This window comes from Dama dama, chromosome 12, assembly GCF_033118175.1.
Source record: "Dama dama isolate Ldn47 chromosome 12, ASM3311817v1, whole genome shotgun sequence".
Classification (NCBI taxonomy): domain Eukaryota; kingdom Metazoa; phylum Chordata; class Mammalia; order Artiodactyla; family Cervidae; genus Dama; species Dama dama.
Window position 1 is genome coordinate 100,096,594 of NC_083692.1, and position 144,179 is coordinate 100,240,772.

Consider the following 144,179-nt stretch of genomic DNA (forward strand, 5'->3'; position numbering starts at 1 on the left):
TCTACCTACAAGTCACTAACAGAAAAGCAAACAATCCTAGAGGTTGGAATTCTAAGTTTTTGTTAATACAGAAAGAGAAAAAAAGGAAAGAATGCAGCAGTGTGAATTAGCAGGAAAATGATCTAGGAGCCAGGAGAGGTTCAGGCTAGTCCCAGCCATGCCACCAACTAACTGTGACCTGACAATCATCATTCAACCCTTCAGCTCTCCACTTCCTCATCTATACTAAACAGACGGTGAAACTCGGTGGCATTTAACAGATTCTCTGTGCTGTAATTTTATATTAATAATTCAAGAGCAAAATGTTATCAAGTACTTCTTAAATCAGATAAACCAAGAGAGAAGTTTGACATGTTATTTTTTCTGCATTAAAATTTATATAGAACTGACTGATAAGCATTTGTAAATGAGAGCTAAATAAATATACAAGGTATTGGATTAAATTCTCCTTCAACTAGATTTTCTTGTAGATAACAAACTTAAATGGATCAACTGGAAACCATACAAAATTCTTCTGAAACAACCATAAAAATTTAACTGATTTAAACCCTTTCATTTATGTTCTCCTGTGAACTTGCAGTAGTTTTATAAAAGATCAAACAGGAAGCAAAGTAAGCCTTCCTGAGCTTTTTGTTGTTAAAATGTTGAGTGACAGGTTCTCTTGAAAGAACAATGGACAATGAAATAGACTGGCCAAACTAAACACTTCCTATGAGCACACTGAGCCTTCATCTCAGACAACTCATCATCTTTATTTCATGAAAAGTGTCTAAAATCATGCCAAGTTGTATCACTGCCACTGAAATTGGAATGGCTTCAACATCCCGTAAAAACAGTGCCACTTAATGAACTGCTGCAGTTAATTCATGCTGGAGAGAAAACAGATGAACAGTTTTATTGCATTCTATGCAGTTCAAAAGATACAATCAACATAGGTAATCAGTGACACCCTTCATGTTACGATTAGTGAAGTGAAGTCGCTCAGTCGTGTCCGACTCTTTGCAACCCTGTGGACTGTAGCCTACCAGGCTCCTCCGTCCATGGGATTCTCCAGGCAAGAATACTGGAGTGGGTTACCATTTCCTTCTCCACGGGATCTTCCCAACCCAGGGATGAAACCCGGGTCTCCTGCATTGAAGGCAGACGCTTTAACCTCTGAGCCACCTGAGATAAGCACACCTGGATTTCCATGAACTCTGTTTTAAGCTAACTAAAATGAACTGATTAACGCCAGTGGGAAGGAGGCTACAACAATATATTCAAAAAGAGTAGCATCAAATAGCTTGAAATGCTGATAAAAAACAAAATCAGGACACAAAACAGAATGAGCACTACTTCAGACATCATCTCACAAGAATTTAGACCACCACAAAACAGCGTTTTTTTTTTACATGAGGTAGTAATCTGCAAAAGAAATCTAAAATATTTAACATCTCAAGAAATACACAAGAACCCAGTGATCTTATGCAGGCTTGCTTAGAAGTCTGAGAAAGAAATATACCATATTTTCTTTCTTCTGCTGCAGTGACTGCAGAATGGAGAGATGGAAACCAGCGTGTCATAAATAGAACTTGACATCTTAATGGCAGATTGTAAAGTTTACATGCACACACACATATACACACAACTGAGGTTCAAATGTACTCACTACAGAAAATTTTCATTCTGATAGAAAAATAACATACAAATTACTTGTTCATTCTGTCTCAGATGATGCCAAAACCATTCGTTATCTTTGTTTTTGTCAGCTGTTTTGTACTTATATTTTAATGTGTCTTCAATCTTCTGAGAAGACAGAACACCTTAAACAACCAATGAAGATATAACTTGGGGATGGGAGGAGAAACGATTTAAATATCCTATCACGCTATCTTATTGAGAAGATCTCTTATAGTCTCTTCATGGTAAATGACATGACTTCTCAGACTAAACCCAAACAGATTTTCTATTTTAGTGTTTCATACTTTTCCAGGTTTGGGGAAATGAATATGTTTTGCTTTAATGGATGCTGTTGATCTTCATGTTTCTAAATCTGTGAGATACACGAAGGACATTACTATGCTATATCCTTAATTATGGTCATAATTTGAAAGTAATATTTGCCAAATACAAACTTTGTTGTTTAGTCACCCAGTCATATCTAACTCTTTGTGACCCCATGGATTGCAGCCCACCAGACCTCCCTGTCCTTCACTATCTCCCCAAGTTTGCTCAAAACTCATGTCCACTGAGTCAGTGACGCCACCCAACCATCTGTTACCCCCTTCTCCTCCTACCCTCGATCTTTCCCAGCATCAAGGTCTTTTCCACTGAGTCAGCTCTTTGCATCAGTTGACCAAAGTACTGGAGCTTCAGCTTTAGCACAGGTCTTTCCAATAAATATTTAGGGTTGATTTCCTTTAGGATTGACTAGTTTGATTTCCTTGCTGTCTAAGAGACTCTGGAGAGTCTTCTCTAGCATCACAGTTTGAAAGCATCAATTCTTCAGCACTCAGCCTTCTCTACGGTCCAACTCTCACATCCACACATGACTACTAGAAAAGCCATAGCTTTGACTATATGGACCTTTGTTGGCAAAGTGATGTCTCTGCTGCTGGATAATCAAGATATTCCAGGAGGATTGCTTCCCTGTACATGCTGAGTTGGAACTTTTTCTTTCTTTTTTTTTTTAATGCCAAAGCCATTGCAACAGCCACTTCAGAAAATGCCTTTACTAGTGATCTTAACAGTGTTTGGGCAGCCTTAGGTCCTCTTGACTCCTTGACCCTGATGGGCTCTGTAGGTTATTATCTGGTACCATGGCATTTGTCACTCAAATGTCAAGAGCCTTTAAACAGCCCAAGAAAACGAACTAGAAGAGAAGGAAGTTTCAAGGTTCATACACTTTTAAGGGGATCCTTTAAACAGTGTTTTTGTCTTTTCAACCAAAGTACCCAAAGGCAGAGGAGAGTGTACATATACATATATATAAACTGATTTCTGTGTCTAGGATTTCTCATACTAGGTTAAACAGAAGCAGTGACAAGAGACATCCTTGTCTTGTTCTTGAATTTATCAGGGAGGCTTTCAGCTTTTCACCATTGAGCATTATGTTGGTTGTACATCTGTTATGAAAGTAAAAGTCACTCAGTCGTGTCTGACTCTTTGCAACCCCATGGACTATACAGTCCATGAAATTCTCCAGGCTAGAATACTGGAATGGGTAGCCTTTCCCTTCTCCAGGGGATCTTCCCAACCCAGGGGTTGAATCCAGGTCTCCCACATTGCACGTGGATTCTTTACCAGCTAAGCCACAAGGGAAGCCCAAAAATACTGGAGAAGGTTGCCTATCCCTTCTTCAGTGGATCTTCCCAACCCAGGAATTGAACCGGGGTCTCCTGCATTGCAGGCAGATTCTTTACCAACTGAGCTATCAGGGAAGCCCCAGGAAGCCTTGTCTATTATAAATGGACCTTATTATGTTGCAATATATTCCCTCTATACCCATGTTGTGTGCAGCCATGAAATTAAAAGATGCTTACTCCTTGGAAGGAAAAGTTATGACCAACCTAGACAGCATATTAAAAAGCAGGGACATTAAAAAAAATAAAAAAAATAAAAAGCAGAGACATTACTTTGCCAACAAAAGTCCATCTAGTCAAAGCTATGGTTTTTCCAGTAGTCATGTATGGAGAGTAGGACTGTAAAGAAAGCTGAGCACCAAAGAATTGATGCTTTTGAACTGTGGTGTTGGAGAAGACTCTTGAGAGTCCCTTGGACTGCAAGGAGATCCAACCAGTCCATCCTAAAGGAGATCAGTCTTGGGTGTTCATTGGAAGGACTGATGTTGAAGCTGAAACTCCATTACTTTGGCCACCTGATACAAAAAGCTGACTCATTTGAAAAGACCCTGATGCTGGAAAATACTGAGGGCAGAAGGAGAAGGGGATGACGGAAGATGAGATGGTTGGATGCATCACCTACTCAATGGACATGAGTTTGAGTGAACTCCGGGAGTTGGTGATGGACAGGGAGGCCTGGCGTGCTGCAGTCCATGGGGTCACAAAGAGTCATACAGGACTGAGCGACTGAACTGAACTGAACTGATACCCATGTTGATGAGGGTTTTTGTCATGCAGGATGTTGAATTTTGTCAAATGCTTTTTCTGCATCTATTGAGACAATCATGCAGTGTCTGTCTTCCCTTTTGCTCATGTGGTGTACCACAATGATTCATTTGTATACGTTGAACAATTCTTGCAGCCCTGGAATCACTACAACTTGATTATGGTGTATGAACCTACTTTGTATTGTTGGATTCAGCTTGCTACTATTTTGTTGAAGATTTTTTGCATCAGTATTCATCAAAGATGAATGGCCTGTGTCTGTGTGCTAAGTCCCTTCAGTAGTGTCCAATTCTGTATGACCCTATGGACTGCAGCCCACCAGGCTCCTTGGTTCACGGGATTCTCCAGGCAAGAACACTGGAGTGGCCTGCCATGCTCTCCTCCAGGGGATCTTTCTGACCAAGGATTGAACACACGTATCTTATATCTCCTGAACTGGCAAGTAGGTTCTTTACATCTAGCGCCACCTCTTTTTTTGTAGTCTTTGTCGTTTTTCATATCAGGGTAATGGTGGCCTCATAGAATGAATTTGGGAATGTTACCTCCTCTTCAGTTTTCTGGAGTAGTTTGAGAAGGATAGGCATAAGTTCTTTTTTATGTTTGGTAGTCTTTCCAAACTTAAGTTTGGTAGTGAAGCCATCCAGTTCTGGACTTTTATTTGCAGGAAGTTTGTTTGTTTGTTTTTAATTACAGATTCTATTTCCCCTCTAATGATCTTTTCAAATTATCATTTTTCTTGACTCAGTCTTGGCAGGCTGTATATTTCTAGATACTGTCCATTTCTTCTAGGTTGTCCAATTTGTTGGTGTGTAACTATTTATGGTATTATCTTAGCTTTTTTTTTTAAATCTCTGTGGTATCTGTTGTTTTCTCCTCTTTCATTTCTGTTTATTGGGTCCTTTGCTTTTTATTCCTGGTGAGTCTGGTTAGAGGTTTATCAGTTTTGTTTATCTTTTCTAAAACCCAGCTATTGGCTTCATTGACAATTTCTATTTTTTTTTTCATTTATTTTTATTAGTTGGAGGCTAATTACTTTACAATATTATAGTGGTTTTTGCCATACATTGACATGAATCAGCCATGGATTTACATGTGTTCCCCATCCTTAACCCCTCTCCCACCTCCCTTCCCACCCCATCCCTCTGGGTCTTCCCAGTGGACCAGCCCCGAGCATTTCTCTCATGCATCTAACCTGGACTGGCGATCTGTTTCACACTTGATAATATACATGTTTTGATGCTGTTCTCTCAGATCATCCCACCCTCGCCTTCTCCCACAGAATCCAAAAGTCTGTTCTGTACATCTGTGTCTCTTTTTCTGTCTTGCATATAGGGTTATCATTACCATCTTTCTAATTTCCATATATATGTGTTAGTGTACTGTATTGGTCTTTATCTTTCTGGCTTACTTCACTCTGTATAATGGGCTCCAGTTTTATCCATCTCATTAGAACTGATTCAAATGTATTCTTTTTAATGTCTGAGGAATATTCCATTGTGTATATGTACCATAGCTTTCTTCTCTGATCTTTATTTCCTTCCTTTTGCTGACTGTGGGCTTTCTTTGTTCTTCTTTTTATAATTCTTCTAGGTGGTAAATTAGGTTGTTTGTTGGAGATTTTCCTTCTTTCTTGAGGAAGGCTGTATCTTGGTCTTATTTCATTTAGCATAACGCCATCACGATCCATCCATGCTGCTGCAAATGGTAGGATTTTCTTCTTTCTCATGGTTGAATACTATTCCACTGTACACATACACCACATCTTCTTATCCATTCACGTATCAATGGACACTTAAGACTGTTTCCATACCTTGACTGTTGTGAATAACACTGCAATGAACATGCAAGTGCAGATATCTTTTCAAATTACTGTTTTTATTTTCTTCAGATATATATCCAGAAGTTGATTTCTGGATCATAAGTTAATTCTATTTTTAATTTTTGGAGGAAACTCTATCCTATTTTTGACAGTGGCTGTACTAATTACATTTCTACCAACAGTGCATAAGTTTCCCTTTTCTCCACATCCTTGTGGACATCTATCCTTGTCTTTGACAATAATCATTCTAACTATCATGATAGGTGATATCTCATTGTAGTTTCAATTGCACATTTCTGATGATTAGTGATGTTGAGCATTTTTTCATGTGTCTGTTGGTCATCTGTATGTCTTCTATGGAAAAACACCTATTCAAGCCCTCCGCTCATTTTTAAGCAGATATTTTTTTGCTGTTAAGTTGTATGAATTGCTTATGGATGTTGAATATTAGCTGCTTATTAGCTAATGGTTTGCAAATACTTCACTCTATAGGGTGCCTTTTCATTTTGCCGATCATTTCCCGGCTGTACAGAAGTTTTAAGTTTGATGTACTCCTACTTGTTTACTTTTTGTTTTTGTTACTGTGCTTTTAATGTCATATTCAAAAAATCACTGCCAAGAAAACATCAAGTTTTTAAAAAATGTTTTCCTCTAGTAGTTTAACAGTTTCAAGTATTACATTTAAGCTTCTAATGTATTTCAAGTTAATTTTTATGAGTGGTTTAAATTAGGGGTCTAATTTTACTCTTTTGCATGTGAATATCCAGTTTTCCCAACACCATTTATCAAAGAGACTGTCACTTCCTCATTGGCTCCCTTGTCAAATATTAGTTGACCATATAGGCATGGGTTTATTTCTGAGCTCTTGATTCTGTTCTGTTGGTCTATCAGTTCAGTTCAGTTTCTCAGTCATTTCCAATTCTTTGTGACCCCACGGACTGCAGCACGCCAGGCCTCCCTGTCCATCACCAACTCCCGGAGCTTCCTCAAACTCATGTCCATTGAGTTGGTGATGCCATCCAACCACCTCATCCTCTGTCATCCCCTTCTCCCCGACCTTCAGTCTTTCACAGCATCAGGGTCTTTTCCAATGAGTCAGTTCTTTGCATTAGGTGGCCAAAGTATTGCAGTTTCAGATTCAGCATCAGTCCTTCCAATGAATATTCAGGACTGATTTCCATTAGGATGGACTGGTTGGATCTCCTTGCAGTCCAGGGGACTCTCAAGAGTCTTCTCCAACACCACAGGTTAAAAGCATCAATTCTTTGGCACTCAGCTTTCTTTATAGTCCAACTCTCACATCCATCCATGACTATTGGAGAAACCACAGCTTTGACTAGACGAACCTTTGTTGGCAAAGTAATGTCTCTGCTTTTTAATATGCTGTCTAGGTTGGTCATAGCTTTTCTTTCAAGGAGAAAGCATCTTTTAATTTCATGGCTGCACTAACCATCTGCAGTGATTTTGGAGCCCCCAAAAATAAAGTCTCTCACTGTTTCCATTGTTTCCCCATCTATTTGCCATGAAGTGATGGGACCAGATGCCATGATCTTATTTTCCTGAATGTTGAGTTTTAAGTCAACTTTTTCACTCTCCTCTTTCACTTTCATCAAGAGGCTCTTTACTTCTTCTGCACTTTCTGCCATAAGTGTGGTGTCATCTGCATATCTGAGGTTATTGATATTTCTCCTGGCAATCTTGATTCCAGCTTGCACTTCATCCAGTCCAGCATTTCTCATGATGTACTTGGCATATAAGTTAAATAAGCAGGGTGACAATATACAGCCTTGACATACACCTTTTCTGATTTGGAACCAGTCTGCTGTTCCATGTCCAGTTATAACTGTTGCTTCTTGACCTGCATACAGATTTCTCAGGAGGCAGGTCAGGTGGTCTGGTATTCCCATCTCTTTCAGAATTTTCCACAGTTTGTGGTGATCCACACAGTCAAAGGCTTTGGCACAGTCAATAAAGCAGAAATAGATGTCTTTCTGGAGCTTGCTTGCTTTTCCTTGTTGGTCTGTATGTCTGGTGTTAATGCCACTACCACACTGCTTTGATTACCTTTATAACATAGTTTGAAATAAGAAAGTATGATGCGTTTGCAGTTCTCTCTCAGGATTGCTTTGGCTATTTGGGGTCTTCTGTGGTTCCATACGAATTTAAAGGTATTTCTATTTCTGTTAAAAATGCCGTTGGGATTTTGATAGGGGTTGCAGTGAATTTATAGATGGCTTTAGGTATTTTGTCTTGCCTCATATTCATAATACTTTCACAAACATCTTGAGGGTAATTCCTTATGTATATCACATATCTACTACTATATAACAAGCTGTCACAAAACAGTGGCTTCAAATGGTACAGCTTATTGTTTCTTTTGATTCTGGGGTCAATAATTTGGGTTGGGCTCACCTGGGCAGTTTTGTGTCTTATCTTAGAATTAGGATCATTAGCATGACTTGCAGTCATCTGGTAGCTTGACTGGGGCTGGAGAAACTAAGATGTGCAGACTCATGTGTCTGGGGCCTCAGTACTGGTTACTGGTTGGGCCTCTCCAGGTGGTCTCTCATCGTTTGCTAGTCTAGCCCAGATTTCCCTTCATGGTTGCAGGAATATTCCGAAGAGGTGAAGCAGGAAGCTGAGAGGCATTTTGAAATCCAGGCTCCAGAACTTGCACAGTTTCACTCTTACCACATTCTGCTGGTCAAAATAAACCACAAAGCCACCCCACATTCAAGCAGTGGGAAAAAAGAGCTGCAAATATTGTGGCCATATTTTTCATTCAAGCACAGTAAACCTTCTTCTTTTGTCAATTTAGGAGCAAGTGTCATAAAGAAGACATCTACTAGTCACTAGCTAAAATGAACTCAATGTTCTGGTTACTTTCATTATATCCAGCTTGAGACTGTAACCCCAGAATAAGAATAATTTGAAGGAAAAAATTAATCTTGATGAAACTGATATATCACTCATTACCTGTACTAAGTTTTTTTTTTAAATTGCCCAGGTCCAAACGTATTTATCTTATTTCAAAGGAATAGCTATACCTTAAAGAAAAAGACCCAAGCTTTAAAGGATGACAATAAATCAACAAATAGTTACTAAGATTAGGTACTATGAGTACCAGCTTTGCTCACTGATACATTAATTTATTGATCAAACATTCATCTGTTGTCTGGCATGTGTGAGACGCTGGGCTATTTGCCCAGGATACATAATCTAGCAGAGGAGACCGACATATCAGTGTACGATTATAATACAGGATGATTCACAATTACAATGATAGACAGACATAGGATATAACAGAAGGGGGCTTCCCAGGTGGCTTAGTGGTAAAGAATCCACCTGCAATGTAGGAGACGAGGAGACATGGGTTTGATCCCTGGGTGGAGAGATCCCTTGGAGAAGGAAATGGCAACCCATACCAGTAATCTTGCCCAGAAAATCCCATTGGACAGAGAAGCCTGCCAGGCTACAGTCCATGGGGTTACAAAAGAGTTGGACAGGACTGAGCAACTAAACAAAAATGTAACAGAAGCACATTTAAAAAACAGAATTCGGGAATTCCCTGGTGGTCCAGTGGCTAAGACTCTGCGCTCCTGATACAGGGGAGCTGGGTTCGATCCCTGGTCAAGGAATTAGATCCCACATGCCACAACTAAGATTCTATGCAGCCAAATAAATAAAAATAAATGTTTTTTAAAAAAAAATTAAAAAAAAAAAACAGAATTCATTAAAAAGATTTTACAGTTTGGTTGTGTGATAAGACACACATGAATCTCCCAGTTGTAAAATATGTATGTGTACATGTCAGCTTTATGTAGCATTATTAAAGCCTTTTGAGGATGGCAAGAGTGCATACTCAAAGAAAAGAAAAAAGGCAAGGGGTACATATAGGACCATGTGGGGAGCATCTGCTCTTCTTGCCTGCCCAGCATCCACTTACTGTGCTTGTGGTGACAGCACCTTGATTTCCTCACTCCTTTCTTCAATTCTCAGTCCATACGATATCGACAGAAATAACTCCACTCCAAACTTACAGGCTGAGTGTGTGGGCCAGGCCTGGCCAATCAGACCACTGCATTCTTCTGGCCACAGGGAACTAAGAAGACCTAGTGAGATCAATTCCCAGGATTTCTGTGGAGCTGCTGCAGAGAAAAAAACCACTCTTTTCTCTAGTAGTTACTCAACAGAATGGGAGTAATCCTGGGGCTGCTGTGTGCTGGGGCTCTGTAGGCCCCAACAAGGAGCCTGAGAATAAAGCCATTTCTGAGGGAAAAGGGCTGAGACGTGGAGAGAGGCAGACTGATGACATCTGAGTCGCTGGATCTACTCATGCTAGATTCAACTGCTCAGACTTCTATATCATCACAGTTTCACCATCTCCCTTCCTTCCTCCCTTTCCCCTTCCTTCCTTTCTTCCTCCTGCTCTGTCTCCCCTTCCCCTTGGCCTTCAAAATACTAGTGTTGAGGGTTTGCCACTTGTACTAAAAAACTCTAACACAGTACAGAAGAAACAAAACTGAAAAAGTAGGCTTGAGGAGAATGTATCAATAAGAAGGTTCGTACTACTGAAGCTAAGAGTCCATGTGAAGAGGTAATGGGGAACAAGATGGATTTAGGATGAACCCCCTGGATGGTAACGAGTCTCGACATCATAAAAGTTCAGAGTCTCTTAGGTCGACAAAAGAGAATCAGTGCACTTTTACCATAACCACATATTTAAAGTATTTGGAAGTCACAGTAGCATCAACTGGAATCAGGCAAAAAGAACTGTCTGGAGGAAACTGCCAGTAATTCAGAGGATGGAAAGAGGACCCAGATCTGGAACACGGCAGTCTGAACCTGAGAAGTATGAAGAGACAAATCAGTTGGAATTGGGAACTACTAAAGACCAGGAAGGACAATGACTAATGACAATGGATACCACTGGACTAAGTAAATCAGGAACTGAATCTACCCAAACAGTCTACAAACAGTCACTCTACAGTCAGTTGTTGACAGTATGCCTAGTATGCAATGGAAGAACAGAACGTAGTATCTATCACTTAAAGAGCTTAGAGGCCTTGAGGAATAGAATAAACTAAATAAACATATAGTTTGCCCTATCACATAGGTCTTAAGAGTATGTAAAAAGCCACCAGTACCACCAACAAAAAAAATAAACTTCCTGCAACCTTCAACTGGGCTAAAAACAGCTGTGACTTTAGTCTGCTTTTATGCTAGCTGGGCAGTATTTTTAACAATGAATCACTCTCAGAAGTGTTAGGTCACTCTGGTAATTACTAATTTCTCATTTAGAATGCATAGAGGTTAGCTAAAGTCAACTTTTCTTAATTTACCAACAGAACACTACATACTAGTGTCAGGTCAACTGAATTGGAAAACGTACTCTTTTCTCACTTAACTTAACCTGTTAAGAAAAATATTTATATACACAGACAAAACCCCAACAATATTTAAGAGTAACATTCATTCTGAAAAAATTAGGCTGTTTCAAGACTAAGACAGGTTTTGTGCATAAAAGAAAGAAACTCAACCAGAATTCAGGGGGTTACTTGTCTCTTTAAACGTGCCAAGGAATCAAGGTATATCCTTACATTTCCTACCTCAGATCTGTGGGGTTTGGAGTCCTTCCTGTCTGAACTATATATTCTTTGATCTAACTTTTTACTTTGACTCCCCATTAAGGAAAATTCTTGCTATCAGTTCCTCTGAGAAACTTTAGTACTTTATATGTTCCTCTGGAACCACAGGGGCACTATCAAAGCAGTAATGAAGCTGACACATCAGGTGGGAATATATTTAAAGGAAAGGCCAATAAAATGTCTTTGAAGATACAGGTTATTGGAAACTGTGCCCAGGGTTCTAATCTTAGCATAAATTAAATTTACTTGCATTAATTAGCAGGTTTTAATGTCTGCTGTCTTTTAATGTTTTAAATCCATTGATATTTAATTCAAATAAGTTCCTGGGCTCTCTGAGACCTGACCAAAGGAAGAAAAACAAGTGCCCCTAAAGATCTGAAGAGCACAGACTTGCAACAACCTCATTAGGCAAGCTTGCAGGCTTATACCAGCTCTCCTCAGGCAATTCAGCAGTTTTGTTTTTTTTTTAGTGGTCATCACCCTGAAGTAGTACCTCTTTCACATAGTTCACACATTTGACAGGAGTATGTGGAAATCATGTTTAAAGTTCACAGCTTAGTTGAAGTAAAAAGCTGTTTGTTTATTTAAAAGGGCATGTTTGAATTAAGGCTCTGTTGGAATTGCTAACACACAAAAATACCTAATGCTGGGAATTTTTAAAAACTCCAGAGTCTTCCCTCATCACACAGAAAATTTTAAGTCGGAATTTCTATATGTGCTTTAAATTTGTTAAATTTTAAGATGAAAAAATTTTAATCACAAAATTTTTTAAATTAAAATTACAAATAATTATAATGAATCTAGATTATTCATTTTCCAGTGGGAAATTAGGCAGCATATACACAGTCTTGTAACTATTTGGCATAAGGAATGCTGTCACTTTGCTGCCAGAGAGATGGGTTTCTCTAACAGGCCTTTCCCACAGATCTTTCCTCAAGACCCTGGGGACCATGTGTCTGCAATTGCTGGGAATGGCCTCTAGATGGCAGTGTTCTGTTCACTTAGCATCTTGGCTGTGAAGACCAAGTTTTTAAGTGAAAGTTGCAGGAGACTCAAAGGATTATCTCTTTCAGTAAGTAATGTCTTAGTGTTCCCAACTCCTTAGTACCTCTCTTGTTGTTCAGTTGCTCAGTTGTGTCCCACTCTTTGCCACCCCATGAACCGCAGCCCGCCAGGCTTTCCTGACCTTCACCATCTCCCAGAGCTTGCTCAAACTCATGCCCACCGAGTCGGGGATGCCATCCAACCTTCTCGTCCTCTGCCGTCCCTTCTCCTGCCTTCAGTCTTTCCCAGCATCTGGGTTTTTTCCAGTGTGTTGGCTCTTCGCATCAGGTGGCCAAAGTATTGGAGCTTCAGTATCAGGCGTTCTGAATATTCAGGACTGATTTCCCTTAGGATTGACTGGTTTGATCTCCTTGCTGTCCAAGGGACTCTCAACAGTCTTCTCTAACACCACAGTTCAAAAGCATCAATTCTTTGGCACTCAGCCATCTTTATGGTCCAGTACCTCTGTGGCTTAGAGCAAATCACTTAACTTCTCTGAACGTTAGTGTCCTCCTCTATATAAGGAGGATTGTATTCTAAACTTGGAATGTAGCCTCATGGATTAGAGATGACAATGATAATTAAAGTAATGCTATTATTTATTGAGAAGCTAACATGAATAGCCACTATGTAGAACTTTACAAGTGATGTTTCACTAAGTTCTTCCAAACAGTGCAGGTATTACTACTGTACCTTTAGAGATAAGAAAAATGATGCTCTGAATAATCAGGAATGTGGCCTAAGTCCCACAACAACTCAGTGGTGAACTGGATTTATCATTCTAGCATACAATAAACATTCCTAGAAAACTGCCTTGTGCATAGTAAATTCTGGTAATTTTAAACAATTTTTATTATTCTTGTTGCAATAACTATTAAATTTTACACAACTGGTTTCAGGTAATTTTTAACCATTTTTATTATTCTTGCTGCAATAACTATTAAATTTTACATAACTGGTGGTTTCAAGACATAAAGGTTTAAAATATTATTTTAAGATGACTTAAAATAGATACAAAAATCTATTATCCTAGTTGACCAGATATCATTTTCCCCCAAAGAATATTTGAGAAAGGCTAAAAGGAAGATTTGTAAATAAAAGTTTAACATCAATTAAGTGTGAAGAATGCTGTGTATTTTATTCTTCTCCTGGAGATTCACAAGAAACATTAACACATTAAAGACTCTGAGATGTCTCACAGTGAAGAACACTACTCATCTAATTTAGCCCAAACTTTTCAAATGTATTTGCTGAAGACATTCTTTCTTCACATAAAATTTATGAGCATCTCTTGTAATTAGTGTTCTGAGGAAAACGTTGGAAAAAAATGAATCTATCAAAATTCCTCTTCCAAGTCAAGCATATAATGTTTTGACAGGTTTTCTTTTTTTGCTAACTTGATTCCCTGCTGTGGATGTGCTGTGAAATGTCAGGGCTGCCAATAAAATCTTTCTGACACTCAACTGTTAAATCTAAGTTCTTCTCAGGCTCTTCTCACAACAGCACTGACATTTTTTCTACTTCTCTTCACAGTGTACTCACAGGTAAAATCTCAACACTGCTGAAACTCTTGCTCACAGTCTTTCTTGGACCCCCTTAAGGACCTTGTCTTCTGCACCATTCAAGGATCTCTAAAGTTTCACTGACTAATTTAAACTTCATTGCTACTTAATTCATTATTTGCTTATCACTCCACAATTAAATTGTAAGTTGCACAGTGTCTGGAACTATGCATTGCACTTCTGTGAAGCCCTGAAACAGCATGAACACAGTGCATTGCTCATTCATTCACTCAACAAATATGCAATGAGCATGTCCCATGAGCCAGGTACTGACTAAGTGTTAGTTGCTTAGTCATGTCTGACTCTTTGCAACCTTATGGACTATAGCCTGCCACGCTCCTCTGTCCACGGAATTCTCCAGGTAAGAATACTGAGGTGGGTTGCCATTCCCTTCTCCAGGGCATCTTCCTTACCCAGAGATCAAACCTGGGTCTCCCACATTGCAGGCATATTGTTAACCATTTAAGCTGGGGTTTAGCAGGACTCCAGCAAGGCCGTAACTATTCTAGTGGAGCTTTTATTGCATTGGAGGAGACAGATAAACAGTGTCCAAATAAGCACATAAAATGATGTCAGAGAAGAATCAGTGCTATGATGCATAAGGGCACGTGGAGGAGTATATAAGAAGTCACATTAGCTTGGAAAGACCTCTCTAAAGAGGGGATATTTAAGTTGAAATCTGAATAACAGGAAAGAGCCAGCTATCCAAAGAGAAGGTCAAAACGAAGAATGTTCTAGATGAGAAGAAAAAGCGAGGGTGAAGGTGGGAGGTTGGCTACATCTGCTAAGTTGGTGGAACAGCAGGAAGGCCAGTGTGGGCAGAGCCTGAATAAGAAGTCAGAGTAATCACTGTAAGATTGAGTTAAGAGTGGTGGGTACAGGCTAGAATGTGGTAAGGAATTTGGACTTTAAGTCATATGGAAGCCATGGAGCATTGAAGACACAGGAATGACCTAAGCAAATTTTTATAATGTTAAAAAACCATTCTGAGAGAAGAACTATAAAAAATGGTCTTCATAACCTGGATAGCCACACTGGTGTGATCACTCACCCAGAGCCAGACATCCTGAAGTGTGAAGTCAAGTGGGCCTTAGGAAGCATTACTATGAACAAAGCTAGTGGAGGTGATGGAATTCCAGCTGAGCTATTTCAAATCCTAAAAGATGATGCTGTGAAAGTGCTGCACTCAATATGCCAGCAAATCTGGAAAACTCAGCAGTGGCCACAGGACTGGAAAGGGTCAGTTTTCATTCCAATTCCAAAGAAGGACAATGCCAAAGAATGTTCAAACTACCACACAACGTACTCATTTCACAGGCTATCAAAGTGATGCTCAAAATCCTTCAAGCTAGGCTTCAACAGTATGTGAACCGAGAACTTCCAGACAGTACAAGCTGGATTTAGAAAAGGCGAGGAACCAGAGATCAAAATGCCAACAACCACTGGATCACAGAAAAAGCAAGGGAATTCCAGAAAAACATCCACTTCTGCTTCACGGACTACATCAAAGCCTTTGACTGTGTAGACCACAACACACTGTGGAAAATCTTAAAGAGATGGTAATACCAGACCACCTTATTTGCCTTCTGAGAAACTTGTATGCAGATTAAGAAACAACAGTTATAATCAGAAATGGAACAATGGACTGGTTCCAAATAGGAAAAGGAGTACGTAAGGGCTGTATATTGTCACCCTGCTTATTTAACTTCTATGCAGAGTACATCACGTGAAATGCCAGGCTGGATGAAGCACAAGCTGGAATCAAGATTGCCGGAACAAATATTAACAACCTCAGATACACAGATTATACAACTCTAATGGCAGAAGGCGAAAAGGAACTAAAGAGCTTCTTGATGAGGGTGAAAGAGGAGGGTTCAAAAGTTGGCTTGAAACTCAACATTCAAAAAACAAAGATCAAGGCATCCAATCCTATCACTTCATGGCAAATAGATGGGGAAAAAGTGGAAACAGAGACAGATTTCATTTTCAAGGGCTCCAAAATCACTGTGGACTGTGACTGCAGCCATGAAATTAAAAGATGCTTGCTCCTTGGAAGAAAAGCTATGGCAACCCTAGACAGAATATTAAAAAGCAGAGACATCACTTTGCTGACAAAGGTTCATATAGTCAAAGTTATGGTTTTTCCCAGTAGTCATGTATAGATGTGAGAGTTGGGACCAGAAAGGTGGCTGAGTGCCAAAGGATTGATGCTTTCGAATTGTGGTGTTGGAAAAGACTGTTCAGAGTCCCTTGGACAGCAAGGAGAGCCAACCAGTCAATCCTAAAGGAAATCAACCCTGGATATTCACTGGAAGGACTGAGGCTGAAGCTGAAGCACCAATACTCTGGCCACCTGATGTGAAGAGCTGATTCATTGGGAAAGATTCTGACACTGGGAAAGATTGAAGGCAAGAGGAGAAGGGGACAACAGAGGATGAGATAGTTGGATGGCATCACCGACTCAATGGACATGAGTTTGAGCAAACTCCAGGAGACAGTGAAGGACAGGGAAGCCTGGCATGTTGCAGTCCATGGGTCACAAAGAGTCGGACATGACTGAGCGACTGAACAACAACAACAAGGGAGGTATAAGAGAGGCCAGTTACAGGCTCCTTTATTTATTTTTTTAAAAATATTTTTTAGTTTATTTCCTGCATCGAGCCTTAGTTGTAGCACACAGGCTGCTCTCTTGCTGCAGCACGCAGGTTCAGCTGCCCTCCAGCATGTGGAACCTTAGCTCTGTGACCAGGGACCAAACCTGTATCCCCTGTATTGGAAGGTGGACTCGTAACCATTAGACCACAAGTGAAGTCCCAACAGGCTCTTTCAGCAACCAAGGCAAGACATGATGGTGACTTAGAAAAGGGTGGTAGCAGGAGAGACAAGGACGTGGACAGACTAGGGAAGTACTTGAGACAAGGAGTCTTGCTGGCTTGAGCAAAGTAATGGATGGTGATATTTCCTGCCTGGGACTATGTGGGAGACAAATGACTCAAGGGTAAGGAAAGGAAGGGAATCACAAATCCTTTTGACCATGTTAAGGTTGAGTGGTCTATAAGATATCCAGGAATATGTCAATTTTACCTGATTCTGAAGCTCAAGAAAAAGGGCATACATTTGAGAGTCACTGGCATAAAAACAGTATTTAAAATTATGAGACCATAATGAGGTCACCTAGGGAGAAATGTAACCCCAATGCACCTCAAAATTTGGAAGTGGTCCAGGAGAAGAGGCGTTAAAAAAAGAACCAAAGGAAGACAGAGAGAGAGAGAGAGAAAAGGAAGCCAAAATGGCAGGCAGAAACCCAGAAGAATGTTGTGTAAGAAGTCCAAGAAAATAAAGTGCAACTGAATGAAGAATTAGCTGAGCCAATCCCAAAGATGAGGACAGAGGAGAACCACTGGGTCAGTCACCATGGAGGCAGTAAGAGCAGGGTCAGTGGAGTGCAGATGACTAGAGCTGGGAAGAGGGGGGCTGAAGGAAGAAGGAGAGGTGAGGACTGACAAGCATTCAAACAGACAAACACTTCAAAAACTTAAGCTGTGAAGAGGAGCACAGAAGTGGGGCAGCAGTTTAGAAGGGACATGCAGTCAAGAAAGGGCTTCTCCCCGACCCTGAGACGGGAGATACTAGAGTTTATCTATATAGAATCAGAAGGAAGGATTGATAATGTAGAAAAGAGAGAGACTAACTCAACACATATATCTTTATATAATTATTATAGATTTTTAAATATATTTGATTCACGTTAGACTGAATAGGAAGTTGTTTTCCAACATGAGCATAATCCCGGAAATCTCCAGGAAATAAAATTGAGTGGCAACAATAACAATATTAACGTAACTTGCATTGAGGGCCTGTAGCTTATGTTGCTGGGCCAGGCATCACTTCACACGTTATCCATATACATTGGCTTCTTTATTCCTCCAAATAACAATGACTGTTCTCATGTTACACTTTACGAGGAAGCTGAGATATGCAGAGATGAAGTGACTTGTTTAGAGCTGTGTAAGCAGTAGGGACAGAGCCAGTGGTGGTGCTGCCAGAGGTTCAGTGGTTAATCCGTGTCCGACTCTTGCGGCCCCATGGACTCCAGATTCCTCGGTCCATGGGATTCTCCAGGCAAGAACACTGGAGTGGGTTGCCATTTCCTTCTCCAGATAGAACCAGGATTCCCACTCAAATAATCTACCTATGAAGCCCTACCAGGATGAACTGGTAAATGCTGTGCTGGTGTTTCCTCAGTTCATGATGCATTTTATGGTTCGCCTCCTTTCAGTTACCTCTTCTTTCTCTCAAGGTATGTGGTTATAAAAAAGGGTTAAAAGGAATTGTTTTTCAATTCTTTCTTTGGTTGAGGCAATCTTATGTGATAGTCAAACCAATTAGATGTGGGCGGCAATTCCATCTAAACTATTCCTTTCAAGGTATTTCATAAACACTTGCCACACATTAAAATACAATTTTCAACAGTGAGTAAATATTTTTCCATACAAGTATTTCTTCTATAAACACATTTGATACCCATTTATATACTACTTTAATGGCCAAATGGTATTCAACTGTTGAGACATGCCACCATTTACTTTGCCTTTCAAATATACATATGTGTGTGCTTATGTTCTTACACAAGTTCAAGTTCTTGGCAGAAAAATAGAAAACACAGCGAGCAAAAAGAATTCCACCCATCCTTTCATTTAATAAATATTACTGAGTGTCCATTTTACATCATGCAGCCATTATAAATCATGCTTTCTAATGCTGTTTAAAAGCATGAGGAAAATGAAGAGGGAAAACTGCAGGATACAAAACTGTATGGAAAGCATGTGAAAAAATAAGCAAAAAACAAATAAATCACACATCCACACACCACATGAGAGAGAGGGAGAAATGTAAGCAGTAGTTATTATTTCTGGGTGGTGAGATATTAAGGATAATTTTTATTTTCTTCTGCTTGCCTTTCCCCCTTATTTTCTATAATGAACATACATTACTTTAACACTCAGAAAAAAATGTTAGTTCAAAAATTAAATATTTCTACATATTGCACTGAGAGCACATGCATTACCAGATATCTAACTTGCAGCTAAAATGGAATCCATTAAGATAGCAAGGCGTAGAGGATAGGAGGACATTTTTATTATTTCAATTACTTAATAATAATGCTCCCAATCATTCCACTGCCTGGAACACCATTCAGAGTGTGCATATTTCTGTGTGTGTGCAAGTGCACACACATGCATGCGCGTGTATTTTCTGTGGCAGTACAGAATCATCCAAGATAATTAGTATATATGACTTGATGAACTTGAGTTTGAGCAAACTCCGGGAGTTGGTGATGGACAGGGAGGCCTGGCATGCTGCAATTCATGGGGTCGCAAAGAGTCGGACACGACTGAGCGACTGAACTGACTGACTGATTTAACAAATGATAGACAATTAACATGGAGCTTCACTTCTTGCCACTAGGTCTATTGGGCAGAGAAAGAAACAGAGAAGAAGATGCAGGAGACATTTCCAAGGGAAAAAAGTCCCCTAAACTATAGGTAAAAATTTATTCCCATATCCCTTGGTTCAGGCTATCCCTTTAAGATGCACTTTTTTCTTTCCTTTTAAAAAATATTTACTTCTTTCACTGTGCTGAGTCCTAGGTGCTGCATGCAGGATCTTTTATGGCCACCTGTGAACTCTTAGTTGCAGCATATGGGATCTAATTCCCTGACCAGGGATTGAACATGGGCCTCCTGCACTGGGAATGTGGAGTCTTAGCCACTGGACCAACAGGGAAGTCCCTAAAATGCATTTTTTTTTTCTTTTAAACTTCTTATTCTGAAAATTTGCAAATATACTAAAATATGTACATCTGAATTCACAAAAATAGGTACAATAAACCCCATGTTTCCATCACTCATCTTCAGTAATTATCAACATTTTTCAGAATTTTCTTTCTACTTGCTTATCTTATGTCAACTAAAAAAAGATGTACAACTTGAGAGTTGTGAGGTAAGTTTTATTTGGGGCACAATGAGGACTGCAGCCCGGGAGGCAGCATCTCAGATAGGTCTGAGAGACTGCTCCAAAGCAGCAGTGGGGGAAAGTCAATATATAAGGTTTTGGTGAAGGGGGAGTTCAATACCATGAAGCACTCATTTTACAAAAGGTTTCTTGTTAGTCATGAGGATCTGATGTCACCATGAAGGGATTTAGTGCTTCTAAATATGAGGAGATATGAGGAGATGCAAGGATTGAGTCATAAAATCTGTTCCTAAAAACATCCAACTATCTAAAGACCTGTCCCACCAGATTCCCTGGAGCACAGAGTGCCTCACTTCACCCTGAACTCCCTCAGGGATTGTTGAAGGTCAACAGCTAGAGCAGCATGGAGTTCAATCTCCGTAGAGGCAGATGGCAAATGCCTTTGTTGTTCAGTCACTGGCAATGCTCTTGGTAAGTGCCAATTTGTAGTTGACACTTACATTAGTAGAAAACAATAATACTTATGAACAGGAAAACTAAGCTTGTAGAAATATTTTTAAACACAAATCAAAAAAGAAATAGTTAAAAACCTCACTGTGCAGACTTGACAAGCTTTCCAATGCCTGCTGATGCAATTTCCCATCCAGTTTGCCCTTCCTCCCCAATAGTTATGTGAATGTATTATCACACGTGGGAAATGGAAGAACCAAAATGAAGCAAGCAGTAAATCAGGACCTGGGAAGCCACAGGACGTAACTGGGCTTCCCCAGTGGCTCGGTGGTTAAGAACCCACCAGCGAATGCAGGAGACTCAGGTTCTATCCCTGGACCAGGAAGATCCCTTGGGGGAGGAAATGGCAACCCACTCCAGTATGCCTGCCTGGGAAATCCCATGGACAGAATAGCCTGGCAGGCAAGAGTCAACACGACTTGGCAACTAAACAACAACAACAACAACGAGAGGACAGAACTGTAACAGGAGGGCAAGGCGCAGGGCACAACTTTTGAAAGAAGGACGCAGCCCAAGGACATCAAATGGGACCAAGACGGCAGACAAGACTAGACCTTGATCCTCAATCAGCGAGTGAAATGAAACACCCAGAGGTGCCGTGGCAGTTCTAAGGCACTGTCAAAAGACCAAGCAGTGGGCGGTGGCCCAATTCCTGGAAATCTCCACCCCTTCTCCAAAACAGACAGAATAACCCTCCCACTCATTAGCATAAGAAATTACCCAGCCTACAGAAACTAACCATGCCACACTTCGAGGCCTCTGCACTCACCGTCTGCGATGGCCCACACTCTGTCTGTGGAGTGGGCTTCTCTCTGAATCTGAATAAATCCATTTCTTACTTATCACTTTGTCTCTCACTGAATTCTTTCTGAGATGAGACATCAAGAGCCTGAGCTTCATTAGGTCCTGAAACCAGGCACTGTGGGTTTTGTCTGGGTTCAAATCCCAGCCACGTGGGTTCGAGTCCCAAACAGGATTCTGGCTGGATTCGAGTTCCAGCACATGGGTTCAAGTCCCAAGCTGAGATAAATGGTTTCAGAACTGGAGGATTAGCAAGTTCTCACCCGGGGCAAATGTGGCCAAGGAGATGGCCTGGGGACAAGCCATCAACAGGCTGGGCAGCCCTGTCTCCTGAAGGCCACAACACAGGGCTGAAGGTGTACTATCAAACTGTCACTGGGCTGTACCTACCCAGACTGTTGTCACTGCTCGTGGGCCAGGAGGCAATTCTGTCCCTCAGTTTCTTCTTTTTCCAGGAGTTGTCTGACTTCTCAGAAAGGCCTATTTCCTCTTTTCTGATTTCTCTGATGAGCTGCATACGGCACCGTGTAAAATCCTGAAAGCAAATCTTCCCATTTTCATCAGCACCCAGTTGGTTCATGATCTCTGCCACAGACTCTTCCATATTCAATTGGCGACAGACCATCAACAAGTCATTTCTACAGAAAGGGGTTGAACAGAACAGCTTGTTAGGAGAGACACTTGAGCTAGAAAAAATAGTTAATGACACACACACAAAAACAGAGTATTTCTTGAACATATCCACACATAGGAAACCTATGTCCACCTTTCTCATTGCTTCTGGCAAAGTATGCAAAAAGATCTGTTTCACTTGGGTTATTCTAGACTAGAACTCTATTATTATTTGGAAGAGAGAGGTAACTTTAAATCTCTGTTCTCTTCTTTCTTCCCAGTGTCCATATCCTTTCCTCCTTATCTTCCTTTTGAAATTGAGGAAGCACCTTAGGTAGCACTAATCTCACCATAATATAAAGTTTCAGAACACAGGAAAGATACTGTTGCCACTCTTGTCAGAGTTGAAAATCTAGACAACTTGTAAAAGGAACACCAAAGAGTTTAATGAGCTTGATTTTCAGTTTTCTGGACCAATCAGCTAATTTTAGTACTTTAAAATGTTATTTAATCTCGACTTTCATGATTCAGTTCAGTTCAGCCACTTAGTCATGTCTGACTCTTTGTGACTCCATGGACTGCAGCACACCAGGCCTCCCTGTCCATCACCAACTCCTGGAGTTTACTCAAACTCATGTCCATTGAGTCGGTGATGCCATCCAACCATCTCATCCTCTGTCGTCCCCTTCTCTTCCTACCTTCAATCTTTCCCAGCATCAGGGTCTTTTCCAGTGAGTCAGTTCTTCACAGCAGGTGGCCAAAGTATTGGAGTTTCAGCTTCAACATCAGTCCTTCCAATGAACATTCAGGACTGATTTCCTTTAGGATGGACTGGTTGGATCTCCTTGCAGTCCAAGGGACTCTAATGACTCAGTGCTCCACATCTTTGTTTTTTTCTGATTTTCCTTGGGTATTTTCTACCTTCCCTTCAGCAATTAGCAAACAGCAGGGAGCAAACTCCCAAACGTCTTCCAAGTCTAGGACGTAATATAAATGGGTAAAGTGGGTGGTGAAGGAGAGGGAAGCCTGGTGTTCTGCAGTCCATGGGGTTGCAAAGAGTCAGATACGACTGAGCAACTGAATAACAAAAATGGGGGGATCTAAGACAAGAGGAGCTAGTGGAATCTGTGTCTGGACTAGGGAAGTACATCCAGCAGATAGGTTTTCAAGTTGAAGAGAAAGAAAAGAAAGGAAAAGAATAAAAAAGGAACAAGAATAGCACTATGTTGGCCAATAACATTTATCTGGAGGAAATCATTTGACTCTGGACATAAAAGTCTTGCTCTTTTCTTTCCTTCTAAACTTTTTGGGAAAATAACTTTGTTCAGAGTGCTCAAACCCTACCTAAGATTCAATAAAAGTCAAAGAATTATGAATTTAAGAGCTGGAAGAGATATTAGCAACTAAGCTATGGTCACAAGCAAAGCTAATTAGTGCTCCTGTTTCAATATACCACCAAATTCAGTCATCTGGAGAACTGGAGACCATGACCAATTTGATATTTATCAACGTAGGAGATCAAAGAGATGCAGCTTCCATTCTTGGGTCAGAAAGATCCCCTGAAGAAGGAAATGGCAACCCACTTCAGTATTCTTGAAGAATCCTGAAGAATCCCACGGAGAGAGGAGCCTGGCAGGCTACAGTCTGGGGCATCGCCCAGAGTCGGACACGACTGATGAGCACAAAACGTAACCATGAAAAGACGAACTCTCCTCTTCACAAGTTCCTTCTGGTCAATGCTAGTATGATTCCCCAAGTTCCTAGGTGTACAGAACTGTAGACATTTTTAATATCTTCTCGATTCCTCCATTTTAACCCTAATTCTCCTTGTACTCGGAGAAGGCAATGGCAACCCACTCCAGTACTCTTGCCTGGAAAATCCCATGGATGGGGGAGCCTGGTAGGCTGCAGTCCATGGGGTCGCTAAGAGTCAGACATGACTGAGTGACTTCACTTTCACTTTTCACTTGCATGTATTGGAGAAGGAAATGGCAATCCACTCCAGTGTTCTTGCCTGGAGAATCCGAGGGATGGGGGAGCCTGGTGGGCTGCTGTCTATGGGATTGCACAGAATTGGACACGACTGATGCGACTTAGCAGCAGCAGCAGCTCCTCGTACTGGTTCTGTGTGTCTAACTTATCATCAAATTTGTTCTGTCCCTGAAATGCTTTTATCTGTACTCTCTACTATGCTTTTCGACACATATAACACTCTCCGAGACCTTCTCAGTTTATACCAGGACTATTAATCAGCTTCTTTAGCTGATCACATTGATCCTATATGCCATCCCATTTTCATGTTTTATAAGGAAATTTGACACACAACTACAAGTTTTATTTTGTTTGTATGTCTGAGTATAGACACACACACACACACACACACACACACACTCACATACACATTTGGAAGGAAGGACAGCAGATTAAATTATTAGTCCTAAATTTTCATTTTCTGGTATAACTATTACACATCCATACCCTTGCCTTGGTCTTGGGGTTAGGGACACTCATTGTTGGTGTGTTCCTCCCCAACCTTTTAATTTCAGACTTGACATCCAACCGAGCCTCTGAGATGCATGTGTTTATCCAGTTAATCCCCAGTTGGGCTTGTCCCCTTTTGCTTCTGCCATCATTAAGATAAGAACAAACCATAGCAGGCATTAACCCTCTAGCCTGGGCCCCAAAATCAGCAAGCCACCTCAGCTGATCTGCAGACCCATAGCATCAGAATCACTTTCAGCTGACCCAAAGATATGTGATCAAGAATAAATTTTATTGTTTATGCCAGTGAGATTTTGTGACTGTTCCCCAGCAATAGCTAACTGAATACACTGGAATAAGTTTTTAATATATTCATATGTTTACTATTTTTTGCCCTGCCCTGAATACAACATGTCTGATACTTGGCTGGATTCATCCAAGACAGGAATAATTGTGATTGGTAAAGCAGGAATGCAAACAAAAAGAAAGGGTCAATGTTCAGGTTCTACATTCTAAAATAAGAATTTCTTTATTATGCTTTTAGAGGAAAATCTTAAAGATGAGGCTTGGTAGGAGATAAAGAAGTTTTATAAATTTCATAGGTTAACATAAAAAGATGTTAACACTGTTTTCTGAACAGTAGGAATACGGTGTTTTCATTTTCTCTTATCTGTATTTGTAACTTTCCAGAACTTACTATGTAGCTTTTTCTGGTAGTTCAGATGGTAAAGAATCTGCCTGCAATGCAGGAGACCCAGGTTCAATTCATGGGTTGGGAAGATCCTCTGGAGTAGGAAATGGAAACCCACTCCAGTATTCTTGCCTGGAGAATTCCATGGACAGAGGAGCCTGGTGGGCTAAGTCCATGGGGTCACAAAGAGTCGGGCATGACTGAGCAACTGAGCACACACAGAACATACTACACTACGTTCATAAATTGCTATGTCATTTTTTAGGTTTTAAAAATGAGGATAATAATAGCATTTAGCTCTTAGGATTGTTTTGAGGATAAACGAGATAATGTATGTAAACCAGTTAACTCCTGGCACAATAAATACTCAATAAATACTAGCCACCAGTATGATTATTTTATAATTATTGATCATAAATCTTTATCAATGCCCCAGTTTCACAATTAAGTCTCTAGTAATTAAGCACAAACTGTTCAGGGGAAAAACAATACTTACTGAACTGAAGTGACTCCCTCACTAAGTGGTGTGATCTGTCTGCAGAGGCTCGCTTCCTCCCTGCCTGTGGCCCACTTACACTTGGGCACCCTGGTGAGAAACCCAAGTCTGGCCAAGCTTGAGAAGCCCCATTCCACCAAAAGTAGCTCCAAGAGGGATCTGTGCTCTAGAAATGTCAACTCAGAGAAGAATGTGTAATACTGCATTTTAATTTAAAAAGGGTACAGTTAGAACTGGACATGAAACAACAGACTGGTTCCAAATAGGAAAAGGAGTACGTCAAGGCTGTATATCGTCACCCTGCTTATTTAACTTATATGCAGAGTACATCATGAGAAACACTGGGCTGGAAGAAGCACAAGCTAGAATCAAGATTGCCGGGAGAAATACCAATAACCTCAGATATGCAGATGACACCACCCTTATGGCAGAAAGTGAAGAGGAACTAAAAAGCCTCTTGATGAAAGTGAAAGAGGAGAGTGAAAAAGTTGGCTGAAAGCTCAACATTCAGAAAAATAAGATCATGGCATCTGGTCCCATCACCTCATGGGAAATAGATGGGGAGACAGTGGAAACAGTGACAGACTTTATTTTTTTGGCTCCAAAATCACTGCAGATGGTGACTGCAGCCATGAAATTAAAAGATGCTTACTTCTTGGAAGGAAAGTTATGACCAACCTAGATAGCATATTAAAAAGCAGAGACATTACTTTGCCAACAAAGGTCCGTCTGGTCAAGGCTATGGTTTTTCCGGTGGTCATGTATGGATGTGAGAGTTGGACTGTGAAGAAAGCTGAGTGCTGAAAAATTAATGCTTTTGAACTGTGGTGTTGGAGAAGACTCTTGAGAGTCCCTTGGACTGCAAGGAGATCCAACCAGTCCATCCTGAAGGAGATCAGTCGTGGGTGTTCATTGGAAGGACAGCTAACAAATCTATAGGGGGAAATGCTATTGCTTCCATTTTACAGGTGATATGAAGGTGGAAAATCCCAGAGATAATGTTTGGCAGAGCCAGGAACCCAAATCAAACCAAAGCTCTTGCCCTTTTCATTCTATCAAACATTGCCCTGGATGTCAGTGATACTTAAACTTTAGTCTTTGAACACAAACAAGGACAGCAATGATACAAGCAGCTCAATAATCAACAGTTGTTAATTAACAGTATTTTTGTCTTAAACCGGAAAGACTACATTACATCCATGTATGCACTACCTGTCTATGTTAAATATTGATGAGAATAATGTTATACTTTGTTATCAACATGAGAAAACAGTTACAAGAGGAAAAAAAACAGTAAAGAGTGTTCCCTGGTTGCTCAGTGGTTAGGACTCGGCACTTTCACGAGGGAACTAAGGTCCTGCAGGCCACATGATGCGGCCAGGAAAAAAAAAACTCCAAATGCTCTCCTTTACAAATAAGAAAGAGCTCAGAGAACCTGCTATCAGCTTACTCTCAGCCATTATGCAGAGGCTCTCTCAAGCAGCTGGAAATGAATGACACGGCCCTGTTATCATGCCCCTTTGCGCTAAAGCCTTTGTCATTCCTCCCATCAACCAGCAGTAGCTATTTCCCTGACCTTGAATTTGGGCTGGCCTTGTGACTTTCTTTTACTAGTGGAGCGTGGCAGAAATAACTAACATTCTGGGATTCATGAACACAGGCCTTATGATGCCTTATAGTTTCCACTTCAAGGTCCAAATCCTTTCAACTTCATGCTGTCCTTGTCGCCCACTCAACAACACAAGTGGTCTCTTCCTTCTGCTAGCGTTTAGTACCTGTGTCATTTATCCAGTGACTATATATGGCCATGGGACAACTTTTAGGTTATTGTACTATACTTTCATTTCCCTTACTCTTTTTAAAACATTATCTTCACACACTTAAGTCTTATTTCCCCAAACTGACAGGCTCCTGGAAGCCAGTGGTCATGCATCAATCTCCCTTAAGATCCACGCACCTAGCTCGTCGCCCTGTATACAGCAGAGTTTCAACTTATGTGTTTTGATAGATGGATCTGTGAACTCTCAGAAGTTAAACATGATCATTCTTTTGGAGGGGGCTCCTCACTTTACCTGGTATCTTCCCACAATACATTTGTATCTTCTCACAGAAGACAGTGACACATGGGATGCTTGGTGAATACGAATGACCAATGGGCAGGATGAAAACCAACAAAAACTTTGTAGCCTTAGTGACGGCAGTATGACAGTTTTTCTGCCCCAGGCCTGGGACATTTCTCAGAGGAAGACATACTAAGCAGCGGCTGTCCAAAACTAACACAGTCCAATGGAGAACTATTTCAGTAGTAATAACGTCACCATATAAAGCATCTGCCTTTAAAATAAAAACCAACAAACTTCTGTATATTATTTCAGAAAATGCACTCACTCTTTGTAGAACATGTAGAAGAGCAAAAAGAAGAAAACAGAAATTACATGTTATCATTTGACCCAGTAATAACTACAGTGAACATTTAATTTCACAAAATTCTGGTAAACATTTTTTCCTCTAAGTTTTCTCTAAATAAAATAAATTTCCTCCAAATAAAATTTTCCTTTCATCATTGCTACAACTGCTTTAAAAGGTATTTCATACTTATTCATATATGCATATCTTATCTTCAGAGGATAAGATAGCCTAAATTTGGAAGTGAGGCAAAAAAGGAATAGACTCCGGTTTAGCAGAGGAACTGGTCAAGTCAGGTAATATTTAGCTCTGCAGTGAACAATGATCACCAGGCAGAAATGAAGCTCTATGCTTCTAGTTCAAAATCACGTGGTTTTACAAAGCATGGCTATTACTTCCTGTATATAAAAGTTTTTCTGTCTCTTGATTATTTTTTCTTTAACATTTAAAGAAATAGAGTAAGAAGTGAAAATTCAATGAAGCTATTCATCATTCAGTGAAATTCACAGCTTAACATCATGGATAAACAGTGGGAAAGATGGGCTTAGGTCTTTCAAGCTCACATGCAGAGAAAAACACTATTCTTCCCCACAATGACTTCCCTGGTGGCTCAGATGATAAAGCATCTGCATACAACATGGGAGACCTGGGTTTAGTCCCTGGGTTGGGAAGATCTCCTGGAGAAGGAAATGGCAACTCACTCCAGTATTCTTGCCTGGAAAATCCCATGGATGGGGGAACCTGGTAGGCTACAGTCCATTGGGTCACAAAGAATCAGACACAACTTAGCAACTCCACTTTTCCCACAATGATGCTAAACCACAAACCCAGCTGGAATGAGGGCTATGCAAAAGTAATTGGTACTTTGAGGAAGAGGTAAGATGATTCTATTCTGTTCACAGTTCTCAACAGTCACCTTTGGAACTAGTAGGTATGCCATAAATAGCTGCTTATGGAGGAACTCAAAAAAAGTCAAAGTTCATTTTGCCCCTAACCATTCAATTTGAGCCACACAAAACTGTAATTTAGGAGACTCTAATTCCAGCTCCATAAATACTCAAGAGTGTGAAAAATCATAAATAGTTCATTAAAGAACAGGCTTCTGGGCTATAGCTGGTAATCTCTGAGAGTAGCTGTTGGAGGGAGCAAAGGCACGTGCCCTTCACTGTCGTGCCCTTCATTGTCGTTTCTGAGTTTATTTATTTAAAGCGAAGAGCAAAACAAACAATTAAATATGCAAACAAACCCATCGTTAAGATAAAAGCAGAGCAGATGATCAATCTAAGGGATTTCAACAAATTTCAGAAAGAGAGTAAAGAGATGGGAGATGACAGCCAGTATGCTGCATGATGAGAATGAGAACTGAGGCTTTAAACAGTGGGGCTACCTTACCGTTCGCAGCAGGGATCAAACAGATTTTGTTCAAAAGTGATGAATCAGGAAACTTACACAGTGGTGTAAGCACACTATGGGAAAAAAATCATCAAGAGAACTAAAAGCACAAATGGTAAAAACTGCCCCAGGGGAGTGGGCTTGGGGCAAGAGATGTGTTTTGTCATATGTTCTTCTGTACCACTTTATTTTTTAACTTTTTTTTTTTACCATACGCATGAATTATTCTGATAAAAGTAGTGTTTTCAAATTAAAAAATTCAAATGTCATTCATTTAATTTGAGCTATAACAGACAAAAGCTTAGAATTTAAATATACAACAAATTCATACAATATAATAAGAAAAAGATGATAACCCAGTTGAAAAATGGGCAAATGATGAGAACAGAAAATTAACAAAAACTGATTAATAAAGATATGGAAATATTCTCAACTTCAACAAACACAAGGAAAATGCAAAGTAAACAAACAATGGGATACTATTTTAACATATGTCTCTTGTGTCTCCTGTATTGACAGGCAGATTCTTCATCACTGAGCAGTCCTGAGTGTTCACTGGAAAGACTGATGTTGAAGCTGAAACTCCAATACTTTGGCCACCTGATGTGAAGAACTGACTCACTGTAAAAGACCCTGATGCTGGGAAAGATTGAAGGCAGGAGGAAAAGGGGATGACAGAGGATGAGATGGTTGGATGGCATCACCGACTCAATGGACATGAGTTTGGGTAAATTCCAGGAGTTGCTGATGGGCAAGGAGGCCTGGCGTGCTGTGGTCCATGGGGTTGCAAAGAGTCAGACACGACTGAGCAATTGAACTGAACTGAACTGAACTGAGGCAGAAAGGAAGCCCTTAACATGTACAGGATTGGAAAAAATGTTACTCTGACAATACCAAATGTTGACAAAGAAGCAGAAATTTTCACACAGTTTTGGTGGGGAAGAAAAATTGGTACCCCTTCTTTAGAAAGAATTTTTGCAACAGCTAAAAATATGCCCACCTTTCAACCAGAAATCTAACTTTCAGTTATATATATTAGAGACTTATGCAAGGACAGAAGGGGACATGAACATTATCTGTAACAGCAGAGATTTGGAAAAGGCTTAGTATTAGGTTGGTACAAAAGTAACTGCAGTTTTGGGCCATGAATTTTAAGTCATTATAACTAGGCTCAAACACATTTTTATTAATCAAAATAGGAACCGTTACAATCAACATATTTTTGCCAATGGGAAATAAATTGGTTTATTTCTGTCGCATAAAAATACATGTTTCGGGATTTGACAAACTCTTGGAAAAGCATTTTCTGTCTCCTGTTGGTTGTGGAAGTGTTTTCTGTGCAAAAAGTTGTTGAGATGCTTGAAGAAGTGACGAGTTGGTTGGCAAGAGGTCAGGTGAATACGGCAGACGAGGCAAAACTTCACAGCTCAATTCGTCCAACTTTTGAAGCATTGGTTGTGTGATGTCTGGTCGGGCACTGGAGTGGAGAAGACTTAGGCCCGTTCTGTTGACCAATATGGGCTGCAGGCACTGCAGTTTTCAGTTCATCTCATCAGTCTGCTGAGCATATTTCTCAGATGTAATGGTTTTGCCAGGATTCAGAAAGCTGTAGTGGATCAGATGGGTGGCAGACCACCAAACAGTGACCATGACCTTTTTTGGTGTAGGTTTGGCTTTGAGAAGTGCTTTGGTGCTTCTTCTCAGTACAACCACGGAGCTAGTCATTGTTGGTTATCATATAAAATTCACTTGTCACATGTCACAGTCCGATCAAGAAATGGATCGCCGTTGCTAGAATAAGAGAAGATGACACTTCAAAATGACAATTTATTTATTTATTTATTTTCATTTGTGGTCAGCTCATGGAGGAGAGCCGGGCAACCCACTCCAGTATTCTTGCCTGGAGAATCCCATGGACAGAGGAGCCTGGAGGGCTACAGTCCATGGGGTCGCAAAGAGTCGGATATGACTGAAGCAACTTAGCATGCACACACAAATGAAGCATGTACTTAGCAAGCTTTTTCCCCTCTCCGATTTGCTTCAAACGCCCAGTGATGGTAGCATGGTCAACACTGAGTTCTTCAGGAACTTCTTGTGTAGCTGTACGAGGACCAGCTTCAGTGACAGCTCTGAGTTGGCCATTGTCAACTTCCGATGGCTGGCCACTGCGCTCCTTGTCTTCAAACCTCTCGTCTCCTTTGCAAAGCTCCCTGAACCATCGCTGCAATGTTAGCAGCTCCTGGGCCAATGCACTACTGATGTTGTGAGCTGTCTCTGCTGCTTTACAACCCATTTTCAACTTGAATAAGAAAATCACTTGAATTTGCTTTTTGTCTAACATCAACTCCATGGTCTAAAATACATATAAAATATCCAGCAAGTAATAAGTCATTAGCAAAAAAAAGAGAGAGAAATGCCCATTAAATGACATATAACCTCATTTATTTAAGAATGTATTCCAATATCAAAGGGAAAAGTTCAACAATGCAAAACCACAATTACTTTTGCACCAACCTAATAAAGAACTGTGTGCCAGGGCCTGAGATAGTGGATAAGTAAATTGAGGAATCATCAGCTAATGATATATTATAAAACAGAGTTTTCAGAAAATACATTTATAATATATTATATTAACAAATCTCACAAACAGCAGTGAGTAAAAAAATCTCAAGTTGATGAATAACATGAATGACATACAGTACTTAACTAAAGTTTAAAAATATACCAAAAATACTATCAATTATATATGAACTTACACATAGGCAAATAATAATTTAAAAAAGTCAGGAAGCAAAAATATCAACCATAAAGTGGTGAGGGAGAAAGGAGGATAGGATTGGGAACAGTACAAAGGGGTTTTAACATGCATTTATAATGTCATATTAAAAATCATAGGCAAATATGACATAATGTTTACATCTTTCCAATCTGGGTAATGGATGTATGCTTATTGTACACCTTGTAATTTTCAATATTTAAAATCTGTCTTAATAGAAAAAAAATCTAACACATGAAAAGCGAACTTAAAACAAATTTGGTCTGAGGCCATAGTTGGATAAAAGGTTAAAATGAACAGTGTCACTCAAATTAGTAAGCACTTGTAGGACACGCCTCTTGGAGTTAATCAAATTAGATGATCCAAAATGACACTGTTCATCCTTATAGGCTACAGAATATCTGATTATCATCCTGGCAAAATTTTCTAAAAGTGGAATTACTCATCCTGTCAACATAGTTTTTCAAATATCCTTTGAAAAACATCTACCAATTTTCAGCCCTAGCAGCAGTGGGGGCTACTGCCTATATTTCAGCTACTTTTCTAGAGAACAGAATCCAATCCTCTATTGCTATGGTTTCACTTTCTTTTCTGCAAAAGCATACATACCACCCAATCCCAGAGATACATTTCTTTCCTGCTCCTCAGAGTTCAACACTGACAGCTACCTTTTCTTGAAACACCTTTCATTAGCCTGTGTAACAGCCCTGTCTTCTAGTTTCCTCACCTCCACATGACTGCACCTTCAAAGTTCTTGACCTTAAACAGCCATGTTACCCAGGCCTTGTCCTTTTCCTCTGTTTTTTTTTTTTTTTTCCACTTTATACACTCTCTATAGCTGATCTAACCTAAATTTATGGCCTTATCTATCACTAGGACCAGTGACTTCCAAATCTCTCTTTCCAGTTAAGTAGCAATTCATTTCAACTGTACAGCTGTATTTGTGTCATATGTTTATCTTGTACTCAAAGTTCAAAACTGAATTCATCATCTTGTATCCCTTTACAAGTTGATTCTTCCTACCTACATAAATTACACCACTGGTTACCCACAGCAGAAGTCTAGAAATGTTCTAAGTTATTTCCTTCTTGTTTATCCCCTACCAGTCACCAAAATGGATTCTGTTGTTCCAAACAGTTCTCATTCCATCCCATCCTGTTCATACCAATCACCATCACCATCTTTCATTTGAATGACTACAATGGTCACCCTCTTTACAACTGGTAGTCCACACATCAATTTTCCTTGCTTAAAATCCTTTATTTGTTTCCCTCAAAACTGTCAGCTTCATATGCATGTTTCTCATTTCAAAGTCAAGGCCCTATCTCTCTAGCTTCACTCTCCTGCTAAATTTGGCTTCCTGCATTCTAGCCCACTGAATTTCTTTGGGGTTCCATAAAAAGCATTGTTTTACATGCCTCTACATGTCCCTCTGCCTGGACAATCCTCCCTTTATGCTTCTCCAAATGCCAGCCCATGCTTTGTAATTCATTTGAATAGCATCTCCTTCAGAAATCTTCCTTAAATATCTCAGGTAACCCCCAGTTTAATTTGATGCCCCTTCTCTATATCACAAAGGCACACATGCTTGATATGATCACTTACCCCACTGTACAGTAATTACTGATTTATTTTGTCTCTCTTCTACTAGATCAGTAGAATACTCTTCTGGAGAAGACTCCTGAGAGTCCTTTGGACAGCAAGGAGATCAAACCAGTCAATCCTAAAGGAAATCAACCCTGAATACTCAATGGAAGGACTGATGCTGAAGCTGAAGCTCCAGTACCTTTGGCCACCTGATGCGAAGAGCCAATTCACTAGAAAAGACCCTGATACTGGGAAAAATTGAGGGCAGGAGGAGAAGGGGGTGGCAGAGGATGAGACGGTTGGGTGGCATCATTGATTCAATGGACAAGGGTTTGAGCAAACTCTGGGAGACAGCGAAGGACAGGGAAGCCTGGTGTGCTGCAGGCCATGGGGTCGCAAAGAGTCAGACACGACTGACAGACTGAACAACAACTAGACCAGAGGTGTGTAACTAAGTTCAGTTCAGTTCAGTCGCTCAGTCGTGTCCGACTCTTTGTAACCCCATATATCGCAGCATGCCAGGCCTCCCTGTCCATCACAAACTCCCAGAGTTTACTCAAACTCATGCCCATCGATTCAGTGATGCCATCCAGCCATCTCATCCTCTGTCATTCCCTTCTCTTCCTGCCCCCAATCCCTCCAAGCATCAGGGTCTTTTCCAATGAGTCAACTCTTTGCATGAGGTGGTAAAAGTAATGGAGTTTCAGCTTCAGCATCAGTCCTTCCAGTGAACACCCACGACTGATCGCCTTCAGGATGGACTGGTTGGATCTCCTTGCAGTCCAAGGGACTCTCAAGAGTCTTCTCCAACAACACAGTTCAAAAGCATCAATTTTTCGGCACTCAGCTTTCTTCACAGTCCAACTCTCACATCCATACATGACCACCGGAAAAACCATAGCCTTGACCAGACGGACCTTTGTTGGCAAAGTAATGTCTCTGCTTTTTAATATGCTATCTAGGTTGGTCATAACTTTCCTTCCAAGGAGTAAGCGTCTTTTAATTTCATGGCTGCAGTCACCATCTGCAGTGATTTTGGAGCCAAAAAAATAAAGTCTGTCACTGTTTCCACTGTCTCCCCATCTATTTCTCATGAGGTGATGGGACCAGATGCCATGATCTTAGTTTTCCGAATGTTGAGCTTTAAGCCAATTTTTTCACTCTCCTCTTTCACTTTCATCAAGAGGCTTTTTAGTTCCTCTTCACTTTCTGCCATAAGGGTGGTGTCATCTGCATATCTGAGGTTATTGGTATTTCTCCCGGCAATCTTGATTCTAGCTTGTGCTTCTTCCAGCCCAGTGTTTCTCATGATGTACTCTGCATATAAGTTAAATAAGCAGGGTGACAATATACAGCCTTGACATACTCCTTTTCCTATTTGGAACCAGTTTGTTGTTTCATGTCCAGTTCTAACTGTTGCTTCCTGACCTGCACACAGGTTTCTCAAGAGGCAGGTCAGGTGGTCTGGTATTCCCATCTCCTTCATAATTTTCCACAGTTTATTGTATTCCACACAGTCAAAGGCTTTGGCGTAGTCATTAAAGCAGAAATAGATGTTTTTCTGGAACTCTCTGGCTTTTTCAATGATCCAGTGGATGTTTTCAATTTGATCTCTGGTTCCTCTGCCTTTTCTAAAATAATAAAGATATTCCTATTTGAATGCAGAGTTCCAAAGAACAGCCAGGAGAGATAAGAAAGCCTTCCTCAGTGATCAATGCAAAGAAACAGAGGAAAACAACAGAATGGGAAAGACTAGAGATCTCTTCAAGAAAATTAGAGATACCAAGGGAACATTTCATGCAAAAATGGGCTCAATAAAGGACAGAAATGGTATGGACCTAACAGAAGCAGAAGATATTAAGAAGAGGTGGCAAGAATACACAGAAGAACTGTACAAAAAAGATCTTCATGACCCAGATAATCACAATAGTGTGGTCACTCACCTAGAGCCAGACATCCTGGAATGTGAAGTCAAGTGGGCCTTAGAAAGCATCACTACGAACAAAGCTAGTGGATGTTATGGAATTCCAGTTGAGCTATTTCAAATCCTGAAAGATGATGCTGTGAAAGTGCTGTACTCAATATGCCAGCAAATTTGGAAAACTCAGCAGTGGCCACCGGACTGGAAAAGGTCAGCTTTCATTCCAATCCCTAAGAAAGGCAATGCCAAAGAATGCTCAAACTACCGCACAATTGCACTCATCTCACACGCGTAACTAAAACCTACAGCCAAATCCAGACCCTTGCCTCCTTTGGTAAATCAAGCTTATAGGAACCAGGCATAGCCACATGCCTGTGTATTGTCTATAGTTACCTTTTTACTACAACAGCTGAATTGAATACTTGTGACAGATACTACATGGCCCATAAACCCCAAAATCTTCATTATATGACCTTTTATTTAAAAGAAGGTTGCAAGACTGTAAATTCTTAGAGGACAGGGTTCATTCTTTGTTCATCTTTGAATCCCTAACACCTGACATACAACAGCTGTTAAATAAATGATTAAGTGGGTAAATGTTAGATTTGAGATAAAAGAGGAGGGGAGAGATGTTAATGAGAACCTTTTTTCCTCTCTGCCTTTTGCATTTCCCAATTTACAATCACAAATGAAAACAGAACAAGTTGATATCATTAGGTTTTAAAATATCTCCTGGTATATATAAGAGCCTCTTGATGAAAGTAAAAGAGGAGAGTGAAAAAGTTGGTGTAAAGCTCAACATTCAGAAAAATAAGATCATGGTATCTGGTCCCATCACTTCATGGCAAATAGATGGGGAAAAAATGGAAACAGTCAGAGACTTTATTTTGGGGGGCTCCAAAATCACTGCAGATGGTGACTGCAGCCATGAAATTAAAAGACGTTTGCTCCTTGGAAGAAAAGCTATGACAAACCTAGACAGTGTATTAAAAAGCAGAGACATTACTTTGCCAACAAAGGTCCGTCTAGTCAAAGCTATGGTTTCCTCCAATAGTCATGTATGGATGTGAGAGTTGGACTATAAAGAAAGCTGAGTGCCAAAGAATTGATGCTTTTGAACTGTGGTGTTGGAGAAGACTCTTGAGAGTCCCCTGGACTGCAAGGAGATCCAACCAGTCCATCCTAAAGGAAATCAGTCCTGAATACTCATTGGAAGGACAGATGCTGAGGCTGAAACTACAATATGCTGGCCACCTGATGTGAAGAACTGACTCTTTTGAAAAGACCCTGATGCTGGGAAGGATTGAAGGCAGGAGGAAAAGGGGACCACAGAGGATGAGATGGTTTGATGGCATCACCGACTAGACGGGCATGAGTTTGAGCAAGCTCCAGGAGCTGGTGGTGGACAGGGAAGCCTGCCATGCTGCAGTCCATGGGGTCTCAAAGAGTTGGACATGACTGAGCAACTGAACGGACTTATAAATGAGAGAATCTGTACCCTTCAAGCCAGTAATCTAATCTTTCTAGGCTAGTGGTACTCAACTCCGGTAACATATGATGATTGTCTGGGGGTGATTAAAACATACTGATGCTCTCGCTCCACAAATGACAAACTAAATCAGGATGGGGAGGAGAGGGCAGCATCAGTATTTGTTAAAAGGCTTCCTAAGTGATTTAGAATAGAACTTCTATATCAACAGGGGCTTCCCTGATAGCTCAGTTGGTAAAGAATCTACCTGCAATGTAGGAGACCCTGGTTTGTCTTCCTGTGTTGGGAAGATCCGCTGGAAAAGGGATATGCTACCCACCTCAGGATTCTTGGGCTTCCCTTGTGGCTCAGCTGGTAAAGAATCTGCCTGCAATGCAGGAGGCCTGGGTTCGATCCCTGGGTTGGGAAGATCCCCTGGAGAAGCGAAAGGCTACCCACTCCAGTGTTCTGGCCTGGAGAATTCCATGGACTATAGGTCATAAAGAATCAGACACACTGAGCCACTTTCACTTTCACTTTTTCTATACCAACAGTCTGAAAGGATGAGAACTTTGAGGCAATTGAAACATCTTAAATAAAACCAACCAACCAAAGAAACACACTAGATTTTGATAAGCTGTATATTTGCAAGAAGAAAAGAAAGAGATGCTTTAGAAAAATTATCTACAGAAGTGAAAACAAAATGATTCCTCTAGTATTTAAACTCCAGGAGGATGAAGAATTTTATTTTGTTCACTCTTGTATTCCTAACACCAAGAACAGTACCTGGCACAAAACAGGTGATAAATAAATGACTGATGAATGTATAAGTTTTTCATTTGCTTTCAATCAACCAGAAGCCCTTGATTTGGAATATTCCAGTTAACTGAAATTTTATACAGAAAGAAGGGAAGCTGGCAACTATACTCTTCAGTTAATCAACACACAACATTCTTTAGGGGGAAAAAGATCATGTTCTACAATTAATTTAATTTAATTTTTTTGGATTTTAGAAAGGGAAGGCAAAGAGATATTACTATGGGTAAACACAGCCTAGTCCTTTTAAAAATTCAATCTTTACTTTTAAAAAGGTTAGCTGTCATCTGTAAATTCATGGGATGAGAACATGAAAAGTCAAGAAGGAAAAAAAAAGTAATTGGTGACTTTACCTAAACAAAATACCATGACATGCATCCTAAGGAATTAACAGAAATCATCTTGGACTTCCCACTATGGTCTTGAAGCACTCAGTAGGTCAGCCCAAGGAAAAACATCTGAGACTGGCTCAAACGTGAGCCTATGCATTGATTTTATTTCTGTTTTTTCTCTCTCTTTCTCATAAACATACTCCTAGAAATGATAAACCTGTTAGCCTAATTTTTATATCTAAAAAATGCTTTTGGTTGAGGTTACCAACTTGAAAAAAATACAGAAAAACAGGAAAAACAAAACAAAAGTAAAGACTGAGAGAAGAAACACTTTGTCATCCAATTTCTATTACAAAGATTTTCTTTTTGAAAGTTCACACCTCAAAACGAAACAAAACAAAAAAAAGGAAAGTTCACACCTAAAGGAATATTTGAAATATAAGCACTTTGAAAAGCACATTATCAACTTTCTCAAAACTGTCTATGAGGAAACTTATTTTAACTCTGGTGAATTAATATTTATAGACTTGAGTTGCATTGTTCAAAATGGTAGTCAATACACACAGGTAGATATTTACGTTTGCATAGTAATTAATTCAAATTACATAAGATTAAAACTCTCAGTTGTACTACTACCTCAACAGCCACATGTGGCGAGTGGATACCACACTGCACAAAACAGACACAGGACATTTCCATCATCACAAAAAGTCCTCCTGGAGAGCACTGGGAAAATAAAATACAGCATACTATCCTCGGAAAGCTTCAAGCAACAGTATTAGTCAAACCAGGAAATTGTTACAAATGTCAGTTATTATTTCTAGGTAAGGAAGGAAATGACAAAACTGGATATAAAAAAGTCTGAATATAGAAAATCCATTATGTTACAAATCTTGTTAGCTTTCTTTGCAGCTAATTTTCAAGTTTGGGGCTCACTCTTATTCACAGAACACGCATATAAATCCCACTTTTTGATTAAGGAAATCTGACCAGATTCAAATTCATGTCCAATACTCTACCCACTGATGAAAACACTTCAGTTGAAAGATTTATCATAAGACTTTAGGGAGCAGGTGAAGGGATGCATATATTCCCTAGAGGAAGCACTAGCTTTGTCTTTTTGGGTTTGAGTTACTGTAACATTAATTCTTTCTGATGTCTAGCCTGAACTTTCTGAGAGTTCACTGAAATAATGAATAGCCAAGATCAGTCAATGACATGATGGTTTCCCCTTCTCCAGGTGAAACATCAAGATGACTAAAAGCCAGTACTCAAGGAGAAAGCATCTGCAAGCAAGTAAAATACTACTTTTACATATTTTTAAAAGCTCTTTCATTCTATAATTCTTTTACATGTGACTCACAATACTTTTACTCTTCATTCTTTTGGCAATCTCTCACTTTGGCTTTTTCTATCGAAAGTCCAGTGGGAGAAAATATTTTAATTTGTTTGGTCCTTGGATTATTTTTTTAATCAGTAAATTAACATTATTAAGCAAGATTCAGCCTATCTTCACAGCGATTTGTAAAAGCTTCTTAAAAGAAGTTCTGACATTTCTGGGGGAAGATACTCATTTCAGGCACTGATGGTTAGGGATTTGCCAGGTGCTTTAAAAACAGGATTTCATTTAAGCCTCATAATAACTTTAAGAGATATTACCACCATTTTACAGGGCCTATCAGTTTTGTGTAAAAGGGATTTTGTCTGAAGTTCCTGGCACCATACTTGGTCCATCACAGGTACTTCAAGTTGGCGGATGCATGAGTGAACAGAAGGAACCTCTTCTGTAATCTCAGTGACAGACATAGCACTCAAAAAATCCTGAGGGTTAGTCACTCAGTCGTGTCCAACTCTTGGCAACCCCATGAACTGTAGCCCGCCAGGCTTCTCTGTCCACGGAATTCTCTAGGCAAGAATACTGGAGTGGATTGCCATCTCCTTTTCCAGAGGAACTTCCTGACCCAGGGATTGAACCCGGGTCTCCTGCACTGCAGGCAGATTCTTTACTGTTTGAGCTACAGGGAAGTCCTTACTAATTGAAAAAATCCTTACTAATTGAATATACTAACAGTAATAGTATGACAACTGGTTAAGTGATTATTTTTTAAAAAATTAATTAATTTATTATTTTTGGTTGTGCCATGTCTCAGTTGGGGCATGCGGGCTTCTCACTAGTTGTGGTGAACACATTTAGTAGTTGCAGCACAGTGCCTCAGTTTGCCCCATGGCATGTGGGATCATAATTCCCTAACCAGGGATCGAACCAACATCCCCTGCATTGGAAGGCAGATTCTTAGTCACTGGACTGCCAGTGAAGTCCCCTTGATTCTTAATATGTAGATGTTCCCAGAAAACCCCAATAAGGCCACGCCATCAAATCTAGATCCAAAAACTATATAAGGTAGTCATGTCTGAAAGATATAGACAGAGAAGATACACAGAGAAGGCTGATAGATATGTTTGGGGGCCATAAAAGAATTTGGGAAGTGTGCCACTTTTATAAAAATGTATTTCTAAGTGTATATTAACAACATCCTGAGAACAGTTATCCTTTCAGATCATTTTAGATCACACTTTCTTTCTGTCATCTAACACGCCTCAGTTCTTCCTGTTTCACATGTCATGGGGACCCGTACATCTGACCTCCTAACTCTGCTCACGACCAGGGAAGGCTTGTCACATCCATACTCAGAATAGATGTTTTCAGTGTTTCTTCTGGCTCCTTGAGTCTTATTTTGACCCAGATAGAAACCCAAACCTCTTTCTAAGGCTGACATTACAGGGCTTGCAAATTTTCCCTGATTTTATTACGTATATACTCTTGTGTGTGTGCACTCAGTCACTCAGACTTGTCTGACTTTCTGAGACACCACAAACTGTAGGCTGCTAGGCTCCTCGGTCCGTGGAATTTTACAGGCAAGAACACTGCAGTGGATTGCCATTTCCTCCTTCAGGGGATCTTCCTGACCCAGGGATTGAACCTGAGTCTCCTGCATTGTAGGCAGATTCTTTACTGCTGAGCCATTAGGATATACTCCCCAGCAGCACTTAAAAACATTCAGCATGCAGAGATTTTTCTTCCTCAGTGCAAAGCCATTGTGTTAAAATTCTCCTAAATATCCTCGGAGGTTTCCCCCGGTGGCTCGGATGGTAAAGAATCTGCCTGCAATGCAGGAGACCCTGGTTCGATCCCTGGGTTGGGAAGACCACTGGAGAAGGGAATGGCAACTCACTCCAGTGTTCCTGCCTGGAGAATTTCATGGACAGAGGAGCCTGATGGGCTACAGTCCATGGGGTTGCAAAGAGTCAGACACAACTGAGATACTAACACACTAAGTATCTTCCAAAGTACTTTAGTTTTAGAAAATGGTAGTAAATGAAAAATAATATGGGAGGAAATGTTATTTACATTTTTCTTTGAAGGATAACAAAAAAATTGCAAGATTCTTTCCACGAGTAACTTTCTTACTCCACTCACTCAGATTCTAACTAAAATACCATAATGTGAAAAGCCGACAAGGCCTTATAGTCTGATCACAGAAATGAGAAGGGAAAGATTTAATTCCAGTATGTGCAGCAGCCTGAGGCAAGAAGTGTTGTCACTGTGCCTCCTTCCGATTCATGTCTCACATGGGGATGTCACAGCTGTCCCACTACGAAAACACGCCAGGGCTGTGATGCTCAGAGCACTGCATCTACCTTACAAGCTAGAGAGTCGCCAACATTTGAAGAATTCTCTAGATTATTTTAGAAAATCTAAACTGTGATAGGTTAATATTTTGTAGAATAAAAGAAAATGAGTTTTCAAAAAAAAATCTGTCATGTCATTATAGAAGTTTCTGAACGCATATTTCCAATTCCTACGCTCACAGTGTTGCAGTCAGGTAAGAAAAGCACCACTCTGTGGGCCATTCTTGGAGCAGTCTGTTCTGGATACCACGGCGTGACTAAAGCAATCCCTGACTCCATAAACGAGAGACCAACATGGGACGAGTGCTTCCAAACAGCAGCAAGGCCGCTATCCCTGACAGCTCACCATCTTTGCTTACCTGGACTTACCATTCTAAGGAACGCAAGTACCCACTGTGATAACACGTAAGTCTATGTTCAGTCTCAGTGAACACTGTACTGAGAAATCACCTACAGAAATGTCATCATAGCTTTATAGTTTATCAGTTCAGTTCAGTTCAGTTGCTCAGTTGGTCAGAATCTTTACAACCCCATGGACTGCAGCATGCCAGGCCTCCCTGTCCATCACCAACTCCTGGAGCTTACTCAAACTCATGTCCATTGAGTCGGTGATGCCATCCAGCCATCTTATCCTTTGTTGTCCCCTTCTCCTCCACCTTCAATCCTTCCCAGCATCAGGGTCTTTTCCAAAGAGTCAGTTCTTCGCATCAGGTAGCCAAAGTATCGGAGCATCAGCTTCAGCATCAGTCCTTCCAAAGAAGATTCAGGACTGATTTCCTTTAGGATGGACTGGTTGGATCTCCTTGCAGTCCAAGGGACCCTCAAGAGTCTTCTCCAACACCACAGGTCAAAAGCATCAATTCTTCAGTGCTCAGCTTTCTTAATAGTCCAACTCTCACACCCATACATGACTACTGGAAAAACCATAGCCTTGACTAGACGGACCTTTGTTGGCAAAGTAATGTCTCTGCTTTTTAACATGCTGTCTAGGTTGGTCATAACTTTTCTTCCAAGGAGCAAGCATCTTTTAATTTCATGGCTGCAGTCACCATCTGCAGTGATTTTGGAACTCCAAAAAATAAAGTCTTTCACTGTTTCCACTGTTTCCTCATCTCTTTCCCATGAAGTGATGCCATGATCTTAGTTTTCTGAATGTTGAGTTTTAAGCCAACTTTTTCACTCTCCTCTTTCACTTTCATCAAGAGGCTCTATAGTTCTTCTTTGCTTTCTGCCATAAGGGTGGTGTTATCTGCATATCTGAGGTTATTGATATTTCTCCTGGCTCTCTTGATTCCAGCTTGTACTTCCTCCAGTCCAGCGTTTCTCATGATATACTCGGCATGTAAGTTAAATAAGCAGGATGACAATATACAGCCTTGAAGTACTCCTTTCTGTATCTGGAACCAGTCTATTGTTCCATGTCCAGTTCTAACTGTTGCTTCCCGACCTGCACACAGATTTCTCAAGAGATAGGTCAGGTGGTCTGGTATTCCGTCTCTTTCAGAATTTTCCACAGTTTGTGGTGGTCCACACAGTCAAAGGATTTGGCATAGTCATTAAAGCAGAAGTAGATATTTTTCTGGAACTCTCTTGCTTTTTCGATGATCCATTGGATGTTGGCAGTTTGATCTCTGGTTCTTCTGCCTTTTCTAAATCCAGCTTGAACATCTGGAAGTTCATGGTTCATGTACTGTTGAAGCCTAGCTTGGAGAATTTTGAGCATTACTTTACTAGCATGTGAAATGAGTACAATTGTACGGTAGTTTGAGCATTCTTTGGCATTGCCTTTCTTTGGGACTGGAATGAAAACTGACCTTTTCCAGTCTGGTGGCCACTGCTGAGTTTTCCAAATTTGTTGGCATATTGAGTGCAGCACTTTCACAGCATCATCTTTCAGGATTTGAAATAATTCAACTGGAATTCTATCACCTCCACTAGCTTCTGTTCATAGTGATGCTTCCTAAGGCCCTCTTGACTTCACATTCCAGGATGTCTGGCTCTAGGTGAGTGATCACACCATCGTGATTATCTGGATTGTGAAGGTCTTTTTTGCATAGTTCTTCTGTGTATTCTTGCCACCTCTTCTTAATATTTTCTGCTTCTGTTAGGTCCATACCATTTCTGTCCTTTATTGTGCCCATCTTTGCATGAAATGTTCCCTTGGTATCTCTAATTTTCTTCAAGAGATCTCTAGACTTTCCTATGCTATTGCTTTCCTCTATTTCTTTGCACTGATCGCTGAGGAAGGCTTTCTTATCGCTCCTTGCTATTCTAAATATATTTAAGTTAATTTTTAAAAATGCAATATTAAAATGCATTTATAAAGCAAGCCTTTTGATTTATAAATATAAATGTATTTAAATCAAAATAAATTTAAAGCTAAATTCTTGAAAAAGTATCTTTCAACTAACCACAGTATTATGGCCTCCCTGGTAGCTCAGATGGTAAAGAATCTGCCTGCAATGCGGAAGACCTGGGTTCGATCCCTGGGTTGGGAAGATCCCGTGGAGGAGGGCATGGTAACCCACTCCAGTGTTCTTGCCTGGAGAACCCCATGGACAGAGGAGCCTGGCGGGCTGCAGTCCACGGGCTCGCAGAGAGCTGGACACAACTGAGCGACTAAGCGCAGCGCAACCACAGTATTATACACTCAAGAGAGCAGCTGCGAGCCAGGCGTTTTATGTAATCAAACAGAAAAGTCCTTCATATTTAAGAAGTTTGGAATACAAACTATAGCTCAGATTACAAAATACTAAGCACGGGGAGAAAGAGCTACAGATGAAAAAATCAAAGGGAGTTCACTCTGGTTTGCGCCTGAAGCCATCGGTATTACAATGGTGGCTGAAGGGGAGGTGGTAAACTTCCAACAGGAGTCATAAATAGTTGTCTGGATAAGAAGAAGAGGAAATGAAGGAGAGGAACCACAATAGGGGAGGAAGCTGCAGAGGGAGTCGCAGCCCTCACTGTAGGGCACCCCAGGAGAGCTGGCGGGGAGCCACACCCAGGAGTGAGAGTTATATGGGGCTGGCAGAGAGGTCTCCGGGTTGGAAGTGATAAACTGTAAGACAACACCAATGCTCCAGCTTTAAAGGTCAAAACTTCAGTTTGTTTCCCTATGTGATGGAGGGAAGATTCCTTCCCATGTTGATTTTCAAAACAAGAAAGAGAAACTAACCCCTCTAATGCCTCCGCACTGCCTAAACTCTGAAAGGCTCTGAAACATCAGAAGCTCCCTTAATCCCCTCATCTATGGGGACACTCATACAAAAATAAGTCTATTTCCTATTGAGGCTTAAGTGATGACCTCAAACAGCTGGGAAAAAAATATACAGCACCCAGGAGTGTTGAAAAATGAGTCCATGTCACAGACAGAAAGCCACCAACATAACACACGTGAACCGGAGGTTTGAGACTGTGATTAGATAAAAGCACCCTTCAGTGACAAAGGATTTAAAAGTACGAACCACTCTTACACCCCACTGAGGGGAGCAGAACTTGTCTGACATCTCCCGTACTTGCACGGTATTTGTCAGAATAAAAAAATGCACAGACTGCTTGATCCAGCAATTCCATTTCTAGGAATGTGTCCCACCAATATGGTAATGTATGCAAAACGATGAGGGTACAGTCATTCGATGCAGTTCTGTCTGCAGTTTTAGTAAAAGGGCAGAGATCATCTAAGTATCTGCCAGTGTGTGCTCAGTCTCAGTCGCATCCGACTCCTTGTGACCCACGGACCGGCCAGGCTCCTTTGTTCATGGGATTATCTAGGCAAGAACACTGGAGCGGGTTGCCGTTTCCTACTCCAGGGGATCTTCCCAACCCAGGGATAGAATCCAGGTCTCCTGTGTCTACTGCACTAGCAGGTGGGTTCTTCACCACTGGACACCTGGGAAGCCCATCTGACAGTAGGGGTCTGGCAAATAAACTGTGGTCAATCTATACAAGGCAATGAATAGTAAACCACCTTTGAAGAGAATAAGGCCGCTATGTATCATGATGGCACAATTTCCAATATAGGTTAAGTTAAAAAAGGCAGGTGAATGGCAGTGTATATTCTCTGATTATACGTATAAAAGCAGAAGTGTGCACTTGATACATACAGATCCTCTCTAGAAAGACACCCGAGGAAATGTCACCAGGGACCTGCCTCCAGAAAGGATACAGCGTCTGGAGGACAGAGATGGGACAGGAACTTACCCCACCTTCTGTCTTTTGGGCACATTGTAAATTTTGATTCACGTGATTCACATGTAAGGAATCCTGGTATCTACAGAGCAGTAGTAGAGAAAAGTGAACCAGGATCTTAGCTTTGTCACCCAGTGTCCCACCAAGAGGAAAATCAGATGCCAGATGCCATGTATCAGCTTACAGGTTACCAGTCACTACACTGTCAAGATTTTTTAGTAGTTTGTAGTTTACACTGGCCCTTCATAACTCACTTCTATTGTCCAAAACTCGTTAGAAAGTCTTTGGTAGGTGACTCTTGTAATAAAGATATCACTATGTAAGATATCAAAACAGGATTTAATTATCTGGCAGTTGGAGAGAACTGAAATTCTTTTCACTTTCCAAACTTTGTAAAGATGTTTGAGAAAAGTGTCATTCCATGACATGATGTTTCCTCAAAGTGTAAAGCACTTTGAAAAAAGTGCTCAAAATCTACCAGGCAAAGTGATTTGGGGGAAAGAGTCTTAGGATTTTTACTGCAATTTTTAAACAAAAAAGTTAACAATATTATTTCAAGTATCCAGCTTATGCTTGCATGACTAGATCTTCTTTTTGAGCATTAACATATGATTTTCAGTGAAGGGCGTCATTTTTCTTCCGAAGATTTAGAAAATCAAGATGCTCTTTATGGTCCATTCTTTTCTAAAGAGTTATGCTTTAAAAGCTAGTCAATTCAAGGGCTAATTACTTCAAACCAATGTATAAAATTAAAAGTTCACAAGTTGGTCTTGGAAACTACGACCAGGAAAAAAAAAAAAATCACACTTGTTAAAAGCCTTACTTCTTGCCTGCCCTATCTAATGTGCTATTTGTTCATCCTGAAAAATCATGGTGACATTAAACACAAGCAGTAGACACATCATCTTCTCTGCAATTTACATCTTAGAATCTTTACATCTATGCTGTTTGATTTCCTTCCAGATGAAAGAAAGGAGTTGCCCACTAAAACTGTCTTGCATGTGGATATTTACTCTTAGCCAAAAAATCAAGTCAGTCACAAACTCACTTATACCATGGAATAACAATTCTAATCCCATTGGAGAATCTCCTAAAATTATCCAAATTAGACACATTCTGTTGGGACATAATTAACTCTTGCCTATGTAAATTAATGCAGAGTCTTCTCAAGCTGAAACTCTGTTGTGTTCCTCTGCCCTCTCCTCTGAACCAGCAATAAAAATAATTCACTATAATCCTGTTTGTATTCTATGTCTGTACCTACTAGTGAAAGCATAATTAAACCATATCTTGTTCAAATCAGTCCAAATATAGCTGAAATTTATTCAGAATAATGTTTTAAGATAATTTTCACTCATAGAAAAGCAAATAAGAAACAAATTAAAAAGTAAAGATTATTTTTAAGTTTAAGGCCAGGCATCTTCCCTGGTAGCTCACTTGGTAAAGAATCCGCCTGCAAAGCAGGAGACCCTAGTTGATTCAATTCCTGGGTCGGGAAGATCTGCTGGAGAAGGGACAGGCTACCCACTGCAATATTCTTGGACTTCCCTTATGGCTCAGCTGATAAAGAATCCACCTGCAATGTGGGAGACCTGGGTTGGATCCCTGGGTTGGGAAGATCCCCTGGAGAAGGGAAAGGCTACCCATTCCAGTATTCTGGCCTGGAGAATTCCATGGACTGTGTAGTCCATGGGGTGGCAAAGAGGTGGACAGGACTGAGCGACTTTCACTTTCACATTCCATAGAGACTTGGGTATCGCTGCTCTCCTACCAGCAGGTTCCAGCAGGGGCCTGCAGGCACAGAACCTCAGTGAGGTCTGTGTGGAGCCACAAGAAGAGCTTCCCGAGATGGGAACGAGGGCCATCACCAGGTCTGACTTAAAGGTTCTACACCTTGAGCCTTGCCCATGTCTTGACATGATGTGCCTGGCAAAGTGTTAGAAGTTTTACAGCGGTTGCTTATTTAATTATCAGAACAATGCTGCAATGTATTACCTAAAAAATTTTTTTACATAGTCTAACTCATTTATTTTTCCAAATGAAAATGTGGATTAATACTAATGGTATTGAAAATGACTTGTCCACTGTGACACAAATAATACCTGTAGCAGAGCTTCTCACACAGCTAGTTAGATGTGTAAGAAAATATGGTTTCTCTTCTTGCATAAATGATCCAATCATCTTTAAGAACCCTCCACTCTCTCCCCCAAATTAAATTTTATTTTGGGGAAAAAATGTAAAATTAACTTGTATGGTTTAAAATTTAGTTTGAGCAATTAGGTCTCTTCTAGCACCCTGGTGGCTCAGTTGGTAAAGAATCCGCCTGCAATGCGGGAGACCTGGATTCAACCCCTGGGTTGGGAGGATCCCCTGGAGAAGAGAATGGCTACCCACTCCAGTGTTCTGGCCTGGAGAATTCCATAGACTGGATAGTCTATGGGGTCACAAAGAGTTGGACACAACTGAGCGACTTTCACCACCCACCAGTATCCTTAAGAATTGCTTAGACTTTCAGGTTTCTTCAGTTTTCTTTCTCATACCCATGTGGTACCCTGGGTTAGCCTGTCCTGTGCCTGTGGACTGGAGTCATTCTGGAATCCATACAGGGTCCTGTCGCTCCCTTTGGTCTTTACTCAATGCCCTTGCCCTCTTGATCATCCCCAATGTGCCAGTAGATGGCTTAACTTGGAGTAGGGTTTAATTCCCAAGGTCTCTCCTGACTTCGTCAGGGGCTAGTGGTTGATCAGTGGCTGTTAGCATCCTGACTCTCTCTTCCTTTCTGTGTAGCCTTATGTTCTAAGGAGGGACTTAAGCAGCGGCAAAGTGGAGAGTGGGTATATCTGGACTACATAAACCAGAGGCTCCATTTTGCGAGGGGGGCGGGGGTGGGCTGTTACAGAGATGCAGAGAGGTCTGCAGTGAAAGGAGGAGTCATGATGAGGTCAAGTCAGCCACTGACCACAACATAAGTATTATTACTGCCAGAAAATTCAAGCAACGAATCCAAAACCAAAGAGCAGTAGAATTAGAAGTTTTAACTCAGATAATGTCTGGCTTTTAAAATCTACGTGCATTTCACTGTAGGAAAATAAGCAATACCACCTAACAGCAGTCTTAACAGAAAAGATGAGTAAACACTATTTATAGACTTAGTGAAAACAGATGTAGCCCCTGCATATAAATACTGACATCCTGGGCAACATAAGAAATGCTGATAATAATAAATAATCCAAGAGAAAACAGCAGAGTACAAACTTATGTCTACAATGATTATAATTACAGAATAAGTCAATATAATTATTTATTGAGTACTTACTTTGTGCTCAGCACTTGACATAATCCTCACACTAAACATGCAAAGAGGATATCATTATCCTCTTTTTGAAGTTAAGGATACTAAGGATCATGCAAGCTGAGTAACTTGTTAGCTATAAAGCATCCAAGCTTAGTCCAAAAAACACCTGATCTCAAAGGACCTACAGGAAATGTTAAAAAAAAAAAATGAAGCAGTTTAAGGAGAAGCTGGCTGGAAAGTATATTACGGCAGTGGGCAGAGTGGAAAGCATTCTTCAGACTCAGATATAGGCTGAAATCTTACCTTTGTTATTTTCCAGGTATGTGACTAGGTTACTGAACCTCTCTCAGTCCCCACAATTTTGCAAACACTGGCACCATTTTCCATTTAGGATGATGTCTGAGAAAGTGGCGAGCCCAGGGCCTTCCCTACCGCAGGGCCTACACATTCAGTACACTGCATTATTCTGTCATCCACTTGGCCAGCAGAACCTTCAGGCTGAAGAATGTGAGAGGTGCAGTCTCTGGATTCATGCATCTGGTTAGGGGTCCTCACTTCACAGATTAGGAAGCTGAGGCCCGGAGACTAAATTAGCTATGAGTTAGTGGTAGAGCTGGGACTAGAGTTTAGAGCTCTTGATTCCCAACCCCAGTGTGCTTTCCAGCTCAGCCAAAGGCCTGGTTAGGAGAGGGAGCAGGGAGAGCAAATGGAGGTACACTAATACAAACGCCTAATATTATTCCAGTAAACAACTTCAAGCCCATCTGAATGATTTATGCACCAGACAGAGAAAGTTTCTTATCTAACACTCATGCCCAATACTTCAATTACAAAGGGATTCACTGGTTTCTTAAAGAAAAAGCTGTACTTAGGACAGTAGTCTAAGCCAAAGGAAGGCCAACTTCTGTAGCAAGAAAAATAAACTTAATACACAGGGTATATCATTTTACCCTGTGTTCCAATTTTTCTGAATTCTGTTTTTGGTATATACATTATACTATTTTCTGTGCTCATTTTATTTTCAGAAGAAAAAAAAAAAAAGGACAGGAATAGTGTTCCGGTCAACTACTAGATCCTTCTCTTAGAGATACAAAACGTATCATTTAATGCTATAAACTTTTGAATGTGCTGTGTTGTGCTAAGTCACTTTAGTCCTGTCTGACTCTTTGCGACCCTATGAACCACAGCCCGCCAGGCTCCTCTGTCCACGGGATTCTCCAGACAAGAAGACTGGAGTGGGTTGCCATGCCCTTCTCCAGTGGCCTTCCCGACCCAGGGACTGAACTCCTGCCTCTTCCATCTCCTGCACTGGCAGGCAGGCTCTTTACCACTAGTGCCACCCAGAAAGCCCTAACTTCAGAACAGCCCTGTTCAATTCTTCCTAACCCAGCATTTTCCCATCTTAACCTGACAATGGAATAGCCCAGTGAGCGTGAAGCAAATATCCCGCAGGATATCCACGGGCCTGAGGTTCTCCAAATGTGGTCCCTGGGACAGCATCATCTGCACCACCTGGAGACTGGTTAGAAATGTGGATTATCAGGCACGAACACAGACCTACCAAATTGTTAGAACCTGCTGGGGTGTTTCATCAAGTTCTTCAGGATATTCTGATAAGAAAGTTTAATAACTGCTAATCGAGGCCAACTGTGAAGGTTGTTGATCACGAATATTGGTTGTTTTAGGGGTTCTCTTAGGGGCAGTGGATTTCAAACTGCTCCTCAGAACCGAAGGGAGCCAGGATGCAGGAGACAGAAGACAGTAAATCAGGTCAGGGCCATTGCCACCCCATCCCCACCCTGCACGGCCATTTTATATAAAGATTAAGGCCCTAGGGTGAAACAGGGGTTGGGATTCCACTGCAAAACCCTGTATTTATCCTTGTCTTCTGCACTTGGGAATTAAAAACATGTTTATTTGTAGTTTTCTGGAAGGTGGCCCACTGGAAAAGGCATTGCGTGATGTATGCTCTCACCTTCATTTCCAAACCTTATTAAAATAAACTGGTCTTGCATACAGATGTATAGAACAGACTTTTAGATTCTATGGGAGAAGGTGAGGGTGGGATGATCTGAGAGAACAGCATCAAAACATGTATATTATCAAGTGTGAAACAGATCACCAGTCCAGGTTGGATGCATGAGACGAGTGCTCGGGGCTGGTGGACTGGGAAGACCCAGAGGGATGGGATGCGGAGGGAGGTGGGAGGGGGGATCAGGATGGGGAACACATGTACACCCATGGCTGATTCATGTCAATGTATGGCAAAAACCACTACAATATTGTAAAGTAATTAGCCTCCAACTAATAAAAATAAATGAAAAAAAAAGAAATTATAAAATAAATAAATAAATAAACTGGTCTTGCACAAAAACCTTCTTCTTGGGGACAATGAAAATGCAACTTGCAGATTCTGTTAGTAACACTGTTCAATATTTGAGCAAAAATCATCATAATAATTTTTATCAACTGAAATATGGTAATTTTAAAGAAAAATAGGAATCATGTGCTCCTCATTCACTCCCAGCCCACTCCAAAACTCAGGACAACTTATATGATCATGAGACAGGGCTGTTTAAGTGGTCTGTGTCTCTTCTCCAACATGTAGACCAGAGGTCCATACATGGCAGACATTTAATAATTGTCACCTGAATAAGTGATTTTTCAATACATTCAACAGGTTTTCTGTTTTAAGAGAAAATATTTAATACATGCACCTTGACTCTCATATTTATAGAGAAGTCTTATACGTAAAAAATAATAACTCAGTATGAAAATGAGCAAAAGATGAACTGGCATAGAAAGCAGATGTTATCCAAATGGACAATAGGTATATGAATAGAATTTCAATCCCATAAGTAATCAGCAAAATTCAAATTGTCAAGAGATTACCAAGACAATGTCTCATATCAAAAATAACCACAACCCCAAGTACAGGAAGGATGTGGAACAAGTAGAATTCTTCATACACTGCAAGCAGTTAAAATGTCGAAAAACTATGCACCAGCATCTACTAAAGCTAACAAATGTGTAGACTGTGACCTAGAAATTCCACCCTAATTACAAAGCTATCTGAAACACATGATGTGTCCTTCGGAAAACAAGTCAAGAATGTTCTTGCACATACCGAAAACTTTACTACTCTCTATTTTCTGTCAACAAGACAGTGGATACAGACTTTGTGCTGTGGGGACTTTCCTGGCGGTCCAGTAGTTAAGACTGCGCTGCCAGTGTGGGGGACATGGGTTCCACTCCTGGTCAGGAAACTAAGATCTCACACGCTGTGTGGTGTGGTGGCCAAAAGGTTAAAATAATAATAGTACAATAAAGAAATTGTGCTACACTCACACAGTGGACTTAAGTCATGAAAATGAAAGAACTACAACTATATGTACAAACAGATTATTTGGTACTATGGATTTCACACGTAATTTTCTTTCCATTGTATTATTTTGTGACATTAACAATAAGTAAAGCATATGCTAATGATAAAAATTTGTTTTAATATAGGAAATAAAAAACAAGAAAAATTATCTATATTTTTTGTAGTATACAATAATAGTATGTCCCATTCCAAACATGTACATTATGCAGACATTGCTCCAGGTATATCTAAGCATGGACAGACAGCTAGATCAACATTTGCTTCTGTCTATGTTATGGTATTTATTTCTCAAATTAGATATCTCTGTATCTATCTCTTCATATCTTCCCCCTAAATGGCATCATGCTGTATGAACTGTTTTGTAACGTGGGTATTCAAGTAGCCAAAAAATAATAAACATCTTTCCATGACAGTAGGTCAGGCTGCCTTGTGGGGCTTCCCAGGTGGCACTAGTGGTAAAGAATCCGATGTACGAGATGCAGGAGATGGGAGTTCGATTCCTGGGTTGGGAAGATCCCCTGGAGGAGGGCATGGCCACTCACTCCAGTATTCTCACCTGGAGAATCCCATGGACAGAGGAAGCCTGGAGGGCTACACTCCATGGGACTGCAAAGAGGTGGACATGACTGAATGACTGAGCACACAGACTGTGTATGTTTTAATACTAACAAGGCCTCCATTGTATAGCCATAGCATAATATGTTTTAAAACTCTATTTATTTAGTTGTTTCCATCATTTTTCTCTTATAAGCACTTGTCTGATTACTCTTTTAGGTTAAAAGGTGGGATTGCTGGGTCATAAAAAGCATGCTTAGAAAGGACTTTTCCACATGTTAAACACTTGTATGGTTGGTGGTTTAGTTGCTAAGTTGTGTCCGACTCTTGCAACCCTGTGGAATATAGCCTGCCAGGCTCCTCTATCCAAGGGATTCTCTAGGCAAGAATATTGGAGTGGGTTACCATTTCCTTCTCCAGTGGATCTTTCCGATCCAGGAATTGAACCCGGGTCTCCTGCATTGCAGGCAGATTCTTTACCCACTGAGCTATGAGGGAAGCCTAAACAGTTGCATAGAAAGGCTGAATCAATCTTACTTTTACCAAAATGTATGAATTCTCCTTTTTTTTGGGTCACACCTACACCAACACTGGGCATGATCTTACTTAAAAATATTTTCCTGGAACTTTTATGATGGTCCACTGGTAAAGAATCCACCTGTCAATGCAGGGGACAAGGGTTTGATCCCTGGCCTGAGAATATCCCATGTAATACATGGCAACTAAGCCCATGAGCTGTAACTGCGGAGCCCATGCGCCCTAGAGTCCATGTTTCACAGTAGGTAAGCCACCACAATGAGAAGCTCACCCAACACAACTAGCGAAGCTGGTGCAGAGCAATGAAGACCTAGTGCAGTCAAGAGTAAGTACACAAATAAACAGGAAAATGCTTTTCAAAATAAGATAAAATTATTTTCCAAAACAAAAGGAAAAAAATAGCATTTTGGTTTTTATTCATTAAAATTGACAAAGATCAAATTTTTGATAACACTTCGGGTGACAGTGTGGGATAACAGCCACTCTCATATACTCTTAGTATAAGCATACACTCTCCATGGAGAAACTCTGGCAACATCTATAAAACTAAAAATATATATACTCCTGACCCAGTAATTCCACTCTTAGGGAATTAACATATCGATATTCTCATATATGTCAAATGACCTATGTATAAAGATTTTACTACAGTATTATTTTATAAGGCAAGTGATGGGAGATAACTGAAATATGTCAATAGAAGACTGGTAACATGAATTGTGGTACATTTACATAATGAAGTACTATACAACTGTTAAAAAGAATAAAGTCCCAACTTTTCTGTATGGTTGAAAAGTTTTATTAAAAAAATGTTAGGAAGACAAAGAATGAAGTAGATATATATGCATCCATGTGGAAAAAAATTGCAATAGCTGTTCTGTGAAAAAGCATGGTGAAGAAGACCGTACATAATATTATGAATGTATATATTTTCCAAATATACATGTATACACGTATATGTATACACACACCCATATTCATGGACAATCATTAAAGAAGTCCATAAAAAACTGTTAACAGTAGTTGCCTTTGAGAAAGAGAAAGGAATGGCTGGAGAAGAGCATGGGAGAAGAGCCTACAATTTTGTGTTCTAAAATTTTATACCACGGGCATATATTACCTGTTCAATAATAAATAGATAAATTTTACATCTAGTTTTAGTTTATATTTTTGACAACTAGAGTTGAACAGATTTCTTATCTATCTATTGGATTTTTTATCTACCTTTTAAATTTTATCCACCTTTTCATTTTTTTACATTTTATTTTATCTACCTTTTTTATTACCTTTTTATTTACCTATTGGCTATTTATTTCTACCTACTTTGAATTCCAAAGTAGACACTGAAATTAAAAGATGCTTTTGACACTGTTTATAATAGCCAGGACATGGAAGCAACCTAGATGCCCATCAGCAGATGAATGGATAAGGAAGCTGTGGTACATATACACCATGGAATATTGCTCAGCCATTAAAAAGAATTCATTTGAATCAGTTCTAATGAGATGGATGAAACTGGAGCCCCTTATACAGAGTGAAGTAAGCCAGAAAGATAAAGAACATTACAGCATACTAACACATATATATTGAATTTAGAAAGATGGTAATGATAACCCTATATGCAAAACAGAAAAAGAAACACAGATGTACAGAACAGATTTTGAACTCTGTGGGAGAAGGTGAAGGTGGGATGTTTCGAAAGAACAGCATGTATATTATCTGTAGTGAAAGAGATCACCAACCCAGGTGGGATGCATGAGACAAGGGCTCGGGCCTGGTGCACTGGGATGACCCAGAGGAATAGGGTGGAGAGGGAGGTGAGAGGGGGGATTGGGATGGGGAATACATGTAACTCCATGGCTGATTCATGTCAATGTATGACAAAACCCGCTGAAATGCTGTGAAGTAATTAGCCTCCAACTAAAAAAAAAAAAAAAAGATTAAAAAAAAAAAAGAAAAAAAAATTAAAAGACACTTTTGAAATTAAAAGACGCTTACTTCTTGGAAGGAAAGTTATGACCAACCTAGACAGCATATTAAAAAGCAGAGACATTACTCTGTCAACAAATGTCCATCTAGTCAAGGCTATGGTTTTTTCCAGTAGTCATGTATGGATGTAAGAGTTGGACTATAAAGAAAGCTGAGCACTGAAGAATTGATTCTTTTGAACTGTGGTGTTGGAAAAGACTCTTGAGAGCCCCTTGGACTGCAAGGAGATCCAACCAGTCCATCCTAAGGGAAATCAGTCCTGGGTGTTCATTGGTAGGACTGATGGTGAAGCTGAAACTCCAATATTTTGGCCACCTGATGCAAAGAGCTGACTCATTTGAAAAGATCCTGATGCTGGGAAAGGTTGAAGGCAGGAGGAGAAGGGGCCAACAGAGGAAGAGATGGTTAGATGGCATCACTGACTCAATGGACATGAGTTTGGGTAAACTCTGGGAGTTGGTGATGGACAGGGAGGCCTGGCGTGCTGTGGTTCATGGGGTTGCAAAGAGTCCGACACAACTGAACGACTGTACTGAACTGAACTGAACTCTGAATCCAGGTCTATGGATCCCCTTTCCTCCTCCTTTTTTTCTGTTTTAAGATCCTGTCTCTCTCTCACCCTCATTCATTCTTCAGTCTTTAATTACTCTTAGATTTTTTCCTGCTAGTGGTGTCAGGCCCTGTTATGAGGAGGGTCAAGGATGGTCACAAAACAAGGCCTCAGGGTAGACTCTGGGAAGGAAAGGGCTCTCCTGGTATTCTGGACTCAGCGATCCCATGATATATTAAAGCTTTTAGAGATGGTGTTTCTTGATGAAGGTGAAAGAGGAGAGTGAAAAAGCTGGTGTAAAACTCAACATTCAAAAAATGAAGATCATAGGATCTGATGCCATCACTTCATGGCAAATAGATGGGGAAACAATGGAAACAGTGACAGACTTTATTTTCTTGGGCTCCAAAATCACTGCAGATGGTGACTATAGCCACCAAATTAAAAGAAGCCTGGTGTCCTGCAGTCCATGGGGTTGCAAAGAGTCAGAGATGACTGAATGACTGAACAACAACACTGCCTATTAGAAAATTCTTAAAAAGACAGGAATACCAGGCCACTTTACCTGCTTCCTGAGAAACCTGTATGCAGGTCAAGAAGCAACAGTTAGAACCAGACATGGTTCCAAACTGGGAAAGGAGTATGTCAAGGCTGTACACTGTCACCCTGTTTATTTAACTTATATGCAGAGTACATCATTTGAAGGGCTGGGTTGGACGAATCACAAGCTGGAATTAAGGTTGCCAGGAGAAATATCAACAACCTCAGATATGCAGATGAAACCATTTTAATGGCAGAAAATGAAGAGGAACTAAAGAGCCTCTTGATGAGGGTGAAACAGGAGAGTAAAAAAAAGCTGCGTTTAAATTTAACATTCAAATAATTAAGATCATGGCATCCAGTGCCATCACGTCATGGAAAACGGAAGGGGAAAAGTGGAAACAGTGACAGATTTTATTTTCTTGGGGCTCCAAAACCACTGCAGATGGTAATTGCAGTGATATTAAAACACACTTGCTCCTTGGAAGAAAAGCTATGACAAACTGAGACAGAGTATTAAAAAGCAGAGACATCACTTTGCTGACAAAGATCCAGATAGTCAGAGCTATGGCTTTTCCATTAATCATGTACGGATGTGAAAGTTGGACCATAAAGAAGGCTGACTGCCAAACAATTGATGCTTTCAAACTGTGGGGCCGGAGAAGACTCTTCGGTGTCCCCTGGACAGCAAGGAGATCAAACCATTCAATCCTAAAGGAAATCAGTCCTGTATATTCATTAGAAGGTCTGATGCTGAAGCTCCAATATTTTGGCCAACTGATGGGAAAAGCCGACTCATTGGAAAAGACCCTGATGCTGGGAATGACTGAGGGCAGGAGGGGAAGGGGGTGACAGAGGATGAGATGGCTGGATGGCATCACCGACTCAATGGACATGAGCTTGAGCAAGCTCTGGGAAATGGTGAAGGACAGGGAAGCCTGGTGTGCTGCAGTCCATGGGGTTGCAAAGAGTTGGACACGGCTTAGCAACTGAACAACAGAATTGGCTACTTGTACTTTTTCTCGTCTAAATTGCCTTTTCATGCTATTGCCTATGATGTGTCTTTCTAAAAACTCCTGTAATGGGTTTAAAATTCATAGGCATCTTAGGCAAATCTATTCACAATGTAGAACTGCTCCCAGCGGCCGAGCTTCCATTTAGGGAAAAGCTGCTACAGCTTAGACCCTTGTCACCTAAGCAGTCAAGGCTTCCCCTTGGCACTGTGCAGCAAGGGAGGGCCACTGAGACACAAAACAGCTTCTGCATTTGAAAAGCCACATGAAGATGAACCTTGGAGAGAATGAATTTTCATCTTGGAGATCTAAAATTCAATAATCATTTGTGTACATTTTTCTAGGTTTATGCTATGTGTAATGGACAACATTACAATGCCATATTAAAGTGAAAATAACAAACAATCTTCCTAGTGATAAAGGACAGTAGACTTAAATATTACAGAGTTGAGAAGGCAACTGCATGCTGCTTTTGTGGTCATTTTCAACCTAGTGTATTTTTTTAAGTATAGAATTTGAAACTGCATGGTAGTTCTGTCTAAGGCCACCTTTTTTCCTTTATGTTAGATATATTCAGGTATGATCTCAGTTTTTAAATACAGTAGGACAAAACTAGAGTGAACAGTCATAGGTTAGCTTTTCCAAGGAGTTGGAGGGCCCAGCCTGAAAGCACTTTCCTAATGTTCAGTCAACTTCCATCCGTGTGCAGCGTGTTCACTGATTTAAAACTTGGCCTGGCCAAGTGAGAAGGGAATTTAAAATATTCATCTCAGAAGCATATTGTGGGGATGAAATAAAATAATGTATGTAAAGCTCTGAGTGCATGCTCTCAGAAGCTCTCACAGAAGGAGAGCAGCTAACAAGTTGTGATTTGACCATCATCATCAAGAAGATGAACACAGAGTGTAGCCAGTCATCAACATGAAGGCAGCGTGGACCAGGAACCACAGACGCATCTACATACAGCAGTTCTGGGAATCTGAAGGTCTTTACATGAATATTTCCTGACAAGCTGCAGAGAAGCAAAACAAAACAAAAATCAGCAACTCGCACGCTATGTCAAGTGGCACTTTATCCCAGAGGTGGGATGGATTGCTTCCTCACAGAACAGCACAACTGGCACAACCAGCTAGGGAGGGATATTTGGAGAGAACCAAACAATGAAGGATGTGAGCGCAAAAGACCAGCAGAGATGAATTCACTGGAAAATACTTGGGTGGTTCCTCAAACAGTTCAAGATAGAATTGCCATGACCCAGCAATTCCACTCTACACATATAATCCAAGGGAACTGAAAAGTAAACCGCTAATGGAAATGGCGTTTCTTCTGGGGGTGATGGAAATGTTCTGACATTAAACAGTGGTGGTGGTTGCACAACAGAGCAGCTATATTACAAACCACTGGTTTGTCTGTTTTAAAATGGCAAACTGTATGTTATGTAAATTATATCTCAATTGAAAAACAATCACTGACTATGCCAAAGATTATGCATATTTAAGATTAACATGGAAATTTAGAAAAATGATTTTATGGTGCCCATGGAAAAAAAAAAACAGATGAACCATCAACAACACTAAAAGCAAGTGAGACATGAAGTGGGAACAGTTCAAATAAAGAAAAGGAAAAAAGATCCTGATAGGAATATTCACAAAGTCTCTGTAATGAGGAAATTATACCAAACTCCCCAGGAAAAGCATTTTTGCCTTATCCCTTGAGCAACTTTATGAAGTCTTTCAATTTACTTCAAGGGCTAAACACTTCAAGCAAAGATTATTTTTGTGAAGCACATTTTAATATATAAACCTGAATTTTCTTCTTCCCTCAGAGACATTACACTAAAGGGTTGCCAAACCAGAGTTTGGGACAAAAATTAACAATTAGTATGTCAGTAGGCCCAGGGGTATGCTTTCCCCTACACACCAAATGCTCGTGACTAGATAGAAAGAAATCATTCTATTTCTAAAATAGAAGCAGTTTTTTTTTTTTTTTTTCATGACAACGATAGCTATGAAGGACAGTACCATTACTATTTTCTATTTTTACCTTCCACACTTATTTTCCCCACCTTAACTTTCTTTCTGACAGAGGATGAGAGATGAGATGGTTGGATGGCATCACTGACTCAATGGACATGAGTTTGAGCAAGCTCTGGGAGTTGGTGATGGACAGGGAAGCCTGGCGTGCTGCAGTCCATGGGGTCACAAAGAGTCAGATACGACTGAGCAACTGAAATGAACTGTCTTTCTAGGGATGTAACAGCCAACTTGCTTTTTCACTCTTTGGAATCAGCTGATTGTAAGCACTTAAAGTTAAATCTAACACATTTAAACCTCCTAAAAATACTGACTCTGTAAACCAGTAACTTGAACTTCACAATGATATACAACTAGTAGAAATTTCGTAAAATAATTTTAAATGTGATTTTTTTTTTTCCCTTCTGGATTTTCCTGCAACAATTATTTCAACAAACTACCCTAGAGCTATTGCTCAGGGAAAATACTAACATTTACTTTAATGTCACAGCAGCACTAACTGGGCAGAGAAATAACCTATTAAATGGGTCAATCACTTCTGATTCACACATATTAAGTTTCCTAGGCAATATGATTCTGTCTAGGTATCAACAATTTTTAATCCTCATCTGTTAATGATAAAAGTTTAGCTTTTCCAAACTCACATATACAAGACCCTCAAGCTCTGTTGGGTTCGATTCTGTAATATAATAAATACACTGTGACTCTGTCTACCAGTCTTCATTTTCTTCTTTCTTTTATAAAAAGAATATCCACTTCTATTCTTTTTAAAAATAATTATTTATTTTTGGCTGTGATGGGTCTTCGTTGCTGCATGGGCTTTTCTCTAGCTGTGGCTTCTCTTGTTGCCGATCATGGGCTCCAGGGCATACGGGCTCAGGAGCTGTGGCGCATGAACTTAGCTGCTCTGAGGCATGTGGGATCTTTCTGGATCAGGGATTGAACCCATGTCTCCCACATTGGCAGGTGGATTTTTACCACTGAGTTGCTAAGGAAGCCCTCCTTTATTTTTGTTTAAGAAACATCCAAGTAGCTAATGTATATGTTTGGCTCTAGCAACTGACCCCTTCCCCAATGCCTTTGCCAGTTAATTTCTAATTTTGTTCAATTCCACACAATTTTTCAGGGTATGAGGGTGAGTGGTGAATGTTTAACAATGGGCTGGCTCCCTTGAGGGAAAAAGCCCAGATTTGGAGTGCTTGCTGATTTCCATGGTATAAATACTTCTGCCACTGCTGATTTGAAACTATCACTATCATTTCACTGAATGTGAATTTGCGAGAATTGTGCAGTACCACACCACAATAAAGTTTTTTTTTTTTTTTTTTTTTTACCAGAGAGATACAAGAGACATAAAAAACCCCAAGAACCTAGATAAAAGGGACGTCCCTGGTGGCCCAGTGGTTAGGACTCTGTGCTTCCACTTCAGGGAGCCCAGGTTCGATCTCTGCTTGCAGAACTAAGATCCTGAAAGCTGCGTGGGACAGCCAAAAAGAAAAAACAATATACACAATAGTAAATAATTAGGAAGTCACGAACTTTGAATGTTAATTATCTTGGTGTTAATATAATTCAATTGTAAGCTTATATGATGTGATTTTTAACAATGGTTCTGTGTAACAGTGACCACACAAAATCCCTCAAAAATTAGTGACTGGCTTTTGTTAGCCAGTATGAGCCAGGTCTAACACACCACTGATACGGGATCTATGAAACCCATCTGTTGCCATCAGTACTCTGTGACCATGTTGTCACAGAGGACCTGGACCCCCTGAGTACTGTTACGCACACCTAGATGAGCCCAGTGGGGGAGATAAGGATGGAAGAGGCAGCCTAAGCTGGGATGTCTGACGTGCCACTGTAGACAAGCCATGTCGGTGGGTCCCACACAAACCGACCAGGACGGACGACAGACACCCAGTTAAACGTGGTACATCTAATATGCTCATTTGTCTTACTTGTTTCCCTTCGATTGTTCCTGAAGCCACTGTCAAAAGATAAAGGAATAAAAAAAGAGCATAAAACTCTGGCCGGTCCTCCTTATCTGCAGATTTTCTGTTTTGTAAACTTATTTCTAAACCCAACATCAATACACATGGTGCTCGCACTGTCATTTCTGGACATGCTCAAGGTGGTAAAAATCTGAAGTCTCCTGATGCTCATGTTTTCAACTGAGGCTGGACAAGGAGACCCTCTGCCTTCTTGCTTCAGCTCTCACAGTGTAAACAAGAATCATTTAAATCATTTATTTAGTGACACTTTCTTTAGGTTGGTGATTTTGCTGTTTAAAATGGCCCCTAAGTACCGCTGAAGGGTTGTCTAGGTTCCTAAGCATGAGAAGGCTGTGAGGACCATGTGGAACATGTGTGATGGATAAACTTCACTGAACGTAAGTTGAATGTTAATGAATCAATTCTACACATAAATAAGATGTCTTCAAACAGAAATGCATAAAACGCAAAGTTGTGTATCAATTAGTTGATAAGATCTGCAGGTACCTAAACCTGTATTTCTCCTTGGAGCAATGGTTCAGTTCAGTCACTCAGTCGTGTCCGACACTTTGCGACCCCATGAACCGCAGCACGCCGGGCCTCCCTGTCCATCACCAACTCCCGGAATCCACCCAAACCCATGTCCATTGAGTCGGTGATGTCATCCAACCATCTCATCCTCTGTCGTCCCTTTCTCCTCCTGCCCTCAATCTTTCCCAGCATCAGGGTCTTTTCCAATGAGTCAGCTGTTCACATCAGGTGGCCAAAGTATTGGAGTGTCAGCTTCAACATCAGTCCTTCCAATGAACACCCAGGACTGATCTCCTTTAGGATGGACTGGTTGGATGTCCTTGCAGTTCAAGGGCCTCTCAAGAGTCTTCTCCAACACCACAGTTCAAAAGCATCAATTCCTTGGTGCTCAGCTTTCTTTATAGTCCAACTCTCACATCCATACATGACCACTGGTAAAACCATAGCCTTGACTCGATGGACCTTTGTTGGCAGAAAATGTCTCTGCTTTTTAATATGCTGTCTAGGTTGGTCATAACTTTCCCTCCAAGGAGTAAGCGTCTTTTAATATCATGGCTGCAATCACCATCTGCAGTGATTTTGGAGCCCTGAAAAATAAAGTCAGCCACTGTTTCCACTGTTTCCCCATCTATTTGCCATGAAGTGATTGGACCAGAAGCACTGATCTTAGTTTTCTGAATGTTGAGCTTTAAGCCAACTTTTTCACTCTCCTCTTTCACTTTCATCAAGAGGTTCTTTAGTTCTTCACTTTCTGCCATAAGGATGGTGCCATCTGCATATCTGAGGTTATTGATATTTCTCCCGGCAATCTTGATTCCAGCTTGTGCTTCCTCCAGCTCAGTGTTTCACATGATGTACTCTGAATATAAGTTAAACAAGCAGGGTGATGATATACAGCCTTGACGTACTCCTTTTCCTATTTGGAACCAGTCTGTTGTTCCATGTCCAGTTCTAACTGTTGCTTCCTGACCTGTATGCAGGTTTCTCAAGAGGCAGGTTTTCCCATCTCTTTCAGAATTTTCCAGTTTATTGTGATCCACACAGTCAAAGACTTTGGCATAGTCAATAAAGCAGAAATAGATGTTTTTCTGGAACTCTCTTGCTTTTTCGAATTTGGAGTGACTTTATAGAATATAATTTCTGCAAACAATGAGAACTGATTGTATAATGTCAAGGACAGATTAGAACTCAATTTCAGAAGTTACCAGGCAGATGGATGAGTGGATTCAGCTCACCAGAAAAGCCAGAGTGAAATGATACCTTGGGCAGGCTCAGAAACAGGAGAGCCAAAGAGTAAAGGTAAAGCTCCAAACAGGTAGATTAGTTGAAGATGATGGTAAGAAGCTGTGAGATCCCCAGTTTCCTTCCCAACGCAGCAGTCGAGTTCCCTCATCCCAGGAAGAAAACTAGAAGTTTATTTTCTAAAGAAGTTGATCCCAAATTGATTCTGGATTCAGTTTCACCACTCAGAGGATAAGGGTTCTGTCCTGAAAATAGGACACTAAGTCTACATGTTGAATGATAGCACACCGGGCTTCTGTTACCCCACTCAGCTCTGAGAGCCCTTGCTGTCAGTGTTATACCATCCAAGCGGGAGATGGAAGAATGTCCCTCTGGAGATGTTACCTGGGCCAAAAGAAAATACCTTCAGGGACTTTCCTGGCGGTCCAGTGGTTAAGACTCTGTCCTTCCAATGCAGGGGGTGTGAGTTCAATCCTTGGTCAGGAACTTAAGATCCCACATGCCATATAGCATGGCCCCAAAAAAGAAGAGAACACTTGCATATTGCAGGCAGCTATGGTGAAGCCCACTAACTCATCATAAGTCCTCCCTTCCTAAATACACACACACACACACACACACACACACACACAATTTCTAAGTAGCTCTGCTGTGCCTTACTCTTCAGTATGAGGAGACAGGCAGCAAAAACTGGATATTTGAAGAGAGCATCTAATATAAAGACAAAAACGAATGCAAAAAGAAAAACTGCTCAGAGGAAACTGAGAAATCATGCTGGAACATAAGAACACATCCTCAGAACTATCATGGGGCTCTGTATAGAGTTAAACAATGATATGATATTCATGGAAGCAGAAAAGGGAGGTTTCAAAAAGATACCTGAGAATAACAACATAAAAAAAACATTAGAAATTAAAAGAAGAAACTACAATTTTAATAGAAGAAATGAAAGGGAACTTTGGGAAAATCCAGGAAATAGGACAGCAACACTAGAAACAAAAAACAAAGAACTAGAAAATATAAGAGACAAAGTAAAATTATTAGATTGTTTTAGAATATTTAATATCAAAATTACAGGATTTCCAGAAAGAATCGCAGAGGAGATGAGAGAGGAGGAAAACTAACATAAATATGTTTTACAGATTTCCCAGAGCTGAAGGATATCGGTTTCCACAAGAGAGGGTCCTTCTTGGGACAGGATAATGGACTTAAAAAGAAGTCTTGTCATCCGCTGCTGCCGCCGCCGCCAAGTCACTTCAGTGGTGTCCGACTCTGTGTGACCCCAGAGACAGCAGCCCACCAGGCTCCCCCGTCCCTGGGATTCTCCAGGCAGGAACACTGGAGTGCGTTGCCATTTCCTTCTCCAATGCAGGAAAGTGAAAAGTGAAAGTGAAGTCGCTCAGTCATGTCCGACTCTTAGCGACCCCATGGACTGCAGCCCACCAGGCTCCTCTGTCCATGGGATTTTCCGGGCAAGCGTACTGGAGTGGGGTGCCATTGCCTTCTCCGCTTGACACCCACAGAAGACACGTAAACATGAAATTTTGGAACACTGGGTAAAGAGGATTCTAAAAGCTTCCAGAAGAGTAAAAGAGAAATAACAAGAGATCTCATACAAAGGATTAGATATCATAACAGAACTTACTTTTTGGATTGCAATTCTGGGTGCTGGAAGACCCTGAAATGATCACTTCAAAATTCCTAGAGAGAATAATTTCCAACTTCAATTTCTATGCCCGGTCTATCAATCAAATGAAGTGGCAGAATTATGATATTTCTCAAAACATTTATCTGTCACGGATGCTTTCTCAGGAATCTACTAGAGAAGGAGTCCACAAAAAAGTTTTCACAAGAAGGACAGCAACATGGTATACCAGTTGCATAGAACTGGTAAAAGTAGAATTAGCAAGAAAGTTGTTTTTTCTTCTCACGTAACAAGCAATCTGAATATCAATCTAACAAAAAATTATAATTAGGAGAATGGGTAAAGGGGAGGTAGTGCATGTTTGGGGAGGGACACTAAATTCACGTATTCCTTTGTAGAAAATCAATATATAGTGTCTATGATAAAGTAAAATGGAAGAAACAGCAACACAAGCAAATTATTATGGAGGCAAATGAAAAGAAATCTGTAACAATATTGTAAGTGTTGTACAAAAAAGAACAGGAAGTAAAGAGGGGTAGACAGAACAGTGCTGTTTTTCATTATCAATTTCGAATATCTGTCTGATATTTGTTGTTCATGTGTCTTTGATTAAGCGCCTGCATGTGTGTGTGTGTGTGGTCATGGTGGACTGAAAGACAGAGGCCAAGTCAAGGATTTGCTGTCATGGGAGCTGGCAACGCTCTGAAGCTCTCAGCATCATTAAGTCTGTCAGAAGAGTGTAGAACTCCAGCAATTAGGCAGAGCCTCGAACCTAGAATTTCCCTCCCTAGAGGGGAGAAAATAAGAACTAGGCAGGCCAAGTTCTCCATGGACTGAGGGATGGTAGGTTTCCAAGGCAGGGAGTCAGGCCTAGGAAACAATGCAATACAGACACTTGGGGATCAGAACTGGGACACCAGGCTGGAGCCGGTATGACAGCAACGTGAGCGGATGCTGAGGCCCACAATGCTTGGGGCTCACTCTCTACCTTCGTCTTATCTGAGTTAAGCACTGGCCAAGCCTGGAACAACAAGGGAAGTAAAACTAGAAACCTGGGTGGCCTAATAAAACACTAAGTCAACACCACCCTCTAGATCTGAGAGCTGTAGATCATTCTTTTCCTTTACAATGTCTGTTAGTTGCTACCTGGATACCGTGTGGAGCCCAATGAAATTTACCCCGAGGACTAGTTAAATTGTCCTACATCCATACAATGAAGTAATATGCAGCCACTGAAACAAACATTGAAGGTTCTGAGAAAGCCTCCTTTCTAGATATAGATGCCACAATTTCCTATTTCTTTTTTGCATCTTCCTCATGCCTGGAATATGGTACCTGCAAAAGTAGCAACATCTGCATGGTAGAGCATCTTACAACCCAGTGGCAGCCGGTATTCTAAGACTGCTGCTGCTGCTAAGTCGCATCAGTCGTGTCCGACTCTGTGCGACCCCACAGACGGCAGACCACCAGGCTCCCCTGTCCCTGGGATTCTCCAGGCAAGAACACTGGAGTGGGTTGCCATTTCCTTCTCCAGTGCATGAAAGTGAAGAGTGAAAGTGAAGTTGCTCAGTCATGTCTGACTCAGCTAGCAGAGCCTAAAAAAAAAAAAAAAAAGAAAATAAAGAAAAGAAAATCGTTCATTGAAGGCATCCCTGAGCCACCTATACCAGAATTCAGGATGCCTGAAACAAAGTAACTAAACACATTATTTACACATAAGCCCTCCCAATATTACAGGAATGAATTTGATTGGAAACTATAACTTCTAGGCTCTTAAAAATATTTCAGAATCTCAAAATTTACTCCTCTATAACCCCCAGGGAGTGGAAAATGAGTTCAACATTCTCCCCCAGGATTCCTGTTTGGAGTAATTATCTCTCCACAAACAAAATCTACAAAACTCATCCTCGAATAAAATTGCCTTTGAAGACCCTGGAGAACTCAAAGTGTGCATACTTAATCACGCACTGCCTTATCACAACCTAATTGGCTTTTTTCCTATCCCTATTGTGTAGATCGGAAAACCGAGGGATACACCTTACCCACGTCCAAATAATTCATTAGGATAATAAATGACAAAACGAATTTATCAGTCCTGAGAAGTTTGCTAAAAATAACTTTGACCATATCACATAAAGGGTGTTTATATTTGGTTTATAAGTGCTTAGCCAATTTAAACGAATCGCTTACTTTGGAAAAGCTATAGCAAGAAGTTTGTGTCATTTCACTAAAATGCAACTGGAGCAATTAAAGACGTTTCCCAAATGCTGATGTGGACACTGCTGATGCCAGCTGCCGCTGTTCAGGAGCTGACTGTAGGGTTCCCACTGCTTTCTCTGATGTAAGACATGCAAGGAACATTCTGCTGACATCTCATAAGAAAACCAAGTTATCCAATTTAATGGATCAGTACAGAAAACAAAACCCTGACTGCCAAGCAGAATATTTTGCTATGTTTGTGTTTCCTCTGATCTAAATTTGCTAGCTTTGAATGTTGCTTTTAAACTAACACCCACAAATGGCATTTTATATGGCCTGCTTTATTCATTAAAACAAACTGAAGATCATTATGGAGTCACTTTGAAAGGTAGTTTGGGCTTTTTATTTGAAAGGTAGTGTGGGCTTTTTATTTGAAAGGTAGTTTGGGCTTTTTATTTGATTAATCCATTACACTTAACCTTCCAGTATTTTCTTCTCTGAAAGTCCTACAACCATTATTAGCACTCTACAAATATGTTTTGCATAATTAAATTTAAGAATTTAGTGCCCAATAAAATTCTCAGCACAAATATTGTTACTAGATGAGTTCATTAAACTTAACCACACTAATTAAGAGTCAAATATTGAGATACACTTATAAAACAGTAGACTGTCTTCCACATTCATAACACCTCTGCTAATTCTAGTAAAAGAACATAAACAGTCTCAGAGGAAAAACACGCCCAGGAAAGTCACAGAAACCACATGTACTTCTGTGAAAATTAGCTCCTTCAAAATAAATGTTCAGGCTTGTCTGAAATTGGCTCCTCATCACATCATCTATCAGTCATTTTCAACTAAGTGTACATTGGGTTCTAGCTCCTCCCTCCCTCAGGCTTGTAAGGACATGACTGGAAATAGTATGCATTTTAGTTTTATAATAAATTACGTCTTACCCGCAACCCAGCGTTTTCAGAGGGATTTTACATACATATAAAATCTTTAGCCTCGAGCACAAGGATGATCTTTTAGCCACAAGAATAAAGTGTGGAAGAAAGTCCTTGGTCCTAGTTCACATTCCAGGCAGTGGCTGCAGGGATAGAGCACCAGAACCCTGCCTTTATGGATCAAGGCTGCGAGGAGGGTTACCTGCTGAAGGCTCATGACTTTCTGGGAATTTCCCTCCAGGTAATGGAACCAACTTGACAAAAGCTATGTCCCTTCCCCAGAGGCAGTCAGTATCTAATGACTGGTTGACAAAGATCTGGCCCCCTTTCCTCAACTCTTGTATAGGCTAAGGTCCACCTTACTTCCAGAGCTTCCCATAAGATCAGCCGAGACACCTCTTGAAAAAGGATCACAGTTCCACCTCTCCATCTGCCTGCTCCTGCTTCTTTCAACTCTCTCACAAGTATGAGTCCCAAAGGTGCTCCCCAACAAACCTTCTGCATGCAAATCTCTGAGTCAGTTGCCTAGGGAACCTGGCCTAAGACATCCCCATTTGAAGAGACCAAATGCAAGGAAGGTTTTAAGGGGAACCCCATCTACATAGTTTGGCTTTCTGTAGGGAAGTAAATTAACTGTAACCAAACACAGTTGAATTTTCTAGATTATGGGTTCAAGTCTTCACAGTCCATGAGACATCAAATGAAATTTAAACCTTCTATTAGAATAACTGTCTTTGAGGCCCCTAGGTTCACTTATCTTAAAATAACAAGATGGTATTAGCCTGAATTGCTTCCCAGTTCAGCTGCTAACCTAGACCTATTAGATAGGTACAGTGGGTCAGAATTTACTGTATCTCTATTCACACTCTAAGTATCCTGCTATCCAGCAGTTCTCTTTCACTTACTCAAAGGGGAAAAACTTTACGTCTACTTTTTTTGCGAGGGAGGTGCTATGGACTGAATTTTGTCCCTCCCTCAAATATTGAACCTCTAACCCCCTATGTAACTGTATCTGGAAATGGGGTCTTTAGAAGGTAATTATGGTTAAAGGAGGTCATGGGGCGGGGGCCCTAATCCTATATGACTGTGATCTCTAAGAAGAGGAAGCGAGTGACCCTTCTTTCTCTGCCACGTGAGGGTCCAATGAGAAGGTGGCCAGATGTAAAGGAAGAGAGCTCCTGCCGGAAACCAGATTGGATGGCACCTGGATCTTAGACTTCTTAGCCTTTAGAATTGTGAGACGGCAAATTTCTGTTTTGGAGAAGGAAATGGCAACCCACTCCAGTACTCTTGCCTGGAAAATCCCATGGACAGAGGAGCCTGGTAGGCTGCAGTCCATGGGGTCGTGAAGAGTCAGACATGACTGAGCGACTTCACTTTCACTTTTCACTTTCATGCATTGGAGAAGGAAATGGCAACCCACTCCAGTGTTCTTGCCTGGAGAATCCCAGGGACGGCAGAGCCTATGGGCTGCCGTCTATGGGGTCGCACAGAGTCGGACACGACTGAAGTGACTTTGCAGCAGCAGCAGCAGCAAATTTCTGTTTAAGTACACAGTCTATGGCATTTTGTTATGGTGAATATTATTATTAGTCAGGCCAAGCTGACTATTATGGGGGGAGTGGTGTGAAATACAAGGAAACGATACCACTGTATTATTTCTCACAAATGCATCATTTGTTTTCCTTTTTAGCTCTGCTTCTCTCCTCTGCTCAACTTCTCTTCAGCTCCTTTTTTTTCCCCCTCATTCAATGTCAGTGCCTCAAGGGTATACATAATATACATGTAACTCAAAGGGTATAACTCAAGGGTATACAGAATATACATATAAACAAGAGAATGGACAAAGAAATCAACACTTGAATGAGGTTAGCAACCTATAGAAGTAGTAAGGTCCAGACTATGCTACTTTGTGGTTAAGACTTTGCCTTCCAATGCAGGGTGTGCAGGTTCAATCCCTGGTAGGGGAGCTAAGATCCTACATGCCTTGAGGCCAAAAAACCAAAACATTAAAATAACAGAAGCAATACTGTAACAAATCAATGAAGACTTTTAAAATGGTCCACATGAAAAAAAAAAAATCTTAAAAAAAAAAAGAAAGAAATAATACTTCCTATAAGAGTATCCTATGGTTATAGAAACACTGAAACTCAATCGTATACTCAGGCAATACAGTTAAAACAAGTTTTATGTCTTTCATGAATTTTGTTAATGTGGATTAGCTCAGTTGAGCCAGGTCATCTTTAAAGAAATGATAAAATCTAGTTTCAGACTGTGAAGTTTCCATTTAGGGATGAAGCCGAGTAAAGCTCTTTCTGTGTTGACAGCTGGTCTCCCTTTATTATCTGAGGGGACAATACTGGGGTGAGCCAGAGCTGGGTTAAAGAGCAGCCTCGAATGCTACATTGAGATGGGGCTTTATTCTGTATGCAACCAGGAGCCAGCCCGGCTAGGGTAGTGACATGGGTGTAATTCTATGTTGCGAGGATAACTCTGGCAGCCTACACAAACCAGGAAGACAGTAAGCTACTCCAGTTGTTGCAGATGAGGGTCCGAAATGGCTGAGGGAAATTAGAGAGTGTGTATGTGAGAGGCACTGCACAGACAATCAACATGTCCTGTGACTATTTGCAGAAGGACTTGGAGAAGAAAGCTTAGGGATCTGACTGTGGAAAAAGAGAGAAGCAGCTGGTCCAGAGGTTAGATGACTGCTTGCTGTAGAGTGTGGCGGGGATCAGAGAACTGGCAGCTGGAACTGATTGTGAAGTGGTTGCAAATGGGGACCGGGGCTCTAAGAGACGCTGGAATGCAGGAATAGCCTTAGATTTCCCGAGTGAGCGAGAGAAGTCGCTCAGTCGTGTCCAAGTCTTTGAGAGCCTGTGGACTGTAGCCTGCCAGGCTCCTCCATCCATGGGATTTTCCAAGCAAGAGTACTGGAGTGGGGTGCCACTGCCTTTTCCAGGAGATCTTTCTGACCCAGGGATTGAACCCAGGTCTCCCTCATTACAGGCAGACTGTTTACCTTCTGTAGCCTGCCAGGCTCCTCCATCCATGGGATATTCCAGGCTAGAGTACTGGAGTGGGGTGCCACTGCCTTTTCCAGGAGATCTTTCTGACCCAGGGATTGAACCCAGGTCTCCCTCATTACAGGCAGACTGTTTACCTTCTGAGCCAGCAGGGAAGCCTAGAGCTCCAGGTGCAGGATTAATACCTGAAATTATGGAAATGAATATGAACACCAAGAGAAGCATGTGGCAAGAGGAAAGACAGAGCGGGGCCAGCCTGTGGAAAGCAGAAATGTGAGTGACGGCAAGAGAAGAGGTCTGAGGGGGAGAACAGCCAGTGGTAACAGGGGAGGATGAGGCCCGGTGAGTGGTCCCACGGAGGTGGCGAGGCCTGAGGGGAGGAGATAATCTGCTGAAGGAAGAGGGACGGGGAGGAGCCCGAGACGGTGAGAGAACGGGGGAAGCTGGGGCGTGGGAGGCGGGCGCACTGGGCAGAGCTGAGGGCCTAACAGTGGGTGCACACGGCGGGTGTCTGTGAGGGCCTCAGGAACGGTGTACCACGTACTGAGCGGCCCGACGACCAGGGGAGGCAGCAGGTCCAGAGTCAAGATGCTGGCAGGACCATGCTTCTTCTGAAGGCAGTAGGGAAGGATTTGTTGGAGGCCACTACTAGAAGTTAACTGGCCTGTGGCAGGGAACTGCCATCTGCACATTACGGTGTTCCTGTGTGCATGTCTACCTCCAAATTTCCCCATTTTATAACGACACCGTCATATCAGATTTGGTGCTCAACCAACTCCAGTATGACTTCATCTTAAATAACTAAATCTACAATGATCCTATTTCCAAATAAGGTCACATTCTGAGGTCCTGGAGGTTAGTATTTCAACATACAATCTGACCGGATGAAGGGCCTCCTGAGGCACTGGGGACAAGGGGAGGCAGAAGTGCTGTGCAAGGACCGCTGGCCACCGACTCTGAATCCTTCCCACCCTCTCCTGCACAAGGCCACAGGACGGGGGCCTTAAAGAGGCGCACCCTGAAGCAATGGCCTCGTAGTTGAGAGTATGGGTTCTGAAGCGAGAGTGACTGAGTTTTAAGCTCAGTTCGGTCACTTATTCATCACATGATCAAGTTATTAAAACTGACTTTTCCTCAATTTCCTATTTATAAAATGGCAATAACAGTAAGATCTAGCCCATGGAATTATGAGAACTAAACATATTAGTAAAGAGCACACCTAATGAGGCTAGTACAATTATTTTTCTCCTTTTACGGATGAAGAAACTGATATTCATACAGGTTAACTACCTTGCCCAAGATCGTGCATCTAGTAAAAGAGTGTGTGGAAATAAAAAATTTATGCTAATAATGATTATGTTTTATTGTTTCTGTGATTAGCTGATGCATTTGCCCACTAATGGGATATTAGCATTTAAATAAAAGTAAATGAATAGAAAAGGAAAAGAAAAGCTTTTCCCTAATCTATCAAGTTTTCTTTCAGGGAGGGTGATAGCTACAATATCAATTACAAAGAGAAGGCTTCATAATACAGAAGAATTAGAAGTGGAAATAAAATGTCCAGCTCCTCATTTTCAAATACAGAACATCTACCAATACAAAATTTGAACAAGAGAAAGAGAATAATGAAATAAGAAAATAAAAATTAAATAAACTTGAGGTTAAGTCAGCTTCTATTTCTTCTTGTCTTTCCTTACATTTTCTCCAGTTTCTATGTTACTCTGGAGAATCTAAGATAATACTGAAAGAAGCACATATGGCGTAAAAGATTTTCAGAATTTCCATCAACTTAATGCTTTAAAAATATTTTTCAAGTGTTCTTAAAAGTTTATCTTTATTGTTGTCTGCAACGATAAACATTCAGTGTTATGTTTACCCTTAGGAATAAAGTAGCTAGAACAATTTTATTGTGTTCCCAGCGCTGTTATCTTACAGAAGAAACAGAGAAAGACAAATAAAGGCAAACACAAGAGAGAGGCAAAGAAGACAACTTCTTGCAAACTGGGCTTTCCCGACTCTGTGTCCCTGGCTGCCCTCTGTACAGCCTCACACACAGTCACGCGCTAAACAAACACTGGCTGACGTGACTGACTGGCATGGAAGGGGAGAGGGGAAACCCACTTTCCTTTATAACTCCTTTATTCTATTTGTGTTCTGTGTCGTCCAAGGGTAAAGGCAATGAGGTACGAGGTATTCACTCAGAATGACAAATAATTACCTTGGGATTATGGAGGAACAATACATCTAAAATTCTAAATGAATGGGGTCATTGAATATTTGCATTTCACAAAAATCTGGGAGACAGATGATACATACACACTCATACATGGACACACATACAAAACACTTGGAGATAAAGCAGAAATCCTGCAGCACTCATAATGCTACCTGTTTTGCTCAGAGTTCCCTGCACATACTTCTGAAATCAATTCTCCAGTCTCCCCACCCCTTTGGTCCCCTTTTGATTCTTTAGTTGCTTATAGTACAAAGTGCTCCTTATCTACTCTTCAGGTAATACAGCTATTCCAGAACTCTGACTAAAGCATTTTATTATTGATTGGATTGCTCTTGGGTACAGAATGAGTGGATAAATGCATTCTGTGAATTCTGAAGGGGGATGAGAGGCAGAAAGACCCTCAAATTTTGCAGCTAGTGCTGCTTCATGCCACATGTCTGTCCCGTCAGTGTCTCATGAGACTCTCTTTGAGAACCACTGAAGGTGTCCTAAAATCAACGAAGTTGTTAGCATCACCCTTCTACAAGACCTAGTAACAGGGCAAGCAGAACTCTGAGGATCTGGGGAGGAAGATACTTGTCATGTACGGAATGCCTAAAAGGAAGCCCAGTCCTGGTCCTAAGGCTCTGATAACTCATTGTGACTTTAAGCAAATGAAATTGTGCCTCCCATCCTTAGTTTTCTTATTTGCATAAGAAAAGCATTTTCACTGGAAATTCTTTAGGTACTTTCCACGTCTAGCACTTTGTGATTCTATACTGAAGAGATGCATCCTCAAGGGCTCCATTTGCCATATGATGAAGCACAAAAGCCAAGGCAGGTTAAGAACATCAGACATGGAGCAGATAAATCTTTTTTAAAGTCCCAATGGCTCCATCTTATCAGCAATGTGACTTTCACAAAGTAAGTTGTGTTCTCTGATTATCAACTGTAAAATGAGAACGTACTTCACATAGTTACTGTAAAGATTAAATGTGGTAATTTCTGGAATATCAGCTTTTATTATCCTAAGATTGCATTACATCATAATGGCCTATAGCAGAGCCATTCTATTATATTGGGCCCGAGTTATATTCAAAATTACATTCAGAATAATGTAGATCTATCTTGGAATCTTCCAGAAAGAATCTATCAACAAATAAGCTTCACGTATCTGTTGAACACTTTTCTCAATACCATTAGGCACTGTGGGGAAGCTAAAAAATTACAAAATGGCCTCATCTTTTAAGAACTTTTTATATTTTTTTGGAGAAATCACTAGAATATAGGTTTAATGTTATAATGTTAACATTATATATAATATATATAACATATATAATATTAAAGTATTAACCTAATATAGTGGCTGGGAAGTGACCCATGGCAAGGTGTTGGGGCAGTATCTTCTAAGACTGTAGTTCTTGAAAGCAAAGAGCAGATACAAGGAACATAATGTCCAGGGGCCAAGGCTCACTCTGGGTGGACATTCCACAATGTAGGCCCAAGGTCTGAGTGAACAAGACCATCAACAAACCAAGCTGAGAAACCCAAGCAGTCACATGGAAAAGTGGGAAAGTGGGAACCAAAGATCAGTATGTAAAAGCCTAAAGAGCCCAGGTGATGTTCAGTTAGCTAGGTCAAAGCTACAGGGTCTGGGAGCGAGACCAGTGGCGGGTAACTGCCCCAGAGTGAGCTGCACTCAAGCCTGAGAACTGATGGTGAAGGCATGCTGAGGGCATGTCAGGTGGCTGACAAGGGATAGACAGAGGGTTACATGGAGGTGATGAGACATCTGGGGCTCTGAAATAAGGGTAGAAGTTATACAGGTAGACGTAGCTAGGAGAGATAGGAAAGGGAAACATCTGAATAAAACAGAACTGAATGACTAAACAGTAAGGACAAACCTTTATTATATGAAATGCCACAGAGGAGGCAGGGATGAATAAAACACAGCAGGTGCTCTCAGAAGTCCTCTCAATGCCCTGGGCTATCTCACAATCAACAGTACTAGGAAGCAAAATCCAGTGATCAGTCACAGATTTTCCACTAGTGCCTCTGATGTTGTTGTTGTTCAATTGATAAGTCATGTCCAACTCTTTGCGACCCCATGGGTTGCAGCACACCAGACCTCCTATCCTGGAGTTTGCTCAAACTCATGTCCATTGAATTGGTGATGCCATCCAACTATCTCATCCTCTAATGAGAGAGGCAGAAGCAAAATCCTAGGCTGGGGTCACAGTAAATCAACTGATTCCATCTCTTTGAGCTTCTGTATCCATATTTGTAAAATAAGGACAATAGTTTCTATCTCATAGGATTATTGCAAGGAACCAATGAGATAATGCTGGATGGTGCTGAGCAAAGGCAAGCACACAGTAGGTGCTTAACTAGTGTTAGCTGTTATTATTAACGGTCACTTTAACACATCTGAGCCATCATTCCTGTTGCTGCCTTCATGTATAACCTCACCTTTTCTCACCCATTTGCTGTGACAGCCTCCAATTGGTCTCTCTCTTTCCAGTCTAGCATTTTTCCTCAATGTAGCTTCAGTGTTCTTTATTAAAGACAAATCAGATATTTTATTACTCTACTTCGAATTCCTAAATAGATCTCCACTGCCTTTAGGTAAAAGTTACAGATTCCTTCAGAATTTCAGGTCCTTTGGCATCTGGTTCCTGCTATTCTATCCTGACTCCCTTCAATATTATACTTTCACTATGTTCTCCATGTCTTTCATCTCTGGGCCATTGTGTGTGTTGCCAATGTTGTCTAGATTGTCCTGTCCCCTTTTCTTTTGTCTGGTTCTATCTTAGTTTCAACCTTCCCTGACTTTTCCTCTTCACTGTGTCCCCAATCAGGCCACAATACCTTGATCTCATTTTTATCACAGGTGCGTAACACTCTACAGTGTAGCTGTCCATTTATGTATCTGTTACCCCAGCTAGTGTTTCCATGACAAATTCAAATCTCATTTGTCCCTGGATTCTCAGTGTACAATGCTCCGTATATTCTCAATAGATACTTGTTCAAAGAAACAAGAAAGAAAGAAATGACTATCATATGACCCAGCAATCCCACTCCTGGGCATACAAGTGGAGAAAACCATAATTCAAAAAGATACATGCACCTCCAAGTTCACTGCAGCACCATTTACAATAGCCAAGACATGGAAGCAACATAAATGTCCATTAACAGAGGAGTGGAAAAAGAAGATATGCTACATACATACAATAGAGAATTAGTCATAAAAAAGAATGAAATAATGCCATTTGCAGCAACGCGGATGGACTTAAGAGATAGTCATGCTGAGTGAGGTCAGAGAGAAAGACAAATATCATATCTCTTTTATGTGGGTTCCAAAAAATGGCACAAAGAACTTATTTATAGAACAGGAACAGAATCACAGATGTAGAAGATAAACCTATAGTTACAGAGATAAAGGAGGGATAAATTGGGAGATTGGGACTGATGTATACAAACTACTATCTATAAAACAGATAACTAATAAGGACCTACTGTATAGCACAGGAAACTCTACCTAATACTCCGATAATGACCTGTTTGGGAATAGAATCTAAAAAAGAGTGGATTCACTTTACACCTGAAACTAACACAACATTGTAAATCAGATATACTCCAATACAAATTTAAAAAAGAAAAAAAGAGAAAGAAATGGAAGGAAGGGAAAGAGAAGGGAAATAGCCAGAAAGAGAATGAGAAGAGAAGAGGAAAGGAAAGGAGGCAAGAAGAAAAGAAAAGATGCCTATGTCCTTTAAGGGAACAAGTAAGAACCTATTTTCAGTAAATTTGTTGGTAAATGAAGAAAGAGGAACAAAAGAGAATGGGAAAGAGAGAAAGAAAAAGAGGATTTTATCAGAAGTTTAACATAACAATTACTATGGTTGATAGTGAAAGATTATCATTTCTTTCTTCCTATTTCTGCTGGAATCATGGTGTGAGAGGGACAAAAACTGTTAATGCCTAAGAGCTTACAGCTTCTTCTCTTCACCCCCATCTCCACTGTGTATTTGCCGATTAGGTTAACACGGCAGGTGAATAATCAAGGAAGACAGATGGGGAATTAGGAGCAAACAAGATCTCTGTGTCGCAGAGGAAAGGAAGTGGTGTACAACAGGTGTTGGTAAACATTTGCTATAAAGAGCCAGGTAATAAACATTCTACACTTCGAGGGACACATGTGCTCTCTGTCACAAATTATTTTTCCTTTTTTGTACAACACTTAAAAAAATATAAAAGCCATTCTTATCTTGAGGACTGTACGAAAGAGATTACAGGTTAAATTTGGCTGGAAGGCCATAGTTCTCACAGTTCTGAAAGGAGAAAGAACAAAGAGCCTAAAGTCCAGGAAAGAGTTTTAGTTGAAAGTGGGGGATGGAAGAGAGATATTGGGTAGTTATAATATTAATGCAAGGTAAAAGATATTGAGACATTGGAATTATTAAACCTGTAGCTGAAGGTTATGAACTGGATCTCTTTTGATGTCCTTCAAAGGTTACTGGATAAAGTTTCTTTGAAGGAAGAAAGAAGGAAGCACGACTGGGTCATGTGGACCCCAGATTTATCTGGGTAACAGTTTTATGGTCCACATCTAGACCATACAACCTGAGGGTGATTAAAGGAAGCAAGGGATGGATGGTCACCGGTGTGGTGTCTGGCTCTCAAACCTATGCCTGGTTTCACTACAGGAGCTCAAAGCCCATCTATCTCCTCCTTATTGTTGCTACTGACTCCCGGCTCTTTAATTCACATTAAAGGAAAAGCTTCTTTGTTCATCAGTCATTATAGCTCTTTTAAGTTAACGGCTCATTTAGTATTATAACTGTCCATATTGAAGGCCTTGAATTGGTTTCTAAGCCAATGACCCAGTGGCAATAATAACAACAATAATAATGAAAAAGTGGGCTTTAGACTATACGTCACTTATCCCCATAATAATCCTATAAAGGGAATACAGCTGTAGATGAGGAAACTGAGGTTCATTTGAGTAACTTATCCAAGGTCAAGGCAAGTCAAGGGTGGAGTTGTATATTTAACAATGACATGATGTGATACATAATCTTAAATCATTCACTCTCCCTGAATGACCATAAGTATTTCAGGTACAGCCCAGGCACACTTCAACTCTCTCCACCTTGGAGTATGGTCTGTTTTCATCCCCACTTTCCAGAAAGGTTAATGCTGTCTTCTTTGTCTTTCTGGGTCCCAAATCAGGTCCAGTGAGTCTTGGGAACATGATATGCAGTAACTGGTCCAGTCCTGCCTTCACCCCCCTGTTCCTCAGCTTTGATTAAACCTCTCTCCTTGAGGGTTTGCAGGTACCTGTGTCCATTATGTTCCCACTTAAGTGGGATTTAAGTGAATTTTCTATGGCTGAATTCAGAGCTCAAAGAGGTCTCAGAAATATCTAGCCCCCACCACCTCCTCTGACAGATGAGGAAGACCACATGTTCGATATGAATACATTCTGACATTCTCTTCAGTTCAATTCAGTCGCTCAGTCGTGTCCAACTCTTTGCGACCCCATGAATTGCAGCACGCCAGGCCTCCCTGTCCATCACCAACTCCCGGAGTTTACTCAAACTCATGCCCATCGAGTCGGTGATGCCAGCCAGATATTTCACCCTCTGTCATCCCCTTCTCCTCCTGCCCCCAATCCCTTCCAGCACCAGGGTCTTTTCCAATGAATCAAGTCTTTGCATGAGGTGGCCAAAGTACTGCAGTTTCAGCTTCAGCATCAGTCCTAGACTTGGCTAATTCCCCAAGGATTTTTTTTTTTAAGATTTATTTTAAAAAAAAAACCAAAACTTGAAATACTATTAAATTGACTAGAATTCAAATAAACACAACCTCCCCACATTCTCTCTCCAGATCTGCTGAGAGATGGCAGATGCTCCCCCTGAGACTGTGCGACACACGGGCTCTGTGCTCATGCCAAGCGTCCCGTGGTGACTGCCCTGGCAGGGGCGGCCCGCCGGGTGAGCACCTGAGGGGCACCAGCTGCCTCACCCGGGCAGCCCCTGGGGTGGCGCCAGCAAACACTGCGGCTTTGCTGGCCTCCTCAGGAGTCCTGTGGGGCTGGAATCTGGCCATTATTTGGGGAAAGGTGGAAAGGGGCTGGAAAAAGGGAAGAGGAGGAGGGAGGAAGGCAAATGAAAACTTCCCTGAAAATAGCAGAACCGAAGTGTGGATTTCCCCATCACTGTAAATAAAACGAGGAACACACATGACATCTCCCAACAGGATGTTTCCGTCATGTGCCTAGTCTCAGCTTCCAAAAGGTTTTAATTATGCTGAGGCTTAGAGTCCTTTTCTGAGGGACCCACACTGTTAGTGGGGCGGTCGGTCTGCTTGTCTTTTCTTCTGCTTTCTGGTGCATAATGTCTGAGGAAGAACATATGGAGAAGAGCTGTGAGTCTGGTAAGGACACATAACTTGTGAAAATATCATGGTTCCAGATGCAACTGGCTTCACATCAGAAAAATCTTTCCAGGGTAAACATTTTGTTTAAATATTAAACTTAAGTAAAGCCAGACACAAGAATATGGTCTAAGTAACAAAGAGAGGCAGTGATGACCTCAAGTGAAAGGGAATTCATAAACGCTTCCCCAGACTGTCAGACCCTGACAGAGACGACAGCTGGAGGTTCAGTGACCTCCCCCCACGAAGTGTTTTACTTTTCAGATTTGATACACTGCCTTTAGCTGTGTATCCACACTCCAGATTCTTTAAAAATTAGTCTTTATATTGACACTAGGAATAAATACTTTATTTTGGATTTCTTCTTTAATGTTTCTTTTTCCTGACATTACAAAATTGTCCACCTTAAAGAATCCTTACTGTAAAGCCCTTAGATCTTGATGCTAACAACAAAGGAGAGGAAAAAAAAAAAGAGAGAGATGATCTTTAAAGAAATCTCCAAAGCAGCTACACAAATGAAGTCACAGCATTTGATCCTCCTGACCTTGTCAATCTTGTTTTGATTTATGACTCTCTAGTGAAGAAGGCTTGCAACATAGATTCAACTTTTAATTACTCCACTTTGTGTCACATATACTGCACATAAAAGGTAAGAGTTAACACTGTCTGGTGCTCTGATTAACTGTTCAGTTAATCAGTTAACTGTTCAGTAACTCCTCAGTGCCTGCTCAACCTCTCATGGTCACCAGGAAAATCCTACGGGGGTTGGCTCACCTGTTTACTGGGAATAAAACAGCACAAACAAGTCACGAACAAATCACTGTATATGACTCTCAGGGTGGGCGGATCTTCACTGGAAGCCACCTGGATATTCATCAGCACCAGGGACTTAAGTAAGAGAAAAACAAACTCTAAAAGCTAGAGAACAGCACCTATGAGGAAAGCTAAAAGAAACAAATTTCTTAACCTGGAAAAGACAAAACTGAAGAATGTTCTGATAAAGATCTTCCTGTATATACAAAAAGTGGAAAAGATGATTGAGGCAAGGAAGCAAGAACAAGAATAAAATGAGGCTGATACACTGATGTCAGGGATCCAACAATGTAAGTGGGGACTGAGAAAAAAGGTCTTCCCCTTCTTTCCTTCCTTTCTTCATTCCTTCCTTGCATCCACAGTAAAACCTAGGTTTCTACCCCAGCAAGACACTGGCTGAGTGCTGCCTCAGCACAGGGCAGTCACCCACTCTTCTGTGATGATTTCTGTGCAGATTTATCTAAAAACAAAGCAATAAGTTGGGATTTCACTTGAGATTCTCCTCTTCCTTTCTAAGGGAAGCAGAGCAGGGTAAAGTGAAATAGGAAAAAAGCAATATCCAAACTCAGATCAGTCACCGAGCAGGTTCTGAGAGGAGGCTGCCTGAGAGTGACGGCTGCTAAGCCCCAAGACAGTCTACACGACAAACATGAGGCACGAACTTGTCTTTTTGGTCACATCTGTCTAATCTGATCCTAGCAGTATCTTCAAATCACAACAAATAAATAATGATTTTAAAGGTACTGATCCTCGTGCGTGCATGCTCTGTCACTAAGTCGTGTCTGACTCTTTGTGACCCCATGGATTGTAACCCAGCAGGCTTCTCTCTTCCTGGAATTCTCCAGCAAGAACACTGGAATGGGCTGCCATTTCCTCCTCTAGGGGATCTTCCCGACCCAGGGATCGAACCCGGGTCTCCTGCGCCTCCTGCACTGGCAGGTGGATTCTTTACCACCGCGCCACCTGGGAAGCCCGACGTGATCTTCAAATCACAACAAATAAAAGATGATTCTAAAAGTACAGATGAGAGATATCATTTATAGTTCTGAGTGGGACAAAGAAAAGAACATCTATGAGAAAAAAAAAAGAAGAAGAACATCTATGGATGAGGAGGCCTGGGTGGTCCCACACACTGTTGAAGTATTTAACTGCATCTGGAGTCTAACTTCTTCAATTTTAAAAAGTTTACATTTTTCCTTTATAAAAGGGGATATAACTCATGATGTACAATTTAAGAACACACTACCGGGACTTTAGTGGATTTTTTAAAGATATGATTTTATGGATATTGGAAGGGTCTGTCCCTGTATACTCCTAAGTGAAAGTGAAAGTGAAGTCGCTTAGTCATGGCCGACTCTTTGTAACCCCATGGACTGTAGCCTACCACGCTCCTCTGTCCATGCGATTTTCCAGGCAAGAGTACTAGAGTACTGGAGTGGGTTGCCATTTCCTTCTCCAGGGGACCTTCCTGGCCCAGGGATCGAACCCGGGTCACCCGCATTGTAGGCAGACGCTTTACCGTCCGAGCCACCAGGGAAGCCCCTGTATACTCCTAGGGCCCTAAGAAAGATATTTCTTCATAACTCTTCCCTTGAGTTAACGCAGACGTTCACAGCTAAAATGTAATACTGGGTTGAGGAGAAATAACATAATGTGTTATATTGTTCTTAATAGTTTACTTTGAGTTTGTTGATTAATTTGAGCCTAGAGAATGGCCTCGCAGCAGCTGGGAGACCACAGGGGCGCTCAGGCTGCAGAAGGGCCTGGGCAGGGAGGTGCAGGTGAGCTCCAGCAGGTCTGGGCCTGGGGACCTGGCAGCTTGAGAGTCCCTTTGGCAAATATAACTGTCTGTGACTGACATGATGCCCCGCCCCCCCCCAAACTTGACAGCATCATGCACAGAAATGTGTGTGAACCCTGGGAGAGAAAGCATTTTGGCTGAGACCATTTGCTTACCATGACCCTTAGGGGACAAGCACACTTTGAAGCCATTTAACAGATGTTCCCACTACGTTAAGAAATGCTTGGAAGGTAGTACAGAATTTCCACAACCCTCTCAAAAGTTGATTTTTGAATTTCTTTTCATAAGCATTTTCTAACATGTTCCCTTAAACGGCCTCTTCCATTGTACACATGTACATACATGACCAAGAAACAAGTGGTCTCGAGACGGAGGTCTTCTGCAATGTACCGCAAGCAACTCTGGGAAAGGCTGTTGATGCAAGTTCCTAAGACACAGTCACAAAGACTCACCCTTCTATTCTGAAAGAGGCTGGTTAGTCTCCAATGTATTAACAGAAGGGTCTCGTAGGTTGCAATGCACTCTATCTGAAGACAGTTACTACCTTCCACTTCTTGGCTTCTTTCTCCTTGATTTTCTCTCTGATCCAGTCTTTCTGCTTCATTTACTCTCATGCATCATTCCTTTTCCACAACTGTACATTTTTCTTTCCTATCTGTGACACAGGCCAGCACGTGCCACCACATAGTTTGGTCCCCTTAAGTGGAACTCAGAAAGTAAAACAAGACTTCCTACCTGGTGGCATACTCTTAACCACACCTGATTAGATGGTCTTCCCATTCATCTCTTCCCCAGACCCCTGAGATGAACCCAAATATCTGTGGAGGGCATAGAGTGGGTGGTAGGGGTAGTGGAGACATTATAGAAAGGTGATACGGCTTTATTATAATAACAATAGCTAACACCTATTAAGCTCTTACTATGGTTCTGAATACTGTTCTAGATGCTCTACATTTATATCAAGCTCTACAGTTCAATAATACGTTCTCAGCTTCATACTGAAAAGCAGAAAGAAGAACATATTCCATGTCTGAACCCTTTCATTTATATGACCTACATGAAATAATTTAGAGGACCTCTTCTCAACCAAACATTGCAATGTCTATTTGCAAATAAATACACACATACTCATATACATATCAAATTGTCAAAAGGCAAAGGGCTAAAGGTATAGAAAAAATAACACTAAGAAAGAACCTTGACTGAGGTGCACGTATTCCCTCCCAAGGGGCCTGCCTTTCCTCTGTACTATAACAAAAGTGAAAGTCGCTCAGTCGTGTCTGACTCTTTGCAACCCCATAGACTATACAGTCGATGGGATTCTCCAGGCCAGAATATTGGAGTGGGTAACCTTTCCCTTCTCCAGGGGATCTTCCTAACCCAGGGACTGAACCCAGGTCTCCTGCATTGCAGGCAGATTCTTTACCAGCCTAGCCTCAAGGGAAGCCACACTATAACAAAAGGCCCCAAAGGTAAAAACAAGTGCATCTTCAAGAGGAGGTGAAGAAGGAATAACAATTCAACAACTAGCATTTTAAATTCAATTTACAGGCTATTCAGAACAGTTACCCACCTTACTGGTCACCATGATAAGCCCATGAGGCAAGTATCATTTATATAATCCCTGTTCCACAGATTAAGAAAACTGAGGTTTGGAATAGTCATATCATTTGCCCAAGTCACACATCAAAGTGTTTCAGTTTTCTACTGCGGTATAACAAACTATCTCCAAATTTATGTTCAGAAAAATTAACTCATGATTCTCTGGGTTGGCTGGGCAGTTCTTCTGCTTCACAGAGTATGGCTGTTAGTGGGGGCACTGTGGCTCTCCTCCGACTTGCCTCTCATCGCCCAAGACCTCTCTTCCAGTGGTCCTTCTCCTAGGACAGTACAGACTTCTTTCAGTTCAGTTCAGTTCAGTCGCTCAGTCGTGTCCGACTCTTTGCGACCTCATGAACCGCAGCACGCCAGGCCTCCCTGTCCATCACCAACTCCCGGAGTCCGCCCAAACCTATGTCCATTGAGTCGGTGATGCCATCCAACCATCTAATCCTCTGTCATCCCCTTCTCCTCCCGCCCTCAATCTTTCCCAGCATCAGGCTCTTTTCAAATGAGTCTGCTGTTCGCATCAGGTAGCCAAAGTATTGGAGTTTCAGCTTCAACATCAGTCCCTCCAATGAACACCCAGGACTGATCTCCTTCAGGATGGACTGGTTGGATCTCCTTGCAGTCCAAGGGACTCTCAACAGTCCTCTCCAACACCACAGTTCAAAAGCCTCAATTCTTCGGCACTCAGCTTTCTTTATAGTCCAACTCTCACATTCATACATGACCACAGGAAAAACCATAGCCTTGACTAGATGGACCTTTGTTGGCAAAGCAATGTCTCTGCTAGACTTCTTTACATGGCAGGATTTCCAAAAGGAAAAAATGGAAACTGCCACAGCTCTTAAAGCCTAGGCTTAGAAGTCACACAGCATCACTTCCACTGCATTCTACTGGTCAAAGCAAGCCATGGCCAACCAGATTCAAGGGGAAGGAAATAGATTCAATCTGTTGAGACTGGAGCCATATGCACATGCAGGAATAGCAAGAATTGTGGGCAGCTATATTTACAGACTGAATTTTTGCATTCCAGTCCCCTATAATGAAAAGGACATCTTTTTCAGTGAGAAATATCAATAACCTCAGATATGCAGATGACACCACCCTTATGGCAGAAAGTGAAGAGGAACTAAAAAGCCTCTTGATGAAAGTGAAAGAGGAGAGTGAAAAAGTTGGCTTAAAGCTCAACATTCAGAAAACTAAGATCATGGCATCTGGTCCCATCACTTCATAGGAAATAGATGGGGAAACAGTGTCAGACTTTATTTTTTTGGCTCCAAAATCACTGCAGATGGTGACTGCAGCCATGAAATTAAAAGACACTCCTTGGAAGGAAAGTTATGACCAACCTAGGCAGCATATTAAAAAGCAGAGACATTACTTTACCAACAAAGGTCCATGTGGTCAAGGCTATGGTTTTTCCAGTGGTCATGTATGGATGTGAGAGTTGGAATGTGAAGAAAGCTGAGCGCCAAAAAATTGATGCTTTTGACCTGTGGTGTTGAAGAAGACTCTTGAGAGTCCCTTGGTCTGCAAGAGATCCAACCAGTCCATCCTAAACGAGATCAGTCCTGGGTGTTCATTGGAAGGACTGATGCTCAAGCTCCAATACTTTGGCCACCTCATGTGCACAGTTGACTTATTGGAAAAGACCCTGATCCTGGGAGGGATTGGGGGCAGGAGGAGAAGGGGATGACAGAGGATGAGATGGCTGGATGGCATCACCGACTCGATGGACATGAGTTTGAGTAAACTCCAGGAATTGGTGATGGACAGGGAGGCCTGGCGTGCTGTGATTCATGAGGTTGCAAAGAGTCGGACACGACTGAGCAACTGAACTGAACTGAACTGATGTTTACAGATTATCTACCACATCAAGCGGAGTATAGTTGGAACTTAGGAAAATCAGTGAGAATACCACTACTCTACTAATTCTTTAACGTTCAAGTCTAGGGTTAGCTTTCATGACAGACACACAGGAAAGGAATTCCCTACATGCTCTGAGGCTGATGCTGGCCTCATTACATCTCGCCTTCCTGTGTCATTTATTTGGAAGGCAGAGATTAACCTAGGTCCAAGACACTTACTCCTTGAAAGGAAAGTTATGACCAACCTAGAGAGCATATTAAAAAGCAGAGACATTACTTTGCCAACAAAGGTCAGCATATTAAAAAGCAGAGACATTACTTAGCCAACAAAGGTCCAACAAAGGTCTGAAAACAATGGTTTTTCCAGTAGTCATGTATGGATGTGAGAGTTGGACTATAAAGAAAGCTGAGTGCCGAAGAATTGAGGCTTTTGAACTGTGGTGTTGGAGAAGACTCTTGAGAGTCCCTTGGACTGCAAGGAGACCCAACCAGTCCATCCTAGAGGAGATCAGTCCTGGGTGTTCATTGGAAAGACTGATGTTGAAGCTGAAACTCCAATACTTTGGCCACCTGATGCGAACAGCTGACTCATTGGAAAAGACTCTGACGCGGGGAAAGACTGAGGGTGGGAGGAGAAGGGGACAACAGAGGATGAGATGGTTGGATGGCATCATCAACTCGATGGACATGGGTTTGGGTGGACTCCGGGAGTTGGTGATGGACAGGGAGGCCCGGCGTGCTGTGGTTCATGGGGTCGCAAAGAGTCGGACACGACTGAGTGACTGAACTGAACTGAACTGAATATATAATTATTTGTTAACTTGACTTAATAAGCTGCCTAATGCCAACATTCTCAATAAGGATTTTAAGAGCAAGCTATGAGGTGACAAACGATTGACTGCACAATGGGACTTGCTGATGAATGTTAATGGCAAAGAGTCAGTTGGCAGCAGAAATCATGGGAAGAAGGCTTTTTTATGGGACTGACTCACACTTACTGAATTTTCCAGCTTGAAGTCACATTTAATGGTCATACAATTAAACCCTCTCCTTAGACAGTTACATCGTTACAGCTGAGATTCTTTAAGGCATAAAATTCCTCCATGCCTAACTCACCTGACACACCCACTGTCTGGGTCCTCAGCTCCTATGCATGTGTGTGTGTGCACATACACACACACACACACACACGTCCTACCACTATAAAATGTTGTAGAACAGTTACTTTAAATAAGTGAAAATTAAAGTTGACACTTTTTTTCAGATTTTCACAAATCTCCTGAAGTAACCGGAGACCCCATGGAACATCACAGTCTAAGCTGCCATCACTTCACAAGTGAGCAGCAGCGGCCATGACGCTTCCACAAGGGTAGGGGAGATGATTCCGTCTCTGCTGCTGGGGGCTTCCCTGCTAGCTCAGCTGGTAAAGAATCCACCTGCAAAGCAGGAGACCCCGGTTCAATTCCTAGGTTGGGAAGATCCACTGGAGAAGGGTCAGCCTACCCACTCCAGTATTCTTGGGCTTCCCTTGTGGCTCAGCTGGTGAAGAATCCACCTTCAATGCAGGAGACCTGAGTTCAATCCCTGGGTTGGGAAGATCCCCTGGAGAATGGAAAGGCTACCCACTCCTGTAATCTGGCCTGGAGAATCCCATGAACTCTACAGTCCATGGGGTCGCAAACAGTCAGACATGACTGAGCGACTTTCACTTCGCTGGTGCTGAACCATCAGGAGAGGTGCTGCCCTCCTGTGAGAGCGGGCCGGGTTTACAGGGGAATTCACAGCTGCCTTCCAGTTGTGTTCTGTGTCATCAAAGTTAAACCAGATGAAATAACAAGAAGAGAGTCACAAAAGAGAAGATACCTGGGGTAAGGGTACAGGGACGAATTAAAAAATTATTATAGTAATAAATATATAATAAAGAGTATTTGAAAAAGAATCCCCCAAAATTGTTCATATTCCTATTAAAAATGGACTGTTTTGTTTGTTTTTCAGGAGTCTGTAACAACTAACGTAATTTACACAATAAGCATTTGTACTAGTTCACTCACACTTAATCCTCACAGCAGTCCTCTGAAGTGGCAAGCACAGGTCCAAAACCCCTCTTCCAAATCTCTTGGGGTTAGATGTGATGCAAATTTCAGAAACTTTTGCATTTTAGAAAGGTGGTATGTTATACAAAAAAAGTATATAATATCCCCAGAGTGATCTGGGCATCACTGATAATCATACACATATAATTGCATACAATCAGCCACACATATGAATAATCACATGAAGTGATAAAAAGAATAAAAATCGAACATGAGTAAACTCCGGTCAGTCAGGTCAAGTTTTGCCTCCCACTGAGTTTGCATCAACCTTATGAAAAGAGCTGTCAGTTTTGGAGCTTTTTGGATTTCAGAAATGCAAATAAATGAGTATGGAACTGTACAATTATTCCTATATATTACAGAAATGAAGAAATGAGGCATGGAAAAGTTAAGTAACTTGCCCCAAACCATACAGTGAATAAATTAAAACTCAATGCCTGACTCCAGCACTCAAAATTTTAAAAAGCTTAAATGAGACAGCATTTGATATAGACAAAATGACATATGCAACATTTAGGAACACCAACACATAACAATTAACATAATAAACATTAGCCTGCCACTCAACTTACAGAGACGAATGCTGACCCCACCCCCGGCACAGCATCCCAAGGCAGGCTAAGGTAAGCTCCTCCTGCTGTGTTACAGCAGGTCCCTGTGGGGTGCAACACAGGCTGGGTTCTAAGGGCTTCACCCCCAGCTCCTGGGCCCCACCCAGGAGATCATGCTGGGGAAATTAAGTTCTTCTATAACATCAAGGGACTTATGAAGAGGAGGGGTAAAGTCACATTGCTTCCAAGTTGTAAAAATGATGCAATCTGAGGTGTAGACAAATGAAGACTCCCACACAAAGCACCACGCAGGCGAAAACACAGCGTTGTGCAAGGTCAGAACAGACTGGGGTGAGCTCCTCCTGCGGCCAGTGTAACAGATGCGCAGGCTGTGGGCCAAGAAGGCGGGGAGAAAGGCAGGCTGGAGGGGTCACACACAGGGAGGGCCCTGACCAGCAGGGCCCGGTGTGGCTGTCCGCAGATAAAGGCAAAGCTCAGAGGGGCCTGGCTTCTGTACTCAGATCTCAGTTTTAGCACTTCAGTTGACCAGAGGGATCTTCAACTCACCTGGAGGATGAGCTCTTTTCATAGGTTGCTGCAAACTCAGTAGGAGACGAAACTTGACCTGACTGACCGGAGTTACTCACATTCGATTTTTATTCCACTTCATGTGATTATTCATACGTGTGGCTGAGAGGATGAAAGGCTTTTCACTTCCGCAAAGTGGAACTGGCTTTGAGGGAGAGTTTTCCTGAGAACAAATATCCCAGTGGTGCCAGACACCAGCCTCTCTCAGATGGCTTGTTCAAGAAGACTGGTCAAGCTGAGAGGGCCAGGCGAGACCAGGGCCAAGGGTGTATGTGTGTGTGTAAAATAGGACGATCTTGGAAACAGAGTGCTTTTGGAAAAATCAGAATTCTTTGTTCACAGAATCTTATCTGAACTATTTTGTTGTTCAGTCACTAAGTCGTGTCTGACTTTGCGACCCCATGGATTGTAGCACACCAGGCTCCTCTGTCCTCTACTGTCTCCTGAAGTTTGCTCAAATTCAGTCCACTGAGTCAGTGACGCTATCTAACCATCTCAACTCTGCCTCCTCCTCCTCCTTTTGCCTTCAATCTTTTCCAGCATATCTAAACTATGAACAGTGTTATTCTCTGACTGGCGGGAGAGGAGGAGTAATCCTGATTTAAGGCACCTTTTGCAGCAGAACTAGCCAGTTAATCATGGAATCTGTGTTCCTACCGAACCAGTGCACCTTTAGATCAATGATATGAAAGGGCAGATAAATGCTTCAAAGGAAACCAGATGACTCAAACACTCACTTCAAAAAATCAATTAGTCAATCCCAGATTTACTCCGGAAACACGCAAGCACACATGTGGCACACACATACCTCAGTTGCATTCTGTGGCTGCAGACATTTAAAGAAAGGGAAACCAGATATCCTAGGGCAGGGAATTGAGTTGTAAACTTTTACTTCATTCATGTGATATTCATGGAGAGTTGAGAGAAAAGGAAAGCCAGAAACAATAGAAAGTAGGTTGTCTAAGACAGTCCTCTGCATGAAAACAGATACAGTGTTTATGTCTAAACTATAAAAAAGAAGAAAAACTTTAAGGAAAAAAAGAATGACCTCCCAAGTGTTTGCAGTTGAAATTAATTCTACCCTTTGATTCTTGCCACAGTTGGATTTAGGTGAAATCTTATTTATATAAAGGGAACTCTCTTTCCACTGGAAATCCTGACCATCTGGGAAGCCAGAAAGAGGGTCAAGTCCGAGGCATATGACACCTCCTCAAAGGCACACTGTCAATGAGGAACCCCCATGGAAGAGGCAAGGTAATTTATTTGAATGGAGCCCTTTGTTCTTACGTTCAAATAATATGTGGCTGGATATCTCTTTCCCTGTGAATTTTCTTAGCAGTCCTTCTTCCTTCTCTTTCCCCCCCAAACACACCTTGCATACACTGTGAGCCTCTTAGAAATGCAAATTCTCAGGTCCCACACAACTGCGGAGTCAGAATCTGCAATTTAATCCTATCCTAAAATCATTTCTATGCACATCAAAATTTGAGAAATATTGGTTTATGGAACTTTATCACATTTGTTCTATTTAGGAAACATTGATAGTATTACTACAAGCCAAGCACTTGGAAAAAAAGATATTTTTTTCCAATAGCAACTCATATACTCCTCAGGACAACCTCATTCATAATAGTATAGAAGATACTACTATGCCCCCATTTTACAGATGAGGAAGCCAAGGTATGAAAGCATTAAGTGCTCACCAAAGGTCACACAGCTAGTATGTGACAGAGTCAGGACCAGAACTCCAGAACCCATTCTGTGTGTCACAACTCTACTCTGCTTGCCTCTTGGAGACATACAATACATAATTATACATGATATTAAAGGATGGACAATTTGCACCATTAAAAAATATACACAGATATGTTGAAAACAATAACAGTTCTGGAAGCTACAGATTACACTAGACCTTCTGGAGGGATCTGTTCCAAAAGGACTGTTAATTCAGGAAGAGCTACAAGAAGTAAGGGGTTTCCCTGGAGGCTCAAGATAGTAAAGAATCTGCCTGCGATACAGGAGACCAGGGTTTGATCCCTGGGTCAGGAAGATCCCCTGGAAGAGGAAATGGCAACCCATTCCAGTATTCTTGCTTGGAGGATTCCATGGACAGAGGAGCCTGGCGGGCTACAGTCCATGGGGTCGCAAAGAGTCAACACAACTAACCAACTAACTTTACAAGTAAAAGCTTCTTCCCATGAGATGATCAAAAATCCAAGACAAGTAGGAGCAACAACTTATTTAGTAAATACATAAACAAAAATTACTACACTTTAGTGATACATTTTAAAATGTTTTTAGAAGTGAAGGTCAGGTTGAATGGTAAAGTAAAAAGGTTTAACCCACATGTTTGGGAAACTTACCCAGTCAATACCCATAAAATGCATTAGAAACTGAGGGAAATGAGTAAGATTTGAATACTAGTTGTTCTTTTGCTTGACTTGTTAAAATCATGTCAAAATTCTTTCAAAACTAGTTGCAGACCACCCTCAGAGCTAGGTCTCTGGCCTTCTGGAACTGTCTATGTAGTGATGTGACTTTAGCAGACCCAGCCATTCACCTACTTCCTACTTTCTTTGCAGAGCCTTGCACTTTTTGGAAACACCTTGCAGCTATGATCTCAAATCTGCCCACAGACTTGAGTTTCCTGGCTGCCTATTTCATAGTCCCCTAGGCAATGTCCAACAGAAACACCAGGAAATAAATAGCACCTCGGGCTGCAATATTTTCCTGAAGCCTCCAAAAAGTGGATTTCACCCTAGTCAAAACAACACTTTTAACATATTTGGAAAAGTCATTAACAGTGTTGGATAGCTATCTGTATATTTACTCAATCCTGAGTCCAGGGGGCATGCATAAAGAACAGAGGAGTTATATCAGATCTTAATATGGTTAAGAAAAATCCCAACAGCAATTTCTTCTTTAGCAACTCCAGAAAAACTCAGAAACCTCTCAAAGAGGGTGATTTTATGTTTATAGAAATAAACTACCTATGCAAATAAAAATAAGTGTACTAGCGTGCCAGTAATGCAAAAATGCAACTTTTGGTTTAAGCCTAAGAAGCAAAAAGGACTCCACTGATTCTTTCCACAAATGTTTACTGAGTGCCTCTAAGGTGCCAGGCTCCTGTGCTAGGCCTGAGGATTTAATGGTGAACAAAAACAGACAGTCCCTGTTCTCAAGAACTCATAGTTGAGTGAGCCACAAGCACATTCCTCAACCAGTTCCTGCAAGTGAACACATTGTTACAAACTGAAATGAGACTTTGGAAGGCAAGAAAGATGGGAAGGAGGGCCAAGGAAAGGCTGGAAAAGCAATGCAGAAGCTGAGTTCATGAGTTTGAGAACAGCTGGATATAGTCAGTTATTATGAGAACTGGATGGGAACTGGCAGCAGAATAAAATAGAGAAGCTGAAAGTCAAGGACTTCAGTGGTTGGTGGACAGAGAGCCAGGAGGAGAGAGAACTAGATGAGGCAGGAGAAGAAGGAGGGGGTGAAACCACATGGGGTCTGTGTTGGCCAAGTAAAGAACCTGAGTTATCCGAAGGGCTTTCAGTAGGGGTGACATGCACAGATGGACCCTTCAGAAAGAGCTCCCTTGGCTACGGTGTGGAAGACTGGAGGGGAGGAGGGCCTCAGGAGACACAAGGTCAGTTAGGATTATCTGCAGAACTCCAAGTGGGAGAAACAGGCTGGTAGGAGAAGACAAAGAAAGAAGTGGACAGATTTTGAGAGATTTAGGAGGTGAACGAATAGGACTTGGCTACTGTATAGCACAGGAGACTCTACTCAATATTCCATAATAACTCATATGGGAAAAGAATCTACAAAAGAATGGATATATGGATATATGTATAACTGAATCACTTTTCTGTACATCTGAAACTAACACGACATTGTTAATCAACTATATTCTGATATAAAATAAAAATTTAGTTAAAAAATAGGACTTTGGTGGTAAAACCAGTATAGGAGTTGATGGAAAAGGAGGTGTCAAGGATGATACCAAGACTTCTTCTGGTTTGTGTAAGTGGGCAGACATGTGGACACATTTGCTGACAGCAAGGCTAGTAGGGATATCGTGAATCCAACAGTGGACTTGTGCAATTCAATATGTTTTAGAAAAATCTGTGGGGGACATGATTTATAGGCAATTAGATTTATTTACTTCCCTGGTGGCTCAGACGGTGAAGCATCTGCTTACAATGCGGGAGACCTGGGTTTAATCCCTGGGTCAGGAAGATCCTCTGGAGAAGGAAATGGCAACCCACTCCAGTACTCTTGCCTGGAAAATCCCACAGACGGAAGAGCTTGGTAGGCTACACAGTCCCTGGGGTCGCAAAGAGTCAGACACGAATGAATGGCTTCACTTAAGAACTTAAGGTTTATTTATCCTACAGGTCTGAGGCTCAGAAGAGAAGTCTGAGCTAGGCATTTACTATGGCAACCAATGATAACTCCTCAAAGATAAGTGCAGCTGAACCATAAATAAGAGAGATGCTTAGACACAGTGTATGAGATTAAAAGAAGACGTGGCAAAAGCTGATGTGGACTTCTGGCCCTCAATAGTTAGATAAAAGAGGTGAGCTTGCAAATGAGATGGGAAGGAGAAGCCAGACAGATGGGAGAAAAGCAAGAAGACTGTGGGGTCACGGGAGCCAGGAAGAGAGTGGCTGTGTAAGGCGGGCAATGGTCAGCATGGTCGATTGCTGAGAGGGAATTAGTACACACACAGCAAGGACTGCAAGTGCCCATTTCACCTACTGACAAGGTCACCAGTGATCTTAGCACCATTTCAATATCATGAGAAGTATAGACTGAGGAGTGACAGATGCCAGAACTGAGTGGGTTGTGAACGTTATGGGGAGCAAAAAAAAAATGGAGGAAGTAAGTGAAGACAGTCCTACAGCAACAAGCAGGAAACTCTGACTTGGACGAAAACCCAATGTCCTTATAGTAACCTACCAGGCCATACAACCTACCCTCCTTCCTGTGTCTTCCACTTTTCTCCTTTCTCACGCCATCCACACTGGCTTCCTTATTCTTTGGATGCACCAGTTTCTGCCCCATGCTTTTGCATTTGCTGTTCCTTCAGTTAGGAACCTTATTCCTCCAGGTAAAGAAATGGCTGCTCCCTAACTCTTCAGGTTTTTGCTCAAAAATTATTTTCTCAGTGAGGTCTCCCCTAACTATCCTATTTAATATTAAAATTAACTTCCTTGCCTATGCTTCCTGTTCTCTTCCCTGCTTCATTGGGTACTTCTTACCATCTGACAGATCATATTTTTTGTGTTTACTATTTACCTCATTCCCTTTCCTAAGAATGCAAGTTTCTTGAGGGCTGAGAATTTTGTTTATTTTGATCACTGCTGTGGTCTCAGTGATTAAACCAGCATCCATTACTTAGTAAGCAATCAGTATCAGTAAATATATGTTGAAAAAAGAAAATATTTAAATAAATAAAATAAATAGCTTTAATATATCCCATCAATTATCAACTAGAAAAACAAAGAGGTTTAAAAAAGTTCCATTCATGATAGCAACAAAATTTGGAGGAAAAGACAGAGAAAAAAAAATAAATAATGTGCAAATATGAGGAAAACCACTAAGTGACATAAAAAAAGACTTGAGTAAATGTAGAGATCTCTCTTATGAAGAAATTGACTTGAAGATATATCAATTCTTACTATATTAACGTAGACATGTATCACAAGTTCAATTAAAAGTCAATGGTATTTCTACATCAAACTAAAAAGCTTTTGCACAGTGAAGGAAACTATCAATGAAATAAAAGGCCACCTATTGAATGTAAGATATTTGCAAACGATATATCTATAAGGGGTTAATATCCAAAATATACAAAGAACTCATACAACTCAACATCAAAACAATAAACAATTCAATTTAAAAATGGGGAGAGGGCCTGGGCTTCCCTGGCGGCTCAGACAGTAAAGCGTCTGCCTGCAGTGTGCGAGACCCGGGTTCGATCCCTGGGTCGGGAAGATTTCCTGGAGGAGGAAATGGCAACCCACTCCAGTACTCTTGCCTGGAAAATTCCATGGACTGAGGAGCCGGTAGGCTACAGTCCATGGGGTCACAAATAGTCAGATAGGACTGAGTGACTTTACTCACTCACTCAGAGGACCTGAACAGACACGTTTCCAAAGAAGATATACAGATGACCAACAGGCACATGAACACATAATCAACACCACTAATTATCAGGAAAATGCAATTCAAAACCACAATAAGATATCACTTCATACCTGTCAGAATGGCTGTTTATCAAAAAGACAATAAATAACATGTATGGATAAGAATGTGGGGAAGAGGGAACCCTTGGCACTGTCAGGGTGAGTCTAAATTGCTACAGTCACTGCAGACAACAGTATGAAGGTCCCTTAAAAAATCAGAATGATCCAGCAATTCCATGCCTGGGCATTTATCTGAAGAAAAGGAAAACACTGATTTAAAAAGGTATCTGCACCCGTATGTTCATCATAGCATTTACAATAACCAAGATATGAAAGCAACCTAGGTGCCCATCGATAAATAAGCAGCTAAAAAACACACACACACATATATGTTATGGAATATTACTCAGCCATAAAAATGAAATATTGTCATTTGACAACATGGATGAACCCATAAAGCATTATGTCAAGTGAAAAAAGTCAGACAGAGAAAGACAAACACCATAGGATTTCACTCACATGTGGAAGATAAAAACAAAACAAATGAACAAACATAATGAGACAGAAACAGAGTCACAGATACTGAGAATAAACAGATGGTTGCCAGAGGGGAGGGGGTTGGGAGAGGAGGAAAATCAGTGAGGGAGATTAAGAGGTATAAACCTCCAGTTACAAAACAAAGGAGTCACTAGATGAAAGAGATGGCATGCGGAAAACAGTCAAAAATAATGTAACACCTTTTTATGGGGACCAATGGTAACCAGACTTGTCATGGTCATCATGTTGTATTGTATAGAAATATCAAATCATGATGTACACCAGGAACTAAAATAATTCTATAGGTTAATTATACTTCAAAAGCAAACAAACAAACTCATAGAAAAAGAGATCAGATTTGTGGTTACTGGAGGTGGGGGGTAGAGGAAAGGGAAATTGGGTGAAGGTGAACAAAAGGTACAAAATTCTATTAATAGTTATAAAATAAATATTAGGAATGTAATGTACAACATGATAAATATAACTGACACTGCTATACGTTATACGTAAAAGTAGTTAAGAGTAAATCCTTAGAGTTCTCATCACAAGGAATAATGTTTTTTTCCTTTTTCTTTTGTTTTCTATCTATATGAGATGATAGATGTACACATGTGGTAATTATTTCATGATGTATGCAATTCAAATCTTTATGATTTATACCTTAAACATATACAGTGCATATGTTAATTATATCTCAATAAAACTAGAAAAAAAAAATTCAGTGGAATTTCTAAAGTTCTTCAGAAGAGAAAAATGCCTAGAAATAGTCAAGATATTTTTAGGGTGTGAGGAGAGATGAGGGAAGCCAATCCATATGGAATATTTAACCATATCATGAAGTAACAGTATGAATACAAGAACAGATAGATCAATAAAAGAAAATGCAGGATCTATATTCAGATGTAAATATATATACTTGTAAAGTTATGTAAAGTACATAAGTATACTTTCAGATCATTAGGGAAAGAATGGATTTATTAAATGGAATTAGAACAAGTGACAAATCATTGGGGAAAATGATGTTTCCTGTCTTGTAAATCATATACACATAAATTTAAGAAGAACTAGATATTTATAAGATGAACCCATAAGATAGCTATAAGAAAATAATGTCAATATTTATCTACTGAGCTCAATAGTTAGAGACTTCATATGTGCAGAAGTAAAAGAAGAAAGTGATAGATTTGGCTACATAAAAAGTTAAAACTTATATTTTGCAAAATATATCACAAATTTTAAAGCAAAAATTCAGGGAAAACATTTGCAACCTGATGAAAAATTAATATCCCTAATATATAAGGACTCCTTATAAACCATAAAGAAAAATACAAATTCTCTAACATAAAAATGAGCATTGAGAAAAAAATATACAAATTAGAAACAGGTAGTCAATAAATAAATGGAAAAAGATGTCCAAATTTATTAGAATTCAAGTAAGTGTAAAATCAAATAATATGATACCAGATGTCAGATTGACGAAGGCTAGTAAAGGTAATAATGTGTAAAGTTACTGACTACATGAGGAAGTGGGCACTTGTATAGATTGCTGATGGCAATGTACATTCTGGAAGGCAATTAGTAATATATTAACCCAGATATTCATAGAGGAGTTTATTAGTTTTCCAGTGTTGCCATAACAAAGTACCACAGACTAGGTGGCTTAAACAACAGAAATTTACTTTCTCTCTATTCTGCAGGTTAGAGGTCCAGATCAAGGTTTTGGATGCACTGATTTCATTCTGAAGCCTCTCTCTCCTTGGCTTACAGATAACTGTCTTCTCCCTTTGTCTTCACATGGTCTTCACTCTGCATGTCTGTGTCCTAATCTCCTCTTATGAGAGGACATCACTCCATGTTGGTTTAGGGCCCACTGCCACAGGCTCATTTAACCCTAATTATCTCTTTAGTCACATTCTGAGGTATTGGGGATTAGAACTTCAACATATGAATTTGGGGTACACAACTGAGCCCACATCAGAAGGGATTTTGAAAGATGCATATATAAGAACATTCACCACAGCACTGCTTATAAAAGTCAGAAAGTGAGGTAGATAGCCTTTTAAAACTGATCCCAGGCTCCCAGCAGTGGCACCCTTGTGTAATCCCCTCCCCTGGAGTGTCAGCTGGACCTTGAGACTTGCTTCTCAAGGACAGGAGACAGCTAACATGATGGATGTCACTAATGAGATCATGGTACAAAAGACCATGGCTTCTGTCTTGCTCGCTCTTCTTGTCTGATTGCTCTGGGGAAGAGGAGCATCAAGGAAGGAGCAGAGGTGACTTCACATCAACAGTGAGGAAGGAACTGAAGCCTTCTATCCACAGGCTCTCCAGGAGCTGGATCCTGTCAACAATCACTGAGGAAGCTGGGATCTGCCCAGTTGAACCTTGAGATGATTCTTTCTCCAGCCAATACCATGACTGCAGCCTCTTAAGAGACTTCAAATAGAGGATCCAGCTAAGCCATGCTTGGATTCAAGACCTATGAAACCGTGAGATGATAACTATGTGTTGTTTTAGCCACAGAGTTTTGGGCTAATCAACAAATAAAAGTACAAAGTAAAATAAAATTTCTGTAGAGAGATAAGTAGTACAATTTATCAAGCAATCCCTTGGAGAAAGAAACCTACTCCAGTATTCTTGCCTGGGAAATCACATGGACAGAGGAACCTGGCGGGCTATAGTCCATTCAGTCACAAAGAGTTGGGCACGACTGAATGACTAAACAACAACAACAAAATTAAGTTATACATACACACACACACACACACCATGGACTACTTAATTTTAAATGGTGATATGAGATCCATATTTACATGGTAAATTTATATGACATAGTATGCAAAAAAAAAAAAAAAAGATTACAAAATAGCCTGCCTAGTAAAATCCCATTTATATAAATACAATAGTATGCTTTAGGGCATAAGTAAAGAAGATAAAACTCAAGAGATCTTAAATAATAAAGAAATGTATTGTATAGCAGGAAGGCTAGAGGCAGGGTGGTTCAATCAATATCATCAAGGCTCTAGCTTTTTCCATGATGCTCCTCTCCCTTAAAAGGGTAGTCTTTCTAACATTAATCCCCCTTTGGATCCAGAATCAACAGTTTGTGCATCCTCTTCCTGTCATCTCCCATTTGGGAGGGAAAGAGAGAAGGAGCTGCTTTCAGAAACTCTACCAGAAGAATGTGGAAACCTTTTCTAGCAATCTCCAGCATACTTCTTGTAGATACTCATTAGTGCAAATCTCATCTCATGGCCTTTCCTAACTCAAATGCTTCCGAGAGGCTGGTTTACCGTTGGATCTGCCGGGCTTCCCCTTACATTTGGAGGTGGGACTCTGCCACACATTCTTGTAGGTTTCTTGTAGGAAGAGTGGCTGCTTGCGCTTTTGTTAAGGATCTTTGGGGAGGAAGGGAAATAAGGGTAGAGGTGGGCAACAAATAATGAGCACTACATTATATTTGTGCTCCTGTGTCTCTTAACTGTCTCTGAGTAGATGACATTAAGAGTGATCTCTTTTTCTCTGCATTTTTCCATATGATTTTTTTTTTTTTTTGGGCAATAATGTTCAGGGCCTATGAAGTCTAATCTATTTAAACACTGATATCCTTTCTGTGAGCTGCTTATATGGGTTCTGTTTTGAGCTTACATGCCTATACTTTATTGGGGTTGCAATCTCAGGGAAGAAAGAGTGCAGGGAAAAGATAATGAGGAAACAAAGTGGGTAGAGCTAAGGTAAGGAGCGTGTACACAAGCTGACCACAGCTCTGCAGCACACAGAGGCCAGAGGAAGCTACTGCTTCACAGCAGGTCCTCGGGGGAGGAAGGAGGAGCCACTAACAGCTGGCTCCTTCCAGTTTCCTGTCTCTCACAGGCTGCTGCCCCACGGGGTGTGACCTCCACAACACCTCAGGGTTCAGAGTCAGTTCCTAGCCAGGTTGATAAGAAGTCCTGGTCTGAGGAAGAGGAGGAGGAGGAGGAAGGGGAGGGGGGAGAGGAGGAGGAGAAGGGGGAGGAGAAGTGGTTTGGGGCTCTCAAGTGGAGACAGGGGTCTGGAATTCTCAAGGAGGAGGAAAGGACAACCTTTTTTTTTTTTCTCTACATTCCTTAGTCTTAGTCACACGAAATGTCTTTTTTTTCTTTAAGCCTGGAACTGATGATTACACAACAAACAACTCAATTTAAACTCTATACTAAGGATTACATGACAATGTATCCCGTTTGAGGAGTTTCTCCTTCCGGAAAACCTTCTGGCTAATCCTGTTATCTTAAAATGTAAATTATGGGAGAGGGTCTAGTAAGATCTTTACAAGCTTGAGACATTCTTTTGATAATAACCAATTAAAAAAAGTATCTAACTCCCTTGCTAACACTAGCAAGGGGGGCACTCTCCACCCCCTTCTGATGTCCATGTCAGAAGCTTTCTCTGCCCGTTTTTATACTTTAATAAATCTCTGCTATACAAAAGCTTTTGAGTGATCAAGCCTGGTCCCTGGTCCTGAAGCTAAATCGTCTTCTTCGGAGATGACGAATCTGGCGTCGTTCACCGTCAGCTGTCAGGGTGATGCACCTGGCAATGCCAAGCAGTCAGTGAGGAGGCAAGAGTCTCCGGAGGGTCGGGCGGTCTCTCTCTGTCGTCAGGGCTGCCCTTGGCTCCTCTGTCTGTGGGAAAGGGCAGGGCAGCATGGAAGCCACTGACAGCCACTCTGGCTGAAGACAGAGCCACAATCGAGGAGGGCAGGTGAAACTAAGTGACGAATCTGGGCCAGCAACATATTCCTTGCAATACACTTAGAAAAATACGCTTCTATAAGGCCAGCCGTTTTCTTCCCGTCACTGAACCTCCGAGGTGCTTTGCACTTTTCCTTGCCATGTGTGTACTTACTGCATAAGACCAAATACTCCTTAAGAGAAGAGGTTCTAACACATCCGTCTTTGAATTCTTCTGTGCACACTGTGGGCATTCAATAAACATTTTAAAATAAAAATTGATATTCTTAAATTTGCTCTGGTATGACAATCATCAGATGCTATAGGTACTGGAAACTGAGAAGGCATACAGAAAGTAAAAAACCACTATGGATGGCAAATTATTCCTTTAAGGGAATGTGTATTTTATATTACCAAAATTGAGACTTCAATAAACTAACTTACATGGCAATAGTCTTTGTGTTTTCCTCATTTCATGTTATTTTACTGAGAGTAATTCTGGAAGCATGTAAGCATACAGTTAGAGGCAAGTTAACATTGGCACAGAAATTTTTCTCTATTTTAGGAATAAAAATAAAAATCCTATCTTGCAAGTGTAGAATCAGCAACATAATTTTATCTTAAGGTAGTATTAATACATCACTTCATTCATTCAACACTGATTTAACATCTACGTACACAGCATTTATGTACAAGGAATAGTATCTCGTGGTGTGAGAACTACAAAGGCATGGTTGTTATAAAGTTTATAGTCTGGTAGGTGAAACAAGTTGAAGAGAAGTTACTATAACACAAGTAAATTTTCTTATTTTTATTCTACTATTAATTGAAAATGTTTGTTCACTGTGAAACCTAGTAACCAGAGAGGAACAGCCTAAGAAAACTGGACTATAAATATTAACTTGAAAACATTTTTATAACATTTATATAGCTTGAAAGGGTCAGGGTAGAACCATATGGGCAACTGCCAAACAGTTTTTTTTTTATAACAATCAGAATACACAATTACAAGTAGTTTTTTGTTTTTTTTTTTTTCAATTTACTTCATCTCATAACCTTTACTCAGGAACCAACAGAAAACCTAACCGATGGTTCAATGCTTTTGAAAATACTATTAACTAGATGGTATTGAAGCCGACTGGATGATAACAACTCCCAATACAGGGAAACTATGGATTTATCATTACGGAGAAGGAAATGGCAACCCACTCCAGTGTTCTTGCCTGGAGAATCCCAGGGACGGTGGAGCCTGGTGGGCTGCCGTCTATGGGGTCTCACAGAGTCGGACACGACTGACACAGATGGACATGACTTAGCAGCAGCAGCAGCAGAATGCATTTATCAGGGTCATTTCACAAGCAAACACCAACAGTTGCCCAATGGGATGAATTTAAATGGCATGCTTTTCCAAAAGAACATGCTACCAACAAAATCCTAAACTAGTACCAATAGTCCATAAAATAAAAATATTTCAGTCATTACCAAAAAAAAAGATTTGTTAAAATCACTTTACAAAAGAAGACTGCTTGAAGAGGTTTGTGTGACTTGCCTAAAGTCATATGACTAGTTAGTTAAAGGGGCACACAACCCCCATCAAACTAGTATTCTAGATTGTGTAAAATGCACACAATATGTATGTTCAAATATAAATTCTTCAGCTTCTTTTTTTTTTTTTTTTTTGTTTTCAGCTTCTTTTTTATGAAGCACAGTTGCTTTACATGATTTACAATGTTGTGTTAAAATGGTATATAACAGTCATTCAGCTATATATATATTCTTTTTCATATTTTTTCCATCATGGTTTATTATAGGATATTGAATATAGTTCCCTGTGCTATAAAGTAGGACCTTGCTATTTAACTTACACGTAGTGTACATCATCTGACATGCTGGGCTGGATGACTTACAAGCTGGAATCAAGATTGCCAGAAGTATCAACAACCTCAGATATATGCAAATGATATCACTCTAATAGCAGAAGACAGAAAGTAAAGAGGGACTAAAGAGCTTCTTGATGAGAGTGAAAGAGAAGAGTGAAAAAATTGACTTAAAACTCAACATTGAAAAACTAAGATTATGTTACCCTTTCCCATCACTTCATGGCAAATAGATGGGGGAAAGTAGAAGCGATGACAGATTTTATTTTCTTGGGCACCAAAATCACTGCAGATGGTGACTGCAGCCATGAAATTAGAAGACACTTGCTCCCTGGAAGAAAAGCTGTGACAAATCTAAACAGTGTATTAAAAAGCAGAGACATTACTTGGCCAACAAAGGTCCGTATATTCAAAGATATGGTTTTCCCAGTAGTCATGTATGGATGTGAGAGTTGGACCATAAAGAAGGCTGAGAACTGAGGAATTGATGCCTTTGAATTGTGGTGCTGGAGAAGACTCTTGAGATCCCTTGGACTGCAAGGAGATCCAGCCAGTCAACTCTAAAGGAAATCAGTCTTGAATATTCATTGGAAGGACTGATGCTGAAGCTGAAGCTCCAATACTTTAGCCAACTCATTGGAAAAGACCTTGATGTTGGGAAAGATAGAAGACAAAAGGAGAAGAGGGCATCAGTGGATGCGATGGTTAGGTAGCATCATTGACTCAATGGACATGAACCTGAGCAAACTTTGGGAGACAGTGGACAAGGAAGCCTGGCATGCTGCAGTCCATGGGGTTGCAAAGAATCAGACACAATTTAGCAACTCAATAATAACAACAAATACAGTATTAATAGTTTGTATCTGCAAAATCCCAAACTCCTAATTTATTCCTCCATGACCCCCCTTCCCCTTGGTAATCATATATCTGTTTTCTTCATGAGTCTGTTTCTGTTTTATAAATAAGTTTATTTGTATCATGTTTTAGATTCCACATATAAATGATATCATATGGTATTTGTCTTCTTTCTGACTTACTTCACTTAGTATGATAATCTCTAGGTTCATTCATGTAGCTACAAATGGCATTATTTCCTTCTTTTCTATGGCTAAATAATATTCCACTGTATACATATACCACATCTGCTTTATCCAGACATCTGGTAATGGAAATTTAGGTTCTCAGCTTCTTCTAAGTTGGACAAAACCTAATAATATTTTTCTACATATTCTAAAGTGTTTGAAATTACCATTACACATGTACAATTTTATTTGATCAATATTTAATAAGTTTCTATTACATGCTAGGCACTGAATCTATAAAGAAAAAAGACAAGAAACATATATCGGCTCTGCTTTGAGTGTGGGGAGCAAAGAATCGGAAACAGTGAGAATACCAAATGTGAGCAGTGCTGGCCTAGGAGTGTGTGTAAGGCCCTGAGACATGAGAGGAAGTCTCCAGAGAGCAAGAGCTGCATGAAAACTAAGTCTAGAACAAGTGAGGTGCTCATCACATAGACAAGGACGGGGAGAAGAACACTTACAGAAGGAGCTGCAAGTCCAAAGCACTGACATTAGGACAGCTGGGCGTGCTGGAGAAGGCAGTGTGAGCAGTAATGCCAAAGGCGGCACAGTGACTACGCCAGAAGGCCCAGGGGCTTCACCTCAAACGGCCCGCGGAGGAGTCTCTACTTAACTGCACGGAACAGGCAACTGTTGAAGGGCTTTATGAAGAGCTGCCTGCTCGGTTTTATGTTATATTGATAGATGACTTTAATGTCCATGTAAAGTGGCCTGGAGGAGCCAAACCTGCAGGTTAGGACACTAGGAGAATAATTCTGGTGAGAGATGAAGGAACTTCGGAAACCAAGAAGGGGGAGGGAGATGAGCAGCACTGATTTCTCCCTTTGCTTATGATAAATATAAAAACTGCTTACATGTTTTTAGAGGAATAAATACTTCCCCAACAATATTATCACAATGATTTCCACTCTTTTTAACATAAAGTACACTCAGGTTAGGGCGTCCCCTGTGGCTCAGCAGTAAAGAATCCACAAGCAATGCAGGAGATGCAGGAGACGCGGGTTGGAAGATCCCCTGGAGGTGGGCATGGCAACCCATTCCAGTATTCTTGCCTAGAGAATCCCATGGACAGAGGAGCCTGGAGGATATGCAGTCCATATGGTCATAAAGAGTTGGACACAACTGAAGCAAGTGGGCATACACACACAAGTTAAGACTCTACAGTATATAAAACAGTCAAAGTAAAAATCTTGCCTTAAAGCATTAACCTCTAATGTAAAATATAAGTGAAAAATTCTGACATTTAAAGGAAATGCAGTCACACTTTTATAAAAATGCCCTCCATAGGCTATCTACGTTTTTACCTCCTTCATCTGTATCACAAATATGTGTATGATGAACTTTTAAATGATAGACAACAGGTGTCTTAATCTGTGACACTTGCCATACTGCTTCATAAATGCCCAATTAACACCAACATCAAATCCGAGATGCATTTTCAAGTATCTTCTACATTGGGATGTGAACATTTAAAAATTAAACAAAGAGCTCATCTGCCTAGAATTTTCCAAGCAAAAGTTTCACAACTAAATGTTCAACTGAAGGCTACACTTAAACTCAGCTAACAACTGTCACATCAAACATTTAACACTTACTGGTCAACCTAGCAATTGGTTCCATTTACATTTTCACTCTGTTTCAGGGAACAGGGATCCAAATATTTGAACAATGAATAGGTCCAGAGAGTCCTTCTGTCTACCAACACTTTTTCTCCCATCAGTTACAGTCATCAATAATCAATTGCATGACTTCAGTAATTACTAATTTACATATTTAAACTGACATTTTGAAATGACAATGAGAAGCTGACAATTAACTGTTCTCTAAGGAAATGCCCTTTCTCTCCATATGGTTTCTACTCTGGGACTGACACTTCAGAGAGATTTTCAATTTACCAAACAAGGGAGTCTCCCCAGCTGAGACCCCCATGGAAATTTATTTAGAATGCAAATACCTCGACTTCTGTACCAAGAATTTAAATGCCATTCCCACTGAGGCTAAGAAGCCAGTTTTAAAATGAAAATTCATCTGCACCATAGACCTTGGATAAATTAAACAGGAAATAACTGTAAGACTTTGGGGGTTATAATAGGTTTTCTTGTGATAGCTATGCAGCATTTATTCGGGGGGCGGGGGGGGGGGGAAATGTCCTTAAGGAAGGGCCACAGGTGCATTCTTTTTCCTCAGAGGCTCTGTTATTTTGGCTCTCTGTCTTAGAGATGGTAAACTCCTGTTGCAAGAATCAAATGAGATAACGTTTAGAACAACTGACTGTAAACTTTAAAAGTTTCCATAAACATTTGCTATTGTTACTTTAGATGGTCACTAACCTGCCTACTCCAAATTAAAAAACTATAAAACAAAGGGCTGGTGGAAAAAAACAAAAATATCCTGAAAAATATATTTACTAAAAATGCGTGTGAACAAACTGACCTATATATTCAACGCAATCCCAATGAAACATCTCAGCTGCCTGTGTTGAAGAAATTAACAAGCTGATCCTAAAATGTATACGAGAACTTAGAGGACTAAGAACAGCCAACCTTAAAAACAGAAGAACAAAACTGGAGGATTCACACTTCTCAACTTCAAAACTTAAAACAAAGCAACAGTAATCAGAATAGTGTGGTGCTGGTATACGGATAGGCACACCTACAGACAGAAAAGAACTGAGAGTCGAGAAATAAACATTTATGTTTATGGTCAACTGGTTGGTGATAAGACAGTCAAGAAAACAGGAAAGACTAGTCTTTCCAACAAGTGGTGCTTGAACAACTTGATAGCCACGTGCAAAAAAATGAACTTGGATCCTTCTTCACATCATACACAAAAATAAACTCAAAATGGATCACAAACCTAATATAAGAACGAAACCTATAAAACTCTTAGAGGAAAACAGGAACATATTTTTGTGACTGTGGATTAGGCAAAACTTTCTTAGATACGACACTGAAACACAAGCAACTAAAGGTTACATAGTGTATGATTCCATTTACATGAAGTATGCATAATGGGCAAATCTATAGAAGCAACTTAGCAGGGGCAGAGCTTAGAGACAGAAAGTAGACCAATGGTTGCCTAGAACTGGGGACGTTGCAGGGAGTGAAACAGGGGAGTACTGCCATCAAAACAAGATGAAATCTTCCTAACCAAGAACACAAGATGCTTTTCCTTTTCTCCAATCATTTTAAATTTTACTAGAGGGATGTTATGATGTAGATATGTCATCAGGAAAATAGGAGTGATACTCCTTAGTTACGGGATGTGCATATGTGCTCAGTCACTTCGGTCATGTCTGACTCTTTGTGACCCCATTGACTGTAGCCCGCTATGCTCCTCTGCCCACGGGATTTTCCAGCCAAGAATACTGGAGTTAGTTGCCATGCCCCTCTCCAGGGGATCTTCCTGGCCCAGGGATTGAATCCACATCTCCTGCATTGCAGGCAGATTCCTTACCCGCTGAGCCACCTGGGAAGCCCAGTTATGGGGTACTGGATGATTTTGATTTGATTTTTCATATATTTTCCAAATTTTCAACAACAAAAGTATCTTTTATATAACTAGGAAGAAGTTATTTTTAAAGGAAAATATATAATAAAATATACTTACATTTAAAGTATCTCATAAACAAGGAAAATGCCTGAAAGATTTTTCAGTATACATGACATACCACTGTTTATTCTTGGTTATTTATTCATCAGAATTTACTGATTGAAATGGCTATATGGCAAATACTGTGCTAGATCCTGAGTGTACAGTTAATAAAACATGATTCTGTCCCTCATGAAGGCTATACTTAGTGGGAGAATAACAATAAATTGGCAAACAAAGCAATAAACAAATCCAATTACAGGTTGAAAAGGGTTCTTTGGAAGAAAGCCATTGATATTATGATGGAGAATAATGCCAGGGTAGAGATGACTCACTTCATTTCTTATTTTCTTATTTTGGTCACACCACTCAACTGGTAGGATCTTAATTCCCTGACCGGAATTGAACCAAGCCCTTGGCAGTGAAAGCATAGAGTCCTAACCACTGGACCCCAGGGAAATCCCTAATTCACTTTGATACAGCGGTCATGAAAGCTCTCTCGAAGGCAATAAAGTCTGAGCTGAAGTTTGAAGACTAAGTCTAAATGAAAGCGATGGTTTATGATATTTGTCAAAATGTGCAACATAAACAGTTTCTTAAGCTGAAGGATAAAGACAAAAGCTTTAGAATTCCAAAGGGAAATTAATGTCAGCCAATAGAGTAAAACCACCATCTCTAATCACACGATATCTAGGGCCCGCAAAACTCAATACCAGAAAGTGTGGCATGAAGTCACCGTGAGGTTAATGAAGGCGCCAGAAGAGCCTGCAGCAGTCAGTGTGCAGCCCGAATTCTTCCCTCTTCAGGCTGTGGCCTGGCTCCACCTCATGGCAGTTTAAGTATCCATGGGAATGATTCTGGATTCCCCTGGCAGCCTGGGAGTTCCTGGGCAGCAGCAACAATTCCAGGAATCTCCAGTTAGCTAATACCTTTTTTGTCAGTTTGATGGGGAAGGCTGGGCCTAGAGGATATTTAAGACACAAAGCCCTAACTTTTTATCTCCCTTCTTCAAGAAATACTTTGCCTAGACAGGGCCTCAGGCTCTCTTCTCCTTATCCTCCTCTGAATACAACACCTCCAGTTCACTTCTCTTTAAGGATATGAGGGCCAGGGTAAAGGTAAAGGACTGGAGCCAATACAATTGAATTTGGGTTAATATGGGGAGTTTTATTACATGTATTGGTTGCTAGTTGCCGACCCAATATCCATTTCTCATTCTTTTTTTCCATTTATTTTTATTAGTTGGAGGCTAATTACTTTACAATATTGTAGTGGTTTTTGTCAATACATTCATGTCAATGTATGACAAAAACCATTTCTCACTCTTAATAACGGAACTCTGCTTCTGTATAGGAGGCAATGTACCCAAATGGATGACATGCTTCCTTAAACTCTTCTGCATGTAGAGTTTGACCAACATTACGCCAATTAAGGGATCTGGGAAAGCTGTGCTTTGATGATACAGGCATCATCTACTTTAGCTTCCTCTTACATCTTCCTCCTCAGAACTTGGAGATGAAGTTGGACACAGAGCCATCATTTTAGGACTGTGAGATAACCATGAAGATGAATTCTCCATGTGAAGAACGGTGATACAGAAAGAAAGAAGCTGTGCATTGATCCCATCATAGAGCTGCTGTCTCAGCCTGGCTGGCCCACCTCCAGACTTCTAGGTGTTACAATCAACCCTTATTTGACTTATATATTCTATTATGTACAGCCAAAATAAAATCCTAATGGATACAGCCATTAATGTTAGCACAAACTTGACATCTTTTAAAGAATTCAAGGTTTTATGTTAGAAAGCCCAGCTCTCAAATTTAATATAAGAGAAAATTCACAGCATTCCACACCTTACCACACACTGTAGAGAGATCAGTAAAGTCATTAAATAGTGGCAGCATGAAGGAGTGACACTGGAAATGGAGTCATTTTCATTAACCTCATTCCTCCAGCATACCAAATAAACATGTGCTCCAGGAAAATTGTGCTTGCTGTGGAAAGACACTTCTGGACAAGGTCTATGCTTCCTGCTCTCAATGAAATTGCTACCTTGAACTCCTCTTAAATGGAAATTTTGTCACAGCCTAAATATAACTTCCACAGCAACTGCCCACAGCTAAAGTTTTGGCTCTGCAATAAGTGAACTGTGAACTTTCAGATGTTCAAGCTGGTTTTAGAAAAGGCAGAGGAACCAGAGATCAAATTGCCAACATCTGCTGGATCATCGAGAAAGCAAGAGAGTTCCAGAAAAATATCTATTTTTGCTTTAATGACTATGCCAAAGCCTTTGACTGTGTGGATCACAATAAACTGGAAAATTCTGAAAGAGATGGGAATACCAGACCACCTGACCTGCCTTTTGAGAAACCTGTATGCAGGTCAGGAAGCAACAGTTAGCACTGGACATGGAACAACAGATTGGTTCCAAAAAGGAAAAGGGGTATGTCAGGCTGTGTATTGTCACCCTGCTTATTTAACTAACATGCAGAGGACATCATGAGAAATGCTGGGCTGGACGAAGCACAAGCTGGAATCAAGATTGCCGGGAGAAATATCAATAATCTCAGATATACAGATGACACCACCCTTATGGCAGAGAGTGAAAAAGAACTAAAGTGCCTCTTGATGAAAGTGAAAGAGGAGAGTGAAAAAATTGGCTAAAGCTCAACATTCAGAAAACTAAGATCATGGCATCTGGTCCCATCATTTCATGGCAAATAGATGGGGAAACAGTGACAGACTTTATTTTTTGGTGCTCCAAAATCACTGCAGATGGTGATTGCAGCCATGAAATTAAAAGACACTTACTCCTTGGAAGGAAAGTTATGACCAACCTAGATAGCATATTAAAAAGCAGAGACATTACTTTTCCAACAAAGATCCGTCTATGGATTTTCCAGTAGTCATGTATGGATATGAGAGTTGGACTATAAAGAAGTGTATGGATATGAGAGTTGGACTATAAAGAAAGTTGAGTGCCAAAGAATTGATGATTTTGAACTGTGGTGTTATAGAAGACTCTTGAGAGTCCCTTGGACTGCGAGGAGACCCAACCAGTCCATCCTAAAGGAGATCAGTCCTGGGTGTTCATTGGAAGGACTGATGTTGAAGCTGAAACTCCAATACTTTGGCCACCTGATGCAAAAAGCTGACTCATTTGAAAAGACCCTGATGCTGGGAAAGATTGAGGGCAGGAGGAGAAGGGGATGACAGAGGATGAGATGGTTGGATGGCATCATCTACTCAATGAACATGAGTTTGGGTAAACTCTAGGAGTTGGTGATAGGCAGGGAGGCCTGGCATGCTGCGGTTCACGGAGTCACAGAGTCAGACACAACTGAGCGACTGAACTGCTACTGAACATACCTTCCAACTTTCAAGCAGATATATTAAAGTGTGGCTCAAAGGATAAAGTTTTTTTCAACTTTTACTCCAGTGAATTTCTATCTCCCTCTAAAATTCCTTCTTTAATATCATGCCCTTATAATGCTTCACCTTCCAAAACAAAGTTTTCAAGCCAAATTCGTTATCCTTCAGGGTCCACACAGTCCCCATTCAAAATAATATGAACATTTATACAGAAAATGTAGTTAAGATAAAGCAACAATATTAATAGGATTAAAGGAAAGGAAGGAGAGAAGAAGAAGTGAAGTCGCTCAGTTGTGTCCGACTCTTTGCGACCCTGTGGACTGTAGCCCACCAGGCTCCTCTGCCCATGGGGATTCTCCAGGCAAGAATACTGGAGTGGATTGCCATTTCCTTCTCCAGGGGATCTTCCCAACCCAGAGACTGAACCCCGGTCACCCGCCTTGCAGGCAGACAGCTTACCCTCTGAGCTACCAGGGAAACCCTAGATTGAGAGAATTTTGGTCGTTTTCTATGTGCACTGTGCCCAATATGAAATTAATGTCTTTTTGCATTCTAACATGAAGAATGCAGATAGATTTTATTATTGCAAATGAGTTTTTCCTACCCTACTTTCAGGTAGGGAAATAACAACAACAAAATACTAAACTATATGATGAAATTTTTTTGTTCGGGAACCAAAAAAGGGAAAGACTTCCAGATGAAAATGTATACAAGGTCACCTGGAGTTACATATTTCTTCATTTCAGGACACAATTACTTCATAAAGTGTTCAGGTATCTTTCTAATGTTTTCCAATGAAACTTGAAAAAAGTAATAAAATTCAGCTAGGAATTATCATAATTGAGTCAAGTCTGAAAGAATTTTTTTTAACTGTCTTTTTTTTTAAATTTCACATGTCTAATCCCCTATTTCAGAGATTTTTTTTTTTTTTTTTTTTAAATTTGGGGGTGGGGAGGGATTCCCTACTCTTTTTCTCTGTGTAAGCAAGTACAATCAGTAGGAGGCACCCTGGGATTTTCAGAGTATCTTCACCATCACCAAGACAAAGGCTAAAGAAACATGTAACACACAATTTAGGCTGCCTACCCCTTTGAAGGCAATTCAAATTTCGGCGCGTACAGGCGTCAGCGCTCAGTGTCGACCTTTCATATGAGCAATCTGGAAGACGTTACGATTGCCTTCCTCACCATCAGTGTCTGATACGTGATAAACATTTGGGCAGAGTAATTATTTTGCCAAGCCTTGCCGCTTGACGTTGCATACCGCCCCTGCAGGGGAGCTGGAAGCCAGCACAGCGACGGTTTGAAGTGATCACGCAGAGGCGCCCCGAGGCCCCTCAGGAGGCTCACCTGGTTAGAGCCCTGAGCCGGGGTAGGGAGTAGGGTCTATATTACAGCCTCACCTCTCAGCCCCCACTTTGCGCCTGAACGCTTCGCTCCCCTCAGGCTAAGAGGTTTAGATCAGTACTGAGCGGCAAACTACTAATATGCCCACTTTGGGGGCTCCGAAGTTTGGAACGCAGGGTCTCTGTAGCACACGAAAGTTTTTCACAGGTTGTTTTCCTGCTCAGCTGTGTCGCTGACCGCGCATCCCTCTCCCGGTGCGGTCCCGGGTCTGTCCGCCGAGCAAACGGACAAGACCGCTGCCCGGTGGCCACAGCGTCTTGACACCCTGAGGCTGCAGAGCAGCCTCTTCTACCTGGGCAAGCGGCCCGCACTCGTCTCCCCAGAGGCAGGAGCGCTCCCAGTCCCGGGGGACGACCCGCATCCGAAAGAGAAGGCTCCCTGTGCCCAGACAAAGGCAGCGCTGGGGAAGTTGCACCAACCGGCACCTCCAGAAGACGGGCTGAGCAGCTCCTCGGCCTCAGTGTCGCTCTCAGAGTCGCGGGCAACTATTCCCGTGAGCTTCGGAGCAACTTGGCGGAAGTTGGGGGCGAGGGGGCGGAGGAGGGGTCTCGGGCAGCGCGGAGAGGCGGGTCGCGCCCCTGCCCGTCCCGCGGACCTCCCCGAGTACCTGCTGATGTAGCCGTCGCCGTCGCCGTCGCAGGTCTGGAAGAGGCGCCGCATCCTCTCCTCCTCGCCGGTGCTCGACGTGTCGCTGCTGCTGCTCCCGCCGCTGGCGCTGCCCGCCGCCGCCGCCGCCGCCATCACGCGCCCGCCCCCGGCTCGCGAGGCGGAGGACGCGCGGCCGCGGGAGGAACCCGCCGGCGCGCACGGCGCTCGCCGCTCCCGGCCCAGAGCCTGACTGACGACGGAGCATGCCCAGTGGCCGCCGGGGCGCTCCGGGAGTGGGATTCCACTGCTCCGGGTTTTGTTCCGGCTGGGAAGATGGGCGCTCTGAAAGCGCCGGAGCAGGCCCCTCAGGGGAGAGGGAGGACGGGGAGGTGGCTCGTGGAGTTAGGGAGCTGGGGGTGGTGACGGGAGGGTCCCGGGCAGGGGGTGAAAGTCTTGGGCTGATGCAATCTGCCCAGAGTATCGGGTGGGATTTTAAGTACAGTTTTGTTTTCCCCGAAGTCAGGTGGTCCAGCCTGGGCCTTTGAGGCCGTTATCTCCTCTTTCCAGGCCCGAGCACCCCTTCATTCCCAGCTCAGGTGCTACACCTGAGTGTGAGGGAGGGAACCCTCGGAGTGTCCTAGCCAGCCCTGGTCGCTGCAACTACATGGGAGACCCTGAGAGAGAACTGTCTAACTGAGCCTAGCCGGCCACAAGTTTTGAGGTGGTTTGTTATGCCACAGTAGTGAAACTGATAATCGCTCATTCGTATCCAGCTCTTTGCCACCCCATGGACTATATGGTCCATGGAATTCTCCAGGCCAGAATACAGCAGTGGGTAGCCTTTCCCTTCTCCAGGGGATCTTCCCAACCCAGGGATCGAACCCAGTTCTCCCGCATTGCGGGCAGATTCTTTACCAGCTGAGCCACAAGGAAAGCCCAAGAATTCTGGAGTGGGTAGCCTATCCCTTCTCCAGGGGATCTTCCTGACCCAGGAATCGAACTGGCATCTCCTACATTGCAGGTGGATTCTTTACCAACTGAGCTATCAGGGAAGCCATGCCACAATAGATAACTGGAAGACATCCATTGGCCTTGAGTCTGTCTGCCAGGTCAGACGATGTCTCTATCCTCTTCTCTCCTGCCTCTATGCCATTCACCACCTATTCCTACTTTAGTTCTTTTTAATTTGTGCAGTCCCAGTATTTCAGAGCACTTATAATCTTCTGATGAATATTATGCCATCTGAGAAGTCTTGTTAATATATCCAATAATGTTTTCTTAAAAGATGCTGTTAGCAATACAGATATTCCTGTCTACCATTGAACAAAGACTAATGCCCAAGTTTCAATAAATAAATATTTTAAATCCTTATTTTTCCAATTTTTCATAGAATAAAACTTTTATTATTGCCTGACAAGGAACAGTCAGACACGAGCTGTTAACTTCAAGTTCTCCTAGAGAGTTGATAATGCCGGAGGGGGTGGGGTGGGGTGGGGGTGGGGGGGGGGTGTGGTGGGGGGTGGTGGAAAGGATAAAGCATTCTTATAAATATGCATGAAGGTTCTGGAAACCCAAAGAGGTTTCCAGGATCTGAGCAGATCTCTTCCTAACCACACCCCATTGATACAGAAAGTGGAGTTTAAACTTCAACCAGTTATATCTCAAAGCAAATGTTTTTCTCCTGAGAGAACACATGCATGACGGCTCTGGGAGGTTTAAATTGAAATCATCTTGAATTAACTCTGAACACTTAAAAAGTGGATCTTGACAAATTTCCTAAACAACCTTCCTTCATGCTTGAGTGACTCAGAAGTGGCTGAACAGATAGGTTCAACTTTCCAGAAGAGACTTTGCTTCTGAGCTAATATGAAGCATATGAAATTTCAGCTGGAAAGGTTACTAGAAGAGGGAGAAATTTGTAAGACATTGAAAATGGAGATGCAGTATGAATATAAAGATGATTAAATGTAAAGTAGGAGCTTGGAATGAGAGGGATACCCATAACCATAAATCTAACAGTACTGGTTATGTCATAATTTCAAAGGTTTTATGTATTTTCTGCGATGAGTGCATAGCTCAACATTGCTGTTTTTATCCAGTTTTTTTTCCTTTTCAGTTTCCTTTGGGTTATAATAATATTTCATATTTATGTAGAACATATCAAAAGACGCTGTTTATATTATAAGATATACTGTCTTCCATGTCTAGCGTTGCCAGTTAAAACAACTAAAAGTGCAACACTGAGCAAACTTGATTATTGAATACATGCTCTTCCAAATTCTGTTTGCTTGAACTAGAACTACACACTAGAGGTGGATTGAGGACCCCTATGGCAACTTCTCCTGACCTTTCTTTCACATGTTTTTTTGAGCCCAGCTAAGTTCCATGTCCCCTCAAGAAGCCTTCCATCGCCTCCCAGGTCACACTGATCTCACAGAGCTCTCCTAGCGTGAAGCACACATTTTGACAGCAGACTTGTGTAGCTTAATGGTGACTCGCCTTCCCAACTAGAGTATCAACTAGAACAGTGAGGTAGAGTTGAGGAAGTTTGATTCTCTTTCATCGAGCCCTTATTACAGATCAGTAATCGTATTTGAATACTTTAATGCTACCTAGTTCAATTCAGTTCAGTCGCTCAGTTGTGTCCGACTCTTTGTGACCCCATGAATCGCAGCATGCCAGTCCTCCCTGTCCATCACCAATTCCCTGAGTCCACCCAAACCCATGTCCACTGAGTTGGTGATGCCATCCAACCATCTCATCCTCTGTCATCCCCTTCTCCTCCTGCCCCCAATCTTTCCCAGCATTAGGGTCTTTTCCAATGAGGCAGCTCTTCGCATGAGGTGGCCAAAGTATCAGAGTTTCAGCTTCAACATCAGTCCTTCCAATGAACACCAAGCACTGATCTCCTTTAGGATGGATGGGTTGGATCTCCTTGCAATCCAAGGGACTCTCAAGAGTCTTCTCCAACACCACAGTTCAAAATCATCAATTCTTTGGCACTCAGCTTTCTTCACCGTCCAAATCTCACATCCATACACGACCACTGGAAAAACCATAGCCTTGACTAGATGGACCTTTGTTGGCAAAGTAATGTCTCTGCTTTTAAATATGCAGTCTAGGTTGGTCATAATGTTCCTTCCAAGGAGTAAGTGTCTTTTAATTTCTTGGCTGCAATCACTATCTGCAGTGATTTTGGAGCCCCAAAAAATAAAGTCTGACACTGTTTCCACTGTTTCCCCATCTATTTCCCATGAAGTAATGAGACCAGATGCCATGATCTTAGTTTTCTGAATGTTGAGCTTTAAACCAACTTATTTTTCATTCCTATTTAGGGGGAAGGGAATGGTAATTGAGGGGGAGTTAAAGCCAAAAAATTTAAGTAATGTGACCAAGTAAAGGTGCTGGAATTGAACTCATATCTTCCTGTCAAGCTCATGTTCTTCATAGTTACTTCACATTGCCTTACTATCAGGGCCAGGGCAGTTCGTGTTAGGCACTATACTTTTTGAGTGACACTGACAGTGATAAAATTTACCTTTATATATTTGTTGTTCATATATTTGCAATCATATGGGACGTTAACATGAGCTGTTGCCATCTGTCCCAGGTTGGTTTTCTGGGGAGAAGGCTCCAAGACAGAGTTCCACATGCAGAATGCTTACTTGGAAAAGCCCTTGGTGCCCCAACATGTGTGGAAAGGAGACGAAGGGAGCAGGGTAGAAAGAGGGAGAAGTCCCACTATGCTGCAGCCCCAGAGCAGCCTGTCTGAGCTCACAGAAAGCTCGGGCACTAAGACAGCCTGTGTTGCTTCCCTATTGTGCTTGTCTTAGTCTCTCAGTTGTGTCCGACTCTTTGTGACCCCATGGACTGCAGCCTGCCAGGTGACTCTGCCCATTGGATTCTCCAGGCAAGAATACTGGAGTGAAAAAAAAAAAAAAAAGAATACTGGAGTGGGTTGCCATGACTTCCTCCAGGGGATCTTCCCAACCCAGGGATCAAACTCAGGTCTCCCACATTGCAGCCGGATTCTTTACCATCTGAACCACTAGGGAAGCTTGAGATTACTGGAATGTGTAGCCTGTCCCTTCTCCAGGGTATCTTCCCAACCCAGAAATTGAACAGGGGTCTCCTACATTGCAGGTGGATTCTTTACCAGCTGAGCTACCCTGCCTCCCTATTACTGTTGTAACAAATTATCATAAACTTATTTCTTAAGCAGCACTAATTTACCATCTTACAGTTCTGAGGGTCAGAAATTTGAAATGAGTCTCACTGAGTTAAAATCAAAGCATCAGCAGGGCCACATTCCTTCTGCAGGCTCTAGCAGAGTCCATTTGCTTACCTTTTCTAGTTTATTCTCTTTCTCCATAGCCAAGAGCTCCTCTTATTATGTCAATCATTCATTCTGTCTTCCAAGTCAGAAACCCCAAGTCCTTGCCTCCCTCTGCCCCTCACTTCCCACCACATCCTGCTGAATCTGCCTCCTTAATACCTCCTCTAATTAATCTTTTTCCTCCATCCCTGTTACCACAGCTTTTATAGAGACTCATTTATGTCTTTTAAATGATCTGGCCTTCCAACCCAAACTCCCAAGCCCTCATTATAAAACGAAAATATGATCAGGTCCCTCCTGGCTTAAATTCTATTTCATTGGATCATTCTTGCCCTTAGGATAAAATCCACCATCCCAGCAGAACCTTCTAGGCCTTCCATGATCTGATCCCTTTTCTCTCCTCTTGCTACTTCCCTTGCCCCCGTGCTCTAGTGAAAGTCATATTAACTTTTCTTTTCCCTACATAAGCTTTCCTCACTTGTGTTTATATACCAGTGGAAAAGTCTCATACTTTCAGACTAGAAATGAATGAAGGAGAGTGGGGAGCTCATATCCAGACTCTAGAAGATTGGAAGGAACAAGATAGCCAGGGACAACATGGGTAGTGGCAGTTACTAAGAGGAGAAGAAAGGAGGCCAAGGCCTAGAGATCCTTGATTAATAAAAAAATAAGAGTGGGGTTTAGAAGTGGGAGTACTTCTCTTCTAGCTCAGTTGGTAAAAAATCCTCCTGCATTGCAGGAGACTGGGTTTGATTCCTGGGTCTGGAAGATCCCCTGGAGAAGGAAATGGCAATCCACTCCCAATATTCTTGCCTGGAGAATCCCACAGACAGAGGAGCCTGGTGGGCTATAGTCCATGGGGTCGCAAGAGTTGGACACGACTAAGGGACTAAACCACCACCACCACTTGAAGAAGAGGAAAAGCAAGGGAAATGTTTGGAGGAGAAAGAGGAAATGTCACAACTGACAGAGCTAAGGAAACCAAGAACCCCCACAGCTCTCCAGTAGGCACTGGGCAATGACATTTTTTCTCTCTTATCAGGCCCTTTCCTCTCTAGTTAGTAATGGAATTAATAATGGCTAGTATTTACTGAGAACTTAATATGCACCAATCGTTTTTCTTAAGTGCTTTAAATACTATTTAATTCTCACATCACTGTTAAGAAGCATGTTGTTTTATTCCCATTTTACAGATGATGGCACTGTTATACATATGTCAAATGGTATAGTTGCACAGCTAGGAAAAGGAATGATTTACTCATATATATGCCTAGAATCATGTTTAGAGAAAACTGACATATCTTAACACGCCTATCTCTTTTATCTGTGGGTAAGGACTTTGTTTACAGGGTAGATTCTTTTATCGGAGACAATTATTTTATGATTGATACTAAATGTATGAAATTTTATCTCCTTTATTTAATGATTGCCATGTGGTTGCAATGAACTTTCTCCTTGAGAAAAATTGGAGTGTGATGATTATCTTTGTTAGATTATTCTTTTCTCCTTTACAATAAAAACATGGAATCAGATATCGTTAATAATGGTAATTTGAGGTTTCTTAACTGAGCTGAATTTAATGCAAGCTTAATTCAGTCAATTAATTCGCTGGCCTTGTAGAGGCATGACCTTTTTCATGAGAGAACTAGAGATACAATTTATTAATGACATCATTCCAAATCTCTAGGTATATAAACAAAAATTTTAAACATGAAGAATTCTCAAAGCTATGAGAAACCATGAATTAGACTTAATAGAATGTATTAGTGCCAATGTTTTACTGACATCAGAGTCCAATGTCACATCAAATAAATAAGATGCCAATTGCCTAAAAAAACAGAGGAAGTTTTTAGCATCTAAATGTGTCTCCTTCTTTCTTCCCTAATACTAAAGATATTTAAGAGGAAATATTTGAAAAACAAATATAAATGACAGCCTCTAACAAACATGACACCAATCAGAGTCTCAGAATTAAAAGTGCTGAAAAAACATCTTACATATTCTTCCCTGGAGAGCCCATCTTTGCATATGTATTTCTCATACAACTGTTTTTCAATCTAGTGTATATCTTGCATCAATCTTCATGTGAACAAATCAGATAATTATATTAAAAATGCACTCTAATTGAGAGAAATGAGGCAGTGGGAGAGTGGAAGGATGTAACGAAGAGATATTTGAAAATAGTGGTCCGTATTTTAAGAAATATGGTTTGTTTTGAAAGATCTCATTCTGTCTGTATTTAGGAAAAATCCTTATATGCTAGCCAGAGCAAAATTAATTTGGATGCACTTTGTCATCAGACTTTTATGTGATGTTATTTCCTTGTCATCTGGTGGTCTGGACATTGACTTTCTGGGACTTGGCAACTGGTAATATTTAGAAACATGTTAATTCTTTCATGTGAATGGGAACTATATCCTAACCTGCTGGTGCTGTGTATGAAATACCACTCTTGTGTCCAACAGGAACTGCTGGTCAACAACTACCTAAATTAAGTGTCAGGAGTAGAAAATGTACTTGCCTTATGTAAAAACAGCAACCATATAATACTTCATATTTTTTTTGTGTGTGAGCCTATTGAAATCTAAGGTAATGGGCTGTGTCTGGCGGACAACACAGTAAGAAAAAGCATGTTTGTGTGGCATCTTCAGGTATCTGGGTGACTCAGTGGGGTTACTGCTCAGAGCTGATGAGAAACTGTTTGGTGGATTTCATCAAAATAGGCACTAGTCCTGGGTAATTCAAACCAAAGTAATGATGTTTCTTTTTACTGGAGAATCTTGAAGAGGGAATTTGAGATCAATGTGAACCATGTCTTCAGTGTTTCCCTTTACTGGGTGAAGGAAAAGTCTTGCATAGGGTCACTCATGGGACCATGTGAGGGGCAGTGTTTTAAAGGGCAACTGGGAACCATTTGGACACTTAAATCACAGCACCCATGAAGGTTCTTTTTGGTGTTACCATTCATGAGCGTCACTAACAGAGAAAGTGGACAATTTACTGCCAAACCTGCAAATTTGGCAAAAAATCATCCAATCTTTGAACTGGGCCCAAACTGAGTGGTAGAGTGTCTTATTAGAATTCTGGTCACTCAACCTAAGGACACAAGGAAACTATTCAGATTAACAAAAACAAAACAAAACAAAACAAAAACAAGTCATATGTGGTGAGTAGGTGAGGGAAAAGTAAATGCATTTATTGATGCAATTAGCCACTTTGATGGAAAAGTCAATCAGTGAAAAAAGTTGGAATAGCCTGTTGGGGTCCTTTAATGGACCAGAACCTGGTGGTACAGAGTCGATGATAAGAAAGTAAAAGAGAGAAAAATGCTGATATTCCCTGGTTTATGCAGAGGACCAATAAAGTCCTTGACACAGGACTTGCATCACTCATGAAGGCACCAGGCTCCCCCTCGAGGTGGTGAAGGCACAAAGTGCCTTCTCGAGAGGGTCTTAGAAGCCCAGGCAGGAAAGTGAGCACGACGGGTCTCCACGCTCCAGAGAATCAGCCAGAAAGAGAGAGAGAGACAGAAACAAAAAAGACATGGGGACCTAAGCTCTGATGGAGCAAAGGTGCTTTAATGATTTTTCTATGAGTATATATAGGCTGTGGTACAAGAAACTTCTTTTGGGAATGATAGAGATCAGAAAACCAAACGTATAGCAATTGTTACCAAGGAAACAAGGGGTAATGTTAGTCACAAGGTCAGGAGACAATCCATATCTCAAGAAAGGGGAGCGAGACTAAGCAGTTTTGTCCTAAAGAGAATGTTTACTAAAGGAGACCCAAGCCTGCCTCACGCAATGACCTCAGTCCCTCGGAGCAGCGTGCTGTTCCACTTGAAGAGGGACAAAGGATTCATGAGAGACAGTTTGTAAGAATCCTCCCGTCAAACATTCCCTGACAATTCCCCCTTATTTATTTATAATATTTGTAAGAAGAGTTCTGACCATCAGAGTTTGTTTAGTTTTGACAATCTTTGCATGAAGGCAACGGTAGACAACAAATATGATTGTTAAGACAGTCACCAAAATTATAGTTCCAGACCCAATGCTATGAGTAAGGCTTTGAAACCATCCATGTGGGTCTAGCCCAGATAATTGATCAGCTAATTGTTTAGCTAAAGTTTCCATACTAGTGGAAAAGGGCAGATTATTAGAAAAGGTTTCAAACATTTCTTTTTGTAATAATTGTACATTCAGAGAGGCATTATCATGTATGTTTTGTAAATGAAACTTGATTTGTTCCCAGTTGTAGGCACTATTATTGAAATGAACAGCAGTAACACAAAATTGAGTAGAATTCCAATCACATTTTAGCATCACCTGTTTTTGTACATCTGTTAATTGATCTCCAACCCATTTGATGGCTGTTCTCAGTTCCTGTATTTCTTCTTGAATATCCTCATCTATCTGAGCCTGAGCGGCCCATATAGTATGAGTATATTTAGTCCAATTTTGGATAAAATTATGTGTTTGAATTGAGGTTTGTAAAGTAACGCCAGTGATGGCAGCAGTGGTTGCAAATAGTTATTAATCCCAAAATGCCAAAAATCAGCCATCCAATGAATCATTTAGATCGCTGGAGCAATTTAGTAAATAACCAGGAAGCAAGTCCAGCCATGGGACCTTCTTCCCAGGGCCACTGGAGATTTATTGGTAACCATAGATTATGTTGAGATCGAAGAATCAAAAGGGAGTCATTTTTTAAGGAAATAGAGGAGTTAAGACAATTATATAATTTACAATTTATGCAAGTTACAGAACGTAAAGTCTTATTGAATTGTAAATTTCCTATAGCTACAACAAAAGGGAGTGGAACATAGACTTGTATAAAATATGATTGATTATAGTGAAAGAAATAATTGCTATAGCTATGATTGGTCCCTGTGAAACGTCTGGTCCAAGTCCCAAGTTCTTCGGTGTTTGCAGCAAGTTTTCAGATGTCCCATTGTTTAGGCCCAATCTGTTTATCAAAGATGATTCGAGGATGAGGGTGGGTGGCATTCCATCGTCAAACTATCCAAGAAGTCTTCTGTCATGGTAATGTTTCATTGTAACATTAGTAACTTCCATGCTTCTTGAGTAACATAATCATACATAGTACTGTTAATATCATCTGAGCAGTTCGATAACCACATACCATGGGGTCCCCAATTGAAAATTGTATGATTAGCTATAAACATTAATTTTCCTGATTTGGCCTGACATTTGTCCCAATGAACTGGAATATATTTAAAGTTCTTATTAGTAAACTCTTTGCATAATGTTCTTTGTTCTTTCTTTAATTCTTTCCCTAAAGTTTCAGTAGTATAAACATGATTCATGGACAAAGAAAGGGCAGTAAATAATCCAAGCAGCATCCGAAAGTCCTCTTTTGGAGGCAGGGCAAAAGCCCAAGTTTGTCGGCTAACGTTTATACATAATTCTGTTGAGCCCGTACACAAAGGAAGGACTTCATAACCTAGAAAGATATTAATTAGTTTTTCTTTTTCTTCAGGATGAGAGTGCCCCTCCAAGTTCCAAGGAGGGGGCATATGTGTTGAGTCATTAGTGGATATGATTGGTCCTAAATCTGTCAATTTTATAACCTACAATAAAAAAGGGGGGTTAGGTATATAAGCCCAATAAGTGTGATCAATCAAGTCAGCCTGAGCAGGGGAAGCAAAAGCAAGCAAAGCAAGCATAGCGAAGAAAAATATTTTCAGGATTCTGAGGCATTCCCTGTTGAGAAATCACATTTTCAGTTTGATTAGTAAGGGTTTTTATCTGTCCCCAAGTAGGGAGATCATAAGGTCGATGACATCGAGTGTGGCGTTTTTTGGAAACTTTTAAAGTCGCCATGGCTTGTATTCTTTCCTCCTGGGGTTTTTGTTGTTTCATCTCTAGTCTGAACGCTGGGGGCCCCCTTAGGTTGAATCTTCTGAAGAGAAAGTCATGTGAGTTCATTGGATACATCTGGAGAAATAGAAGCCTACCCCTTTCCCTGTAATACTAGTTTCTTAGATTTCCATTGATTAGTTAACCCGACTTGATATCAAATGGGCAAAGGAAGGGAGGTGTCCTTTAATGTTTCAAAATGTTTTTTTTTGTTTTTGTCAAAATATTTCCTTGTGGTAAGTTTAAAAAATTTAAAACAAATAAGGCTATATTAATAATAGTCATAAAAATAAAGGAAAGCGATAATGATGAAAACATTCTTAGGAAATACTTCAGTCCAAAAGAAAAAAATCATTCAGAAATCTGTGTGGGACTGGTATTTGGCTGTGGTTTTGAATTAACGGGTTGATTTTCTCTTCATACAGTATATACATTTTTCCTGATATAAAAATAAAGGGAATCTGACTGTGTTTTAAGTGGTTTGTGTTTTTGGGGCAAAGGATTAGGAGTAAACATTTAAATATTTTTTCCTAAGTGAAATTATTGAAAAGGTGATGCAGAACAACTTGACAAATGAAATGTTGCTTACATCCAAATATATTTGACCTTGTCCTTGGAAAACAAATGCAACCTGGCAGCTGTTGAATCTCTCTGTTCAGTGTGTTAAAGAAGATGATTAAACTTTCAAGACAGACCTGAAAAGAAGGTGAATATTTTGCATTTTTGATATTCTTAGCAACAAATAATTTATTCAGGAAATGGTGTCTTTTTTATGTTGTTTTTGTTTTTTATTGTGAAGCAGGCATTGAAGTTGATGTTGTTTTGTTTTAAGAATCTTACAGACTGGAAACAGAAATAAAGTTGTATTAATAATAGTTATAGGCTTAAAGAATATATTGCATTAGAATCAAGTAAAGTTTGTTCTGGATAAGGAAGATAAAAGTGTTCCTGTGTATTTCCTCTTAATTAATTTTTTATTTGCAGTTACAGTGTGTAATGTGTTTGTTTAATTATGTTTTGTGCTTGTGGATTATAAGGAATGTCTGTAATCTGTTTAATAGAGAATGAATGTAAAAATTGTTTGAACTGTTTAGAAATATAGGCAGAGCCATTGTCTGTTTTTATAGAATTAGGTGTTCTCATTATCGTGAAGTAAGTTGATAGGTGGGTTATAACATGTTGTGTAGTTTTACCTTGGAGAGGTGTTGCCCCTAGAAAAGAAGAATTTGTATTGATCGAGACATGTAAGAAGAAAGAGGAAGAAAGTTCAGGACAATGAGTTACATTTATTTGTCATAAAATTTTCTTTCATTTGTCATAAACCTTTTTAATATTTTTGTATTCATCATTTTATTTGCCATTTCTTATATCTTTCTATTAAAAGCATGTATTTTATTTTTCTTTAGCAACTATGACATGTCTTGTATGTTAGTATTTTATAGATTGGTGAATATATTTATTAAATCATATTATATATTATAATATATATATTTATTTTTATATAAATATATATTTATATTTATTAATAGCTTAAAATCTCTTTAGTTTTTCTGTGAGAAAAACTTTTTGTAAGAGTAAGTTAATGTTCAGTAATTAATGTTTTAAAATCTTACTTCATTTGGAAATGACCTAGTTATTTAATAAACTTTTATTATTTAGTTTGCCAACCTGTGATCATTACTGTACTAACTGATGGAATAAGATATTGTCCCTGCTTCAAATATCTCAGATGGATAAATCAATACTTGTAGTTCAGTATTCTGGTGATGGGTGCATGGACAAGAATCAGAATGTCCATAGACTTTGAAGTAAAAAATTAGGGATGGGGGAAGAAAGAGAATCAGGAGATGTGTCATATTTTCAGTGATTAAAAAAGTGGAACTTAAAAATAAATCACCAGAAATTCCCTGGTGGTTCAGTGGTTAGGATTCTGTACTTTTACTACGGAGGGCCCAGGTTTTGCAATTCCTGGTCAAGGATCTAAGATCCTACAAGCCATGTGGTGTGGACAAAAATTAAAAATAAAAAAATTTTTTTAATTAAAAAAAAAAAAATGACCAAGATGGCCTTAAGGTTCCCCTGAGTTTGACTGAACTTTACAAAGACTTGCTTCTGATTCTAGGCACTGTTCTCCCTTTCCTTAGCACAATTACTTTGGAACACTTGTAGTTGTCCATTTTTTCCTGCCCCTTGAAATATAAACCTTCATAAAAGTCCCTTGCCAGTTTTACAACCCAAGACTCTGTTTCTCAAGGACCCTGGATCCATTCCTTTGAGTTGTAATCATCAAGGAATATGGTACCCCCATGCCCAATCTCTGTGGGAGGGAGGAACCTAAGTTCTATGGCACCAATTGACAAATACATGGCCTAATCATAGAGAAAACTCGACAAACTCAGGAATAGCTCAATGTGCTGGACATAACCCATTGATTAACCTCCTTCTAAAGTCCCCCAGCACTCTTCCACTTGTTCATCCTGCTCTTAAAAACACTTCTGCCCTTTATTTAGTTGAGTTCAGACTTGGTTCTGGATCCTCTCCTCTATTGCAGTAGCTTTGAATTACATCTTCTATACCTGTTTAACTTTGGTGCAATTTTGTTCTGACAATAGATCACCAAGGAGACAAGAAAGGAGGATCTCTGCAAGCACAAAGCAAAGCATTGATCAAGGCATGGAAGCATCATATTCTGCTATGTACTGGGGGAGATCTACCCATATTTGCTACTATGTGATGCTACAGTTCTCTCTGCCCACACTCTGCCTTTTGTGCACTTATATATGAGAATTTTCCACCTTCACCCTGGTGGCTCAGATGGTAAAGAATCTGCCTACAATGTGGGAGAACTGGGTTCGATTCCTTGGTCTGGAAGATCCCTCGGAGAAGGGAATGGCTGCCCACTCCAGTATTTTTGCCTGGAGAATTCCATGGACAAAGGAGCCAGGTGGGCTACAGTCCATAGGGTTTCAACGAGTTGGACACAACTGACAGACTAACATACACACACCATCAATAGTGCTAGGACACAGGTGCACTTGTGAGAATCCCACCCATTATCTTCGACTCTCTCCCTCCCAGCCCGGAGGAATCTTATCCAAGACTTACATCTTCAGTCCTCTCTTATTACTGTTTCTCTCTGCTCCCTTCCTCCATATACACTCCTAGGTTAGTAGTTTTAAATACAAACCACTCTGCCTTCTTCCTATCCTGGGGCAAGAAAGTAGTCTGTCTAACTATCTGAGTTGGATTGGCACCCAGAACTCCTAACTATCTGTTTAGGGCTTGCCCCTTCTACTGCACCCTGAGCTGCTGAGTTCCTGTAGACAACTTGCTAGATCATTCTAGGTTTCAGATTCCTTATCTGAAAAATAGGGTAAAATTTAGCTGAATAACTACTTTGTTGTTGTTGTTTAGTCCATAAGTTGTGTCCGACTCTTTTGCAATCCCATCCACTGTAACCCACGAGGCCCTTCTGTCCCTGGGATTTATCAGGCAAGAACACTGGAGTGGGTTGCCATTCCCTTCTTCAGGGGACCCTCCCGACCCAGGGATTGAACCTGGGTCTTCTGCATTGGCAGGCAGATTCTTTACCACTGAGGCAACTACTTTACAAGGCTATTATGAAAAGAAATGAAATGCATAAGCACTTTGGTGCAGTCTGACAGTTTGTGTTCTATAAACACTAGGTCTCTAACCAGTTCTCTTTTCTTCTTTCTCTATTTTTGCATTTATCACACTGCACTGATATCATTTATCTACCTCAGTTCATTGCAAGCTCCTTTGCTGCAAGTTCCTTCAGGTATTTATTTCATTTCACCAGCATGGTTGTCCAATAAATGTTTGTTAAATAAATGAAATAACAAAGTGTTTTAAACAAGGTGTAAAAGCAATTACTGCTTTTGTGGGAATCAAAACTGTTTAAGGTAACCCCTGAGGGAGGAGGTAACAGGAAATTTTTGTTCAATGTGCACATATTTCTATTTGGGAAAATGAAAAACTTCTGGAAATGGGCCGCAGTGATAGCTGCACAATTTGTGAATATACTTAATGCCACACAACCGTGTACTAAAAATGGTAAATTTTATGTTTTATATGTTTCCACCAATGGTTTCAAGTCTCTCCCTTGATAGAAATCCTTGTTGTTGTTGTGTCCAACTCTTTTTGACCCTTTTGGACTGTAGCCCACCAGTTTCCTTTATCCATGGAATTTCCCAGGCAAGAATACTGGAGTGCGTTGCCATTTCTTTCTCCAGGGCATCTTATTGACCCAGGGATCAAACCTGCATTTCCTGCATTGCAGGTGGCTTCTTTGTTGCTGGGCCATCAGGGAAGCCCTTTATATGTTTTTATCTAGTGTATGCAAGCAAAATCACTTCAGTCCTGTCCAACTCTTTGTGACCCTATGGACTATAGCCAGCCAGGCTCCTCTGTTCATGGATTCTTTAGGCAAGAATACTGGAGTGGGTTTCCATGTCCTCCCCCAGGGGATCTTCCCAGGGATCAAGCCCTCATCTCATGTCTCCTGAGTTGGCAGGTCGGTTCTTTACCACTAGTGCCACCACGGTAATAGTAATTAATTCATCCATAGAGAATATTTGTAGTATTGTAGGAGAATGGAATCCATATTTAGACCATTTGGAGACTTGACTTGGATCTGAAAGTTCAGTTCAGTTCAGTTCAGTTCAGTCGCTCAGTCATGTCTGACTCTTTGCGACCCCATGAATTGCAGCACGCCAGACCTCCCTGTCCATCACCAACTCCTGGAGTCTAACCAAACCCATGCCCATCGAGCTGGTGATGCCATCCAGCCATCTCATCCTCTGTCATCCCCTTCTCCTCCTGCCCCCAATCCCTCCCAGCATCAGGGTCTTTTCCAATGAGTCAGCTCTTCGCATGAGGTGGCCAAAGTACTGGAGTTTCAGCTTCAGCATCAGTCCTTGCAATGAACACCCAGGACTGATCTCCTTTAGAATGGACTGGTTGGATCTCCTTGCAGTCCAAGGGACTCTCAACTTACTCCCCAACAAAAGGAAGATGGAATATGACTCTCTGAGCTCCACATGTGTGGCAGGCAGGGGCAGCAGCCAGAGCCACACAGATACTCTTTCCATTAGTGCAGAGAGGAGCTATAGCTTGGCGAGAAATGACTGGTGGGGAATTCCCTGGTGGTCCAATGGTTAGGACTTGGTGCTTTTGCTGCTGTGGGCCTGGGTTCGATCCCTGGTTGGGGAACAAAGATCCTGCAAGCTGAGTGGCATGGCAAAGAAAAGACTGGTTGGAACTTCCTTGGCTACCAATGCAGAGGGCACAGTTTCGATGCCTGGTTGGGGAATTAAGATCCTGCATGATGCCTACTGAGACCAAAAAACAAAACTGAAAAAGACTGACGACTGGTGGCAGCCACGTTGGGAAGAATATATTCAAGAACTTTAAACACACTGAACAGCCCCATAGTTTAAACCTGAATGCTGAGGACTTGCAGATACAGAGACTAAGAGAATTTTATATTTACAATATTATTAGAGCACTGACCCCTGGTACTTAGGCCTTCCCTTGAACTTGGATAGTCTGCTCATGAGTCACTGATAACCTGCCCAAGGTCAAACCTCATTTCTGTCTCCTTCCTGCTGAAGGCCTGTGGCCTAGAATGTCAGACCACAGCATTTTCTGTTGTTGTTCAGTGGCTCAGTCATGTCCAACACTTTGTGACCCCTGGACTACAGCACGCCAGGCTTTCCTGTTGATCACAAACTCCCAGAGGTTGTTGAAACTCCTGTCCATTGAGCTGGTGATGCCATCCAACCATCTCTTCCTCTGTTGTCTCCTTCTCTACCTGTCCTCAATCTTTCCCAGTGCAGGGTCTTTTCCAGTGAGTCAGCTCTTCCCATCAGGTGGCCCAAGTATTGGAGCTTCAGCTTCGGCATCAGTCCTTTGAATGAATATTTAGGGTTGATTTACTTTGGGATTGACAGATTTGATCTCCTTACAGTCCAAGGGATTCTCAAAAGTCTTCTCCAACATCACAGTTCAAAAGCATCAATTCTTTGGCACTTAGCCTTCCATATGGTCCAACTCTCACATCAGTACATGAGTCCTGGAAAAAGCATAGCTGTGACTATATAGACATTTTTTGGCAAAGTAATGTCTCTGCTTTCTAATATGCTGTCTAGGTATGTCATAGCTTTCCTTCCAGGGAGTAAGCAGCTTTTAATTTCATGCCTGCAGCCAGTGTCTGCAGTGATTTTGGAGCTCAAGAAAATAAAGTCTGTCACTCTTTCCACTGTTGTCCCGTCTATTTGCCATGAAGTGATGGGACCAGATGCAATGATCTTTGTTTTTTGAATGTTGAGTTTTAAGCCAGCTTTTTCACTCTCCTCTTTCACTTTCATCAAGAGGCTCTTTAGTTCTTCGCTAGAAGCCACAAGGGCGGTGTCATCTGTGTATATGAGGTTATTGCTATTTCTCCCTGCAATCTTGATTCCAGCTTGTGCTTCATCCAGTTTGGCATTTCACATGATGTACTCTGCATAGAAGTTAAATAAGCAGGGTGACAATATACAGCCTTTCCCAATTTTGAATCAGTCCATTGTTCCATGTCTGGTTGTAACTATTGCTTCTTGACCTGCATACAGGTTTAGCAGGAGGCTGGTAAAGTGGTCTGGTGTTGCCATCTCTTTAAGAATTTTCTATAGTTTGTTGTGATCCACACAATCAAAGGCTTTAGCATAGTCAATAAAGGAGAGGTAGATGTTTTTCTGGAATTCTCTTGCTTTTTCTACGATCCAGTGGATGTTGGAGATTTGATCTCTGGTTCCTATGCCTTTTCTAAATTCAGCTTGTAAATCTGGAAGTTCTCTATTCACATACTGTTGAATCCTAGTTTGAAGGATTTTGAGTACTACCTTGCTAGCATGTGAAATGAGTGCAGCTGTGCAGTAGTTTGAACATTCTTTGGCAGTATTTTTACCCATGGAATAGTTAGTCAGAGGGTGCTTGCAGGTAAAGAATCCTCCCCTATTTTTAGGCAGCAATCTATGGAAAAATAGAGATTCCTCATGTCTAGAGTGCACAGCTAAGCACAAGCAAGCACTGCTTCAGATAGAACCTGACCTTTGCCAGGCTTCTTGTTAGAGTGTGCAGCCAAGCTGGGGAGGTCCCCAAAATACTAACTCCTCTGACCAAGCCCACTGGTCTGTCTCAAAGAGGAGGAATTTGACTGCCGGTTCCCTTTCTGTCCATCTTCCCTATTGGAGGAGAAAAAAATTAGAAATTAAGCAAGTAAATGTGGATTAGGGATCATTTCTTTAAATTGTGAAAGTTTTTTGTGCATGTGTGCCCAGTAGCTTCAGTTGTATCCGACTCTTTGTGACCACACGGACTGCAGCCTGCCAGGCTCCTCTGTCCATGGGATTCTCCAGGCAAGAATACTGGAGTGGGTTGCTATGCCCTCCTCCAAGGGATCTTCCTGACCCACGGGTGGAACCTGGGTCTCCTGCAGATACTACAATGCAGGTGGATTCTTTACCACTGAGCCACTGAGGAAGCCCAGAGTCCTTAAGGATGTTTACCTAAATAGATGACGAAGGTTCTCCAAAGTCTCTTCTGCTGGTGATTTTAAAACTCATAACTAGTGTTTTATTGCCACCTCATGGCAAAAGTTGGGCTTTGCAATGGACATTTAATTTTCAGAGCTTCCCTGGTGGCTCAGATGGTGAAGTATCGGCCTGCAAAGCAGGACACCTGGGTTTGATCCCTGGGTTGGGAAGATACCCTGAAGAAGGGAATGGTTACCCACTCCAGTATTCTTGCCTGGAAAATTCCATTTAATAAATAATAGCTAGTGTTTTATTGTCACCTCGTGGCAAAAACTGGGCTTTGCAATGGACATTTTCAATCAGCTCTAAATTCTAACTTTATTTGCTGTCGAAATACTGCTTAGAGACAGATATCATATGAGAAATCTTAGATAATCTAAGGAGACTAAATAATAGAAATTCAAATTTAGGGGTTATTTCAGAATGCTTTCTAAGCCCTTAAATTTTCAGGTTTACCCAAAGGACACATATAACTGAGACTTGGTTTTGAGGTTGTGATGATAATAAAAACAATCATTGTAATTATATAGCTAACATCCATTGAGTGCTTACTATGTTCCAAAAATATTCTAATACTTTTCAGTACTACTCATTTACCAACAACTCCTCTCTGAGGTAAGTTCTCTTGTCTCTGTGTTAGTCACTCCATCGTGTCCGACTCTTTGTGACCCCATGGACTGTAGCCCACCAGGCTCCTCAGTCCATGAAATTCTCTAGGCAAGAATGCTGGAGTGGGTAGCCATTTCCTTCTCCAGGGGATCTTCCCAACCCAGCGATCAAACTTGGTCTTCTGCACTGCAGGTAGATTTTTTACTGTCTGAACCACCGGAGAAGCCCAAGTTCTCTTATCTGCAATTTTAAAAAGAGAAAACTGAGATAAAGTTAAGTTAATAATTTGCACAGGGGACTTTCCTGGTAATTCAGTGGCTAACACTCTGTGATCCTAATGCAGAGACCAGGTTTGATCTGTAGTTGGGAACTAGATCCCACATGCTGCAAAGAACAGTTAGTTTTGTTTTTTTATTACAGTGTGTATCTATTATAAGTAAATAAAATAGAAGCATAAGCATTGAAAGCTAAACTAAAATTATAAGCAATTTCAAGCTCTTACTATTAACAATCACTTTTATTATGTGTGAATTCATGTATTTATCTGTGTGTATCCTTTTGAAAAAATACAGTTCCTATTCAAAAATAGAATAATGATTTGCCAAACTCTTTTAGACCTTGCAGTTTTTTCTCAATACATTATGGATATCTTACTATGCTGATGTATGTATTTTTACAGCAAAATTTAATGGCTGCATCCTATACAAAATAATTTACTCAATTAACCTCATACTTTCAAATTGCCTTTGCATCTTTGTTGAAATCAATTAGGCATAGGTGTGTGGGTCTACTGCTAGATTCTCTCTTCTGTTCTACTACTGATCTACTTGTCTTTCTTGATCCTAATATTGCAAATTGATCAGTGTAACTTTATACTAAAACCTGAAGTCAGATGGTGTAAGTTAGCCCACTTTATTTTTTTCAAGGTTGTATTGGGTGATCTACATCCTGTGCATTTCAACATGAATTTTAGAATTAGCTGCCAACATCTGCAAAGGAGCCTGCTGAGATTTTAATTGGGATTGAATTAAATCTGTATACAAACTGGCGAGAATTGATATTTTATCCGTGTTTATGCCGTGTTTATCTTTAAACATGGCATCTATCTCCATTTAGGAGTTCTTTCATTTCTCTCATTATATTTTGTAGTTAGTAGAGCACAGGTCTTTCACATTATTTACTTATATTTATCTCTTAAGTAATTCATGTTTTATACGATCATGAATGGTATTTTTAAGCTTCCAGTTGTTTGTTGCTTGTATATTGATCTTACATTTTCCAACCTTGCTAAACTACTTATTAGCTAAATACATAGATACATAGATTTCATACGATTTTCTATAGATGATCATGTTATCTGTGATTAAAGACAATTTTACTTCTACATCTCAAGTCAGGATATCCTTTATTTCTATTTCTTGCCTGGTGGGCTGGTGAAAACCTTCAGTACAATGTTAAATGGAAGTGATGAGAGTAGATATCCTTGCCTATTCCCTCATCTTGGTAGGAAGAATTTCATCTTTGAACATGATGGTGTTAGCAGTATAGTGTTCATAGACACCTTTTAACAAGTTGAGACTATTTCTTCTATTCCTAGTTTGTGGAGGAGTGTTTTTATCAGGTTCAATGCTGGATATTTTTCAAGCTCCTTTTCTTCATCTATTGAGATGATGATATTGTTTTCCTTTTTTAGTTTTTTAATAGGGTAATTTTCATTGGTTGGTTTTTCAAATGCTAAACTAACTTTGCACCCCTTAGACAAACTCTTCTTGGTCATGATGTATTATCCTCTAAGTATGGTGTTAGATTTGATTCAATGCCTTCAATAGATATCTAGTTCCTGACTAATTTTCCTAAATCACTGCTTTTACCAGGTCAATATTTTTTCCACAAACTAATGATCCACAATGTGATTTATTAAAGCATTATGGAAATTTGTCTCAAATCAGAAAGAGCCAAGATGTCCAACAATAGAGAATTATTAAGTACAACTAGATGAATCAATAATTATGCAGTCATAAAGAACATAGTATAGAGAAAATTGATCTGAAGAAAATATTTTAACTTTATTAAATATAAAGAAAAGCATGAAACAAGCCACCTGGCAGTAAGTACAAATTCTATAAAAAAAGTAAATATTCATTGACTTAGAATTTTTGCTTCTTGGCATTCATCTAAGAAAATACTAAAGAATGAGTGCAAAGATTCCAAGTTCATTTCACATAAGAATTTTTAAAATTTTTATATTTTCCTGTATATTCCTATATTTAAAAACACATCAAAAAAGAAGAAAGTTCTTTTTTTAATATAAATTTATTTATTTTAATTGGAGGCTAATTGCTTTACAATATTGTAGTGGTCTTGCCATACATTGACATGAATCCACCACGGGTGTACATGTATTCCCCATCCTGAACCCCCCTCCCACCTCCTTCCCCATCCCATCCCTCTGGGTCATCCCAGTGCGCCAAGGCCTGATCACCCTGTCTCATGCATCAGACCTGGACTGGTGATTCATTTCACATCTGATAATATACACGTTTCAATGCTGTTCTTCCAAATCATCCCACCCTCGCCCTCTCCCATAAAGTCCAAAAGACTGTTCTATACATATGTGTCTCTTTTGCTGTCTCGCATGAAGGGTTATCATTACCATCTTTCTAAATTCCATATATATGTGTTAGTATACTATATTGGTGTTTTCTTTCTGGTTTACTTCTCTCTGTAAATAGGCTCCAGTTTCTTCCACCTCATTAGAACTGATTCAAATGTATTCTTTTTAATGGCTGAGTAATATTCCATGGTGTATATGCACCACAGCTTTCTTATCCATTTATCTGCTGATGGACATCTAGGTTGCTTCCATGTCTTGGCTATTATAAACAGTGCTGCAATGAACATTGGGGTACATGTTTCTCTTTCAATTCTGGTTTCCTCAGTGTGTATTCCCAGCAGTGGGATTGCTGAGTCATATGGCAGTTCTATTTCCAGTTTTTAAAGGAATTTCCACAGTGTTCTCCATAGTGGCTGTACTAATTTGCAATCCCACCAACCGTGTAAGAGGGTTCCCTTTTCTCTACACCCTCTCCAGCATTTATTGCTTGTAGACTTTTGGATAGCAGCCATTCTGACTGGCGTGAAATGGTATCTCATTGTGGTTTTGATTTGCATTCCTCTGATAATGAGTGATGTTGAGCATCCTTTCATGTGTTTGTTAGCCATCTGTATGTCTTCTTTGGAGAAATGTCTGTTTAGTTCTTTGGCCCATTTTTCGATTGGGTCATTTATTTTTCTGGAATTGAGCTGCAGGAGTTGCTTGTATTTTTTGAGATTCTTTCTGAGTTGTTTCATTTGCTATTATTTTCTCCCATTATGAAGACTGTCTTTTCACCTTGCTTATAGTTTCCTTTGTTGTGCAAAAGCTTTTAAGTTTCATTAGGTCCCATTTGTTTATTTTTGCTTTTATTTCCAATATTCTGGGAGGTGGGGCATAGACGATCCTGCTGTGATTTATGTCGGAGAGTGTTTTGCCTATGTTTTCCTCTAGGAGTTTTATAGTTTCTGGTCTTACATTTAGATCTTTAATCCATTTTGAGTTTATTTTTGTGTATGGTGTTAGAAAGTGTTCTAGTTTCATTCTTTTACAAGTGATTGACCAGTTTTCCCAGCACAACTTGTTAAAGAGATTGTCTTTTCTCCATTGTATATTCTTACCTCCTTTGTCAAAGATAAGTTGTCCATAGGCATATGGTTTTATCTCTGGGCTTTCTATTTTGTTCCTTTGATCTATATTTCTGTCTTTGTGCCGGTACTATACTCTCTTGATGATTGTGGCTTTGTAGTAGAGCCTGAAGTCAGACAGGTTGATTCCTCCAGTTCCATTCTTCTTTCTCAAGATTGCTTTGGCTATTTGAGTTTTTTTTTTTTGTATTTCCATACAAATTGTGAAATTATTTGTTCTAGTTCTGTGAAAAATACCATTGGCAGCTTGATAGGGATTGCATTGAATCTATAGATTGCTTTGGGTAGTATACTCATTTTCACTATATTGATTCTTTCAATCCATTAACATGGTATACTTCTCCATCTGTCTGTGTCCTCTTTGCTTTCACCAGTGTTGTATAGTTTTCTATATATAGGTCTTTTGTTTCTTTAGGTAGATATATTCCTAAGTATTTTATTCTTTTCATTGCAACAGTGAATGGAATTGTTTCCTTAATTTCTCTGTTTTCTCATTGTTAGTGTATAGGAATGCAAGCAATTTCTGTTTTAATTTTATATCCTGCAACTTTACTATATTCATTGATTAGCTCTAGTAATTTTCTGGTGGAGTCTTTAGGGTTTTCTATGTAGAGGATCATGTCACGTGCCAACAGTGAGAGTTTTACTTCTTCTTTTCCAATCTGGATTCCTTTTATTTCTTTTCCTGCTCTGATTGCTGTGGCCAAAACTTCAAAACCATGTTGAATAGTAGTGGTGAGAGTGGGGCACCCTTGTCTTGTTCCTGACTTTAGGGGAAATGCTTTCAATTTTTCACCATTGAGGATAATATTTGCTGTGGGTTTGTCATATATAGCTCTTATTATGTTGAGGTATGTTCCTTCTATTCCTGATTTCTGGAGGGCTTTTATCATAAGTGGATGTTGAATTTTGCCAAAGGCTTTCTCTGCATCTATTGAGATAATCATATGGTTTTTATCTTTCAATTTGTTAATGTGGTGTATTACATTGATTGATTTGTGGATATTAAAGAATCCTTGCATCCCCGGGATAAAGCCCACTTGATCATGATGTATGATCTTTTAAATATGTTGTTGGATTCTGTTTGCTAGAATTTTGTTGAGGATTTTTGCATCCATGTTCATCAGTGATATTGGCCTGTAGTTTTCCTTTTTTGTGGCATCTTTGTCTGGTTTTGGTATTAGGGTGATGGTGGCCTCATAGAATGAGTTTGGAAGTTTACCTTCCTCTGCAATTTTCTGGAAGAGTTTGAGTAGGATAGGTGTTAGCTCTTCTCTAAATTTTTGGCAGAATTCAGCTGTGAAGCCCTCTGGTCCTGGGCTTTTGTTTGCTGGAAGATTTCTGATTACAATTTCAATTTCCATGCTTGTGATGGGTTTGTTAAGATTTTCTATTTCTTCCTGGTTCAGTTTTCAAAAGTTGTACCTTTCTAAGGATTTGTCCATTTCTTCCAAATTGTCCATTTTATTGGCATATAGTTGCTGATAGTAGTCTCTTATGATCCTTTGTATTTCTGTGTTGTCTGTTGTGATCTCTCCACTTTCATTTCTAATTTTGTCTGATTCTTCTCCCTTTGTTTCTTGATGAGTCTGGCTAATGGTTTGTCAATTTCATTTATCTTCTCAAAGAACCAGCTTTCAGCTTTGTTGATTTTTGCTATGGTCTCTTTTGTTTCTTTTGCACTTTTTCTGCCTGAATTTTTAATATTTCTTTTCTTCTACTAACTCTGGGGTTCTACATTTCTTCCTTTTCTAGTTGCTTTAGGTGTAGAGTTAGGTTATTTATTTGACTTTTTTCTTCTTTCTTGAGGTAAGTCTGTATTGCTATGAACCTTCCCCTTAGCACTGCTTTTACAGTGTCCAATAGGTTTTTGGTTGTTGTGTTTTCATTTTCATTCATTTCTATGCATATTTTGATTTTTTATTTGATTTCTTCTGTGATTTGTTGGTTATTCAGCAGGGTGTTGTTCAGTCTCCATATACCGGAATTTTTAATAGTTTTCCTCCTGTAATTGACATCTAGTCTTACTGCATTGTGGTCAGAAAAGATGCTTGGAAATATTTTAATTTTTTTGAATTTACCAAGGCTACATTTATGGCCCAGGATGTGATCTATCTTGGAGAAGGTTCCGTGTGCATTTGAGAAAAAGGTGAAATTCATTATTTTGGGGTGAAATGTCCTATAGATATCAATTAGGTCTAACTGGTCTATTCTATCATTTAAAGTTTGTGTTTCCTTGTTAATTTTGTTTAGTTGATCTATTCATAGTTGTGAGTGGGGTATTAAATTCTCCCACTATTATTGTGTTATTGTTAATTTCCCCTTTCATACTTTTTAGCATTTGCCTTACATATTGCGGTGCTCCTATGTTGGGTGCATATATATTTATAACTGTTATATCTTCTTCTTGGATTGATCCTTTGATCATTATGTAGTGTCCTTCTTTGTCTCTTTTCACAGCCTTTGTTTTAAAGTCTATTTTATCTGATATGAATATTGCTACTCCTGCTTTCCTTTGGTCTCTATTTGCGTGGAATATAATTTTCCAGCCTTTCACTTTCAGTCTGTATGTGTCTGTTGTTTCGAGGTGGGTCTCTTGTAGACAGCATATATAGGGGTCTTGTTTTTGTATCCATTCAGCCAGTCTTTGTCTTTTGGTTGAGGCATTCAACCCATTTACATTTAAGGTAATTATTGATAAGTATCATCCCATTGCCATTTACTTTGTTGTTTTGGGTTCGAGTTTATACACCCTTTCTGTGTTTCCTGTCTAGAGAAGATCCTTTAGCATTTGTTGGAGAGCTGGTTTGGTGGTGCTGAATTCTCTCAGCTTTTGCTTCTCTGTAAAGCTTTTGATTTCTCCTTCATATTTGAATGAGATCCTTGATGGGTACAGTAATCTGGGCTGTAGGTTATTTTTTATCATCACTTTAAGTATGTCCTGTCATTCCTTTCTGGCCTGAAGAGTTTCTATTGAAAGATCAGCTCTTATCCTTATGGGAATCCCCTTGTGTGTTATTTGTTGTTTTTCCCTTGCTGCTTTTAATATTTGTTCTTTGTGTTTGATCTTTGTTAATTTGATTAACATGTGTCTTGGGGTGTTTTGTCTTGGGCTTATCCTGTTTGGGACTCTCTGGGTTTCTTGGAGTTGGGTGATTATTTCCTTCCCCATTTAAGGGAAGTTTTCAACTATTACCTCCTCAAGTATTTTCTCATGGTCTTTTTGTCTTCTTCTTCTGGGACTCCTATGATTCGAATGTTGGGGTGTTTAACATTGTCCCAGAGGTCTCTGAGGTTGTCTTCATTTCTTTTAATTCTTTTTTCTTTTTTCCTCTCTGTTTTATTTATTTCTACCATTCTATCTTCTACCTCAGTTATCCTATCTTTTGCCTCCGTTATTCTACTGTTGGTTCCCCCTAGAGTGTTTTTTTTTTTAATCTCATTTATTGCATTATTCATTATATATTGACTATTTTTTATTTCTTCTAGGTCCTTGTTAAACCTTTCTTGCATCTTCTCAATCCTTGTCTCCAGGCTATTTATCTGTAACTCCAATTTGTTTTCAAGATTCTGGATCATTTTCACTCTCATTTTTCGGAATTCTTTATTATCTCTTCCTCTTTTGTTTGGTTTAGTGGGCATTTATCCTGTTCCTATACCTGCTGAGTATTTCTGTACCTTTTCATCTTGTTTATATCACTCTGTTTGGGGTGGCCTTTCTGGATTCTGTCTGTTTGTGGTTCCTCTTTATTGTGGAGGTTCCTCGTGGGTGGGGTTGGACAGGTGGCTTGTCAAGGTTTCCTTGTTAGGGAAGCTTGTGTCGGTGTTCTGGTGGGTGGAGCTGGATTTCTTCTTTCTGGAGTGCAATGAAGTGTCCCGTAGTGAGTTTTGAGATGTCAGTGGGTTTGGTGTGCCCTTGGGCAGCCTGTATATTGAAGCTCAGGGCTATGTTCCTGTGTTGCTGGAGAATTTGCATGGTATGTCTTTCTCTGGAAATTGTTGGCCCTTGGGTGGTGCTTGGTTTCAGTATAGGTATGGAGGCATTTGATGAGCTCCTATCAATTAATGTTCCGTGGATTCAGGAGTTCTCTGGTGTTCTCAGGATTTGGACTTAAGCCTCCTGCCTCTGGTTTTCTGTCTTATTCTTACAGTAGCCTCAAGACTTCTCCATCTATACAGAACCAATGATACAACATCTAGGTTAATGATGAAAAGTTTCTCCACAGTGAAGGACACCTGGAGAGGTACACAGAGTTACATGGAGAAGAGAAGAGGGAGGAGAGGGATAGAGGTGACCAGGAGGAGAAGAGGGGGAATCAAAAGGGGAGAGAGCAAACTAGCCAGTAATCACTTCCCTATGTGCTCTCCACAGTCTGGATCCCTCAGAGGTGTTCACAGAGTTACAGAGAGAAGAGAAGAGGAGGAAGGAGACAGAGGTGGCCAGGAGGATAAAAGGGGGAATCAAAAGGAGAGAGACAGGTCCAGACAGTAATCAGTTCCCTAAGTGTTCAGCACACAAAGAGATTCACAGAGTTGGGTAGTGAAGAAAAGGGGAAGGGGGGAAACAGAGGTGACCTGGTGGAGAAAAAGGAGAGTCAAAAGGGGGAGAGAGCAATCAGGCCACTGATCTCACTCCCAAGTAAAAATGGGTACTGAATATTGGGTTCTTAAAGGTACAAAGTTGATAACAAATACAAAAAAGCAAAGATTACAAATCTAGAGTAGAGGTTAGATTCTCAAAAATACAATATTAAAAAAAAACAAAGTCACAAAATTTATAAAATATATATATTATAAAAATAATATATATATTATATATATATGAAGTTTGCTTTAAAAATAGGGTCTTTTTTTTTTTTTTTTGCAAGGTAATGCTGCTGCTGCTAAGTCGCTTCAGTCATGTCTGACTCTGTGTGACCCCATAGACAGCAGCCCACCAGGCTCCCCCATCCCTGGGATTCTCCAGGCAAGAACACTGGTGTGGGTTGCCATTTCCTTCTTCAATGCATGAAAGTGAAAAGTGAAAGTGAAGTCACTCAGTCGTGTCCGACTCTTAGTGACCACATGGACTGCAGCCTACCAGGCTCCTCCATCCATGGGATTTTTCAGGCAAGAGTACTGGAGTGGCATGCCATTGCCTTCTCCAAGGTAATAGTAGGTTATTAAAATGAAAATTAAAGGAGTAATAGGGGACTTAAAAATAATTTTTTTTAAATTAAAAAAATGATAATAGTGAAAATATATCTAGGACTTTCTCTGGAGCTGTTGAGGACAGTGTGGGGTCAATTCATTTTCAGATAGTTCCTTGGTCTGGCTTGTACTTCTCAAGGTCTATAGGCCCCTTCCTATGTAGTCAGTGCTAACTACACAGTTTTAATCTATTGCACCTGTCACTTCCAAAGCGGTTCCCTCTGTTTATTGTAGCTTCTTCTGTTTGCTGGTCTCTTCAGTGTCTAATTTCTGCCCTGATACAAGGGAGGCGGTGGTGGTCATTTTTAAAGGCTCACTTATTCAGTCTTGCTGTGGGGAGGGAGGAACACTGCAAACAAATATCACTGGCATGTGCTCACAGTGATTCAGCCACACTGGGTTTGCCCCCGCTCATGGCGTGTGTGCTTTCCCAGTCTACACTGCTCAGGCCCTAGGTTGCTCTGCTAGGAATTGTCTGATGTGGGCCCTGGTTTTCATGCACTTCCCAGGTCTAGTTGCTCAGGTTCAGGTTCTCGGGTACTCCACAAAGGCGCAGACTTGGTTGGGCCTGTATTTTGCACCCATCCCAGGTCCGAGAAGCTCAAGCTACGTGCTTGGTGCGCGTAGTCGCCCCCAGTTGAGGGCTGCGACTTACCCCCTCCCCCATCCCAGCTGCTAGGTTTTCTGTGTGTACAATGGGCGTGCCTTCTCAGGTGTGCCGTGTGTCTCTTCTGGGGAGCTGATCTCTGGCTGCGACCCTCCCGGTGGATATTGTATCGACCGTCCAGAATCCCAGGAAGTCTTGGTTAGCAATGAAGTCTGCTTGAAGTTTGGTAGATGATGCCTCTCTGGGGCCGAATGCCCCCTTCCGACTCTGGCTGCCCTGGCCTGCCTGTCTCCGATGGGGGATGGGCCGGTCCACAGCAGGCTAGCTCTGCTCAGTCCTTTGTTCTGTGAGTGGGCCTGGCAGTGTCTTAGGTTAGGGCTTTTTGCAGGATAGCTATCCCACAGTCTGGGTTGCTATCTCAAGCTAGTTCCCTCAGATTGCCCTCAGGGCATTCAGGCCTGGTCCTTACCCTAAGCAATGCAGCCCGTGCCTCCCTGTCCCGCCTCTGCTTGCTAGTGGGGGATGCAAGCGTCTGGGCTGCTGCTCTGCTGGGAGTTGCTGTTAGGCACGTAATCTGTGGGTTTTAATTATTTATTTATTTTTCCTCCTGGTTATTTTGCCCTCTGAGATTCCAAGGCTTGCCACAAACCCGCCGGAGAGACTGTTTCCTGGTGTTTGGAAACTTCTTTCTTTTTTAAGACTTCCTTCCCGGGATGGATCTCTGTCCCTACCTCTTTTGTCTCTCTTTTAATCTTTTATAGTTTGTCCTACCTCCTTTTGAAGACAATGGGCTCCCTTTCTGGGTGCCTGATGTCCTCTGCCAGCATTCAGAAGTTGTTTTGTGGAATTTGCTTGGCGTTCAAATGTTCTTTTAATGAATTGGTGAGGGAGAAAGTGGTCTCCCCATCCTACTCCTCCACTATCTCAGAACCGCCTTCACACTTCTTTCTAATTGTGATATCCTAGGGTCTCCACTCTAGTTGTGCCTGGGGAATCTGCTTCAGTTTTGGCCAGGATGCCCCTCTGTCATTTTGGCCAGTGGTGCCTTTTCTTCTTACAGCCTAGGGCTCCTGTCAAATTGCAGTGGTGAGCTCAGTGTGCCTCTTGAGTTGCAGCAGGTGACTCAGGGTTTCTTTAGAGTTGTTATGGAGCCTCCTCTTGAGCTGCAATTGGGCAGATCCTCTGTAGTGGCGATCTGCAGGCTATCCCTGTCTAGTCGCATGTGCAGGTGGCTAATCTCTAGTTGTGGCATGAGGCTCCACTCTAATTGCAGTGAGGGTCCACTCTTTATTTTTCGTGCATTGGCTCCCCTCTAGTTGTCGTTTGCAGACTCCTCTCTAGCTTTGGCAATGGTGCTCCTCTTTACTTGTGGTAGATGGGTTCCTCTTTAGTTGGGTTACAGTGCTCTTCTCAAATTGTGATGGTGTTGTGATGAGAAGGGGTGCTTTTTCTAGTGGTGATGTGCAGGAGGACACTCTATAGTTGTGGAATGGGGGCCTCCTCTTTAGTTGTGGTATGGGGATTAATCTTTTGCTGTGGTAGAGTTCTCCTCTTGAACTGTGGTGGGGGAGTCTCCTCTTGGGAATCCTCTTTAGTTGCATCAGAGGGCTTGTGGCTCATCTTGTGTTTCAGTGGGGAACTCGGAGTTCGTCTTGAATTGCAGCAGGAAACTTGGTGTTCCTCTTGAGTTAAAACAGGGGAGTCAGGCCTCCTCTTGATTTGCATTGGGAAACTCAGGGGTCCTCTCAAGATGCTAAAGGGGAATCGTGCCTCATCTTGAGTTGCAGCATGGAGTTCGGTGTTTCTCTCGTGATGCAGCGGGAAACACAGGGTTTCTTTCAAGCTGCGATGGGAACTTCTGGGTTCCTCTTGAGTTGTGACAGGGAACTCGGGATTCATCTCATGCTGCTGGAGGGGAATCAGGTCTCATCCAAATGGAGGTGGGAAAATTGGGGTTATTCTTAAGTTTTGGTGGGAAATGCAGACTTCCTCTCTGGATGCGATGGGGACTTGGGTGTTCCTTTCAAGTTGCAACAGGGTCGTCAGGCATCCTCTTGAGTTGAGGTAGGGAACTTGGGTTTCCTCTAAATTTGCCACAGGGAAGTCTGGCCTTTTTCTAGTTGCAGGGGGTAAACTGGGGTTCCTCTCAAGTAGCAGCAGGGGAATAGGGCCTCCTCTCGAGTTGCTGCAGGAAACTTGGCCTTCCTCTCAAGAGGTGATGGGTATCTCGGGTCTCTGATTGAGTTGCAACAGGTGAGTCGGGCCTCCTCTCAAGTTGCGAGGGGGACCTCAATGTTTCTCTCGAGTGGCTGCAGGGGGATCAGGCCTCATCTTGAGATGAGGCGGAGACATGGTATTTTTCTCGAATTGGGGTGGGAAACTCAGATTCCTCTTGAGTTGCGACAGGGAATTCGGGATTCCTCTCGAGTTGCAATTTGGAACTCGGGATGCATCTCATTTCACTTGAGGGGAATAGGGCCTCATCTAGAGTTGAGGCAGGAAACTCAGGGTTTTCTCGGGAAACTTTAGTGTTGCTCTCAAGTTGCGAAGAGGATCTAGGGTTTCCTCTCAAGTTGTAACAGGGTAGTTGGGCCTCTTATTGATTGGAGGTGGGGAACTTGGGTTTCCTCTTGATTTGCAACAGGGGAGTCAGGCTCCTCTCAAGATGCAGGTGGGAACTCGGGGTTCCTCTCAAGTTACAGCAGGGTACTCGGGATTCTTCCTGAGTTGCGGCCAGAAACTTGGGCTTCCACACTAGTTGCCATGGGGATCTCTGGTTTCCTCTCGAGTTGGGGGGGTACCCAGTGTTCTTCTGGACTTGTGGTGGGGCCTCCTCTTGAGTTGTCTTGGGGCAACTCGTCTCTAGCAGGGATGTGCAGGGTGGTTCCTGTCTTGTTGCAATGTTCTGAGGCTACTCACTTCTTTTATCATGGAACTTCTCTATCTTTGTGGTCGGGTTCAACTCTGTAGTTACGGTGGGTTTGATTCTCTGTAGTGGTGGTGTGCAATCTTGTCTCTCCTTGTGATGTGAGGTTCATCTCTGTTAGCAGCAGAGCATCTCCTCTCTATGTGTGACGTCCAGCAGGCTCCT

At 40.9% G+C, this 144,179-nt stretch overlaps 1 protein-coding gene across 1 annotated transcript; it reads right to left on the bottom strand.

Annotated features, from left to right (window-relative positions):
- Window positions 1–10,700: 10,700 nt before the first annotated feature.
- LOC133067139 (uncharacterized) lies at window positions 10,701–113,284 on the bottom strand. The gene is made up of 3 exons (XM_061158332.1): window positions 113,151–113,284; window positions 21,857–22,104; window positions 10,701–10,770 (listed from the first exon to the last, which is right to left on the bottom strand). The coding sequence occupies exons 1-3, from the start codon at window positions 113,282–113,284 to the stop codon at window positions 10,724–10,726; spliced, it is 429 nt and encodes a 142-aa protein (XP_061014315.1). The 3' UTR covers window positions 10,701–10,723.
- Window positions 113,285–144,179: the final 30,895 nt, after the last annotated feature.

Bases quoted from the DNA above. Each gene is read 5' to 3' on its own strand.
- LOC133067139 (XM_061158332.1), bottom strand. From the start codon at position 113,284: ATGGCGGCGGCGGCGGCGGCGGGCAGCGCCAGCGGCGGGAGCAGCAGC. The intron at 22,105-113,150 runs GTACTCGGGGAG...CCCTTTCTGTAG, and splicing joins GGCGACGGCTACATCAGCAG to AAATGACTTGTTGATGGTCT. The intron at 10,771-21,856 runs GTAGGTACAGCC...CATACTTCTCAG, and splicing joins GAGCAGTGACAACAGTCTGG to GTTCAGACTGCCGTGTTCCA.